Below are 144,179 nucleotides of genomic sequence, written 5' to 3'. Positions count from 1 at the left end.
CTACTGGGTCTTTTGCTCTTTTCACTGCCATCTGTATCAGAGGTTTAGCTAGGACTGCAAATCCCACAATCCACTGCCTGCAGTAATCTACAACTCCAAGAAACATTCTGATTTTTTTCTGAGTCTGAGGTAGATTCATGTTTCTGATTATTTTGATTCTTTCAGAGGTAACTCGTCTAACACCTCTTTCTATCTGGTGCCACAGATACTTTACCGATGTGGTGCAGAATTGCAACTTCTCAGGTGACACTTTATGCCCTTCTTCTGCCAAATGATTCAGCAAGGCAATGGTATCAATAACACAGTCATTTTGAGTCTTAGACACCACCAACAGGTTGTCTATATATTGCACCAGGACAGACTGTCGGGGCAAGACCAGAGATTCAAGACATTTTTTCAATATCTGATTGAAAATCGATGGACTCTCTGTGTACCCCTGAGGGACTGGGTTCCAAACGTAGACATGGTCGTCGAATTTGAACGAGAAAAGATATTTGCTATCTGTATGTAATGGTATGGAGAAAAATGCATGGCACAAATCTATTACCCTGAACCATCCGTCTCCCCACGGTATCTGATACAGAATCACTGCAGGATTTGGCACAACTGGACAACATGGGACAACACTTTTATTAATTTTGCGGAGGTCTTGTACGACCCTATATTTCCAGCTCGGTTTGTTTATGCCAATTATCGGTGAATTACATGGACTGCTCATTATTTCTTGTAAAATGCCTTGATCAACCAAACGCTTTATTTCTGCCGCAACACCTGCTTTTATTTCTGGGCTCATTTTGTATTGTCGAATATTTGGGTAAACTGCACCTTCTTTTACTGTCACTTTTACTGGGTCAACATTTGCCATTAATCCTATATCTTTTCCAGTGAAGTCCCACACCTCAGGATTCACTGTATGCTGTAATTCTTTTGGGAGATCTTCCACTATCATCTTTTTATTTTCAGTTTCTTGTTTGGCTAACATTAATTTATAAACTCCATCTTCGTCTGGGGTTTGAATTTTAACACCACTTGGTGTGCAGAAGATTGTGCAATTCATTTTACACAGTAAGTCCCTACCTAATAGGTCGCTCACCACAAATTTGTGCATTCCTTTGAAATTACCTATTCTGATTTCCATAGGTTCTGTAACAGGGGTACTATTTTGTTTATTAGAATCGCCCACTACTTGGATTGCTTCTCCCGAGAGGGGTAGGTTTGGAACGTCTGCTGTTCTCACAGTAGAACGGGTAGCGCCAGTATCCAACAAAAAGGTAACATCATTTCCCTAAACTCTTCCCTCAATGTATGGACCTGACTGATCTACCGGCAAGGATGCGCCAAGCACGCACTCCCTGTTCTCCCCTCTCAGGCACCGTCAGTAACTATCTTCCTGGAAAAATGTGTCACTCAACAGAAATTGTGATGTCACAATTCCACTTCCCTCCCAATTTGTGGTATCCACCTTGTAACTTGCTTGGCTTCCAGAATCTGGCATAGGTGCAAGTGGTAACTGGTTCTGTATTACCTGTTGCTGTGGCTTCCTTGACACCCCATTCTGCGTCTGTGTATTCAAATTATCGTTTTGCACATTGTTACTCAATACAGCTTTACACTGCTTCCTCCAATGCCCCATTTTTCCGCACCCATGACAAGGACATTTTTTCTTGGCTTCTTCTCTTTTCATTCTACCTCTTAGTTTACCCCCATTTCCATCTCCTTGATTCTGATTAGTTTTAAATTGATTTAACTGGAGTTCCTGTTTCTCTGCTAATTTTACTTGTGCCCACATTACTTTTTCTTGCATACTTAAGTATTTTATCTACCGGCTTGGCCTGCCAACAGATTTTATGATCTTTAATCATTTGCGAAATTTCTGGTTTTACCCTGACACAAATAGATAAATAAAATTTGTCATGTCTTTCGTGTCAATGCTTTCCAAACTACTGTACTGCTTGAATACCTGTAAAAAGGAGTTCATAATATGCATGCACTGATTCGATTCATCCTTATTTTGAGTAGTTCTGTCTATTCTAGTCCAATCTGATTCTTTCCCTTTCAGGAAGGTTATGACTTGATGATACTTTTTCATCACTTCATCGGATGGTGCTCCTGTCTTTGTGTCTCTTGTGTACTCATCATTAGGCCAATCGATAGTGATATTACATTCTGTCCATAAATCTGCAGGTAATACAATGTCAAACAACCCATCTAAATCTTTTAACAGTACTTTTGAAACCTTTACAAATCTCTTGACTTGTCTGTACCACTCTACAGGTTTTTCTCTGAGTTTCGGGAAATCATTTGTAAATGACAAAATATCCTGTCGGGACCATGGGACATGCACATAACCTCCTCCTGGCACTTCTCTCGTTGGGCACAACCTTTCCACCTTTTCTGGTTCTTTTAATAAATATTCATTTGCAGTATTTTTCGCTTGGGCGTCCTCTTTTTTCTTTGCCCATCTAGCTTTCCATTTGTCTAAATCACCCCACTTCAGCATCAATGATAGTAACTCCTTGATCTGCACTTTACATCCTGACACATTCATGTTTTCTAAATCTTTGTCAGAAAATTCAGCTCAGTAAGAGTTCTGTAACACTTTAGATTTTCCAATATCAATTCCCATTTCAGAAGCCAAACTCATTAACTTTTCATGAAATGTTTTAGTATTGCGAGTGATACTTCGACATATAAACAACAATTCGTCCTCACTGAGAGTGTTTAACCTTTCCAATCCCACATTTCCAGCCGTCATTTCTTCTAATTCAACTCTTAATTTCGGCTTTTCAATTTCTTGGGACCATCTTTCCATTTCTTCTAGAGACACTACAGTAGCTCTTCTTGTACCTGAGGATGTTTCTATCCGTACCTCTCTAGAGCTTCCAGGAGTGTTTTTCCTGATTGAATCACCCACCGGCTCCCTTATAGGTAAATCCATCGGATAAATAACTGACTCGCATTCACTTGCTTGATCATAAACTATCAAGGTTTCTTTTCTAGATTGCACTACAGGTGTAGTCAGAACGGGAGGTTTAGTACAGGACTGTTTTTCTCCATATAATGGAACAACGGGACCTATGGTTACCGGAATGGTCAAGGCTTCAGGACTCATATTCAGCTGTGAAATTTTCTGAATTAATTCACTTCTTTGTTTATTTATGGCTTTTCGTTCCCTCTCCTGTAGCACTTTTTCCTTTTTTTTTTTGCGGTTTCCTTTTTTTTTGTTTTATTCAGCTTGAATATTACATCATATTCCTAAACATTCACATGTATCATGACAGATAGAAAACCAAATAATTATTAGTTAAAGATTACCAACTAAGGGGTATACTAAGAAAGACAACGAAAGAAGACTATTTACAAGTAAAATTGAAGAACTCCATCAACGGACCCGGCAATATAGCTCTTAAACAGTACAAAAAAGTAATTCAGTATATCAGTTATTCTGCCACTGAACAAAGGGTGCCCAAATTCGCCGCCCCCTCTCCTGCCTCCTCTTGCCTAGCTGCACATAAACTGCAGATTCTAAATTGTACAAGGCAAGAATCCTGGCCCTCCAATTAAAAAAGGTAGGAGGGGCAGGGCTTATCCACTCCGATGTGATGCACAGACGCATTACTGACATTGCTATGAATATTAGAGCTGAAGTATGGGTAGATCTATGATCCTCCGTATTTGATTGACAACCCAATATTACCAATTCCGGGGATAAAACCAGTGGTATTTTCAGACTGCGATTAATAAATGTTTGGACTTCTTGTATAAATAGATCAAGTTTTGGACAGCTGAAAAACATATGTATATCGCTGGCTGCGACTAGGCCACATCTAGAACAGCTGTGCCCACCATTCCCCCCCCATTTGGAATTTTTAGCCGGGGTATAGTAAAGGTCCATTACAGCCATAAATGATTGAGAACGAAGGCTCCCAGATGTTAAAACCAGGTTAGCTAGCTCCAGTGACTGCGTAATATCGATTCCTGACTTTCCCAATTTGTTATCCCATTTAGTATTTTGGACGGAGATGTCGTCCGGTAGACCACAGAGAAGATTTTGATAAATGAGCCCGATTTTTTATTTCTTCAAAATCAACTCTATGAGTGGAATTTTAACAAAAAAATCTTGGGTTCCTGATCAAAAGTCGCTCCAGATAGCTACAAATCTGAAGATACTTGAAGAATTTGTGCGGGTCCAAACTAAACTTATCGTTAAGAAACAAAAAGGGGGCGAGAGTCTCCTGTTGGGCTAGATCTCCGAAAACAGTAATACCTTGCATCCTCCACTTAATGGTAATATGGTCTTGGAAGATTTGTGGTAATAGTCTAGCTGCAGCGAGAGGTGTATAATAATTAATATTGGGGATTAACCATTTACGGCGTACTTTCCTCCGCACAGAATACATTGCCATGATGACTCTAAATTTGTTTTTCTTGTAATATCTTGGCTCTAGGACTGTTAATAAAATACCTTTCTGTAATGCACTGTTCTGTCAAGAAAAGTGTCTCCCCAGAGCACTCAAAATCCAAATAGTTCAAATAAAGTTCAAATAAAGGTTCAAACCATGTAAATCAGTTTCAGTGTGTTTCTTTACTTGTGCATCATTTCATGATTCTTCTCATTGTATACACGTATTTAACTCATTAGCCCAATGCATTTCGGGCGGAGCCCTTCCTCGGGGGCCCTGTAAAATCCTGTAATGGTGGTGATAAAGTACAGTTTCAAAAAGCAAATTTTTTAAACATTTGTTCATACAAAATCAAACAGTATTCAACATTTTACCACATGCAATGGGGGTAGAAAATCGGTTTTCATGGTTTGATATTATGCTAATGTTGTGTGATTAAGTGTATTCGAGAGTCTTTGCTGGGAACATGCAGAAATTAAAAGTGTCTAGGGGGTGGCCGGAATCGCCACGTTATTAAATAAAGTGCTCGTGGAATAATGCTCAGCAAACCTGTTCAGGCGTCTACGGTAGCCGCGCTGATATATAAAGGTGTCTATAAATAAACGAAAGTAAAGAAACACACTGAAACTGATTTACATGGTTTGAACCTTTATTTGAACTTTATTTGAACTATTTGGATTTTGAGTGCTCTGGGGAGACACTTTTCTTGACAGAACAGTGCATTACAGGATCATACTTCACCCAAGTACAGAGGGTTCAACCCCATGGGCACCACCCACCTTTAAAGAATTTAACAATCACACTAAGGAGTGCGTACCCCGACCCCCACTTCTGGATTTGAGAATAAAATACCTTTCACATCTTCCCCTAAACCTATTGCAAGAATAGAAGGGTAGCAGCATACAGGAATTACTGCTCTGTCACCAAATAAAGGAACGGCCAGATGTTGTATTAATGCTGCCCAATTATAGAGCAGCAGATTGGGAACTGACCACCCTCCCCTGTCAACCGGCAACTGCATCCATCTTGAGGCCCTACGTGGCTGACGGTAGCTCCATAAAAACCTGTTACAGCATCTCTCTAACTTAGCCATACTTGACGGGGCAAATTCTAATGGGATTGTTCTAAAAAGGTATAAAGGTTTCGGTAGAATCAACATCTTTAAGACGTTCCTCCTTCCAAACAAAGATAGGTGCAAGTTGTCTAATCTACGCAGGGTGGTACTAACGGTGGCTATAATTAGCAAAATGTTAATCTCTGGCAATCTTTCCACTGCTGCTGTGATAGTAATTCCTAAGTACACTGCGCTAGGGACAACTGGTGCATCAGATAGCCCCATATTTGAGGATTGGACCACCTGAGTCTTTTGAGTGTTAAGTTTATATCCGGAACTTAAACCAAATCGAGCTGCCAGATTCTTTATTGCTGGAAATGAAGTTGCCACATTGCTAGTTAGTATAACAATATCATCAGCGTACGCTAACGTTTTAAACTCAAAATTATTAACCCTAACTGGTGGTATAGACCTGGCGCTCTCGATTCTGCTTAAAAAAGGGTCGATATATAAAGCGAATAGCAGGGGTGAGCAGGGACACCCCTGCCTAGTACCCCTGGTAATGAAAAAAGAGCGCGAGGATACACCAGAAATGGATATAGTTGCCAACGGGCTAATATAGAGAGCTTGTATAGCACGAATGAAGCCCGGGCAAAACCCTTTCCACTCCAAAACTTTCCACAGGAACCCCCACGCAACCCTGTCAAATGCCTTTTCGGCGTCTAACAGGATTGTGCCTACGGGGGAGCCCATTGCTTGGGCCCAGTCTAAGAGTGCAATGACACGACGGACATGGTCCGCCGTGTCTCTGCCAGGGATAAAGCCATGCTGGCGAACAGAAACTAGTGGTGAGATGACTAAAGCTAATCTGGTACTCAAAATGTTTGCATAAATCTTATTGTCAGTATTGATAAGTGAGATCTAGCGAAATGAAGCGGGATCAAGGACAGGCTTATTTTTTTTCTTAAATAAAATAATATTTGTATGTCACCAAGAATCAGGTATGAGACCGAGCTGGGCTTCCCTAAGCATTAATAAGGGGTCCTCACGAAGCTCCAAGCGGAATACGCTATAAAATTCCAGGGGGATACAATCCGGGCCAGCCGCCTTACCTTTGGCCAGAGAATTAAGGGCCAGATCCACCTCATCCCACTCTATAGGTGCTACTAATACGGAATTTTGATGATCTGATATTTTAATGGTATTGAGACCATATATGAATATTGTAAATTCTTCATCAATGTTTACGTCACTAGATGGCTCCGTATATAGTGTAGAATAGAAATTGGAAAAGATTGTTAAAACTTCAGCCGGAGTATCATGGATTCGACCTTGCTCATCCTGAATTGAATCAATGTGGTTGGACACAGCACGTTGTTGAAGACGCTTAGCTAGAACCCTTCCGGCTTTTTCCCCAAACTCAAACATGTTTGAAAGATACTGTAAGTATTTGGCTGCTAGCTCCCTCCCAAAAAATTCCAAAAGTGAGGATTTAATACATGCCACCTGTGTTTGATCATGGGCAGTATCCAGACCATCCCTAATGTTATTGGTAAGGAAGATCTCTGCGCTACGAAGCGCATTGATCCTAAGATTGATTTCCTCTCGTTTTTGCTTCTGCCGTGTCAGTGAAAAGCTCTTGGTTTGACCTCTGATCGCGGCTTTCAGTGTATCCCATACTATAGTATTAGAAGCTGACCCTCTATTAAAATTCAAAAATTCAAGGACCCAGGACCGCATATGATTTATATAAGGTTCATCTAATAATAACTTCCACTCAAAGGTCCAAGGTCTAGGAACATTTGGGATAAGGGGTAAGGTACAGTTTATAATCAGGGGATTGTGATCAGATATTATATGAGGTGAGATGGTGATTGATGTTGTACCGACAAGTTGGTCAGATATAAAAAAGTAATCCAAGCGTACCATTTTATTATGGGTAGTATAATAATTAGTGTAGCCATCCAGATCGCCATGATGGCTGTGCCAGAGATCGGACATTGCATGTTCCTGAACCAGCGCTTGTAGGGCCCTAAACACTTTAGGTTTCTTACCTATATATTTGTGCCCCCCTGTGATATTAAAGTCTGCCGGTATGTTGATGTTAAAATCCCCACACAAACACACGGGATGGGGCCATTGAGACAGTTCTACATTTAAATAATGTAGCACGGCAGGGTCATCCATGTTAGAGCTATAGACGGTACAAATGGTCATAGATGCGCCCTTGATCAGAAGTTCAGCAATGGCCCAACGACCACAATTATCTTGGGTAGTTTTTATATGGGATGCCGTCCCGCGCCTAACCAGAATGGCCACCCCTCTAATCATTGACGACTGTCGGGAACAACCAACCAAATCAAAGCCAGGGATTTTTAATTAATCTCTATTTTGCCATGACACATGTGTCTCCTGAAGGCATAGTACCTCTACATTTAAAGACTGAACAACTCTTGTGAATAAAGCCCTCTTTTTACCATTGTTCAGCCCACAGACATTTACTGAAGCAATGCGTACATTAGCCAACGCCATTGGATCTTTTCAATGAAAACAACAGAATGACACTGCAATGAATATAATGATATCATGATACACACAACATTTTATAAGCTGATTTCTTTTTGATGCGCCCCCCCAACCCACCCCAAGACCCTGAGCACCTCCCACCCCCTCTGCAGACCCACCCTACAAGGAGCCTGCCCCCACCCCCCCCCCACACGAGGCAACCGGACCGAAGTCCAAATGATGGAGAAGCTGGTGAGCACTATGCCTCTCCCCTAGAGTCCCTGCCGGCCAAGATGCATAGGGGGTATAGCCAGGGGGCTTTTACAGAAAAGTACAAAATAGAAAGAAAGAAGTTTTAGGATTTATCACCGCCCCGTGAGGACCAACCCCCGCTAAAGTACAAAGGAAGACAATAAGAAGAAAGGAGAGGATAAGGATACAGTTCCTAAATATTCTACATTGTGTCCAGAAAAGCCTTAGCCTGTATCTCTGAATCAAAATTTTTTGTCTGAGAATGATAAATAACTTTAAGCTTAGAAGGATAAAGCAGAAACACTTGGGCCCCCTTGGATTGAAATGGAGCAATTAACTGCCGGAGCTGCCACCTCCGTTCCACTGTGGCTGGGCAAAAGTCTGGCCTGACGAAAAATTGGCACCCTTTTCCAGATCAGATCTCTGTCTGTCGAGTCTGGTCAGATCGTACAGCTTCTCTCTGGCCAGAAAGTTCAGCAGGGATATTAAAATAGCCCGGGCCTATTGGAGGTTTGACCTGAGTGTTTATTAAGTTTGAACGGAAAGCGGTGGGCACGCTGGATTTGAGTTTGTCAGTCCCAGTCTTTCACTTCGGGGAATGCTTCTTTAAAAAGTTCCACAACAAATTGTCGAACATCTGATCCCTCTGTGCCTTCCGGAACCCCCAAAATCCTTAAATTATTTCTGCGGGCCCTGTTTTCCATATCAGTGATCTTCCATTGGACATCATCCCTCTGGGCTTTTATTGCCTCAATAGTGTTCCTTTGTATAGTCAAGTCATCCTCCAATGTTGAAATGCGAGTTTCTGCTTCCGCTACTTTGGATGAGATCTCAGCGCAAGTTTTGATAACCCTGCAAAGGGAGTTCTGGACCCTGCGGCCAGTTGCTTGTGCACAGGCACTCTCCTGGCGGATCTCCTCCCGGTGGGCGATTATCGTTTGATAGATAATTGCTAATGTCATTTCCCCCGGGGGTAGGGCCGTGCTAGGATCCGGGATATTTGAAGCTGTATCCAGGAGGTTGAGTTGCACACCCGGCTGGGTCGTATACGAATAGTCCCAAGCTAGAGAGCCGATTGGCTGATCAGAGGCTTGAGGTATTTTACGGACGGTAGATATGACATTAGAAATAGCAGCGGAGTTCAATACCTCATTAGCACGCCAGTCACCGGTTTTGCTATCTTCGTCGTCTGTCCAATTCTTATCAACACCATTTTCATCCACTGAGGAGCCAGTGTGTTTGGATAGAGAAAAAAAATCAGCGTCTGTGTCTGCCTCAGCAATAATTGGAACTGGTGGTAGCACTTGTGAGGACTGTAGCTGATTGTGGGCACTAGGCGGCAACGGAAATAGTACCGCAGCAGGGACAGTAAGCAGGTTGTGCTGGGAAGTCTGTACAGAAGGGACTACATCTCCCATAATACCCTGGGGCAGAGCAGGTAGAACCAAGGCAGCGTCAGTGCTAATCAAAGTTCTGTGTTTATTAGAATCTACTGTCCCCGTCATAGAGTGCGCTGCATCTACATTGCCCCCGTTTTTGTCAGACAAACCAGGCAGAACAGTAACTGATAAGTGCTTACAGACGGCATCCGACTTACCAACTGTGACTGAGAGTACTTGGGCGGATGTCATGTCTAAAGGCTGTTGGAGTTTTCCAGGCGTTAGACTTTGTGTAGTCTGAGGTGTTTTGCTAGAGCTGGCCGTGCGGGTCTGGAATATAGATGTTGAAAGTCCCGTTTTGGCATTTTTGGAAGTCTTAGGTGAGCAGTCTGCCTGTGCCTGTACCTTCTTTGAACTGTCCGCTTAGGGCAATGGCTGTAGAGCAGAGGACTGAGACGCCGACGTTTTTGACATAGCTCGCGCCTGACTTTTAGTTTGTATTTTTGGTGGCATTCCGGCGTTGTACAAACTAGGCAGATGAACCAGATACAGCCGTCGTGCAAAGACGGAGCCGCTGGAACACACGCCAGGGAACGAGAATCAGCTGTGTGATGTGGCGTCGGTTTCGCAGAGGCAGCCGCAGCATTCCGCTTCGCTAGGAGACAGGTACGAAAATGCTCCTTGTTGAAAACCGAAACGACCGCTGTTCCTGATGCGTTGGATCCGCGTTATCCTCTGATTGAAAAGTTGATTTTCACTGGCAGAGCATAGAGAAAGGGAGAAGCGTTGCAGACCCGCCTATTTGGCCGATGTGACGGCCGCCATCTTGCCTCTTTGCGGTTTCCAAGACTACGTAGCCCTTTTTCCTAACGAAGTTTCATGCACTACTTGCGGAGCCAACAGTGGTTTTAAGAATGGGGCGCTAGGGTTAACTCTATTTGCTTCTTCATGGTAAGATGGCGGACTTTTCATTAACAAATCTTCCAAATAGTCATCATCTGATTCACCACTAATCATTACATTTCTCGTTTTCTCTGTGCATTTTCTTCCTGACGCTTCTTCTAAAGTTCATACAGGATATAATCCTTCTACTAACATAGACTGCCTCCATTTCTTCATTTGTTTATCTCTTGGCTCCTTTGGAAATCTGGGATAAAATTGACTCCAATTTCTGTCGCTTCTGGGTCTATATCGCTGGAAAGTCTCAGTCTCCAAATCCTCTAATGCTTCATAATAATAATAATAATAATAAAAAAGCTTGTAAAGCGCCTGGTTACACTAGAAACAGTGTGTCCCCGCGCTGTGTAGATTCACTGAACCAGCTTGTACCCCTTGCAAATAGAAGTAGCGCCAAGATCCGTCGGGCCCTCCTATCTATTTAGGGGAAAAGGTGGGTTTTAAGTTTCATCCTGAATCTCTTCTCTGATGGCTCCATCCGGAGTTCCAGAGGCAACGCATTCCAGTGCTTACTGGCCAAATACTTGAAGGAACGCCCACCCATCCTGGCTCGATGGATGCGGGGAACCTGAAAAAACATACAGCCCAGTGATCTTAGCTGTCGTTTAGGCTGGTACAAGGTCATTAAGCTTTGTAGATAGACAGGGCCCTTACCCTGTGCGATGCGGTGAGCTACGCATAGAGTTTTAAATTTGATGCGCTCCCGGACCGGAAGCCAATGCAGGTTAGCCAAGTCACGGCTACCTGAAGATTTTCTAGAAAGATTCAGTGCCAACCTGGCAGCCGCATTTTGTACACACTGCAATCTGTGAAGCCCCTTTTGACTCAGGCCCGCGTACAGTGAGTTGCTGTAGTCAAGGTGAGGCGTGACCAAGGTATGGATCAAGATTTTTCTACTGGTCGATGGGAGGAAATCCAAAGTTTTACGCAGGCATTTTAAAATGCCATAGCATTTGCCTGCCACCCAAAAGAGAGGTTGGTATCAAGTCTGATCCCCAGGTTCTTCACCTGTCCTGCAGGACACCGTGCGGGTCCTAACTCCGGTGGCCACCAGGCAGAGGACCAGATGGAGGGGGCTTTCCCTACCACAAGGAGCTCAGTTTTGTTTGCGTTAAGGCGTAAACAATTATTGTTCATCCATTCGGCTAATTTCCCCAGACACGCCGAGAAATTCGCTGCCACCTCTTCTGGGGGCTGAGACAGTGTCACCACCAGTTGGGTGTTGTCCGCGTAGGACACTATCTCCACCCCTAAAGTTTCTACTAGCTTGGCCAAGGGCTCCATGTACAGGTTAAATAGGGTAGGGCTCAATATAGAGCCCTGAGGAACCCCTTGCTTTAATACCCGCACTTCCGATTTGTAGGGCGGGCAGTAGACCTGAAATTTTCTGTCCGTCAGGAACGCCTTCACCGATTCGTGGGCCGGCCCTTCAATCCCTGCCACCCTGAGTCGGGAGAGCAGAATGGGGTGTGAGACGGTGTTGAATGCCGCACTGAGGTCTAATAATAGCAGCGCAGCCGTCCGCCCCTCATCCACTTTCCAGCGCAGCAGTTCGGTCGAAAAGAGCAAAGCTGTTTCTGTAGAGTGATTAGCTCTAAAACCCGATTGAGAGGGGTGCAGGAGTTGGTGGTCCTCTATGCATTTCACCAGCTGTGCGTTAACAATTTTCTCCACTACCTTCGCACAGAAGGGGAGGAGCGAAATGGGTCGGAAGTTGTCTAAGTGATCTATGCCAAGATTGGCTTTCTTCTTAATGGGGATGACCTACGCTATCTTCCAATCCTGTTGTACATAACAAGCCTTGAATGACAACCCTACCATATGACTAATATGGTTAAAGAGGAGTTCAGCCTGATTCCTAAAAATCTTCGGTTGAGCCGCATCTTTAGGAGAGCCAGACTTAATGCTCTGAACTATTTTCAGCGGCTCAGGGTTACTCGGGACACCAAACTGGCAAAGGCCAGAATTTCCTGACAATCTCCCTTCCCTCCTTTGTTCTGTGGAAGGTCCGATTGCTCCTATTACGAAGGAATTGTATATCATTTCGACCTTTTGGACAAAAAAGTCTGCAATCACCTCACATGTCTCTCTCGAGTGGGTTTCTGGAGCTGAGGTCCTATCCAGGGATGTTAGCTCCTTATATATTCCAAAGAGCTCCTTAGTCGAGTTCTCTGCTGTTATGATTCTATTATTCAGAAAATCTCTCTTGGTCTTCCTGAGTAGACGATGATATTCTTTAATACTATTTTTGTATTACCGTTTGGCTGTTTCCTCATAGTTTTTCCGCCAAGAACGTTCTAAGCCTTTACACAGGGATTTGGCCGCTTCATACTGAGTTAATCTAGGTCTGGAATGTAATTCATTCATGCGTGTTTTCAAATTGTACAAAATTCTACCATTAAATGTACCATGTTCTGAAAATGCAAAACACCATCATCTTTTGTGTCCAATTGTCCAATTCTCTAACCACACACAGGTGTGATAGCCCCTCTCTACCATCATGTATGATGCGGGCATATTTGGTGGAGGGATAATAATTCTTTCTCTTGTTTTAATCATTTTATCCTTCTTAAAGAAATGTGTAGTTCTTTCAAATAGCGACATTTTTCTTCCTCCTCACTACATGATTTGAGGTCTTCCCCTTATGTATTGCTCGTGCGCAAAACCTAAGTACCTCCTATTGGGTCTATTTCCTATAACTGTTGGATCTAAATGCCACATATAATTTGCACTGATAAATTTAATATGCAGCTACACTCAATTGTTTACTAAACACTTCACCAATACCAGCATGTTTCTTATTTCTGAAAACCAATCAGTGATTTGAATTCAAATAATTTTCGACCAATGATTGCGTGGCTTTTCTCGTGAGACAAGTTCTCACGATCCTGTACTCACCCCTCCTTTACAATTACCTCAGCTTCACCAGCTGTCTTAACCAATACCAGCGCGGCCCTAGGTGACGTCAGCACAGCTCCGCAACTGATTACCTCCTTTGCAAGGTAATACGTAATCTTATTTCTTTTCACTTTTAAATGCAATATTCATTAATTAACAACGTAAAAACATTCGCCACTGTGCCTAAGTGACTAAATTCAAAGCTAAGATGATTTATTTTACTGCGAGTAAATCCCTTCCGTTACTCTTCATACACTGCGAGTAGATCCATTCCGCCTACTCTTCATACAAGCATTAGAAAACCCGTTACTCCCTCAGGCTTACCCTTTCTAGGTGATACAAGGCCAAAGTTTCACCAGCGAACTCCTTTGCCATCATTTATTCACACATTTATACAGAAAATCCCTAATCTGTGCTTCCAGTTTTACCTAACTATGCACTTACTTTCTCAGGCAAGTGACCTCACTGCAAAGTGGCTTCCATTTACCACCCGCTATTCTGCCCTCGGGTATTCCAAACAAACAGAACAATACAAACGGGTTTTGGCTAATACGACTAGCTACCTATCTTAACTAAACCCTAACCATCTAACTGCTACCAAAAGAATGCTGATAGAGTGTGGGTTCACCTGCTCGAGATTTAACCCTACTCACCTGGGCCCATAAAACATATACACTTTTTGAACAGATAAACCTACGCTTAATCAGTGATTTAATTTAACCTTTTAGGACCTATACCTTGACTTACCAATCCCAGTCACCGGTATCTAGAGTCCTAAGGGATCAAGGGAGTTAGCAAGAAAATAGGTAGTAAATAAACATTTGCACTCATTAAAATAACCACAGACTCTGGAAAGATTTTAAACACTTTATCTATGTACATATTTAAATGTCAGAGTCCATATTAAATCAGTCAGAGCTTGATCAATTAAAAAAAATAAAATCAAAGCAAGATGATGCGGAAATATTATGAGATTTCTTTTAAGGATTGAAACATAGGAAGGGTAAGAAAAGGGAAACAGCACAATGACATACCCACACAACTTTATATTTACCTAGAATGGTGTGAAGACCAACCCTGGCCACGGGCTGGGATAAAGAACAGGACCCCCGATAGTGCAGGTGCCAACACGATAGAACAGGTGCAGATCAGAATCCGGATAGGTACGGACCAAATTGGATCAGGACAGGACCACCGCAGGTCAGGACCGGCACCCACAGCTAAAGTGCAACGCCAGCCTCACACCCCTCTCTGCAGCTAACAGTCGGACCCCGATTGGGTTAGCAAATCTTCTCCCTCTTGAACCCCGATTGGGTTATCAAACTCCTCCCCAGAACCCCGATTGGGTTATCGATTCTTCTGACAGAGTGCTCCGCCAGCACCTCTGTTCTTGATCGTCTATTGGGTGCGTTGGGTCAGTGACAGGTCAGCTATTCGGACAGGTCGGACAATCTAACTAGCTAAGCCTGCCTTAGTTATGCCATTTTCCAGGGCCGTGTACCACCCCCAATGTTGCAAATGTGTGTATTCCCTCAATTTGATTGGTCAAAAGACGAGGAGAGGTCATCACACCATACCAGTTATGAGGCCATGCTTGTTAATATTCAGATCAGTGTTACCGCCCAATATTTTATTTTCCTGTGCACTTTTATTCCACCCAACAATGAATGTTCCAATAGTAAATACAATGTATAATTTAACATCTTCTTGGAGGTTCAGGAGGTTGGGTTCCCATGAACATCTTCTAGCAAGTCAGGAGTTGGCATGAACTCAATGCCATGGCTTGTGGACTCGGGTGAAATTGGCGCATGCTCTGTTTCAAGACCCAAGATTGAGCAACATTGTACTTGATTGGTCCAAACACGAGCTAATAGCAAAGTCAAAGAAAAACAGTTTTAGAACAAAGATTAAATGAATGCACTGTATACCACTTATCTCTACTGTATTCCCATTACTTTATTTTAACTACAGCATTAAGGTTTAGGCAGAACAAACAACTTAGTAAAAGCAGCAATGCAAGCATTGGCGCATGAGAACATAGAACAGCCATCTTTAGCTCTAGTGCGCAGTAGCAAAGATTTCCAATCAAGCTTAAGAATATGTCATGTCACGTGAGTATGAAAGACACATGCGCAGAAAATTTCCCGCGTTGCGGCGGCCATTTTAGGAAAATCGAGTTACAGTTAGTAAAAGCACATATGTAAGCTTCCCCTAGATACTAGAAATGTCGTGTTTTGCGTTGTTAATAAGACAGAACATGTTGGTTAATACATTACTTATTATTTTGAAAGGGTTGAGTCCAAGCAAGTCACTTTACGTGCGAAACCTTGCTCCATCAACAGTCATCCAGTTGGTGAAGTTGGTTCTGAAGACCTATATACAATCAAATGCCTTATGTACAGGTGTGTTGAACAATACTCTCTCCAGGTCCTCAAAAGCTTTCAGACATTCTGCAGTCCACAGCACATTCTTGGACTATTTGCTGGATGTCAGCATAACCAATGGCGCAACTATCATCCCACATCTGGGCACCCTATTCCTTTAGTAACCAGTGAGTCTAAAAAGGCCCCACTTGAGTCTGGATAGTGGCTGATTCCCACTATAACATAGACTGGATCTTGGCATCCAACCAGAAGATCATTCCATTGCCTAACTGATGTCTAAGATAGGGTTTTTTATAATTTGCTTTAACCTAATAATGCCCAATTTTTGTGAAAATGATTTGAAATTATAGGAAATGCAAAAACCAGCATCCTCGAGTTCCTTTTAAATTTCACTAACAAAAGAGCACAAAACCCACAATCACCACAGACAACAGCTGCTTGCATTTTGGTTGGTTGCATTGTTCTTGTGTGCCTTACATTTTGCCACAAATGGCAGAGAATTGTGTACTGTGGCATATTAGTGTAATACCAGGAATTTTGCAAAACTCGCGTAAACCGAATTTATTGAAATTACACTGGCATAACAAAACTTTTTGTCTTGGCCTAGTCCATGGTTGAATACAAAGGGTAGGCAGACAAAATATCGATTTTAAATATCAACTTACAATAATGTCGATGTTTAAATATCGAAGGGACAGAATATAGAAGGTAAGTAATATTGATATTTTTAATATCAATGGGACAGAATTTCAAAGGTAAGTAATATCGTGTTTGTTAATATCGATGTTAGTAATATTGAGATTACTAATATCGATGTTAGTAATATCGATGTTACTAATATCAATTTGTATCTGATTTTTATGTATACTATTATGTTTTTAATATGTATATTTTTTTAAATGTAATTTAAGTTCATTTTGTATTTTAGTACCATAGTGGGTTATGGGTTTATAGGGGAATAAGGTTGGAATTAATTTATTTATACTAAAATAATAATTATTTTTTAGGATTTATAAATTAATTTTAATTAATTACTAATTAATTTTTATTAATTGGTAATAATTTAAAATGAATTGAGTAATTGATAATCACGTTCTCTAGTGGGTCATGGGTTTATAGGGGAATAGGGTGGGAAGTAATTTAATTAAACTAAATTAATTATTAATTTTTAGGAATTATAAACTAATTTGTATTAATTGGTAATTTGTTTTCATTAATTGGTAATTAATTTTAATAATTGATTAATTAATAACTATGTTCTGTAGCGGGTTGTGGGTTTATAGGGGAATAGGGTGGAAAGTAATTTATTCATACTAAATGTATTATTCATTTTTAGGAATTATCAATTAATTTTAATTAATTGGTAATTTATTTTTAATAATTGGTAATTTATTTTAATAATTGATTAATTGATAATTATATGAATGCGCGGGTTATGGGTTTATAGGGGAATAGGGTGGGAAGTAATTTAAATGTAATTAAGTAATAATTATTTTTCATAAATTGTTTTTTGTTAAATATATTATTGTTAATTATTAATTGGTGATTAATTATTAATAATTGTTATTTATTATTAATTTATTTTTACTTGATTGTTTATTGTAATTATGTTTTTAATAATTGGTACCGGTATCTAGAGTCCTAAGGGATCAAGGGAGTTAGCAAGAAAATAGGTAGTAAATAAACATTTGCACTCATTAAAATAACAACAGACTCTGGAAAGATTTTAAACACTTTATCTATGTACATATTTAAATGTCAGAGTCCATATTAAATCAGTCAGAGCTTGATCAATTAAAAAAAATAAAATCAATGCAAGATGATGCGGAAATGTTATGAGATTTCTTTTAAGGATTGAAACATAGGAAGGGTAAGAAAAGGGAAACAGCACAATGACATACCCACACAACTTTATATTTACCTAGAATGGTGTGAAGACCAACCCTGGCCACGGGCTGGGATAAAGAACAGGACCCCCGATAGTGCAGGTGCCAACACGATAGAACAGGTGCAGATCAGAATCCGGATAGGTACGGACCAAATTGGATCAGGACAGGACCACCGCAGGTCAGGACCGGCACCCACAGCTAAAGTGCAACGCCAACGTCACACCCCTCTCTGCAGCTAACAGTCGGACCCTGATTGGGTTAGCGAATCTTCTCCCTCTTGAACCCCGATTGGGTTTTCAAACTCCTCCCCAGAACCTCGATTGGTTTATCGATTCTTCTGACAGAGTGCTCCGCCAGCACCTCTGTTCTCGATCGTCTATTGGGTGCGTTGGGTCAGTGACAGGTCAGCTATTCGGACAGGTCGGACAATCTAACTAGCTAAGCCTGCCTTAGTTATGCCATTTTCCAGGGCCGTGTACCACCCCCAATGTTGCAAATGTGTGTATTCCCTCAATTTGATTGGTCAAAAGACGAGGAGAGGTCATCACACCATACCAGTTATGAGGCCATGCTTGTTAATATTCAGATCAGTGTTACCGCCCAATATTTTATTTTCCTGTGCACTTTTATTCCACCCAACAATGAATGTTCCAATAGTAAATACAATGTATAATTTAACATCCTCTTGGAGGTTCAGGAGGTTGGGTTCCCATGAACATCTTCTAGCAAATCAGGAGTTGGCATGAACTCAATGCCATGGCTTGTGGACTCGGGTGAAATTGGCGCATGCTCTGTTTCAAGACCCAAGATTGAGCAACATTGTACTTGATTGATCCAAACACGAGCTAATAGCAAAGTCAAAGAAAAACAGTTTTAGAACAAAGATTAAATGAATGCACTGTATACCACTTATCTCTACTGTATTCCCATTACTTTATTTTAACTACAGCATTAAGGTTTAGGCAGAACAAACAACTTAGTAAAAGCAGCAATGCAAGCATTGGCGCATGAGAACATAGAACAGCCATCTTTAGCTCTAGTGCGCAGTAGCAAAGATTTCCAATCAAGCTTAAGAATATGTCATGTCACGTGAGTATGAAAGACACATGCGCAGAAAATTTCCCGTGTTGCGGCGGCCATTTTAGGAAAATCGAGTTACAGTTAGTAAAAGCACATATGTAAGCTTCCCCTAGATACTAGAAATGTCGTGTTTTGCGTTGTTAATAAGACAGAACATGTTGGTTAATACATTACTTATTATTTTGAAAGGGTTGAGTCCAAGCAAGTCGCTTTACGTGCGAAACCTTGCTCCATCAACAGTCATCCAGTTGGTGAAGTTGGTTCTGAAGACCTATATACAATCAAATGCCTTATGTACAGGTGTGTTGAACAATACTCTCTCCAGGTCCTCAAAAGCTTTCAGACATTCTGCAGTCCACAGCACATTCTTGGACTATTTGCTGGATGTCAGCATAACCAATGGCGCAACTATCATCCCACATTTGGGCACCCTATTCCTTTAGTAACCAGTGAGTCTAAAAAGGCCCCACTTGAGTCTGGATAGTGGCTGATTCCCACTATAACATAGACTGGATCTTGGCATCCAACCAGAAGATCATTCCATTGCCTAACTGATGTCTAAGATAGGGTTTTTTATAATTTGCTTTAACCTAATAATGCCCAATTTTTGTGAAAATGATTTGAAATTATAGGAAATGCAAAAACCAGCATCCTCGAGTTCCTTTTAAATTTCACTAACAAAAGAGCACAAAACCCACAATCACCACAGACAACAGCTGCTTGCATTTTGGTTGGTTGCATTGTTCTTGTGTGCCTTACATTTTGCCACAAATGGCAGAGAATTGTGTACTGTGGCATATTAGTGTAATACCAGGAATTTTGCAAAACTCGCGTAAACCGAATTTATTGAAATTACACTGGCATAACAAAACTTTTTGTCTTGGCCTAGTCCATGGTTGAATACAAAGGGTAGGCAGACAAAATATCGATTTTAAATATCAACTTACAATAATGTCGATGTTTAAATATCGAAGGGACAGAATATAGAAGGTAAGTAATATTGATATTTTTAATATCAATGGGACAGAATTTCAAAGGTAAGTAATATCGTGTTTGTTAATATCGATGTTAGTAATATTGAGATTACTAATATCGATGTTAGTAATATCGATGTTACTAATATCAATTTGTATCTGATTTTTATGTATACTATTATGTTTTTAATATGTATATTTTTTTAAATGTAATTTAAGTACATTTTGTATTTTAGTACCATAGTGGGTTATGGGTTTATAGGGGAATAAGGTTGGAATTAATTTATTTATACTAAAATATTAATTATTTTTTAGGATTTATAAATTAATTTTAATTAATTACTAATTAATTGTTATTAATTGGTAATTAATTAAAATGAATTGAGTAATTGATAATCACGTTCTCTAGTGGGTCATGGGTTTATAGGGGAATAGGGTGGGAAGTAATTTAATTAAATTAAATTAATTATTAATTTTTAGGAATTATAAACTAATTTGTATTAATTGGTAATTTATTTTCATTAATTGGTAAATAATTTTAATAATTGATTAATTGATAACTATGTTCTGTAGCGGGTTGTGGGTTTATAGGGGAATAGGGTGGAAAGTAATTTATTCATACTAAATTTATTATTCATTTTTAGGAATTATCAATTAATTTTAATTAATTGGTAATTTATTTTTAATAATTGGTAATTTATTTTAATAATTGATTAATTGATAATTATGTTCTGTCGCAGGTTATGGGTTTATAGGGGAATAGGGTGGGAAGTAATTTAAATGTAATTAAGTAATAATTATTTTTCATAAATTGTTTTTTGTTGAATATATTATTGTTAGTTATTAATTGGTGATTAATTATTAATAATTGTTATTTATTATTAATTTATTTTTACTTGATTGTTTATTGTAATAATGTTTTTAATAATTGGTATTTGTAAAAAGTTTATATTTATTGAATAATTAATTGATTAAATATTGTAAAATATTAATGTATTTATTAGTATGTTATTTTTAACTTGTACGCTATCCAACACTTTCCCTACTGTTGCACTCTCTGGAGTGGGAATAGTAATTTTTACACCTACGCTATCCATCACTTGCCCTACTGTTGCACTCTCCGGAGTGGGAATAGTAATTTTTACCCCTAGGCTAGCCAACACTGTCCCTACTGTTGCACTCTCTGGGGTTGGAATAGTAATTTTTTCCCTTACGCTATCCAACACTTTCCCTACTGTTGCACTCTCTGGAGTTAGAATAGTAATTTTTACCCCTACGCTATCCAACACTTTCCCTACTATTGCACTCTCTAGAGTTAGAATAGTAATTTTTACCCCTACACTATCCAACACTTTCCCTACTGTTGCCCTCTCTTGAGTGGGAATACTACTTTTTACCCCTACGCTAGCCATCACTTTCCCTCCTGTTGCACTCTCTGGAAATGGAGTAGCAATTTTTACCCCTACGCTATCCAACACTTTCCCTACTGTTGCACTCTCTGGAGTGGGAATAGTAATTTTTACCCCTACGCTATCCAACACTTTCCCTACTGTTGCACTTTTTGGAGTGGGAATGATAATTTTTACCCCTACGCTATCTAACATTTACTTACTTTTTTAAATTTGTTTGACATTTTTATAAATTTTTATTTATATTATGATTTTATGTGTATAGATTTATAGAAGTTATTAAAATTATTTTTAAAAGTTATTTTTGAGGATGTATATATTAAGGGGCCCATTCCGATTCGGTAAAATCCCCCATGATTCGCCATACAAAGCATTTTGCCCGTACGATTCGTACACCTACAACGTCCCCGTACTTACGATCAAGTACGATCCTAACCCAAAGCAGATCTACGTACGATTTGTACCTCACCCCATACGACCAGAAAATACATACGATTCATATCCGGGTCACAAAGTACGCGCCGTCCGTACGTAAACAGGCAGCAGTTTCCTGCCCAGCAAGTATGAACTGTGTCGACGACTCTCCTTATGACCCTATTGCTACGGGAGCTGAAAACGTCCGTAAAAGCAGAGTCCAGCCCAAACCGCACCCCGGTACGCAACAAACATGCTATGAACCCCATCGGCCGTGTTATCCCATTCCTGTACGCCTACGACCTGGTGCATAGAAAGCAATGACGGCGCAGATGGTGAGTACAACGTTCCTCAACAACGCAAGTGTACCTGTACGGTGCGTCATACACGCTCGCGTATACCACCTTTGCAATAGTGATACGAGACGCACACACGCCACGAATGTTGGGGTACGGTCCGTCACATGCTCATGCATTTCACCATTGCAATAGTGATACGAGCCACACACACACCATGAATGTTGGAGTATGGTGCGTGACATCTGAGGGGTGGGTGGATATGACTTCCAGCAGTGCCCAGACATAAGAGGGGTGGCTGGATATGACTCCCAGCAGTGCCCAACAGTATGGGGGTGGGGTGGATAATACTCCCAGCAGTGCCCAGACATAAGCGGGGTGGGTGGATATGACTCCCAGCAGTGCCCAGACATAAGAGGGGGGGCTGGATATGACTCCCAGCAGTGCCCAACAGTATGGGGGTGGGTGGATATGACTTCCAGCAATGCCCAGACATAGGAGTGACGGCTGGATATGACTCCCAGCAGTGCCCAACAGTATGGGGGTGGGTGGATATGACTCCCAGCAGTACCCAGACATAAGAGTGGTGGCTGGATATGACTCCCAGCAGTGCCCGGACATAAGAGTGGTGGGTGGATATGACTCCCAGCAGTGGTCAGTTATAGGGGGGCATTATCATCATCATACAACAACTACATGGGTAATTGTTTACATCCCTAACCTGTGAGAGTCCTGATAGTGCCATAGCAACACATCACTTAAGGCAGTGTCCCACTACACGGAGGATGGATTTCTGTCACATACTGCGTGACACAGCACATGCGGGTGTGATGTCAGATCCCACATGCATATCCACCCATCATGGAGGTTGCAGGCAACCTACACACCCTACCATCATGACACAATAGTGTATAGTCATGTAACAGCCCACCAAACAAATTGAGCAAAAAGGAAAAAACACACTGTCATGTAAATCCCTGGTATGATATGAATGTCCAGGTGGTGAGACGTGTACTCTCTCATGGAAGGAACAGGGTTGGAACCCCTTAGATACAAAGCACAAAATTGTGAGTGTTGTGCACAAATAACCTGCATAACAAATCAAAACATAAGGCTAAGGCTGTGATCATACATCTGCATAGTGTGAAAAAGGGTGATTGTGTCCATGAAGGCATTTCTACATACTACACACACAAGTACAGTGAGTAGCATGGATGGCACAGACTAATGAGCAGAAATCATCTGTGAGCAGGCATGGCCATTACTGAAGGGAACGTTCAACAAAATAGTAAATCTGAACACATGTCAGCACAACAATTGTGCAACTGTCCGCAGTGAAGATCTCATGTGTCACTGAGGAAGGGACACTCTTTGGGACAATGTCTGTAGGCAAACTGAACACACACAAACAAAGATTATTTGTGGCAACATTGTGATGGCACATAGATACCATGGTCCACCTCATTCCCATCATAAAATATACATCTTTCACAATCCATCATAAAATATACATCTTTCACAATCCCAAAACATTACCATGACACCAATTCCTAGGCACACAGCACCAAAAGCAAGTACCTGAAATGTAATAGTTTAGAATGAAAAATAAAATGCTTTATTCAGCTCCAAAAGCAGAATGATCTCAAAAATGAGTCCCGGCTCAAACAAGGCCAATGGCCAGTCCATAGTAAAGTTTTTTTCGGGGTACGTTGGGGAGGTTGTCGACCCCTAACTTGCCTGCACATGATGGAGCTAAAGGGTTGTGGACCCGTGGGGGGCATCATCTGGCTCAGGGACCAGCACCGCAGGGACAGTGGAGTGAAGGGTAGGTGTTGTGGGTGCAGGGGGGGAGGAATCCTCCTCAGTGGCTTGTGCAGCGCCAAAGGTGGAAATAAATTCAGTGTGGCACACTGCTGCCAGTTCAGCCAGACCTCAATGGGAGTGGAGGTAGAGGGTTGTGAGTCTTGCGAAGTTTGTCTGTGGCTGTGTGCCTGCTGTCTGACCCCAGTCCCTGTGGGTGTGCCTGCATCCCCCTGAGATTACGTGCCTGGAGATCTGCACTTACACTTCGGTGGTGGAGTGCTGGGTGTTTCTGTTGGTGTGCGTGATCTTGTGTGTCTGCGTGTGCTTTGGACAGGTATGGGAGAGGGGGGTGTGGATGGGTCTGAAGGAGGGTCGGGGACGGACCACTGCAGGAGGGCAACTGCTGCCGTCAGTGAGGAGTCCATGGACGATAGAATCCGACGTTGGTCAGACATGTTAGCTGACATGCCCTCCATGAATGACAACAACTGTGTCAGTATTCGAGTGTGTCCAGGGAGGACAGTCAGCATTGATGTCTGACCAACATGAATCTGACGGAGTAGGTCCACAGACTCGGCACTGAGGGCAGCAGGGGAGACAGGGGCAGGGGCTACGGTGCCGGGTACAAAGGAGACATGGGGGGCAGCACGGACAGAAGGGGCTCTAGCAACTGGGAGGGTGGAGATGGGTCTGGAGGAGGCGGGAACAGACACAGTGATGGAAGATGCTGTCCCCGCGTATTCCCCCTCCTCCTGGGAGTCAGAAGCCGAGCCATCCGCATGATAAGAAGTGTCGCCTTTCAAAGGTCCGGCCGCCTGACTCCCCTCACCCTCCGTACCACTGGCTCCCTCTGACACCTCAGCGCTGATGGCACTGCCGCTGGGTCCCTCCTCCTGGTCTGTGCTCATGTCTCCTCCTGTGTCGGTTGATGATGCTGTTGGCAAGGAGAAGAAACAAAAATGCATCAGTCACCTGTACACATCTGACACATCATCGCAAAATCAGTTGGTCACACTGCAAATCATGGCATGCTTCATGAGTAATAGCCAGATAGAATAAAATAATGTGTTTTAGTCGTTTATTTTATTCTTACATGGAGGATTATTACCCCAACACAAGTGTGCCCTAAGGGATGCCATCAATTTTCAATTGACAGCACAGTTGGTTATTTTAGAGTCTATTCGTCTCCAGGGTGAAGACGATACCTTGGGAGCACCTATACAAACTCAAAAGCTTGCCATAAACTTACAAACATTAAGATTAAAACAAGCTGTGCACTCGCCGACTACCCAGCAAGTAATAGCCAGATAGCTCAGCACATATTTAAGACTAGTACTGCACAGTTGGTATAGACACAATGCTACTTGGACACAAGGATCCAAATAACAGACCAGGCCACAACTTGAACTAGAGTCACACTGAGGAGCTTCTGTTTGTTTACAGAAGAGCAGATCTATACAAAAAAGTTATGCCACCTCAAGTTCACAAAGAAATAAACAGTTGTGTTGACCCTCAGGGCAAACTAACACACCTCACTCCCCAAGGTGACACCACACCCAGAGCCCTGGAAGTACATTTTGGTGAAAACTAATGTAACAAATTCTTGGCATCTTGGGACTCAGCATACTTCACACATTCAACATGTATTGCATCTGTAAATTAGCCATCTTGTGAACATAACACGTATGTGCCTGCATGAAAGATCTCTCACAAGGAAATGCACACAAAAAACATAGACACATTCATTGAAACAGCTGGCACACTTTGGGATGAAACACTGTTAGAAACAAATAGCATGGACCATATACCATATACATGGTCCAACGGAGGTCTTGATGGATTGACACACATTAGTCTGTATAATTGACACCAAAGGAGTCTCAAGCACTCAAGACCACTGTGGGGACATGTCTATGGAGATCAAGGCACACCATTAATCACTAACACTGGCCTCCTTCAAAAGCTGCTTGCTTATTCCAAAACATAGCAAATGTTGTTTGGTGAGCACTACCTTGTGAGACAACTATAATGCAGACACATAAGTGTAACCTACACAATTTGTCATATGAACACATTCCAAACATAAACAACTCTCAACAAGTGTTGGGAGTGCCAAGGTACATTCATCAATGTGATACCACTTCAAATGTGTCACTCCTCACATGGGCATCTATCACCTGATCATACAGTTGCTAGCACATGAGACCCAGAGGCTGTCATGTGAAGTGGCCCACATGTCCCATATCAGGACAATGCGTAAGCTAATGTGCCTGCAATTGTGAAGAACAAAATCATTGCTGCATCGTGGACACACCCTTATCCACATAGAAAATGTCAACACAGTAATGTGCACACTAAGACAAAACAGCGTTGCACCAGAACCACATACATGTTGCGAAAATCTTTGAGGCACAATCATCTCTGTAAGCAAACAACATTGCCCGTAAAGCCCCTAATGACAGCACTGTCCAACATCACAGGGGATGTGCATTGTGATAACTCTACCTCCCAATTTACATCCACAGCTCACAACTGCCGAGGCCAAACAGGCAGGCCCATCACACCTCTCCTGCACAACACCCCCAGCACTCAGTTAATGTGATTGATACAGCTAAAGAAGTGAAAACTCAGAATCAGGGTAACAAAAACTGTGCAGCAAACCCAGGTCACCTCGTGGGGCTGGCAATACATATTAGTCACAAACAACCAGCAACAGATTCTTGTGAATAGGCACACAGGCACTGCCCAGTGTGAGTATGCACAAGCCAAATCTTGTATCCATGGCCAGTGTGCACATGTAGCTGACACATGATAAATACAAACTATGCCAGGGACCAATGCCACTGAGGCAGACCCATGCTGAACTCACATAGAATGCGCACAGTGTTGGATGACACACATGATTAGGAGGCCAGGGTGTTGCAGGGGACTGTAGTGGGCACACAGATCCGTGGGTCTAAAAATTGCTGACTGTCTCATGATTAACCGTCATGGCACTATGCATATCTTGCAAATGATGTACACATCATGTCTGAGTATGCTCATGGGTCATGCATGCTGCTAGGGTGTGCCTTTTAAACCTCACACTCCTATGATGAGACTCATCATCAGTGCAAACAAATATGAAGGCCAAACACAGTGCACAGGTCATGGCACAGGCAAGGTACCAACACATGTCACAGACCTCCCTCCCACATGATGCGCTAATCAATGTGCAGTCTAATTACCTTGTACCCTAGAAGAACATGTGCAAATTTTAAAAAACACAAACCAGTGGATACATGTGGCGGAGGGGAAGGGATGAAAAAGAGCATCAGCTGAATATGGGGAATTGAAACTACATTGCACAAGTAGCCTGTCTGACCGGACCCCCCAACTGTAGGAGTGTTTCCAGACTTCAGAGCACCTCAAGTAGCAGGTGACACACAATACTGCAAACAGATATGTACCTACCTCCTCCTTGCTGCTGTCTCTCCTGCATCTGCCTATGGAGGTCTGGAAAGACCACTTCCAGGACGCGGAGCATGTGGGGGTGAGGTGCCGGCTTCCACCATGCCGGCGTGGAGGTGACAGCTTCAGGTGGACCCGGGCGATACGCCGGGTCCAGCTCCAGATGTCCTGCCACCTCTTCCTGATGTTGCTCAGCCGCCGGTGAGGCCCCCCACAGACCTGACAGCCCTGACAACGTCCAACCAGATCTCCCTCTTCTCGTAGGCAGTTACCTGTCAGGAAGACAAAGTGAAACAACATCACTACACCTGCTCCATGTCCCAGAGACACACTTGCACTACATTGATGATGTGAACAGGGCATAGGATGCTGACAGGACTTTCATCATTGTCGATGTGAATTCGGCCTGTGGGCAAACCCCAGTGCACTACATGCCTTTGAAAGGCAACAGATGGCATAAGGGTACAACACACTCACTGATCATGGCACACACTGTACAACTCATGCAACTGCACGGTGTGGGACAGCACGTGACCTGCTGTCACATATCCCACTCCACCTAAGAACCCTCAGCAGACAACACATACACACCCTGGCACAGATCACTCTCCTGTCGTGTCAACAGTGTATACAACCGTCACTTTGCACATGTCCCACTTGACAAAGAGGTGCCACAGTGTTGGGCTAACTGTGCAATTCAGGCACACAACACTGCATACTTGTCACATCAGATGGCCACAGCTGCTGCATACGCCATGCAGCTGTGTTGCAAAACATCACATACACACTAGCCCAGGTGACAAGGAACATTTATAGTCTTCAATGTCCATGAGTTTAAACACAGCATTTGTACAACATCACCACAGGTCCCCAAAAGTCATAAACATCAGTGAGTACATTCAGCTGTCACTCTGGGGGAACACTGTTACACCTCAATAAATTATGGGGGTAAAAACTGCAAGGTGTGGCACAGCAGAATGTGTCATTGACTATGCATTGAATGTCACAGTTAGCATAATGCAAGTGAGGAGTTAACACACATGAAATACATCATGCTCTGCATGGGAGACACTACAATGTACACACCAGGGACTCACTCCAAACCACATTTCATGTCTGTTCCACCAATATACAATGGCTGTTGTGACACTCACACAACAGGTGCACAGTCAAAGCTAGTGCAGTCATCACTCACCTGCTCCCCTGGTCTCCCATACAGCTTGCTGTACTGTGGTAGGAGGGCATCCAGCAGGGCCTGTTTTTCCTCCTCACTGAATGCTGGAGTCCTCTCCATGGTAAGCAAAATCAGAGTCAATGGAATGCAGAGACAGCAGCAGTGTGGTCCACTCCAATGTTGTCATGCAAGTGCTCTCTCACAGACACATGCAGCCTTAAATCAGTGCTGCAGAGGGCTTTCAGTTTCAGGAGTACAGTGTTATAGGCCAGATTACTTTGCATCCTACTTTTCATCCAATCCCTTTAAACATAAGGCCCTGACACACATTTGCATGGTTTAAAATGTGAGCCTCAGCTCGAAATACATATTGCAACATTGTATATTTTTGCCCAACTGACTTTTGCAGGCCACCTGTAGCACATACTCAAATCTCAGTATCCATGACAACCAGGCTGCATTTAGGGCCTAATATTCGTCCGCTAGGTGTCCCCTAAGTATTTTTTTACATCAACACACATCTACGGTGCGTTCAAGCTCCCGTATGGCACCATTTTATCGTGAAACGATGCGCACACACGCACGTAGTGTCGGGGTACGGTTTGCCCGCGTATGGCACCATGTTAATCGTGAAACGATGGGCACACACGTACGTAATGTCGGGGTACGGTTCGCCCGCGTATGGCACCATGTTAATCGTGAAACGAGGCGGACACACGCACGTTATGTCGGGGTACGGTTCGCCTGCGTATGGCACTATGTTAATCGTGAAACGAGGCGCATACACGTACGTAATGTCGGGGTACTGTTCGCCCGCGTATGGCACCATGTTAATCGTGAAATGATGCGCACACACGCACGTAATGTCAGGTACGGTTCGCCCGCGTATGGCACCATGTTAATCGTGAAACGAGACGCACACACGCACGTTATGTCGGGGTACGGTTCGCCCATGTATGGCACCATGTTAATCGTGAAATTAGGCGCACACACGCACGTAATGTCGGGGTACTGTTCGCCCTCGTATGGCAACATGTTAATCGTGAAACGTTGCGCACACACGCACGTAATGTCAGGTACGGTTCTCCCACGTATGGCACCATGTTAATCGTGAAACGATGCGCACACACACAGACGTAATGTCGGGTACGGTTCGCCCGCGTAAGGCACCATGTTAATTGTGAAACGAGGCACACACATGCACGTTATGTCGGGGTACGGTGCGTTTCACATGGTGCGTTTCACACGCTGTAGTGAATGCAGGTATACAGCGTGTTTTACATGGTGCTTTTCACACGCTGTAGTGAATGCAGGGGTACGGTGCATTTCATTTCATATGGTGCGTTTCACACGCTGTAGTGAATGCAGGGGTACGTGCGTTTCACACGCTGTAGTGAATGCAGGGGTACGGTGCTTTGGGTTTCACACGGTGCGTTTCTCACGCTGTAGTGAATGCAGGGGTAGGGTGCGTTTTACACGGTGCGTTTCACGCACTGTAGTGAATGCAGGGTTACGGTGCGTTTCATTTCATATGGTGCGTTTCACACACTGTAGTGAATGCAGGGGTACGGTGCTTTGCGTTTCACACGGTGCGTTTCACACGCTGTAGTGAATGCAGGGGTACGGTGCGTTTTACACGGTGCATTTTACACACTGTAGTGAATGCAGGGGTACAGTGCGTTTTACACGGTGCGTTTCACACGCTGTAGTGAATACAGGGGTACTGTGCGTTTCACACGGTGTGTTTCACACGCTGTAGTGAATGCAGGTGTACAGTGCATTTTACATGGTGCATTTCACACGCTGTAGTGAATGCAGGGGTATGGTGCATTTTACACAGTGCGTTTCACACGCTGATGTCAAAGCAGGGGGACGGAACGTTGCACGCTCTCACGTATGGCACCATCACAATAGTGATTCGAGGTATACACATGGCAGGGATGTAGGTGTATGGTTCAAACAAGGATGTCTATCAAGTTCTTGTGATTGCCAACTTACATGAGCAGGCCCTAGGTGTGCCCGGCAGTGATAAAGCACAGGGCATCTGATCTTGTTGCCCAATCGATGTGTGATGACCTGTTGACACATGTCATGTGTGATGGGGCACTATGTGGTACACATCACCTTTACACTTGTCCCATATGTATCATCATGCACATGTTGTCATGCACATCAACACTGGGATGGCACAGTCATCACTACGGGCACCTGTCTCATGATGCCAGGGACCGTGGCACTTTCTCACTTGACAATTTGACGGTCATCATGACCCAATGTGACAATGCCATGTGTGTGTCATGTTAAAGATTGAGTTTGCTGTTTGTGTTCCGTAAAATGCAACTGCTGTTGGTGCATCTATAATGGGCTGTGATTGAAATGCTTTAACATGTACGCACACCATGCCACATGTGCATTTCCAATGGCTTTTGGGTCTGATGGCATCATACATCATTGATCCCCATGCATACATGTCTGCATCGTGACAATGGCTGTGGTGTTGTGCTATCACATGCACACCTTATTAGCAAGTTTTCTGATCTGTACAATAGATATACCATGTGACCTTGGTGTGTGCCTTGCAGTCAGCTGTCTGTATGGGATGACAACTTTCTAATGCTGGTCTGGAGACGTGTGTCACTCCAGTGATATCTTGCTCTGCTCACTCAGACCAGCCCAGCAGCTCTTCTGTGTGCATGTACTGTTCATTTCACAAACGACAGCTGTATCTGGGTTTTCATTGGAGTGCCAGCAAGCTTGATGTGTAGTAACAGTGCTGCATGTGCTATGTACATTGGTATCGTTGTTGGCTGACAGCTGTTCTCCATTCTTCCCAAATATGTCCTGCAGGGCACCGCCTATACCAAGGCCTTTTCCAGACTTGGAGACCATGAGGGAACGTGATCGCATCTGACGTTACAGATTCACTCGAGAGTTGATTCAGGACTTGACGGACAGGCTGGAACCACATCTCCAACCGCGACACAGATATCCGACTGCGCTGACACCACAGCTAAAGGTGATGGCAGCCCTACATTTTTTTGCTACAGTTACGTTTCAATTTACCATAGCTGATGTGGGGGGTATGTCACAAACCATGTTCATCTGTGTCCTACGTGATGTGTTAACTGCCATGTTAGAGCACATTGATTAATTCATCAAATTTCCAACTCCTGAAAAGTTAACAGATGTAGAGGGTGAATTCTATGCCCTGGGAGGGATGCTACATGTCATTGGGTCCATTGATGGAACACATGTGGCTTTGGTGCCACCACAGGCTCAGGAGCAGGCCTACCGCAACAGGAAACATTACCCCTCAATAAATGCCCTGTTGGTGTGTCTTGCTAACATGCTGATTTCCCATGTTTGTGCATGTTTTTCAGGATCGTGCCATGATGGATTCATCATGAGGCGTAGCAGGGTACCACAGATGATGCTGCAGCTGCGCAACGATCGGGCATGTCTTGGTGGGTAAACTCTGTTTGTCCTGTATGTCTCATTTTTTTTTGCTCTGACGGCCACTCATTACCCAATTATTTACATGATGTATATTTGTAGGAGATGCAGGATATCCCAACATGCCGTGGCTCATGACACCGCTCCGCAACCCAAGAACAGCTGCAGACCAGCAGTACAATAATGCATACGAGCAGACCAGGCGAGTGATTGAGCGGACATTTGGACTCCTGAAGAGCCGATTCCGGAGCCTCGGTAAGACCGGCGGATCCCTCCCATTCGCCCCGGTCAAGGTGTGTAACATCTTCATCTTGTGCTGCAGGCTGCACAACATGGCAGTTGAGAAGGCTGTGCCACTCATCCTGGATCCTGAGGAGCTGGAACATCCACCCATTGAGGAAGAAGGGCTTGGCCATGATGAAAGTGATGTAAATGTAAATGTAAATGTACAGGAATTTATATAGTGCAAATCACCAACCGGTCTCTAAGCGCTTGCTTAGGGAACCCGTCCTGGTATTTCCTTGTGAGATAACCCCAGCAGGGTATCCGCAAGGTGAAAGCCAGGCATCCCGCCGCGAGGGGCCGTTGTGGAGATTAAGCAAGCTATTGCCCAGAGTCGCAGAGTGTGAACCCGTGAATCGAGTAGGCACCGGAGCGAGAATTGTCGAGTCCATGGACATTTTAGGACTCAAGACCCCGCCGAGCCGGGAATTGAACCTCTGCTTCCAGGTCTGCCTCCTCTAACCAGTGAGCCACACTTCTCCACTGTATGATGAGGAGGATGATATCCAGAGTCAGCTCATACGCAACTTCTTCTCCTAATGGTCAGTCACTGGGAAATAGTGTTCAAGCGTGTGGCATAGAGTGGCATGTGTTTGCATACTGTGTGTCCAGCTGACTGTATGCAAAGTCACTTTAATGTTTGTTGTGATGTGTCAAACAAGTGATGATGTCATGACACACGCATATGCGCAATGAGTGATCTTGGAAAGTACATGTATACTACATTGTGATGTTTTTTTACATGACCATGTCTGTATGGAAATATTTTGAATGTGTCCCCTTGTGTTCCTGTCATTCCCAGGTTGCTCTGGCTGTTGTCTGTTCGTGTCATCTTAGTACTCCTGCTATTCATCCTGATGATTGCAACGTGTGCCGAATCAGCGATCCATGCACGGACATGTGGAAATGTCAGTTCGGGTAAGAAATCAAAACAGGCTGTTTTGGGTTGGTATGGTTTGGGAATGTGTGGGAACTGTTTTTGTGCATGTTGTAGAACCATACATACATGTCTCATTAACATGGATCAAATTGCATGTTGCTACACTCCCATGACTGGACAGTCATCCTTCTTGACAGTCATCTGTTGTTGAGCGTTGACTCTGGTGAATGCATCAATGTGTGTAAACCTTGGGCCTGACACATTGCGGATGTGGAGAAGTGTGGCTCACGGTGTGTGGAGAAGTGTGGCTCACGGTGTAGAGCAGGCAGACCCGGAAGCTGAGGTCAGACCCGGGACCAGGGTTCAATTCCCGACGCGGCAGGGTCTTGAGCTCAAATGTCCACGGACTCGATAATTCTCGCTTCGGTGCCTGCTCTAATCATGGGTTCTCACTCTGCAACTCTGGGCATTAAGCTTGCTTAATCTCCACAATGGCCCCCCTGCGGCGGGATGCCTGGCTTTCACCTTGGGGATGCCCTGTAGGGGCTATCTCACAGGGAAAAGCCAGGACGGGTTCCCAATGCAAGCGCCGGGAAACCTCCGGGTAGCTGTGCGCTCAATAAATGCAATAATAATAATAATAATAATAATAATAACCGGTTGACATTGTGTGTGACATCACAACCACAGGCTCTGTGTGGAATTGCAGCCTCACTGTGTGCAGCAGGATGTGTCTGGCTCATCCCATTAATCTTGTGGCCCAGTACAGTTTGGTTTACAACAAAACATGTTGTGAAGGTGTGGGCCAGTGTATGTCCCACATGTTCTGACAACTTTCCAGTGAGTCTGTTCGTATAGATGCATTGCCCCTTGTGCCAGTATGTAATGTCACTGTCACGTCGCTACATCAGTGCCGGTAGAAAACACTGCTTTGCAAGCCTTCTCTGTAAGTTGATGTTAACTTTCTATTCCCATAATGCCAGGATTGTTGCACTGATGATGTCCCAACGCAGTGCTGTGGCAAATGTAAACACTTCCGTTACACCAGTCGGTAGACGTTAATCCCAGGATTCTCTTGTGCCATGCTGCATATCCTGATCACGGTAGGGGTGGTTTAGTGGCTTTGTTCCTCATTACTCTCTGTAGAGGTTGGTCCCACCTGCTTGTCATGTTCGGCATTGTAAGGCACAGTTGGAAGAGCCAATGACTGGCTCTTGCTGGGCTTCCTAGTGTTTCGATAATTCCCTTCCTCGTTGGATGAGCTAATTACGGCTCTTGCGGGTGATGTGTAACTTACCTTCATGACCCTCACTAAATCCCAGGGCTAACTACGGATTTTTGGCTTTGTGTGAGTAGCACTGCTACACATTCAATTTACTGTAATTTTGAGCCTCATTCATATACTGTGACTTAGTTGATGAGTGCATGGTTCTAATTGCATTGAAGCAGCCTGGTGAGTGTTACACCCCCTTCATTTAGGTGACAAACTCTGCTATCTTTTATGTGTCCCTGTTCAAACCTCAGATCTAGTATCATTTCAAAACCTGTGATCCCAAATTGGATACAGTGGCTGTGGTTAAACTACACAGGTGTAACTATTACAGTATAGGTCATGAGGTATTAGGTGATTCAGTGACAAGAAGTGTTGAATTGTTATGCTTGTTTACCTTTGTTTCAGATTTCCCTCCCTGCTGTTCCCATCCTCTCCTTCCATCGCCTGATCACCCTTTTGAGTCTGTTATTTATACTCAGACCAAGGGGCTATCTGGAGATGGACCCCTTTTAGCATCGCATGACTCTGAGGATCAAAGACCCTGGCAGTCGTGTGGAGATTGTTTCACCAGCATTACAGGTAACCTCATTGCATGACTGTTATTTTCTTCAGAGCAATGCCACTGGCCATGTACATTGGCTAAAGCAGCATGGCCTCAGAACCAACTTGATCCATTTGTGTTGAAAAGGTGTTCCCAACTGTACATTATGCCTCATTACCGTCACCGCAGATCTCTTGCCAGTCTGCATGCGTCATCTATGGCATACTTTACAATGAATGTGCATATGTGGTTATGTGTACTGTGGCAACATGCATGGTGTTTGTAATGGCTCATGGTCCATAATGTGCATGACGTACATGGTTGTGTATGTATTGTTTTAGTTTGATACCCACAACGGGCAGACAACACCTGCTGACGCTGTTTGACCTGTGCCCCGCTTGGCCTTTTGGTGCCTGATCCTGTGCCCATCATATTTGGTGATTGTTCACATTTTTTTCTTGCAGTGACCCATGAGTAACCATACACTCCTTCCTTCCTTCCTTTCCATATACATGTAACATGATGCCTTGCAAAAATCCTTGTCTTTGTGTGCTAGTTTTGCATGGTGTTTCATACCTTCTGCCGTCATGTGTTCACACATTCCTGCTGCTGCCTCCCCAGTGACACCGCAACACCGAGTGCCCTGATTCTGCAACACACACGCCTCCAAGATGCTCCTCCATCCATCCATCCATTCTTAAGGCAGGCCGCAGCTTGTCAGTGCCACTGTTGCACCTCCTTCGTGCTAAAGGCAGGACCGTCAGCGCCTGCAATGTGCACAGTGCAAGACCCTCTGGTCATTCCATGACATAGGTTACACTACAGACTCATGCTCCTGCCACCCTCCACCCAGTGAACACCAGACAATCATCCACCTGGTATCAGGCAACCCCTAAAGGCACACATGACAGCTTTGCAGACTGTGTGCGCAACTCATACTGCCAACACCGTGCTGCCACACATAACAGTGCATGTCCGTACAAGCAGGTCATGTGCCTCGTACTGCACACACGCTACTTCCACTAGCACCCCATTGGACTCTGTTACCTCATCAACAAAACAGCACCACAAATCACCTTCATTACTGTGACCTGGTTGTACGTAAGCCCCGCACACTACTTCTACATTGCCATCACAGACGGATACTAGATCACCCGCAGGGACAACACCAACAATCCAGGAGTATGATTGGCAATACTTTTATGAGGTACACCCCCAGAGTCACATACAACACCAAGGACACACTCAGCATTGTCCAACATCTGCACTTCAGGTTTCACAACAACACCCTGACCACCCTCAGTGTAACTATCATCTACAGATCTCCAAGCCTACACACACAATTCTGCTAAGCAATCTACAAATATGTTAATAATCATTTATTGGGCGCACTTTAAACCCAACGGGGTGTGCCAGCGCTGTAGTGCACCAAAAAGGATGCAGCATACGGAGGAGCACGTAATCAAGCAGGCAAAATGACCAGGTCTGAAGAGCTTGTCAAGACTCACATTCAGACAGAATTATACGCAGCGGAAGAGGTGGCTTAGTCATACATTGGGTGGTTACTACCTGTTAGGTTTCACCTCCTGATCTTGGTTCATAACACCAAGGACCAATGGGCAAGTGCTTGTGATTGGAACGTACAGATTGTGATTGACAATAGAGACAGAGGCTCCTCCTAAGGTAGACCGGCCCACGACCTTGTCCTGCCCCGAAGGCGCGTGTCAGCGCATTTAAATCTATTTGTGTAGCCACGGTCAGCCAATGGACTAGTCAAAGAAACGGGGAGATATGTTGTTACACTGAGACTCCACATGTACGGCGCTCAGCCGAATGTTTGAGTGTCTGCAATATAAGTAGCAAGCCTAATGTGAGACACACAGATGGGCATTTTGCATAGTCAAAATGAGAGGTGATCAGTGCGTACACCACTGTTTTCTGGGATACATTGTGCAGATAGCTAATAGATCTGTAAATGTTTTAAATTTTGCCTAAACAAGCGGCACCCCCATCTAGTACCTGTGTGGGATGGGATAGCTTATTGTCCCATCTGACTCGCAGATCCCTTACCAAGTCCTTGTGTGTCGGAGCAATGGTCAGTTACTCTGGCCAACAAAGATTGGAAGACAGGGCAGAAGTTTGGTTTAAGAGTATAGGACCTAGGTGTTATCTGGATTAAGTTTCAATAAAATGTGGTCTATCCAGACCGCAAATTTGAGACAATTTTGGAGATGGTCAAAAATTGCTGCTCAGACTGGATTTTAGGTGATTAGAAGCTGAAGATCCTCAGCATATGATATTATTTTGACTTCAGACATGGCAATTGATTCAGCCAGCGGGCTTAAGTAAATATTACAAAAGTCTGCGGGCTCAGAGCAAAGCCTTGCGGCACACCCCACTTCTGTGCTTTGACTGGGGAGTAGAATGGGTATGTGCGGACCTGCTGTGTGCCGTCAGATAGTTAGGAACATATCCAGTTCAGCAGAGGCCCACACACCTATGGTCTTCATGTCTAACAGCACCAACACCGCCTTGGAACCTCCGTCGACCTCCCAGTGTATAGAGTCTGCCATTTCTATGAGGGCCAACTGTGTATTATGGCCGGGATGGAAGCTGGATTGTGAGTCGAGAAGGAGGCTATTATCTTCAACAAAGGGCATCAGTTGCTGCCAGGAAAATTTCACAGAAATCTTGGCCAAAACTGATAAATAGAGTTTGGTGTATTGTAGGAAGGATATTATACAGGATTTGCGTTGCCTTTACTTATAATGGGCAGGAGGAACTTGTGTCTCCATGCATCCGGATTAGAGACCAATCTGAGGTAAAGGTTCCAAATGACGTTTAAATGGTGATTGTGAATCTTTGCAAGGATGTTGTATTGCTTTGCGGGCAAGGGGTCAGTAGGGGAACTGGATTAACACATCTGCTAATCGAGCTGAGAAGCTTCCCCATAAATTGTGTCTAAATCTGAGACCACTGAGCTGGGACACCACTTTACTGATTGCTCCTCAGACATTGTACTAACACATCAGCACACAGGCCCGCACCTACACAGAATACATGGGTCAGGGGTAGAGCAACTCCTGGCTGGAGGACAAGCACACCACCATCCTGCATAGGTCCTTCAATGTTTGCATCCAGTTCTCCAAATCAACACCATCGCTACCTCATGCTGCAAGTCGCTCCATATGCTGGAAATGACCTTCAGATAGATCCACTCCTAGTCAAGACAGACAGCCACCCAGGTCCACAACACCAGCCGCTCAACTACAGCAACAACCTCTACACAGGAACAAGAGCCAGACTCCAGGAGTTCTTGTGCACATCCAGGGTGCATGTGCACACCTCATCCTCAACATCCCCTGCCACAGCCACATGACGGTCCACCTGAGATACCTACAATAGTCCCACTGTCAACTGCAGGATCACCTTCATACTCCTCAGCCACACTCAGCCAAAAAAACGAATATGGATGTCTCCCATCCAACACCCCGTTGCCTGTAGGCCGTCCAGCCACCCTTCATGAGACTCTTCCATAACTGTCTGTCAGAGCAGTATGGCAAGCCACCACCACCCCTCCCCCCTCAGCAGATAGTGACCATCACGGGTGAGTATTTCCCTCCATGTATGTAGTTGATCATACATTGTGACCTATGTGTGTCCACAACCGGACTCAGATCCCAGTATATGGATGGCTTGAGTTTGTTCCACACTCTGGCTTACTTTGACATATCCCCACACGTATGTTGTTGACTCTGGGGAAAAATACATATTGTGTTTGTCATATTTATTTCTCCATCTTGTGAGTGAAATGTGAGTAGGTGGTAGGTTCTGTACACAAATACTGGGAATCCAAAGTTCACAGAGGGAGATGTGATGCCTTGCAGTTTGAGTCAACAGAGTCCAGACCACAGTGCTTGGCATCATTGGTCACACTGCGACCAGCAAGTCCATGTGGGAGAGTCAGACAGTCAATAAGGTGATGCTTTGCACACAAAGGCAAGATGCCAGACCAGGTGACCTGGGAGATGCGCATGGCCCTCTGCCTCTCAATGTCTTCTTCGTGGACGACCCACCTTCCTTGTGGGACCCTCATATGCAGGCCTTGACGATGCCTGGGATGCTCCGTCGGATGATTCCACCTCCTCCTCCCTCCCTGTGCCTGTTGGCAGTCTTTGCCTCGATGTTTCTGGCCTGGTGACACAGGGAGGGTGCTGCATGTTGTCAGTGATCCGACGGAGGGAATGGCTTATGTCCCTCTGCACCTCCAAGAGCTCAGCCAGTCTTGCCTCCATCCGTCCTTGGTGTTGTCATTGACTGGCGTGTTGCTCAGCCTGCTGGTTTTTTAATTTGATGAGGTCCCACACTCCCTGGCTGAACATCCTGGTGTCCCGCTGGTATTCCTCCATGATGTTTCTCAGTTCAGATATACCGGGCCCTGCAGCTTTCTGGTCAGGTTCTCGCCTCCGCCTTGTGCCACTCCCACCACCCCTGCCCACACAAGCCTGGCCTGCTGTTGTGGGCACATTGGGTCGACGGGACCCCTGAGGGTTGACAGTGGTGGTTCTGTCTGCCACCTCCTGGGTGCCCGGCGAACCTTGACCCTTATTGTCAGCCTGGCTCAGTTGTGGATTGTGGGCAGGGCTCCGAGCTGTCTGCTGGGATGTGACAGGAATGGGTGTGGTGGTTGGCGCAGATGCCCCTGACCCAGCTGCTGCACGGGTTTGGGATCCAGAGGTGCCAGGTTGGTCGGGGTCATTCATGGAGTGGTAAGAGGCTTCGCTGTTGGTGGGATCAGGGTCCTGTGGAACCTGGGACTGTGATCCATCTCCCCCCTGGTTGGGGGTAGATTGTGCACGTTGCCCTGTGGGTGTGAGAGACAGGCAATGTTAATGCCATTTAATGCAAAATCAAATTTTCATATACATTGTCATTATCACTGTTTGTTACACCTGCTTTGGATTTTTCTCAATGTTCCCTTGTGGTGTCAGATTGATCTGTGTTCAGGAGTCATTGACATGTGAGGGTCTATTTACAATGACTGGCACAGCCAGGCATATCAGCAGGGATTTGGCAGTCATTGTGCACCACAGCCATGCCAGCATGGATGCAACACATTAACACTGTGGATCACCATAGTGTGATAACAGAACAGCTGCTTCACGCATCTGTGCCATGGAAGTGGCACATTGCTAGAGTTGTGTCGCTGGTACAACGCAGATCCAGCAATGCTCTGTGTGGCCCTATCTGCACAATGCTGTGTCAATCCTTGCGTCTGCTTCAGGCATGCACAGGGTTTTAAGGCAGCATACGCATAAAAGTTACTGAGTGAAATGTTTAAGATTTCTCTCAGCCACTTTTGGGAGGTGATGCTGCGCCGTGACGGGCAGCCACTGCCCACCACACCACCACCAGTACACCTACTTCTGGCGCAGGGCTTTAGAACGTGGCATATCTCCCAGATGCATCACCTTGTCAATACCCAGCACCATTGCGCTAATATTTGTGCATCCGCTGCATCACAAAGGTGTAGCTACGGCGTCGTGATATAAGCGCAAGAGACTTGTGATTCAGCACTGTGCATTTTTTGCTTGAATGCTTCATCAGATCTTTATTTGTTGTGTTACATGACGATTGTGACAGTGGGGCACTCCATTGCCTATCCCAGGTGGCTATGTTTATGTAAGGGGTGTGTGTGACTGGTTGTGCTGGTAGTTGGAGTGTGAGTTGGAACTGGGCCTCACTCGTGGTGTGGCTGTCCCCCCATGGAGCATGCTGCCATGACAGTGGCTGTGAGTTCCTGTGCAAGATATCTGACCTTGTTGTACTGATGTTAGTGTTTGCACTGGTCTCAGGAGGGCCGTGTACTGCATACACCAGGGCCCAGTGTCCGCTATATTGTCAGTACTTTCACACTCCCTGAACATTGAGCAGGGTGCCATATGGGATGAGTGCAATTGGGCTTGTGCATACACAGTATTGGTGATAGGGGTGGCCACATTTTTAGCTTCTTCACCATCCCCCTTGCACCTTCCTACCATCCCCCTTGCACCCTTCTCCCCCTCCCCCTTGCAGCCTTCCTGTCCTCCACTTGCACCCTTCTGGCCCGAACCCTTGCACCCACCCCCATACTGTTGGCCACTGCTAGGATTCATATCCACCCACCCCAATTGTATTGGACAGTTCTGGGAGTCCTCTGCACCCACCACTCATATGTCTGGACACTGCGGGAAGTCCTCTGCATCCACCCCCATTCTGATGGGCATTGCTGGGAGTCATATCCACCCACCCCTCTTATGTCTGGGCACTGCTGGGAGTCATATCCACCGAGCACTCTTATATCTGGGCACTGCTTCTAGTCCTCTGCACCCACCTCTCTTATGTCTGGGCACTACTGGGAGTCATATCCAGCCGCCCCTCTTATGTCTGGGCACTGCTGGGAGTCATATCCAGCCACCCCCATTCGGTTGGGCACTGCTGGGAGTCATATCCAGCCACCCCTCTTATGTCGGGGGACTGTTGGGAGTCATATCAAGCCATGCCTCTTATGTCTGGGCACTGTTGGGAGTCATATCCAGCCACCCCTCTTCTGTATGGGCACTGCTGGAAGTCATATCCAGCCACCCCCATTCTGTTGGGCACTGCTGGGAGTAATATCCAGCCACCCCCATACTGATGGGCACTGCTAGGAGTCATATCCAGCCACCCCTCTTATGTATGGGCACTGCTGGGAGTCATATCCAGCCACCCCTCTTATGTCTGGGCACTGCTGGGAGTCATATCCAGCCACCCCCATTCTTTTGGGCACTGCTGGGAGTCATATCCAGCCACCCCTCTTATGCCTGGGCACTGCTGGGAGTGATATCCAGCCACCCCCATTCTGTTGGGCACTGCTGGGAATCATGTCCACCCACCCCATACTGTTGGGCCCTGCTGAGAGTCCTCTGCATCCACCCCTCTAATGTCTGGGCACTGCTGGGAGTCATATCCACCCACCCCTATACTGTTGGGCATTGCTGGGAGTCATATCCAGCCACGCCTCTTATGTCTGGGTACTGCTGGGAGTCATATCCAGCTACCCCCATTCTGTTGGGCACTGCTGGGAGTCATGTCCACCCACCCCCATACTGTTGGGCACTGCTGGGAGTCATATCCAGCCACCCCTCTTATGTCTGGGCACTGCTGGGTGTCATATCCACCCAGCAGCGGCGCTGCGAGGCCTCCAGGCAGTTATGCGCTATATAAGTGGAATTTTTCATTTCATTTCACCCCCATACTGTTGGGCACTGCTGTGAGTCCTCTGCAGCCACCCCTCATATGTCAGGATACTGCTGGGAGTCCTCTGCACCCACCCCCATTCTATTGGGCAGTGCTTGGAGTCCTCTGCACTAACCACTCATATCCACCCACCCCCATACTGTTGGGTACTGCTGGGAGTCATATCCAGCCACCCCTCCTATGTCTGGGCACTGCTGGGAGTCATATCCACCCACCCCCATACAGTTGGGCACTTCTGGGAGTCATATCCAGCCACCCCTCTTATGTCTGGGCACTGCTGGGAGTCATATCCAGCCACCCCCATTCGGTTGGGCACTGCTGGGAGTCATATCCAGCCACTCCTCCTATGTCTGGGCACTGCTGGGAGTCATATCCACCCACCCCCATACAGTTGGGCACTTCTGGGAGTCATATCCAGCCACCCCTCTTATGTCTGGGCACTGCTGGGAGTCATATCCAGCCACCCCCATTCGGTTGGGCACTGCTGGGAGTCATATCCAGCCACCCCTCTTATGTCTGGGCCCTGCTGGGAGTCATATCCAGCCACCCCCATTATGTTGGGCACTGCTGGGAGTCATATCCAGCCACCCCTCTTATGTCTGGGCACTGCTGGGAGTCATATCCAGCCACACCCATTCTGTTGGGCACTGCTGGGAGTCATGTCCACCCACCCCCATACTGTTGGGCACTGCTGGGAGTCTTCTACAAACATATGTCTGGTCCCTGCTGGGAGTCATATCCACCCACCCCCATTACGTTGGGCACTGCTGGGAGTCATATCCAGCCACCCCTCTTATGTCTGGGCCCTGCTGGGAGTCATATCCAGCCACGCCCATTATGTTGGGCACTGCTGGGAGTCATATCCAACCACCCCTCTTATGTCTGGGTACTGCTGGGAGTCATATCCAGCCACCCCCATTCTGTTGGGCACTGCTGGGAGTCATGTCCAGCCACCCCTCTTATGTCTGGGCACTGCTGGGTGTCATATCCACCCACCCCCATACTGTTGGGCACTGCTTGTAGTCCTATCCAGCCACCCCTCTTATGCCTGGGCACTGCTGGGAGTTATATCCAGCCACCCCCATTCGTTTGGGCACTGTTGGGAGTCCTATTCAGCCACCCCCATACTGTTGAGCACTCTTGGGAGTCCTCTGCACCCACCTCCATTCTGTTGGGCAGTGCTGGGAGTCCTCTGCACCCACCCCTCATATGTCTGGACACTGCTGGGAGTCCTCTGCACCCACCCCATTCTGTTGGGCAGTGCTGGAAGTCCTCTGCACCGACCACTCATATCCACCCACCCCCATACTGTTGGGCACTGCTGGGAGTCATATCCAGACACCCCTCTTATGTCTGGGTACTGCTGGGAGTCATATCCAGCCACCCCCATTCTGTTGGGCACTGCTGGGAGTCATGTACACCCACCCCCATACTGTTGGGCACTGTAGGGAGTCATATCCAGCCACCCCTCTTATGTCTGGGCACTGCTGGGTATCATATCCACTCACCCCCATACTGTTGGGCACTGCTGGGAGTCATATTCAGCCACCCCCATACTGTTGGGCACTGCTGGGAGTCCTCTGCACCCACCCCCATTCTGTTGGGCAGTGCTGGGAGTCCTCTGCACCCACCCCTCAAATGTCTGGACACTGCTGGGAGTCCTCCGGACCCACCCCCATTCTGTTGGGCAGTGCTGGGAGTCCTCTGCACCCACCACTCATATGTCTTTCCACTGCTGGGAGTCCCCCCACGTTACATGAGTTGTTTGTATACTCACCAGGCCCCACAACTCCTTCAAATCCATGTACTCCCACCGGTGGTAGCAGGGCCATGACCTTGTCCTCCCAGGGATGGTACTGTACTGGTCTGTGGGGACCACCACCTCCAGTGTGCTAGCTCTGGGCATAGTCCTCATCCATCTTCCGCTTCACCATTCTCCGCAGATAATACCACCTGGCCTGACAATCCCTCCTGGTGTGCCTGATGGGTGCAACAGCATTGACCCATTGACGATCCTCTCCCACATCCGTGTTTTGTCAGCTATGCTGGTCTGTCTGACCAATGCGCCAAACAGATGTGGCTCAACTCTGAGGACTTCATCTGCAAGGATCTCCATTTCCTGGTTTGTGAACTTTGGATTCTTCTGTGCAGACATGTTGTGGGGTGAATGTGATTGGGGGGGTGACGGTATGTATGGATGGGGAGTTGTGGGTCTGAATGTGAAGGGGGTGTGTGGGTCTGAATGTGATTGGGGGTATGTGTGATGGTGGATGTGTGCAGTTGTTAGTGTGTATTCAGTCTCTGTAGGTAAATGGGTATGTTGCAAAGGATGCTGGTTTTTGTATGTTTGCCCTTTTTATTGGTCCATTAGTGGGTGTGGCTTAGTTAGAATTTTTGATGGGTGTGTTATAAGGGGTGGTTCTGAGTTGGGCCTTCTGTTTACCAGTTTGGATCTGGCCAGGACATTGATTTGCAATGGTTTGTACACAGGAGACATGTTTTGTGGTGTTGTGCGACTCGTTTGCACACTCCTTGTGCTGTTTTAGTGGTACACGTGCGTTTCGTTGAGGGGGGTTTGTTTACTTATTTATTGTGTAGCTCTCTCATACGCGACGTTTTTACGGGGTATGCGTGCGCTTCGTTGAGGGGGGGTTCATTTCATACTTTATTGTGTAGCTCTCTCATACGCGATGTTTTACGGGGTACGTGCGCGCGTCGTTGAGGGGGGGTTGTTTCGTACTTTTTTGTTTAGCTCTCTCATACGCGACGTTTTTTACAAGGTATGCGTGCGCTTTGTTGAGGAGGTGTTCGTTTTGTATTTGATTGTGCGGCTCGCTCATACGCGATGTTTTCCGTACAAATCGCAGTTCATACGCAACGATGTTTTCCCGTACGAATCGCGTCCTCAGTCCCCGGTCCGGACCGTACTTGGCGGGTCGAACAGCATGTTTACAAATCGTACGGTTCACTTCCTGAGTCCGTATCGTACGAATGTTCGCTTGTTTTTCGTATGGTTTGTAAACAATCGGACGTATATTTGGAAAAGGGATCGTACTATGCGATTCAGACGGGTTTGTACGATTCGTACGGAAACGGCTACGAACACGATACGTCGGACGGTTTTCTTTCCCGAATCGGAATCGAGCCCTCAATCAATCAATCAATCAATCACTGCATTTGTAAAGCGCGCTACATACCCGCGAGGGTCTCAAGGCGCTATGTATAATATGTATATGTTTAAATATTTTTTTAATTAAATTATGTATATTATTTATTATTTTAAATATTATAACAAATTTAACTATGTTTATTACATTTATAAGTATTATTTAATTAATATTTATTTTCTATTACATATTTTTTTAATTTAAAAAAACAATATTTTTTAATTACAATATTTTTTACATCTATATTTTTTTTCTTGATATTTTTGTACTTACCTTTTTGGAGATAGGATGTCGATATTTTTGTAATCGACATTTTTGTTGCGATATTTTTGTAGGTCGATATTTTGTATATCGACATTTTGTCAGACATTCAATACAAAGGACTGCCCACCTGGCACTTGATTGATTTGGTGGTCAGCCTCACACCCTGTATACTGATCAGCATCTATTCTTGTTGCCTGAGGGGGTTGTCCTATTAATCAATAAAGACACCAATATCATCAAGGTTCGCTATGGAGAACTCCTCTAGCCCTGACAGAACAAGGTTCACAAAGTGTTGAAAAGTGACAGAAGCATTCATAAATTCAAATTGCATTATCCTGAACTATTATAACCCCATTTCGCATTAACCCCTTCGACGCTTGTGACGGAACGGTTCCGTCACGAACGCCCGTTTCTTAGAACCTTCAGCACAGCGCAAAAATTTGCGCCGCGCTGAAGGTGTTAAACATGCAGTTCCCTTCTTGGCACTAGCCACTAAACTAATCTGCCAGTAGCCTCTGATCACATCAGAAGTGTTCAATTAGTGAGCAAGAGCCAGCAGGTTCACTAGTTTATCAGTTCTGGAGATCAGGTTGCATCTTCGGCATTTCACTTCGAACTTAAGTAGTAAACAGAAAAGCACTAGCCTCTGGATCAGTGCCTGGACAGAAATGTAATTGCGCTTGGCCATGGGCTATCAGAATACTTAATCTCCCCCAGTTCAAGAACATGGCAACTTCTGCCGTCATGCTCTCCTGGGCCCTTATTTTACATAGGATGCACTTTTCCTGTTTGTGCCATTGCACACCTTTAAATGGGTGCACTCTGTGCAAACTGGGAAAGTGCACCTCATCACAGTGAATGTGCTGCCCTCAGGGTAGCCCCAAACTTGTTCTACCCTGGGAGAAGTGCATTCAAGTGAAATAAAGCCTGGTTTATTAAAAGCCACTCTATGTTTGACATTCAGGCGTCAAACCTACCTGTACTTTAAAGAGGGATTAGAGTTCCCTTTGCAGGCAGTTGCAATGAAAGACTGCACCCATCTGCACGGGGATGTCTGTAGAGTCCTTAGCACTGAATAGGAACCTAGCTATCTATGGGTGATGCGAGACCTCTGCTCAAGTTGAGTTAGACAGTCTGCTAAACAAGAAAGAAGGAGATGTTGAGCTCATTAAGGTTACACTTTTTCCCTAGTACCCCTGTTGTTAAGCATACTGACCAGGAGCTACAATAAAATTATTTTGCCCACTAGCTAGGTATTTTTAAAAAAAAAATCTTTTTCCACTCCACTACACTGCACAACACATTTTCTCACATAAGTGCCCCTACGTAATTTCGCATGTCGCAGCACGCCTCAATCTGCCGCAGATTGAGAGGACTCCTATGATGAAGCATGTCACCAAGGGGAAACCCTGGTGAGTGAGGGGACTCAAGAAAGCAATCCTTCTTGTTTAGCAGACTGTCTAACTCAACTTGAGCAGAGGTCTCTCCTCACCCATAGCTAGGTTCCTATTCCAGTATTCCAGTTTTTTTTTGTTCATGACTGAAAGGAGGGTGGAACTAGCTTTATACCCTCTACCTCAACCCTTTTTTGAGTGTTTTTTTAGAGTCCTTAGCACCCCCATTCCCTCCCCAGAGCACTGCCATCAGGGGGAGCACCGCCAGTGTGCCACATTTTTGTGGTGCACTTTCAGTGCCTCTCCTGGAAGCTTCTTTGCCTATGTGCTCACATCCAAAATATGGCACCGGCTAAGAGGCCAATCGATTCTCTCATTTGCATGGGGTCATGCACCCATGCAAATGATGGCACTCCCTCTTGAGACAGCGCTGGCACTACATGTGCGCCATCGCTATCTATAAGACAGATGGGGCCGCACAAGCATTTGCGGCCCCTTCTGTAATACCATAGTGCCTCTTAGTGCACAAATCAGGTGCACAAGCACCTTTGGCACTTTCTGTAATACAGACACAGGACTTTGCCAGACAGCCAGTAATTCTTGCTCTTAACTGGCAAGCTGTCAGTGTCATAGACACAGACCGGTGTCAACTGAGGAGTCTGTGAAAAGAGGAGGGGCAACTCGCTTTCTGCTGCTCAGGTATTAGCTAGTATAAACGTTTTAAACAAGTGTTAGTAATGGGAAAGGCCCTCCTTTAGTTACAATGCTTGTACTTCAATTAATCTTTACAAGAAACAATTTATTACGCGTGCTGAGCAGAAGGAGAAGCTGTGTCCAACAGCTTCAATGAAACAAACATGAAAAGAAACCAAGCGTTGCCGCTTGCCTTCTGCGCACTGTTGCAACCCCAACACAGGGAACTGTTTGACCTTTGACTTTTCAATTTCTTTAACTTAAATTCAAAATACTATAAACAATGAAATATGTGAAAAATGTTGAAAGAAAATTGTTTGCTATGCATTGATGCAACCATGATTTACATGTACATGAAGTATATATCATATGAGTAAATTAAGATATATCAGTAAAGATATAAAATCAATGACACAGAGTATTGGTGATATTTCATTGTTTATAGTATTTTGAATTTAAGTTAAAGAAATTGAAAAGTCAAAGGTCAAACAGTTCCCTGTAGTGGGGTTGCAACAGTGCGCAGAGGGCAAGCGGCAACGCTTGGTTTCTTTTCATGTTTGTTTCATTGAAGCTGTTGGACACAGCTTCTCCTTCTGCTCAGCACGCGTAATAAATTGTTTCTTGTAAAGATTAATTGAAGTACAAGCATTGTAACTAAAGGAGTGCCTTTCCCATTACTAACACTTGTTTTGTACCCTGTCCACAGGGATTGAGCACCCACCCATAAATAAAGTATGTCGTTTGATGCTATTACAAGTTTGACGGACAATCGAGCTAACATTTTAGCATATACTGATGTACAAGCGTCGAAAATATATTCCCTGATCCATGATGTAAGGTCCTTCAACGTGCAAGGAGGTAGCCTGTCATAGCAACTGAAACAGTTGGAATTCTTGACAAAGAGACAATTGAATCAGCGCCTCCATGCGTCTACTCTAGTGCAATATCACCGCGCCAAGAGGATTCCGAGAGGTCTTAGAATGCCTATTAAACCCATGCTTTTTCGTTTCCACATGAAAAAAGATTTTATGGACCGCTGGTATGCTGTGTTAAACAAATGTTCTTTGGATTTGATCCTTTTACTATTGGAAGAACTAGCAGTAGTAATCAAGGAAATCACTGATGAAATAAAACTCATTGAAACAGACTTACAAGATAGAATGGATCCGGAAGATTGGTCAAAGTTTTTGGAAGAAATGAATGCTAAGATGGAGAAGCATTCTAAAGAGATCCAAGAGAGTAAACTTAGGAAATATAAGCGAGACACACTCGATTACAAGTTGAATGAGGTGTACACGTGGGCGGAGGTGTATGCCCAAAGAAGAACCTTCATAAAACGTACACCTAATACATCCTCCCAAGAAAGTGTAGCAACGGAAGGAGACACCAATACCAACAGGCTGCCACCAGTTATAGCAACAACAGCATTGAGTGCACCAAGTACAGCAGAAACTGATGGGGCCTCATCATCCAAAACGTCTTTTTCCGCCCAGGACGCGGAGACCACCCAACCACCGGGAAAAACAAAAGGAAAATCAGGAGAGGCAAAGGAGGTAACAAAACCCAACTTGAGGAGTACCCGACCAACCTAGTGATTAACATCTCCACACAGAATCTCACAGTACAACAGTTCAAGGTTCTTAATAAAGGTCTCAACTTTGTACCCACCTACCAAACAAACCCACTTGAGATTGAAATTGATTTTTTTAGGTTCATGAGAATCTTGCGTTTAAAATATTTCTTTTCAAATCTTCCAGATCAAGGAATAGAGTCAGATCCACCTGAATATCTGAGGTTTAGGCCCAAATCTACCTTCCAGGCACCGACTTCACATAAGATTTTGGATGCTTTTGAGAATCTTGCGTTAAAAGACTTGAGACATATTAAAACCAACAAAAAATGTCATCAAAACCTATCTAAATTTGAGAGGGACACTTTGAAAGAACTCTCAGAAAATCCCAAAATTCATATCCAACAAGCAGATAAAGGCGGTGCCATTGTGGTGATGGACCAGATATTTTATGAGACCAACGTCAAGGAACACATATCAGATACCCACACGTATTTGAAATTGGACAAAGACCCAATCAATGAGTTGAGAGAGACTCTTGGAAAAATTTTAGATGTAGCTGAGGAGATGAAATGGATTAACACCAAAACCAGACAATTTCTCACAGTCCAGTTTCCAAAACAACCGGGTCTCTATATGCTACCTAAAGTCCATAAAAATCTTTCAAATCCTCCATTTCGCCCTATTGTTACCAGATGTGGCACCATTTTTGAGCCTCTGGGGCAATTTATTGACCAATTCTTGCAGCCTTTTGTACAGGCATGGTACTCCTACACGAAGGATACGACACATTTTTTACAAAAACTCACGAAATTGATCATCAAATCTGGCATGCTACTTTGTACATTGGATGTAAAAGCCCTTTACACCTCTATTCCACACACTGCAGGAATAGAGGCGGTGGAATGGGCTTTACTGAAACAGGAGAACTTGCCAGTCAACAAAGTTTTTCTATTGGAACTTTTGCATTTCAGCTTGCCCCATAGCTACTTTAAATGGAATGATGCATATTACCTGCAAAACAAAGGTACCTCAATGGGTTTTTCGGGGGCTCCTGCCTATGCAAATACCTACATGGCAAAGTTTGAAGACCAATTTTTGGTAAATGACAAAGACTGGAATGATAACACAGTTATCTATTGCCGTTACATTGACGACATTTTTTTAATTTGGCAGAACACCAAAACACTGTTGGAACAAAAGATCAAAGAATTGAACACAAAGGATGAAAATATTCAATTTACGCACATTATTGATGATAAGGCCATTCCATACTTGGATGTGTTAGTAAAGTTGGAGGACAATGCATTGGAAACTGAGGTGTACCACAAGGCCACGGATAAGAATACGGCACTTGCATATAACAGTTTTCACTCCAAAAATCTGATCGACAATCTACCTTTTTCTTTGATGTTAAGAGCTAAAAGAATATGTTCACAAGAGGAGACCCTCCAAACTAATTTATATGCCATTCATACGAAATATGCATCAAAAAAGTACCCCACTACTGTATTACAGACAGCCAGGGAAAAGGTGGACAAATTGCCAAGGGAAACTTTGTTGCTTAATAAAACCAGAGATCCAACAAACCGACAGGTCTTTGTGTCGAAATACTCTACTTGCTCGCAAGAAATTAAGAAGAGCATTAACTTGCATTGGGAACTATTGAGCAACGAAACTGACTTCAAGGAGTTGTTTAAAAACAAGCCCATTTTTGCCTATAAAAGATCTCGCAACGTGAAAGAACTATTGAAATCCAACACCACGAAAACCCTAGGAAATTTCAAAGGCATGAAGAAATGTCAAAATTGCACTCATTGCAATAACGTGATCATCACCAACACAGTGAAACACCCACACACTGGGGAAACCATCCCCATTAAAATTAATGCAGATTGCAACTCGATGAACGTTATATACGCCATCAAATGTCCCTGTGGATTGCTATACGTGGGAAAAACAGAGAGAAAAATCAAAACACGTATATCAGAACACAAAAGTACCATTCGCAATAAAAATGTGAAAAGCAGTTTGGCAGTGCATTGGGACAAATATAGACACACCATAGCTCAACTTAAATTCCAGATACTTGAGATGGTGACCCCTACACCCGGAAAGAGTCTCACCAAACTCTTATTACAGAGAGAAATTTACTGGATCAGAAAGTTGCAGACACAAGATCCCAAAGGGATCAATGATCGAGTAGACTTTACGTGTTTTCTTTGATATGAGAACCTAAGAGCACGCTTGAGGCCTAAAGTCATTGTCATTTGTAATGTTATGTACATGAATTCTGTTTCGTTGTTAGATCACATTGTATACACTTATCATGTGTTATATACATTCTTTTCCACTACACCACACCAACATGGCGCTGTCTCGCGGCATTCTTATTATTATGCCAGAAGATCCGTAGTCCGTTTTCAGTTTTTAGTTTCCAGTCTGAGGCGTCCGTCATACGTCATCACCATGAGCGCTAGTATTTCACGGAGTGCTTGGTTTACGATGCACACCGAGTTGTTGGAGTTTACGAGGAAGGACTGAGGGTCGACCGGAGCTGATTACGCGTTTGCCGTAGGCTGAGTCAGGTAGATAGAACGTTGGGTTTAATTGAGTAGCGTCCCGACCACGCGCTCACTGACTAATAGTGTGGTTTTCCGTTCTCCGCAGTGTGTTTGAACTTGGTTGTTTCACGTGGAAACAAAAATCGACCCAGTTTACTAGCAGCTGCTGAAATAACGAGGTGCGTTCTGTGTTTATGATTCGAGTGGGGAACGCGTTGATTTGTACTTTATTTAAAGGTAGAGCTGATTCGCCCGGTGCGGAAATATATGTGATCATCATTGCTTGCCTATGTCTCTTTAGATGGTGTTTTCCCAGGGGACTCTCCGGTCGCTATGATTCATCTGTATTAGTATTCACCAGCCCACATCAGTCATCCCATCTGTACACACCAGGACGGTATCTCCAAGTGGTGCTCTGTAGCATTTAGTAAGTCATGAATTTCTAGCCCCAGACTCCGGTCTTTTTTTTGATAATCACAAACATGGTAGTCAACAGTATCTGTTCTTTCTAGAACTTCGGATTAACTTTTCTTCACATTGACCTACCGGAATTCATTGTTTTCGGCACACCACAACACATGGTTCTAGTGAGTACAATACTAGCACGTTTCTTAAGTTTTTTTTAAAAAACCAATTGGTCAATGTATATAACGATTGCACTCGCTGACAAGCTATGAACTTTGCATTGCTGCAGGATTATACAGATTTAAGTGACAGCATTTATTTTCCTTTTTTTAGGTACCGCCCCTGACGAAGGGCCTGGTGGCCCGAAATGCATTGGGCAGGGATAAAATGATCAGGATGTTGTTGTGAACCGACATTTTTTTTTAAAGAAAATTGTTTGCTATGCATTGATGCAACCATGATTTACATGTACATGAAGTATATATCATATGAGTAAACTAAGATATATCAGTAAAGATATAAAATCAATGACACAGAGTATTGGTGATATTTCATTGTTTATAGTATTTTGAATTTAAGTTAAAGAAATTGAAAAGTCAAAGGTCAAACAGTTCCCTGTAGTGGGGTTGCAACAGTGCGCAGAGGGCAAGCGGCAACGCTTGGTTTCTTTTCAAGTATAAACGTTTTACCCAATTGAAAAACCGTCCTGCACTGACTTTGTCAACCTTCTTTTCCTTGCTATGATGTTTATAGTATAGTCCTCGAGAGGTTTGGCTTAAGCCGCTGCAAATGGGCCAGCCTCTTCGGCTCCCTTGTGGCCCATTTGTCCACCAAGTAATTAACCTGAGAGATCTACTTCACTAACTTGTACAGCCCACATCTCTAACCCTCCAAAGCTCGTGGACAAATGGGCTTCAACACCAACATCCCCAGGAGGAAATACTCATGTATGTACCATTGCAGTTGCAACTTGAAGAGAGTCAGAAAGTTGAAAATACTTTTACTTTGCAAAGTGCATGTTTGCAACTACAAAATAGCGTTGTACGTCACTCCCTAAATGTGGTTAGTAAGTCATATAAACTTGTGGAAAATCCCCTACTACCTGAGGAAGAAAGTCGGCAAATACTTTCATCTCTCATTTGTGGACCCATTGCCATAAAGAAATAGATTAATAACAAAATGGCAGCCACGTTTGAATGCTAGCAGATGCTATCCTTTGGAAAAAGGGCATGAAGAAGCATTACACAGCCTGCATTTTTAGCCCCATGTGTAATAAACAACTGTCAACCATTCTCCTAGTCATATAATGAATTCTACTAAGAATTTAAGGCCACTTTGCTTTCCCACATCTATCAGAATATGTTTCCACATACCTGATTGGTTGTGAGAAACCCCATGACAATAGAAATGCCTCATACTTTGTGATAAAGGGATAAAAGACTTTGGGCCCCATTAGGATGTCGGGTGGCTCACCGCCGCCATGCAGGCGGTGGCGATTGGCCCAACAACCTTCCCGGCCCACCACCCATTTCCCCCCGCCATATTACTATGGCAGAGGGGACCGCGGCGGACGTAAAGACCGTCCGCCTCTTTCCCGCCCGGTCAACGAGTTGACTGGTCGGAAAAGGGTTTCATATGGTGGCGGTGTCTGTTAGACACCACCATCCATATTAGGATGTGGGGGGAACATGCTTTTCCGTGGCAGCGTTGCCGCCACGGAAAGTCATGCAGGAATGTCTTGTGGGTGACCGTTGCGGACCCCCAGGGACTCCGGGGGGTGGGGGGTGCACATGGGGGGTACGCACTCCACTGTACAACGTGGCAGGCACAGCACAGTGCCTGTCACGTTGTGCATTGAAGTGCACAATGTGCATTTTTAGCATTGCGGCGGACGGTGCTTTCTGCACTGCCCGCTGCAATGTTAAAAATGCGGGATGGCCTAATGGCCCCCACGGGACCACCGCCCTTATGGCGGGCAGTCCCGTTTTACGTTGGGATGGCCAACGGACAAAGTCCGCCCGCCATCCTAATGTGGCCCTTTGTTTTCAACTCAGCGTGTGAATCAGTTTCTTCCAGCACTTATGCCAATTTATTGGGAATAAACACATGCTGGAAGTAAATGCTAAATAAATAAATATTTATGAAAAATAGCATTATAACAACTGTTATTTATGCAAATACGTAAATGAGGTATTTTCTGGCCCTTTGCTTGCAATAATTGTCTACCTTCCAGTGTGCGAATGGCTGTTGATACAGTCCTCAAGAAAAAACACCTTTTCAAGGTGAATATTTATTTCACAAAATAAAGCCCCAATCACAATAAGAATAGATGGGGTCTGCATACAGAAGTATTAGTGCCCCATGGTTCCAGCTACATGCAAAGCAGCATGATGCTCTCTTTGCATATAGGGAAATGTTTTAAGCATCAAAAACCTGAACTCCAGAGCTGTCCTAGAACACTGCTTAAAAAAGATTCCAGAATGTAAAACGGTGATAAACAAACTATATTTGAAATTAAATTTTGTATTTTTACAGTATTGTATGAGGCGAGATAATAATATGCACTGGTAAATTCAAAAGATCTGCCTTTGGCTGGCAGTCTTTTCACTTGGTTAAAATGTGTTTTATTTGCTTGTGGCTTTTGTAAAATTGTACTGCTGGTAAAGCGGCCAGGCCTTCGCCAATATATTTTTAAAAAATGACTAAAAGCAAACACATTTTTATATCTCAAATAGAACACATGACATAGTAAGCCCTGGTATTGAAGGGAACTACTTTGTGTGCAGAGGTGCTCCTTGTGAAGGGAAAGAATGGTGTCACTCACAATGAAGTCAGCCAGGGACTGAAATGAGTTGATCCACTGCCTCATACTGTCGTGGGTGGAAGAAAAACGTGAATGACACATTGGACCAATGGATGAGCACAGCTAGATATAAGCCCCTATACCTACATCAAATATATACAATTTTGATAAAATCAAAAGATCTTGGCTAATGCCAGACTTAGAATCACAAGACAATGGTTTATGGAAAAAATTGCCTTTTCTGTCATGTGTTTTTTTCCCTGAACTCTAATTGTAGATGTTTCTAATTGCTTCTCAAATAGCTGCCAAGCTTCATGATCCACCTCAGATAGCAATTGGAGCTCTGGGGCCCCAAAAGTTCTGCTGCCTCTTGTTTTGGGGTGCATTGTAAGCACTGGGGCATTTAGACACTGGGGGGGGGGGGGTTAAAAGTCTGTTGTAAGTCTGTGAATCGTATGGTCATATCTGTCATTTCACAACAAAATTGGCAAATGTTCTCAGGCAGAACGAAAGGGGACAAAGTCCAGCACTTGGCATAGGACCATGGGAAGAATTTGCACCATTTGCTTCTTCTTCTTATGTTATGTTGCTTATCACATGTACAGAATTTTCACAATAGGTCTGGGTCCAGGCCATGCACATAGTAAATTCTCCTCACAAGTGGCTGGCTCCGTGCCTCTACTGATATTCCATAGGTAGCATCTAGTTGGGAAGGCTCAAGAAGATCCCCTTAAGGCTATTTGTCCTTTGATCACTTGTTGACTTTAACATGTCAATTTTCAAAGTGTTCTGTGAGGGTGTCCAACTTAAGAAGTGGCATAAGACACTGTGATTTAGCTGCATCTTTCACAACAGCTTTTGAAGCTGTTATTTTTTCTAGAAAGTTAGGTATCACGGATTTGTGTTTCCACCATTGATCGGGTTTGTGATTCCACCGTTGAGTTAGATTTTGATTTCATGGCAGTATCATTTGTTGCCTGAGAAGCTTCTTCAATGAAGGCATTCTCCAACACGGCAAGGATGGATGTACGGAACTTCTCTTTGAAATCGCGGCCCACAAAGACATACAAGATGGGGTTGACGCAGCTGTTGATGAATGCAAGGCTGGAGGTGATGGGCACACCAATGTCCTGCAGTTTACCTGGACAATCCCCTTGGGTGTACACAGCTAGCTCCAGGAAGGAGAAGACATGGTAGGGGAACCAGCAGATGCAGAAGCACACAATGACTGCAATGATGATCTTGAATGGTTTGCTGGATGTTGCCAGGCGGTTTCTGCTCAACCTTATAGCAATAGTGATATAACAAATCACAATGACGGAGAAGGGTAAGAAAAATCCTATCACAAACCTTGCCCAAATTACAGCTGAGTATCTGCGTATCCCAACTGCATATGTTTTTTCATCATCCAACCCAAAATCATTGTAGCAATTTATAACTGTCACATTTGGCTCCTTAAGGTCAGTGGTTCGGAAAATAAAATATGGCAGGCTTACTATCAAAGATGCAGCCCACACCGCCAGGGCTATGAAAATGGCCAACCGTGGAGTCCTGTGGTTCTGAGCCCACACGGGCATGATTACTGAGATACAACGGTCAATGCTGATCACCATCAAAAAGAAGATGCTGGCAAACATGTTCAGGAAGGCCACAGTGCTGTTTAACTTGCACAGGAATTTGCCGAATGGCCAATGGAAGCCCAAGGCGATGTAGGTGATGCTAAGGGGCAAGAAGAAGGTGAAGATGAAGTCGGCGATGGCGAGGTTCAGAAACCACACAGTATTGACGGTTCTCTTCATCTTAAAACCGGTGATCCAGATCACTAGACCATTACCTGTCACCCCCAAGAAAAAAGCGACAAAGTAAATGAACATGGTAAAACCATGCAATGCTGCCTTGGTGCCTTCATCCTCCTCCTCGTAACAGTAATAGTAGTCACCAGATGTTGTGAACTCTTCTGGAGCAGTAAAGTTTGTCGATAGTGGTGGAAAGGCGGTGTATACTGACGATGGTGAAAAGGTTGTGATATTGACTGATGTTTCTGGAAAGGTTGTAGTTTCGAGGGAGTGGGGTTCCAGCAAAGCAGAAGTCATCAACTCTGTATTTGATGTCATATTCTCCATCCTTTGGGATTGATCTAACTTTCTGAAAAGAAAAACAAAATGAAGAATCAGATCCAAAATTGAAATACTTATCATTACTACAGTAGGGCTTTGTGTTTGGATCACACTTCTGCACGTTCTCTGCAGGCCACAGCGCCCAAAGGACATGCCAGTGGCAGGCTGTGAGCTATATAAACATTAGTAGCATAAGATAGATTGAAAAAGGTTACAATATTTATTTTATTAAGATATTCACCAAAATAAGACATTTAAGAGTGATAAAAAGTGATTATTTGAAGTGAATGACAAATGTTTCTGAAAACTTCCCCTAAAAATCAATTTCTGGAATAATGTTCTTATTTTGTGATTAAGAAATAAGCAATAAAATAACAGTCACTATTACGGGGAAACACGGTTCAGACACGTAGGGGGCCATTAGGATGGCGGGCGGACTTCACCCGCCCTCCATCCTTGCGGTACTTGGGACCACTCGCCATAAGGGCGGGGGTCCCGTGGGGAGTATTAGGATGCCCCCGCCACAGTGGCGGGTGCATCATGCATATTTAACATTGTGGCGGGCGGTGCTCTCAGCACCGCCCGCCACAGTGCTAAAAATGCATGTATGCATTTGCATACACAAAGCGGCAGGCACCGCGCGGTGCCTGCCGCTTTGTGTAAGCAAATGCTGGGGGTACCACAGGTACCCCCGTATGCACTCCAGACCTCGCCTTCACTCCGAGGCCCACAGGGGTCCCCTGAAGTGAAGACCGCCTGCCTTAAGGCATCTGCAGAAGCCCATACTAATATGGCTGGCGGTGTCTGATAGACACCGCCACCATATTAAACCTTTTCCGCCCTGGTCGCCAGACGGCCGGGGCGGAAAAGCAGCGGACGGTCTTTCCGTCCACCGTGGACCCCCCAGCAATGCTAATATGGCGGGGGTCATTCTGGTTAGGATGGCGGGCGGATTGCTCCCGCCAGGCCGGCGGTGGCTACCGCCAGGCTGGCGGGGGCAATCATCCTGCGATCCTAATGGGCCCGCAGTATGGAAGAAATGGTTTTTCTACATAACTCATATACAACCCCCCAAAAAACTTAAAAATGTTACACGTCTCTACATAGATGTAAATTGAAGTTGGTCCCACAGAGTTAAATATACGTTTGTCCCTTAGACGAAAATGGAAGACTGTTCTTTGAGATAAAAAGACACCTTTGACCCATAGACTTACGTCACTGTTATCCCATAAAATATAATTTGATGCTTGCCCCATCAACTTATATTATTTCTGTCCTCTAGGCTTACATGGGTATTCGTCTTGGTCCTACAGAGTTAAAGTGCACCTGCCCCATAAGCTCCAATGTCCGTGTGTCCTGGAGACTTAACCAAGCATTCACGTGAGTCCTTCTCAGGTGTGGGTTTAAGTTGATTGGAAAACACCAGTAATTCATTTGTAAAATGCCTCATTGTAACTGAACAGCCAGGATCAGACACCTAACAGATTTATTACAGATTGAAATTAAACCTTATGTTAGACCAATATTAGCCCTAGTAGGATTTCTGAGTCGCAGACATAAGTGTTGATATACATATAAATGTTCTCTGGCTGTGGAAAGATCTGGAAGTCTGTAAAATCCCATTTCCCTTTTTAGGGCTCGGCCTACCTCCCAGGAAGTGGGCGTGGCTTAACGGTCCTTTTCTGAGGGCTTCGAAAATCGTACCTACCGAATTCCAGAAAGCTCGGGATTTTTGCTGGGTATTTTTGCCAGCTGCATGGCAATTGGGCCTCGCATGCCTGTGTTTTTACAAGAGAGCACGCAATAGGCCATAGGCATTAGAGTTGCTCCGCCTGGTGCATATTCCGTGCGGGCACGCGCAGCAGAAGGGCATATTTCTTCAATTACCAGCTGTCATGGCGCGCGCGTAGCAAGGGCACTCTGTCTCCTCGCGCTGAGATCTCGTGGCTGTTGCCCTCCTCCCAACACTCTCCCTCCATGTAACTTCCCCTGGTTCCTCATCCCCGACCCCCTGCCTCCCGCGCCTCTACCATTAGCCCCGTAGCGCTGGAGGCCGCCGGACGCTGAGCATGGCCGATGGATGCAGCCTGGTTTTACAATAGCGATCGCATTCGCTTTCAGTGCTGCTTCTTTGCTTTTGGATCCATTTCACAGCACATGGAGAATTTAAGGACCTCTGGCGAGTGTGATGTACTGCGGAGAGTGCAAGGTCCGAGTATGCCTCTGGTATTTGTATGGTTGGAGGCTGTATGTCTTAAATACAATGGTAAGTCTGTCTCTGTGCAGTTACGGACAAGGTCTGTGTCCACCTTTTCCTGGTTTCTGTTGTGTGCTGCATTCAGGTATATCTTTCTCGGCGTGTGCAATTTTTGAGTATACCTGTCTGTCTGTTGTGTCGCTGTTTGCAGGGTTGAAGTCTACCTGTCTCTATAGTATGTATGTATGTATGTATGTATGTGTTAGACCTGGCACCTTGGCGTGAGTTTCCCTTCCACTTTTTGCTGGTGTGCCTCCGATGTTTTGCTGGTTTTCCGATACTCAGGGCACTGCGCCACGGCCGACCCGTGCCGCAGTGCAAGTGCTCCCTACTGTAAATTGTACATGTGATTGGTATCCATGATTGGTTCATTGGATTTACTGTCAGTCCCTAGTAAAGTGCACTAGGAGTGCCAGGGCTTGTAGATGCCAATACTGCTAGTGGGCCTGCAGCGCTGGTTGCGCCACCCACAGAAGCAGCCGTAAGATGTGTCTGGGGACTGCCATTGCAGAACCTGCGTGCAGTCTCGTACTGTCATGCCGGCTGGGCAAGTACACCCACTTGCCAGCCCCTGAACCTTCCCTTGACTGCATATTAGTCACCCCTATGGTAGGCCTGCGGGCAGGGTGCATTGTAGGTGTAAGGCAGGACAAGCCCTGATGTGTGTGGCGTGTCCTAGTAGTGACTTACAACTAAATTCGTATTTCACTATTGAAGGCTACCTGCTCCCGTTAGGCCAGAATGAGCTGCTGGAATTATTACACCCTATAATCCCAGCAGGCTCAGGGAGCATGGTAGAGAGTCGTGTTTAGTATGCCTGAACTCAGGATGATAAAATATCTCTTTTAGTAAAGTTTATTTTAGTATCCTGTGTTTGCAAATGCTACTCTTAGAAAGTTAGCATTTGCTTGCCTAACCATTTCAGCCCGCCTCTGCTGGTATGTGTATCTGACTGTCTGGGATGTGTGAGGGACAGGGCTGGGGGATGACAGGTGGTGAATGCGCAGATTACACCTTAGTGGGAGGTAGGAGTGGCTCTTGACTCTGAATCTTGCTGTGCTCTGCCACCACAATGCTGGCTCCACCCTCCTGGGGAGCGACTGATGACTCAGCCGACACCTGGCCCAGGAAGGGCGAAGCCCCATCAACAAGGTACTCTGGCTGCCCCTGTCCGCACAATGCGGGCTCCACCTCCTGTGGGGCGTCTGATGCGCCTGCCCCTCACACTGAAAGCAGAAGCCGGAGTACACCCACCAGAGTACTCAAGGACTGAAAGTGGCTATGCAAAGGCCCCACAGGCCTGCGAGAACAAAAGAAAGGCAGTATAAAAGAAGGAGCCTTGCTCCTTGTAAATTAGATCCTGTTTGTGCTACAGAAGGAACTCTGCCCGACGAGAAGGACCGGGAAGGACAAGGAAGAGTGCTGGCTCTTGCCTGTGTCTGGTGCCTTGCTGCAGAAGGAGAGGAAAAGAAAAGACTGCAAGAAGACTTTTGCTTTGTGAAACTTTGTGCCAAACTCTGCTGAAAGATCTCCAAGGGCTTGCTGTTGAACTTGCCCCCTGACCAGCGCCCCAGGACCAGTGGGCGCTACATCCTGAAGAAAGCGACTGTGTGTGCTGCTTATCGCTGCAGTACTGACAGAGGGGTCTGGGAGCGCTGGGCAAGCCTGCCACGCTCCCCGTAACCAAGGCATCGACACCCCCCCGAACACCGTGACCGGGGCCCAAAGCAACAGCGAGAGCAAAGTGAGGTCCAGCCGCCGCTGGCCCGAACACCGTGACCGCATCTGCACCGGGAGCCCGAGAGCAAAGTGAAGGAGGACCCGTCCGGTCCAAGCTCCCGAATTGACTGCGCTTCGAGCCGTCAATCCACCTGCGAAGACGGACAGCTGCCCTGTGAGAACCCCCTCTGGTCGGTAGCCTGCCCGACAGCTCAGCTGTAAGCGCACAGCTGCAACCGGTACTTTGGCTGGGTACATCCTGCACTTGGGGACCGTACTGCCACTTGCCACCACCACACCGCCGCCGCCTCCAGGGTCGGAGCGAACGACGAGGAAAGGACCCTGCCGCCACAGAGCACCGCCGCCCCGGATGACCCGTGACCTGCCCGGCTGAGAGCCGCAGCGAACAGGGACCCCGGAAAAGCAACGCGACGTGGGACAGCTCCCCTGGAAAGCGCCCGCTCCACAAGAATTTGAAAGGTACTTTGTTGTATCCTCACGGTGCGAGCAACCTGCAACTCGAGCTCGCACCGCGCTATCTGCTCCCAACGCGAGCCGCCTCTGAAACCGAGGCTCGCACAGCTCCTGGCCCTCGAGGCCCACGCAGAGAGCGCATTGAGGCGCTACGAGACACTGAACCGTGTCGAACCTGGGCAGAAGGCCCAAAAGGTTGCTTATTGCTAAAAGAGAACTGTGGCAACCTGAACTTAAGTAACCTGGAACCGCTATTGAAAGTTTTACGACTGTATTTACAAGCCTGCTTGAGATTTATATAAAGATATATATTTTTACAAATACAGTTTGGTGTCATTGTGTGGTGGGTTGGTTGTGATGGTGTAATATTGCAAATGTTTAACCCTATGTGCCCCAAAGATTAGCCTAAGACTGCTTAAGCCACACTACCTAGAGGGTAAGCAGAGGTTGTCTGGAAGGTAACCCTCAGCCCTGACGAGGAAGAGAGAGTCCCTGCTTGTCGCTAGTGTTGCACTGCGCCAACTAGAGCCTCCCCCTTCCTACATTGGACGCAGCGGTGAGGATTTTCGAATTTACATTTGCAGTGTCTATACCAGTGTCTGACCATTGCACAGTGATTTCAGTCCAGTTACTTGGCCACAGGTTTTGTTGTAATTTTGCGGAGAGAAGATCCCTAGCGAAGAAACCATGCCGGGCACGAAAAGCCTGGATGGAGCGGAGTCCACGACCTCTGAGATGTTGGAGGAGGAGTGGGACGCCGCAAAGCTGGATAAATACACTAGAGTTGAACTGAAGTTTTTTTGCAAGAAACTCAAGGTTCCGCACGCCGGTTGCAAGAACAAGCCAGAGCTCTACAAGGCCCTGAAAGCCTGGATAGAGTCCAGAAAGGCCCCGGAGGATCAAGATGCCCCCGCGGAGCAAGATGCAACTGAGGAGCAGAATGCACTTGTGGATCTGGTGGATCTCGAAAGGCAAGACAGCGTGCACAGCTTTGGTAAAGGCCTGTCACCAGAGGAGCTGGCGGACAGGAAGGAAACAAGGGATCATGAAAGGAAGCTGGCAGAATTAAAAATCCAACTGGAGCTTGAAACCAAAAGAATGGCGCTGGAAGAGCGAAAGCACCAAATGGATTACGAATTGAAAATGAGGGAGATGAGTCTAAAGGAGAGAAACTTGGATCATCCTCCCTCTGGTGGCAGCACAACGCCGGTGCAGGTAGAGGCAAGAGTGCACATTCCTAAAGACGTAGTTAAAGAGTTCTTTAAGGGGGATGACATAGGACAGTGGTTTAGGGCATACGAGGTAGCCATGTCCTCCCACCGGGTCCCTGACAAGGATTGGGGAGCGGGGTTGTGGGGAAGGTTCCTTAGCGAAGGGCGAGATACCTTGCTAGATTTGCCCGTTGAAAATCAGAGATCCTATTCCCACATGAAAGAAGCTTTAATGAACAGGTACGGGCTTACCCCTGAAATGTATAGACAGAAGTTTAGGGGATGTACTAAGCGGCCTGGGAATACGTATGTGGAGTATGTGACTTATTTTTGCAGAGCACTGGATGGTTGGGTGAAGGGTAGCAAAGTGAATGATTTTCAAGGTCTCTTTGATTTAATTGCATGGGAGCACTTGTCTGATCACTGTTTTCCTGAGTTACGCCAACACCTGATCGATAGCAAGCTGTCCAACCCGAGGAAGCTTGCTGAGGAGGCGGACCGCTGGCTCAGCACCAGGGTCCACAAGGGTCCAGTGGGAGACTCCGCCAAGAGTGGGCAGGGTCCCCAGCAGAAGAGTGGGGGGGACAAGGGAAAACAGAAAGGGTTCCAAAAAGGCCCCCAAAGTAATCCCCAAGGGGACCAGCAGAAAGGTTCTCAGCCTCCCCCACCCCCAAAGCAGAATGGGGCCCCGACAGGTAAACCTGTTCCAAAGGGGCCCTTCAATTGTTTCAAATGTGGCGAGCCTGGGCACATATCCAGTGACCCCAAGTGTCGCCTGTTTGGAAAACCCGCACCCACTGGTGCTCCGCCCCGTCAAGTGACTAATGTTCACTTAGGAGAAGAAGTGATGGTCCCGGGGGGTGGAGATCCCGTTCACATGACCCTAGTCTCACTAGGAGACAGTGAGATGATCCCTACAAACTACCTGCCCTCTAACACTAAGAAATATGGGCAGGTGGTGATCATCAATGGTAAGGAAGCTGAGGCTCTTAGAGATACAGGAGCCAGTGTGACTGCAGTGAGGCAGCACCTGGTGTCTCAAGAGCAGGTTGTACCCCATGCCTACTGTAGGGTTATCAATGCTGATAATTCAGAGAGTCAGTGTCCGATGGCTCAAGTTCCCTTCGAGTGGGGAGGGGTCTCTGGTACTCTGCAGGTCTGTGTGAGGAAAACCATGCCTGTTGACTGTTTGCTAGGGAATGACTTGGAGCACTCCCCTTGGGAAAAGGTGGAGAAGACGACTCACCTGCGGATGGTGGGTCTGCCTGACTGGGCGTGCGTGACCACCCGGTCAATGGCAGCCAGTAGGGGTGATCAAGAGGTCCTGGGGCCTGAAGGAGAGGCCCAGGGACCGGCCTTAGGGAGAAGGCGCAGGGGGCGCGGGAAACCGGCCCCTGAAGTTCCCACGGTCCAGGAGGAAGCAGACCTTGAGGGTGATGCCCTGGAGCCTACAGGGGAACAGATTGCCGAACTGAGGGACCTGCCTGAGCTGACCCATTGGCAGCAAGAAGGAGGACCCTCCAGGGAGGAATTCTGCAAGGAGCAGAAAGAATGCCCTTCTCTCGTGGGTATGCGGCAGCAGGCTGCAGACCAGGCCAATGGTGTTCAGGCCAAAACACATTATGTGTTCTGGGAGAACGACCTCCTGTATTCAGAGCCTAAGGCTGCTGAACCTGGGTCAGCCCGTGTGCTGGTGGTACCCCAGAAGTTCAGAGCCTTCCTACTGGGTCTGGCTCACGATGTGCCTTTAGCAGGACATTTGGGGATGGACAAGACCTATGACAGGCTTGTCACCCACTTTTACTGGCCCCAAATGCACAAGAGCTCAGACGCTCATTGTAGAACCTGTCCGACTTGCCAGGCAAGTGGGAAGAGCGGAGGAAGGAACAAGGCTCCCCTCCAACCCTTCCCTGTGGTCGGTACGCCATTCCAGCGAGTGGGTATTGACATTGTTGGGCCTCTGGACCCCAAGACAGCCATGGGCAACAGGTTCATCCTGGTCTTGGTGGACCATGCCACCCGGTACCCTGAAGCCATCCCTCTGAGGACAGTGACGGCCCCCGTGGTGGGACGTGCACTGATGGGAATTTTCTCACGAGTAGGATTCCCTCTAGAGGTGGTGAGCGACAGGGGGACCAACTTCATATCCAAGTATATGAAGTCCCTGTAGCAAGAGTTTGGTGTAACGTACAAGTTCACCACGCCTTACCATCCCCAAGGAAACGGGTTGGTTGAAAGGTTCAACCGAACCCTGAAAGGCATGATCATGGGCCTAGACGGTCCGATGAGGCGTAAGTGGGACGTCCTCTTACCATGCCTGCTCTTTGCATATCGCGAGGTACCACAGAAGTCCCTAGGGTTCAGCCCCTTTGAACTGCTGTACGGTCACCCCGTGAGAGGACCACTGAATTTGGTAAAGGAAGGCTGGGAGCAATCTCCCAGGAAACCTCCCCAGAATGTATATAGCTACATGCTGGCCTTCAGAAACCAAACCAGGCGCTTCAGACAACTTGCCGAGGCAAATCTGGAAGCAAGCCAGGAGGAGATGAAGCGGTGGTACGACCAGAATGCCACTCTGGTCGAGCTTCAGCCTGGACAAGAGGTGTATGTCCTGGCCCCAGTGGAACCCTGTGCCCTTCAGGATAAGTGGACAGGTCCATTTGAGGTTGTGGAGCGCAAGAGCCCAGTGACATACTTGGTGGACATGAAGACGCCCAGGAACCCTTTGAGGGTCCTACATGTCAACCGCCTCAAGCCCCACTTACGAAGGTCCGAAGTGGGCATGTTGTTGGCAACTGATGATGGAATGGAGGAGGAGTCGGAGCCTCTCCCTGACCTCTTAGTGGCCTGTGAGAAAGACGGGTCAGTGGATGGAGTTAACCTCTCACCCACCCTGACCCCCGAACAACAGGAAGACTGCCGCCAGTTGCTGGGGCAGTTTCCAGATCTGTTCTCCCTGGTTCCGAGTGTCACAGATTGGTGCGTCCATGATGTGGACACCGGAGACAGCTTACCTGTGAAGCATAAGGCTTACAGAGTAACTGACAGGGTCCGGGCCTGCATCAAGGAGGAGGTCTCCAAGATGCTTGCCCTTGGGGTGGTTGAGTCTTCCAGCAGTCCTTGGTCCAGCCCCGTGGTCTTGGTCCCGAAGGCTGCTGCGCCGGGAGCCACACCCGAACTCCGGTTCTGTGTGGACTACAGAGGACTCAATTCAGTCACGAAGACTGACACGCACCCCATCCCCAGAGCGGATGAGCTCATCGATCGGCTAGGGGCTGCCCGGTTCCTCAGTACGTTTGATTTAACGTCTGGGTACTGGCAGATCGCCTTGACCGATGGGGCAAAGGAGAGGTCAGCATTCTCTACACCAGATGGGCATTTCCAGTTCCGGGTTATGCCATTTGGAATGAGGAATGCCCCTGCCACCTTTCAGAGATTGGTCAACCAGGTGTTGGCTGGGCTGGATGAGTTCAGTGCCGCCTACCTGGATGACATCGCGGTGTTCAGTGGCACCTGGCCAGAACACCTGCGACACCTCTGGGAAGTGTTGATGGCCCTGCGCAGAGCAGGCCTCACAATCAAGGCAAGCAAGTGCCAGATTGGGCAGGGTTCAGTGGTGTACTTGGGACACCAAGTGGGGAGTGGCAAGGTAGCACCCTTGCAACCCAAAATCGAGACCATCCTGGCTTGGGAACCCCCCCAAGACCCAGACTGCAGTAAGAGCCTTCCTGGGGCTCACTGGGTATTACAGGAGGTTTGTCAAGGGCTATGGCACGATTGTGACCCCCTTGACAGAGCTGACTTCGAAGAAGCAGCCCAGGAATGTGATTTGGACTGACACCTGTCAGAAGGCTTTTGACACCCTGAAGACTGCCATATGCACGGCGCCCGTGCTCCTGGCTCCTGATTTCTCCAAGGAATTCATAGTGCAAACAGACGCTTCAGAGCATGGTGTAGGGGCTGTTCTTTCACAGATGACTGAGGAGGGCTTTGACCAACCCGTAGCCTTCATAAGTAGGAGGTTACTTCCACAGGAAAGTAGGTGGAGTGCAATAGAGCGTGAAGCATTTGCTGTGGTCTGGGCGCTGAAGAAGCTAAGACCCTACTTGTTTGGGTCTCACTTCCGAGTTCAGACGGACCACAGGCCCCTCAGATGGTTGATGCAAATGAGGGGTGAGAACCCGAAACTGTTGAGGTGGTCCATTTCCCTACAGAGTATGGACTTTACGGTGGAACACCGCCCTGGCACAGATCACGCCAACGCTGACGGTCTGTCCAGATTTTTCCGCCTTAGTGATGTGGAACTCCCTGGAGAAGGGTAGTTCCCCCCACATTTCAGCTGGAGGGGACACGTGTTAGACCTGGCACCTTGGCGTGAGTTTCCCTTCCACTTTTTGCTGGTGTGCCTCCGATGTTTTGCTGGTTTTCCGATACTCAGGGCACTGCGCCACGGCCGACCCGTGCCGCAGTGCAAGTGCTCCCTACTGTAAATTGTACATGTGATTGGTATCCATGATTGGTTCATTGGATTTACTGTCAGTCCCTAGTAAAGTGCACTAGGAGTGCCAGGGCTTGTAGATGCCAATACTGCTAGTGGGCCTGCAGCGCTGGTTGCGCCACCCACAGAAGCAGCCGTAAGATGTGTCTGGGGACTGCCACCGCAGAACCCGCGTGCAGTCTCGTACTGTCATGCCGGCTGGGCAAGTGCACCCACTTGCCAGCCCCTGAACCTTCCCTTGACTGCATATTAGTCACCCCTATGGTAGGCCTGCGGGCAGGGTGCATTGTAGGTGTAAGGCAGGACAAGCCCTGATGTGTGTGGCATGTCCTAGTAGTGACTTACAACTAAATTCGTATTTCACTATTGAAGGCTACCTGCTCCCGTTAGGCCAGAATGAGCTGCTGGAATTATTACACCCTATAATCCCAGCAGGCTCAGGGAGCATGGTAGAGAGTCGTGTTTAGTATGCCTGAACTCAGGATGATAAAATATCTCTTTTAGTAAAGTTTATTTTAGTATCCTGTGTTTGCAAATGCTACTCTTAGAAAGTTAGCATTTGCTTGCCTAACCATTTCAGCCCGCCTCTGCTGGTATGTGTATCTGACTGTCTGGGATGTGTGAGTGACAGGGCTGGGGGATGACAGGTGGTGAATGCGCAGATTACACCTTAGTGGGAGGTAGGAGTGGCTCTTGACTCTGAATCTTGCTGTGCTCTGCCACCACAATGCTGGTCCACCCTCCTGGGGAGCGACTGATGACTCAGCCGACACCTGGCCCAGGAAGGGCGAAGCCCCATCAACAAGGTACTCTGGCTGCCCCTGTCCGCACAATGCTGGCTCCACCTCCTGTGGGGCGTCTGATGCGCCTGCCCCTCACACTGAAAGCAGAAGCCGGAGTACACCCACCAGAGTACTCAAGGACTGAAAGTGGCTATGCAAAGGCCCCCCTGGCCTGCGAGAACAAAAGAAATGCAGTATAAAAGAAGGAGCCTTGCTCCTTGTAAATTAGATCCTGTTTGTGCTACAGAAGGAACTCTGCCCGACGAGAAGGACCGGGAAGGACAAGGAAGAGTGCTGGCTCTTGCCTGTGTCTGGTGCCTTGCTGCAGAAGGAGAGGAAAAGAAAAGACTGCAAGAAGACTTTTGCTTTGTGAAACTTTGTGCCAAACTCTGCTGAAAGATCTCCAAGGGCATGCTGTTGAACTTGCCCCCTGACCAGCGCCCCAGGACCAGTGGGCGCTACATCCTGAAGAAAGCGACTGTGTGTGCTGCTTATCGCTGCAGTACTGACAGAGGGGTCTGGGAGCGCTGGGCAAGCCTGCCACGCTCCCCGTAACCAAGGCATCGACACCCCCCCGAACACCGTGACCGGGGCCCAAAGCAACAGCAAGAGCAAAGTGAGGTCCAGCCGCCGCTGGCCCGAACACCGTGACCGCATCTGCACCGGGAGCCCGAGAGCAAAGTGAAGGAGGACCCGTCCGGTCCAAGCTCCCGAATTGACTGCGCTTCCAGCTGTCAATCCACCTGCGAAGACGGACAGCTGCCCTGTGATAACCCCCTCTGGTCGGTAGCCTGCCCGACAGCTCAGCTGTGAGCGCACAGCTGCAACCGGTACTTTGGCTGGGTACGTCCTGCACTTGGGGACAGTACTGCCACTTGCCACCACCACACCGCCGCCGCCTCCAGGGTCGGAGCGAACGACGAGGAAAGGACCCTGCCGCCACAGAGCACCGCCGCCCCGGATGACCCGTGACCTGCCCGGCTGGGAGCCGCAGCGAACAGCGACCCCGGAAAAGCAACGCGACGTGGGACAGCTCCCCTGGAAACCGCCCGCTCCACAAGAATTTGAAAGGTACTTTGTTGTATCCTCACGGTGCGAGCAACCTGCAACTCGAGCTCGCACCGCGCTATCTGCTCCCAACGCGAGCCGCCTCTGAAACCGAGGCTCGCACAGCTCCTGGCCCTCGAGGCCCACGCAGAGAGCGCATTGAGGCGCTACGAGACACTGAACCTTGTTGAACCTGGGCAGAAGACCCAAAAGGTTGCTTATTGCTAAAAGAGAATTGTGGCAACCTGAACTTAAGTAACCTGGAACCGCTATTGAAAGTTTTACGACTGTATTTACAAGCCTGCTTGAGATTTATATAAAGATATATATTTTTACAAATACAGTTTGGTGTCATTGTGTGGTGGGTTGGTTGTGATGGTGTAATATTGCAAATGTTTAACCCTATGTGCCCCAAAGATTAGCCTAAGACTGCTTAAGCCACACTACCTAGAGGGTAAGCAGAGGTTGTCTGGAAGGTAACCCTCAGCCCTGACGAGGAAGAGAGAGTCCCTGCTTGTCGCTAGTGTTGCACTGCGCCAACTAGAGCCTCCCCCTTCCTACATTGGACGCAGCGGTGAGGATTTTCGAATTTACATTTGCAGTGTCTATACCTAAACTTCTGACCATTGCACAGTGATTTCAGTCCAGTTACTTGGCCACAGGTTTTGTTGTAATTTTGCGGAGAGAAGATCCCTAGCGAAGAAACCATGCCGGGCACGAAAAGCCTGGATGGAGCGGAGTCCACGACCTCTGAGATGTTGGAGGTGGAGTGGGACGCCGCAAAGCTGGATAAATACACTAGAGTTGAACTGAAGTTTTTTTGCAAGAAACTCAAGGTTCCGCACGCCGGTTGCAAGAACAAGCCAGAGCTCTACAAGGCCCTGAAAGCCTGGATAGAGTCCAGAAAGGCCCCGGAGGATCAAGATGCCCTCGCGGAGCAAGATGCAACTGAGGAGCAGAATGCACTTGTGGATCTGGTGGATCTCGAAAGGCAAGACAGCGTGCACAGCTTTGGTAAAGGCCTGTCACCAGAGGAGCTGGCGGACAGGAAGGAAACAAGGGATCATGAAAGGAAGCTGGCAGAATTAAAAATCCAACTGGAGCTTGAAACCAAAAGAATGGCGCTGGAAGAGCGAAAGCACCAAATGGATTACGAATTGAAAATGAGGGAGATGAGTCTAAAGGAGAGAAACTTGGATCATCCTCCCTCTGGTGGCAGCACAATGCCGGTGCAGGTAGAGGCAAGAGTGCACATTCCTAAAGACGTAGTTAAAGAGTTCTTTAAGGGGGATGACATAGGACAGTGGTTTAGGGCATACGAGGTAGCCATGTCCTCCCACCGGGTCCCTGACAAGGATTGGGGAGCGGGGTTGTGGGGAAGGTTCCTTAGCGAAGGGCGAGATACCTTGCTAGATTTGCCCGTTGAAAATCAGAGATCCTATTCCCACATGAAAGAAGCTTTAATGAACAGGTACGGGCTTACCCCTGAAATGTATAGACAGAAGTTTAGGGGATGTACTAAGCGGCCTGGGAATACGTATGTGGAGTATGTGACTTATTTTTGCAGAGCACTGGATGGTTGGGTGAAGGGTAGCAAAGTGAATGATTTTCAAGGTCTCTTTGATTTAATTGCATGGGAGCACTTGTCTGATCACTGTTTTCCTGAGTTACGCCAACACCTGATCGATAGCAAGCTGTCCAACCCGAGGAAGCTTGCTGAGGAGGCGGACCGCTGGCTCAGCACCAGGGTCCACAAGGGTCCAGTGGGAGACTCCGCCAAGAGTGGGCAGGGTCCCCAGCAGAAGAGTGGGGGGGACAAGGGAAAACAGAAAGGGTTCCAAAAAGGCCCCCAAAGTAATCCCCAAGGGGACCAGCAGAAAGGTTCTCAGCCTCCCCCACCCCCAAAGCAGAATGGGGCCCCGACAGGTAAACCTGTTCCAAAGGGGCCCTTCAATTGTTTCAAATGTGGCGAGCCTGGGCACATATCCAGTGACCCCAAGTGTCGCCTGTTTGGAAAACCCGCACCCACTGGTGCTCCGCCCCGTCAAGTGACTAGTGTTCACTTAGGAGAAGAAGTGATGGTCCCGGGGGGTGGAGATCCCGTTCACATGACCCTAGTCTCACTAGGAGACAGTGAGATGATCCCTACAAACTACCTGCCCTCTAACACTAAGAAATATGGGCAGGTGGTGATCATCAATGGTAAGGAAGCTGAGGCTCTTAGAGATACAGGAGCCAGTGTGACTGCAGTGAGGCAGCACCTGGTGTCTCAAGAGCAGGTTGTACCCCATGCCTACTGTAGGGTTATCAATGCTGATAATTCAGAGAGTCAGTGTCCGATGGCTCAAGTTCCCTTCAAGTGGGGAGGGGTCTCTGGTACTCTGCAGGTCTGTGTGAGGAAAACCATGCCTGTTGACTGTTTGCTAGGGAATGACTTGGAGCACTCCCCTTGGGAAAAGGTGGAGAAGACGACTCACCTGCGGATGGTGGGTCTGCCTGACTGGGCGTGCGTGACCACCCGGTCAATGGCAGCCAGTAGGGGTGATCAAGAGGTCCTGGGGCCTGAAGGAGAGGCCCAGGAACCGGCCTTAGGGAGAAGGCGCAGGGGGCGCGGGAAACCGGCCCCTGAAGTTCCCACGGTCCAGGAGGAAGCAGACCTTGAGGGTGATGCCCTGGAGCCTACAGGGGAACAGATTGCCGAACTGGGGGACCTGCCTGAGCTGACCCATTGGCAGCAAGAAGGAGGACCCTCCAGGGAGGAATTCTGCAAGGAGCAGATAGAATGCCCTTCTCTCGTGGGTATGCGGCAGCAGGCTGCAGACCAGGCCAATGGTGTTCAGGCCAAAACACATTATGTGTACTGGGAGAACGACCTCCTGTATTCAGAGCCTAAGGCTGCTGAACCTGGGTCAGCCCGTGTGCTGGTGGTACCCCCGAAGTTCAGAGCCTTCCTACTGGGTCTGGCTCACGATGTGCCTTTAGCAGGACATTTGGGGATGGACAAGACCTATGACAGGCTTGTCACCCACTTTTACTGGCCCCAAATGCACAAGAGCTCAGACGCTCATTGTAGAACCTGTCCGACTTGCCAGGCAAGTGGGAAGAGCGGAGGAAGGAACAAGGCTCCCCTCCAACCCTTCCCTGTGGTCGGTACGCCATTCCAGCGAGTGGGTATTGACATTGTTGGGCCTCTGGACCCCAAGACAGCCATGGGCAACAGGTTCATCCTGGTCTTGGTGGACCATGCCACCCGGTACCCTGAAGCCATCCCTCTGAGGACAGTGACGGCCCCCGTGGTGGGACGTGCACTGATGGGAATTTTCTCACGAGTAGGATTCCCTCTAGAGGTGGTGAGCGACAGGGGGACCAACTTCATATCCAAGTATATGAAGTCCCTGTAGCAAGAGTTTGGTGTAACGTACAAGTTCACCACGCCTTACCATCCCCAAGGAAACGGGTTGGTTGAAAGGTTCAACCGAACCCTGAAAGGCATGATCATGGGCCTAGACGGTCCGATGAGGCGTAAGTGGGACGTCCTCTTACCATGCCTGCTCTTTGCATATCGCGAGGTACCACAGAAGTCCCTAGGGTTCAGCCCCTTTGAACTGCTGTACGGTCACCCCGTGAGAGGACCACTGAGTTTGGTAAAGGAAGGCTGGGAGCAATCTCCCAGGAAACCTCCCCAGAATGTATATAGCTACATGCTGGCCTTCAGAAACCAAACCAGGCGCTTCAGACAACTTGCCGAGGCAAATCTGGAAGCAAGCCAGGAGGAGATGAAGCGGTGGTACGACCAGAATGCCACTCTGGTCGAGCTTCAGCCTGGACAAGAGGTGTATGTCCTGGCCCCAGTGGAACCCTGTGCCCTTCAGGATAAGTGGACAGGTCCATTTGAGGTTGTGGAGCGCAAGAGCCCAGTGACATACTTGGTGGACATGAAGACGCCCAGGAACCCTTTGAGGGTCCTACATGTCAACCGCCTCAAGCCCCACTTACGAAGGTCCGAAGTGGGCATGTTGTTGGCAACTGATGATGGAATGGAGGAGGAGTCGGAGCCTCTCCCTGACCTCTTAGTGGCCTGTGAGAAAGACGGGTCAGTGGATGGAGTTAACCTCTCACCCACCCTGACCCCCGAACAACAGGAAGACTGCCGCCAGTTGCTGGGGCAGTTTCCAGATCTGTTCTCCCTGGTTCCGAGTGTCACAGATTGGTGCGTCCATGATGTGGACACCGGAGACAGCTTACCTGTGAAGCATAAGGCTTACAGAGTAACTGACAGGGTCCGGGCCTGCATCAAGGAGGAGGTCTCCAAGATGCTTGCCCTTGGGGTGGTTGAGTCTTCCAGCAGTCCTTGGTCCAGCCCCGTGGTCTTGGTCCCGAAGGCTGCTGCGCCGGGAGCCACACCCGAACTCCGGTTCTGTGTGGACTACAGAGGACTCAATTCAGTCACGAAGACTGACACGCACCCCATCCCCAGAGCGGATGAGCTCGTCGATCGGCTAGGGGCTGCCCGGTTCCTCAGTACGTTTGATTTAACGTCTGGGTACTGGCAGATCGCCTTGACCGATGGGGCAAAGGAGAGGTCAGCATTCTCTACACCAGATGGGCATTTCCAGTTCCGGGTTATGCCATTTGGAATGAGGAATGCCCCTGCCACCTTTCAGAGATTGGTCAACCAGGTGTTGGCTGGGCTGGATGAGTTCAGTGCCGCCTACCTGGATGACATCGCGGTGTTCAGTGGCACCTGGCCAGAACACCTGCGACACCTCTGGGAAGTGTTGATGGCCCTGCGCAGAGCAGGCCTCACAATCAAGGCAAGCAAGTGCCAGATTGGGCAGGGTTCAGTGGTGTACTTGGGACACCAAGTGGGGAGTGGCACGGTAGCACCCTTGCAACCCAAAATCGAGACCATCCTGGCTTGGGAACCCCCCCAAGACCCAGACTGCAGTAAGAGCCTTCCTAGGGCTCACTGGGTATTACAGGAGGTTTGTCAAGGGCTATGGCACGATTGTGACCCCCTTGACAGAGCTGACTTCGAAGAAGCAGCCCAGGAATGTGATTTGAACTGACACCTGTCAGAAGGCCTTTGACACCCTGAAGACTGCCATATGCACGGCGCCCGTGCTCCTGGCTCCTGATTTCTCCAAGGAATTCATAGTGCAAACAGACGCTTCAGAGCATGGTGTAGGGGCTGTTCTTTCACAGATGACTGAGGGGGGCTTTGACCAACCTGTAGCCTTCATAAGTAGGAGGTTACTTCCACAGGAAAGTAGGTGGAGTGCAATAGAGCGTGAAGCATTTGCTGTGGTCTGGGCGCTGAAGAAGCTAAGACCCTACTTGTTTGGGTCTCACTTCCGAGTTCAGACGGACCACAGGCCCCTCAGATGGTTGATGCAAATGAGGGGTGAGAACCCGAAACTGTTGAGGTGGTCCATTTCTCTACAGAGTATGGACTTTACGGTGGAACACCGCCCTGGCACAGATCACGCCAACGCTGACGGTCTGTCCAGATTTTTCCGCCTTAGTGATGTGGAACTCCCTGGAGAAGGGTAGTTCCCCCCACATTTCAGCTGGAGGGGACACGTGTTAGACCTGGCACCTTGGCGTGAGTTTCCCTTCCACTTTTTGCTGGTGTGCCTCCGATGTTTTGCTGGTTTTCCGATACTCAGGGCACTGCGCCACGGCCGACCCGTGCCGCAGTGCAAGTGCTCCCTACTGTAAATTGTACATGTGATTGGTATCCATGATTGGTTCATTGGATTTACTGTCAGTCCCTAGTAAAGTGCACTAGGAGTGCCAGGGCTTGTAGATGCCAATACTGCTAGTGGGCCTGCAGCGCTGGTTGCGCCACCCACAGAAGCAGCCGTAAGATGTGTCTGGGGACTGCCACCGCAGAACCCGCGTGCAGTCTCGTACTGTCATGCCGGCTGGGCAAGTGCACCCACTTGCCAGCCCCTGAACCTTCCCTTGACTGCATATTAGTCACCCCTATGGTAGGCCTGCGGGCAGGGTGCATTGTAGGTGTAAGGCAGGACAAGCCCTGATGTGTGTGGCATGTCCTAGTAGTGACTTACAACTAAATTCGTATTTCACTATTGAAGGCTACCTGCTCCCGTTAGGCCAGAATGAGCTGCTGGAATTATTACACCCTATAATCCCAGCAGGCTCAGGGAGCATGGTAGAGAGTCGTGTTTAGTATGCCTGAACTCAGGATGATAAAATATCTCTTTTAGTAAAGTTTATTTTAGTATCCTGTGTTTGCAAATGCTACTCTTAGAAAGTTAGCATTTGCTTGCCTAACCATTTCAGCCCGCCTCTGCTGGTATGTGTATCTGACTGTCTGGGATGTGTGAGTGACAGGGCTGGGGGATGACAGGTGGTGAATGCGCAGATTACACCTTAGTGGGAGGTAGGAGTGGCTCTTGACTCTGAATCTTGCTGTGCTCTGCCACCACAATGCTGGTCCACCCTCCTGGGGAGCGACTGATGACTCAGCCGACACCTGGCCCAGGAAGGGCGAAGCCCCATCAACAAGGTACTCTGGCTGCCCCTGTCCGCACAATGCTGGCTCCACCTCCTGTGGGGCGTCTGATGCGCCTGCCCCTCACACTGAAAGCAGAAGCCGGAGTACACCCACCAGAGTACTCAAGGACTGAAAGTGGCTATGCAAAGGCCCCCCTGGCCTGCGAGAACAAAAGAAATGCAGAATAAAAGAAGGAGCCTTGCTCCTTGTAAATTAGATCCTGTTTGTGCTACAGAAGGAACTCTGCCCGACGAGAAGGACCGGGAAGGACAAGGAAGAGTGCTGGCTCTTGCCTGTGTCTGGTGCCTTGCTGCAGAAGGAGAGGAAAAGAAAAGACTGCAAGAAGACTTTTGCTTTGTGAAACTTTGTGCCAAACTCTGCTGAAAGATCTCCAAGGGCTTGCTGTTGAACTTGCCCCCTGACCAGCGCCCCAGGACCAGTGGGCGCTACATCCTGAAGAAAGCGACTGTGTGTGCTGCTTATCGCTGCAGTACTGACAGAGGGGTCTGGGAGTGCTGGGCAAGCCTGCCACGCTCCCCGTAACCAAGGCATCGACACCCCCCCGAACACCGTGACCGGGGCCCAAAGCAACAGCGAGAGCAAAGTGAGGTCCAGCCGCGTCTGGTCCGAACACCGTGACCGCATCTGCACCGGGAGCCCGAGAGCAAAGTGAAGGAGGACCCGTCCGGTCCAAGCTCCCGAATTGACTGCGCTTCGAGCCGTCAATCCACCTGCGAAGACGGACAGCTGCCCTGTGATAACCCCCTCTGGTCGGTAGCCTGCCCGACAGCTCAGCTGTGAGCGCACAGCTGCAACCGGTACTTTGGCTGGGTACGTCCTGCACTTGGGGACCGTACTGCCACTTGCCACCACCACAGCGCCGCCGCCTCCAGGGTCGGAGCGAACGACGAGGAAAGGACCCTGCCGCCACAGAGCACCGCCGCCCCGGATGACCCGTGACCTGCCCGGCTGGGAGCCGCAGCGAACAGCGACCCCGGAAAAGCAACGCGACGTGGGACAGCTCCCCTGGAAACCGCCCGCTCCACAAGAATTTGAAAGGTACTTTGTTGTATCCTCACGGTGCGAGCAACCTGCAACTCGAGCTCGCACCACGCTATCTGCTCCCAAGGCGAGCCGCCTCTGAAACCGAGGCTCGCACAGCTCCTGGCCCTCGAGGCCCACGCAGAGAGCGCATTGAGGCGCTACGAGACACTGAACCTTGTTGAACCTGGGCAGAAGGCCCAAAAGGTTGCTTATTGCTAAAAGAGAACTGTGGCAACCTGAACTTAAGTAACCTGGAACCGCTATTGAAAGTTTTACGACTGTATTTACAAGCCTGCTTGAGATTTATATAAATATATATATTTTTACAAATACAGTTTGGTGTCATTGTGTGGTGGGTTGGTTGTGATGGTGTAATATTGCAAATGTTTAACCCTATGTGCCCCAAAGATTAGCCTAAGACTGCTTAAGCCACACTACCTAGAGGGTAAGCAGAGGTTGTCTGGAAGGTAACCCTCAGCCCTGACGAGGAAGAGAGAGTCCCTGCTTGTCGCTAGTGTTGCACTGCGCCAACTAGAGCCTCCCCCTTCCTACATTGGACGCAGCTGTGAGGATTTTCGAATTTACAATTGCAGTGTCTATACCTGAACTTCTGACCATTGCACAGTGATTTCAGTCCAGTTACTTGGCCACAGGTTTTGTTGTAATTTTGCGGAGAGAAGATCCCTAGCGAAGAAACCATGCCGGGCACGAAAAGCCTGGATGGAGCGGAGTCCACGACCTCTGAGATGTTGGAGGTGGAGTGGGACGCCGCAAAGCTGGATAAATACACTAGAGTTGAACTGAAGTTTTTTTGCAAGAAACTCAAGGTTCCGCACGCCGGTTGCAAGAACAAGCCAGAGCTCTACAAGGCCCTGAAAGCCTGGATAGAGTCCAGAAAGGCCCCGGAGGATCAAGATGCCCTCGCGGAGCAAGATGCAACTGAGGAGCAGAATGCACTTGTGGATCTGGTGGATCTCGAAAGGCAAGACAGCGTGCACAGCTTTGGTAAAGGCCTGTCACCAGAGGAGCTGGCGGACAGGAAGGAAACAAGGGATCATGAAAGGAAGCTGGCAGAATTAAAAATCCAACTGGAGCTTGAAACCAAAAGAATGGCGCTGGAAGAGCGAAAGCACCAAATGGATTACGAATTGAAAATGAGGGAGATGAGTCTAAAGGAGAGAAACTTGGATCATCCTCCCTCTGGTGGCAGCACAACGCCGGTGCAGGTAGAGGCAAGAGTGCACATTCCTAAAGACGTAGTTAAAGAGTTCTTTAAGGGGGATGACATAGGACAGTGGTTTAGGGCATACGAGGTAGCCATGTCCTCCCACCGGGTCCCTGACAAGGATTGGGGAGCGGGGTTGTGGGGAAGGTTCCTTAGCGAAGGGCGAGATACCTTGCTAGATTTGCCCGTTGAAAATCAGAGATCCTATTCCCACATGAAAGAAGCTTTAATGAACAGGTACGGGCTTACCCCTGAAATGTATAGACAGAAGTTTAGGGGATGTACTAAGCGGCCTGGGAATACGTATGTGGAGTATGTGACTTATTTTTGCAGAGCACTGGATGGTTGGGTGAAGGGTAGCAAAGTGAATGATTTTCAAGGTCTCTTTGATTTAATTGCATGGGAGCACTTGTCTGATCACTGTTTTCCTGAGTTACGCCAACACCTGATCGATAGCAAGCTGTCCAACCCGAGGAAGCTTGCTGAGGAGGCGGACCGCTGGCTCAGCACCAGGGTCCACAAGGGTCCAGTGGCAGACTCCGCCAAGAGTGGGCAGGGTCCCCAGCAGAAGAGTGGGGGGGACAAGGGAAAACAGAAAGGGTTCCAAAAAGGCCCCCAAAGTAATCCCCAAGGGGACCAGCAGAAAGGTTCTCAGCCTCCCCCACCCCCAAAGCAGAATGGGGCCCCGACAGGTAAACCTGTTCCAAAGGGGCCCTTCAATTGTTTCAAATGTGGCGAGCCTGGGCACATATCCAGTGACCCCAAGTGTCGCCTGTTTGGAAAACCCGCACCCACTGGTGCTCCGCCCCGTCAAGTGACTAGTGTTCACTTAGGAGAAGAAGTGATGGTCCCGGGGGGTGGAGATCCCGTTCACATGACCCTAGTCTCACTAGGAGACAGTGAGATGATCCCTACAAACTACCTGCCCTCTAACACTAAGAAATATGGGCAGGTGGTGATCATCAATGGTAAGGAAGCTGAGGCTCTTAGAGATACAGGAGCCAGTGTGACTGCAGTGAGGCAGCACCTGGTGTCTCAAGAGCAGGTTGTACCCCATGCCTACTGTAGGGTTATCAATGCTGATAATTCAGAGAGTCAGTGTCCGATGGCTCAAGTTCCCTTCAAGTGGGGGGGGGTCTCTGGTACTCTGCAGGTCTGTGTGAGGAAAACCATGCCTGTTGACTGTTTGCTAGGGAATGACTTGGAGCACTCCCCTTGGGAAAAGGTGGAGAAGACGACTCACCTGCGGATGGTGGGTCTGCCTGACTGGGCGTGCGTGACCACCCGGTCAATGGCAGCCAGTAGGGGTGATCAAGAGGTCCTGGGGCCTGAAGGAGAGGCCCAGGAACCGGCCTTAGGGAGAAGGCACAGGGGGCGCGGGAAACCGGCCCCTGAAGTTCCCACGGTCCAGGAGGAAGCAGACCTTGAGGGGGATGCCCTGGAGCCTACAGGGGAACAGATTGCCGAACTGAGGGGACCTGCCTGAGCTGACCCATTGGCAGCAAGAAGGATGACCCTCCAGGGAGGAATTCTGCAAGGAGCAGAAAGAATGCCCTTCTCTCGTGGGTATGCGGCAGCAGGCTGCAGACCAGGCCAATGGTGTTCAGGCCAAAACACATTATGTGTACTGGGAGAACGACCTCCTGTATTCAGAGCCTAAGGCTGCTGAACCTGGGTCAGCCCGTGTGCTGGTGGTACCCCAGAAGTTCAGAGCCTTCCTACTGGGTCTGGCTCACGATGTGCCTTTAGCAGGACATTTGGGGATGGACAAGACCTATGACAGGCTTGTCACCCACTTTTACTGGCCCCAAATGCACAAGAGCTCAGACGCTCATTGTAGAACCTGTCCGACTTGCCAGGCAAGTGGGAAGAGCGGAGGAAGGAACAAGGCTCCCCTCCAACCCTTCCCTGTGGTCGGTACGCCATTCCAGCGAGTGGGTATTGACATTGTTGGGCCTCTGGACCCCAAGACAGCCATGGGCAACAGGTTCATCCTGGTCTTGGTGGACCATGCCACCCGGTACCCTGAAGCCATCCCTCTGAGGACAGTGACGGCCCCCGTGGTGGGACGTGCACTGATGGGAATTTTCTCACGAGTAGGATTCCCTCTAGAGGTGGTGAGCGACAGGGGGACCAACTTCATATCCAAGTATATGAAGTCCCTGTAGCAAGAGTTTGGTGTAACGTACAAGTTCACCACGCCTTACCATCCCCAAGGAAACGGGTTGGTTGAAAGGTTCAACCGAACCCTGAAAGGCATGATCATGGGCCTAGAAGGTCCGATGAGGCGTAAGTGGGACGTCCTCTTACCATGCCTGCTCTTTGCATATCGCGAGGTACCACAGAAGTCCCTAGGGTTCAGCCCCTTTGAACTGCTGTACGGTCACCCCGTGAGAGGACCACTGAGTTTGGTAAAGGAAGGCTGGGAGCAATCTCCCAGGAAACCTCCCCAGAATGTATATAGCTACATGCTGGCCTTCAGAAACCAAACCAGGCGCTTCAGACAACTTGCCGAGGCAAATCTGGAAGCAAGCCAGGAGGAGATGAAGCGGTGGTACGACCAGAATGCCCCTCTGGTCGAGCTTCAGCCTGGACAAGAGGTGTATGTCCTGGCCCCAGTGGAACCCTGTGCCCTTCAGGATACGTGGACAGGTCCATTTGAGGTTGTGGAGCGCAAGAGCCCAGTGACATACTTGGTGGACATGAAGACGCCCAGGAACCCTTTGAGGGTCCTACATGTCAACCGCCTCAAGCCCCACTTACGAAGGTCCGAAGTGGGCATGTTGTTGGCAACTGATGATGGAATGGAGGAGGAGTCGGAGCCTCTCCCTGACCTCTTAGTGGCCTGTGAGAAAGACGGGTCAGTGGATGGAGTTAACCTCTCACCCACCCTGACCCCCGAACAACAGGAAGACTGCCGCCAGTTGCTGGGGCAGTTTCCAGATCTGTTCTCCCTGGTTCCGAGTGTCACAGATTGGTGCGTCCATGATGTGGACACCGGAGACAGCTTACCTGTGAAGCATAAGGCTTACAGAGTAACTGACAGGGTCCGGGCCTGCATCAAGGAGGAGGTCTCCAAGATGCTTGCCCTTGGGGTGGTTGAGTCTTCCAGCAGTCCTTGGTCCAGCCCCGTGGTCTTGGTCCCGAAGGCTGCTGCGCCGGGAGCCACACCCGAACTCCGGTTCTGTGTGGACTACAGAGGACTCAATTCAGTCACGAAGACTGACACGCACCCCATCCCCAGAGCGGATGAGCTCATCGATCGGCTAGGGGCTGCCCGGTTCCTCAGTACGTTTGATTTAACGTCTGGGTACTGGCAGATCGCCTTGACCGATGGGGCAAATGAGAGGTCAGCATTCTCTACACCAGATGGGCATTTCCAGTTCCGGGTTATGCCATTTGGAATGAGGAATGCCCCTGCCACCTTTCAGAGATTGGTCAACCAGGTGTTGGCTGGGCTGGATGAGTTCAGTGCCGCCTACCTGGATGACATCGCGGTGTTCAGTGGCACCTGGCCAGAACACCTGCGACACCTCTGGGAAGTGTTGATGGCCCTGCGCAGAGCAGGCCTCACAATCAAGGCAAGCAAGTGCCAGATTGGGCAGGGTTCAGTGGTGTACTTGGGACACCAAGTGGGGAGTGGCAAGGTAGCACCCTTGCAACCCAAAATCGAGACCATCCTGGCTTGGGAACCCCCCCAAGACCCAGACTGCAGTAAGAGCCTTCCTGGGGCTCACTGGGTATTACAGGAGGTTTGTCAAGGGCTATGGCATGATTGTGACCCCCTTGACAGAGCTGACTTCGAAGAAGCAGCCCAGGAATGTGATTTGGACTGACACCTGTCAGAAGGCCTTTGACACCCTGAAGACTGCCATATGCACGGCGCCCGTGCTCCTGGCTCCTGATTTCTCCAAGGAATTCATAGTGCAAACAGACGCTTCAGAGCATGGTGTAGGGGCTGTTCTTTCACAGATGACTGAGGAGGGCTTTGACCAACCTGTAGCCTTCATAAGTAGGAGGTTACTTCCACAGGAAAGTAGGTGGAGTGCAATAGAGCGTGAAGCATTTGCTGTGGTCTGGGCGCTGAAGAAGCTAAGACCCTACTTGTTTGGGTCTCACTTCCGAGTTCAGACGGACCTCAGGCCCCTCAGATGGTTGATGCAAATGAGGGGTGAGAACCCGAAACTGTTGAGGTGGTCCATTTCTCTACAGAGTATGGACTTTACGGTGGAACACCGCCCTGGCACAGATCACGCCAACGCTGACGGTCTGTCCAGATTTTTCCGCCTTAGTGATGTGGAACTCCCTGGAGAAGGGTAGTTCCCCCCACATTTCAGCTGGAGGGGACACGTGTTAGACCTGGCACCTTGGCGTGAGTTTCCCTTCCACTTTTTGCTGGTGTGCCTCCGATGTTTTGCTGGTTTTCCGATACTCAGGGCACTGCGCCACGGCCGACCCGTGCCGCAGTGCAAGTGCTCCCTACTGTAAATTGTACATGTGATTGGTATCCATGATTGGTTCATTGGATTTACTGTCAGTCCCTAGTAAAGTGCACTAGGAGTGCCAGGGCTTGTACATGCCAATACTGCTAGTGGGCCTGCAGCGCTGGTTGCGCCACCCACAGAAGCAGCCGTAAGATGTGTCTGGGGACTGCCACCGCAGAACCCGCGTGCAGTCTCGTACTGTCATGCCGGCTGGGCAAGTGCACCCACTTGCCAGCCCCTGAACCTTCCCTTGACTGCATATTAGTCACCCCTATGGTAGGCCTGCGGGCAGGGTGCATTGTAGGTGTAAGGCAGGACAAGCCCTGATGTGTGTGGCATGTCCTAGTAGTGACTTACAACTAAATTCGTATTTCACTATTGAAGGCTACCTGCTCCCGTTAGGCCAGAATGAGCTGCTGGAATTATTACACCCTATAATCCCAGCAGGCTCAGGGAGCATGGTAGAGAGTCGTGTTTAGTATGCCTGAACTCAGGATGATAAAATATCTCTTTTAGTAAAGTTTATTTTAGTATCCTGTGTTTGCAAATGCTACTCTTAGAAAGTTAGCATTTGCTTGCCTAACCATTTCAGCCCGCCTCTGCTGGTATGTGTATCTGACTGTCTGGGATGTGTGAGTGACAGGGCTGGGGGATGACAGGTGGTGAATGCGCAGATTACACCTTAGTGGGAGGTAGGAGTGGCTCTTGACTCTGAATCTTGCTGTGCTCTGCCACCACAATGCTGGTCCACCCTCCTGGGGAGCGACTGATGACTCAGCCGACACCTGGCCCAGGAAGGGCGAAGCCCCATCAACAAGGTACTCTGGCTGCCCCTGTCCGCACAATGCTGGCTCCACCTCCTGTGGGGCGTCTGATGCGCCTGCCCCTCACACTGAAAGCAGAAGCCGGAGTACACCCACCAGAGTACTCAAGGACTGAAAGTGGCTATGCAAAGGCCCCCCTGGCCTGCGAGAACAAAAGAAATGCAGTATAAAAGAAGGAGCCTTGCTCCTTGTAAATTAGATCCTGTTTGTGCTACAGAAGGAACTCTGCCCGACGAGAAGGACCGGGAAGGACAAGGAAGAGTGCTGGCTCTTGCCTGTGTCTGGTGCCTTGCTGCAGAAGGAGAGGAAAAGAAAAGACTGCAAGAAGACTTTTGCTTTGTGAAACTTTGTGCCAAACTCTGCTGAAAGATCTCCAAGGGCTTGCTGTTGAACTTGCCCCCTGACCAGCGCCCCAGGACCAGTGGGCGCTACATCCTGAAGAAAGCGACTGTGTGTGCTGCTTATCGCTGCAGTACTGACAGAGGGGTCTGGGAGCGCTGGGCAAGCCTGCCACGCTCCCCGTAACCAAGGCATCGACACCCCCCCGAACACCGTGACCGGGGCCCAAAGCAACAGCGAGAGCAAAGTGAGGTCCAGCCGCGTCTGGTCCGAACACCGTGACCGCATCTGCACCGGGAGCCCGAGAGCAAAGTGAAGGAGGACCCGTCCGGTCCAAGCTCCCGAATTGACTGCGCTTCGAGCCGTCAATCCACCTGCGAAGACGGACAGCTGCCCTGTGATGACCCCCTCTGGTCGGTAGCCTGCCCGACAGCTCAGCTGTGAGCGCACAGCTGCAACCGGTACTTTGGCTGGGTACGTCCTGCACTTGGGGACCGTACTGCCACTTGCCACCACCACACCGCCGCCGCCTCCAGGGTCGGAGCGAACGACGAGGAAAGGACCCTGCCGCCACAGAGCACCGCCGCCCCGGATGACCCGTGACCTGCCCGGCTGGGAGCCGCAGCGAACAGCGACCCCGGAAAAGCAACGCGACGTGGGACAGCTCCCCTGGAAACCGCCCGCTCCACAAGAATTTGAAAGGTACTTTGTTGTATCCTCACGGTGCGAGCAACCTGCAACTCGAGCTCGCACCGCGCTATCTGCTCCCAAGGCGAGCCGCCTCTGAAACCGAGGCTCGCACAGCTCCTGGCCCTCGAGGCCCACGCAGAGAGCGCATTGAGGCGCTACGAGACACTGAACCTTGTTGAACCTGGGCAGAAGGCCCAAAAGGTTGCTTATTGCTAAAAGAGAACTGTGGCAACCTGAACTTAAGTAACCTGGAACCGCTATTGAAAGTTTTACGACTGTATTTACAAGCCTGCTTGAGATTTATATAAAGATATATATTTTTACAAATACAGTTTGGTGTCATTGTGTGGTGGGTTGGTTGTGATGGTGTAATATTGCAAATGTTTAACCCTATGTGCCCCAAAGATTAGCCTAAGACTGCTTAAGCCACACTACCTAGAGGGTAAGCAGAGGTTGTCTGGAAGGTAACCCTCAGCCCTGACGAGGAAGAGAGAGTCCCTGCTTGTCGCTAGTGTTGCACTGCGCCAACTAGAGCCTCCCCCTTCCTACATTGGACGCAGCGGTGAGGATTTTCGAATTTACATTTGCAGTGTCTATACCTGAACTTCTGACCATTGCACAGTGATTTCAGTCCAGTTACTTGGCCACAGGTTTTGTTGTAATTTTGCGGAGAAAAGATCCCTAGCGAAGAAACCATGCCGGGCACGAAAAGCCTGGATGGAGCGGAGTCCACGACCTCTGAGATGTTGGAGGTGGAGTGGGACGCCGCAAAGCTGGATAAATACACTAGAGTTGAACTGAAGTTTTTTTGCAAGAAACTCAAGGTTCCGCACGCCGGTTGCAAGAACAAGCCAGAGCTCTACAAGGCCCTGAAAGCCTGGATAGAGTCCAGAAAGGCCCCGGAGGATCAAGATGCCCTCGCGGAGCAAGATGCAACTGAGGAGCAGAATGCACTTGTGGATCTGGTGGATCTCGAAAGGCAAGACAGCGTGCACAGCTTTGGTAAAGGCCTGTCACCAGAGGAGCTGGCGGACAGGAAGGAAACAAGGGATCATGAAAGGAAGCTGGCAGAATTAAAAATCCAACTGGAGCTTGAAACCAAAAGAATGGCGCTGGAAGAGCGAAAGCACCAAATGGATTACGAATTGAAAATGAGGGAGATGAGTCTAAAGGAGAGAAACTTGGATCATCCTCCCTCTGGTGGCAGCACAACGCCGGTGCAGGTAGAGGCAAGAGTGCACATTCCTAAAGACGTAGTTAAAGAGTTCTTTAAGGGGGATGACATAGGACAGTGGTTTAGGGCATACGAGGTAGCCATGTCCTCCCACCGGGTCCCTGACAAGGATTGGGGAGCGGGGTTGTGGGGAAGGTTCCTTAGCGAAGGGCGAGATACCTTGCTAGATTTGCCCGTTGAAAATCAGAGATCCTATTCCCACATGAAAGAAGCTTTAATGAACAGGTACGGGCTTACCCCTGAAATGTATAGACAGAAGTTTAGGGGATGTACTAAGCGGCCTGGGAATACGTATGTGGAGTATGTGACTTATTTTTGCAGAGCACTGGATGGTTGGGTGAAGGGTAGCAAAGTGAATGATTTTCAAGGTCTCTTTGATTTAATTGCATGGGAGCACTTGTCTGATCACTGTTTTCCTGAGTTACGCCAACACCTGATCGATAGCAAGCTGTCCAACCCGAGGAAGCTTGCTGAGGAGGCGGACCGCTGGCTCAGCACCAGGGTCCACAAGGGTCCAGTGGGAGACTCCGCCAAGAGTGGGCAGGGTCCCCAGCAGAAGAGTGGGGGGGACAAGGGAAAACAGAAAGGGTTCCAAAAAGGCCCCCAAAGTAATCCCCAAGGGGACCAGCAGAAAGGTTCTCAGCCTCCCCCACCCCCAAAGCAGAATGGGGCCCCGACAGGTAAACCTGTTCCAAAGGGGCCCTTCAATTGTTTCAAATGTGGCGAGCCTGGGCACATATCCAGTGACCCCAAGTGTCGCCTGTTTGGAAAACCCGCACCCACTGGTGCTCCGCCCCGTCAAGTGACTAGTGTTCACTTAGGAGAAGAAGTGATGGTCCCGGGGGGTGGAGATCCCGTTCACATGACCCTAGTCTCACTAGGAGACAGTGAGATGATCCCTACAAACTACCTGCCCTCTAACACTAAGAAATATGGGCAGGTGGTGATCATCAATGGTAAGGAAGCTGAGGCTCTTAGAGATACAGGAGCCAGTGTGACTGCAGTGAGGCAGCACCTGGTGTCTCAAGAGCAGGTTGTACCCCATGCCTACTGTAGGGTTATCAATGCTGATAATTCAGAGAGTCAGTGTCCGATGGCTCAAGTTCCCTTCAAGTGGGGGGGGGTCTCTGGTACTCTGCAGGTCTGTGTGAGGAAAACCATGCCTGTTGACTGTTTGCTAGGGAATGACTTGGAGCACTCCCCTTGGGAAAAGGTGGAGAAGACGACTCACCTGCGGATGGTGGGTCTGCCTGACTGGGCGTGCGTGACCACCCGGTCAATGGCAGCCAGTAGGGGTGATCAAGAGGTCCTGGGGCCTGAAGGAGAGGCCCAGGAACCGGCCTTAGGGAGAAGGCGCAGGGGGCGCGGGAAACCGGCCCCTGAAGTTCCCACGGTCCAGGAGGAAGCAGACCTTGAGGGGGATGCCCTGGAGCCTACAGGGGAACAGATTGCCGAACTGAGGGGACCTGCCTGAGCTGACCCATTGGCAGCAAGAAGGATGACCCTCCAGGGAGGAATTCTGCAAGGAGCAGAAAGAATGCCCTTCTCTCGTGGGTATGCGGCAGCAGGCTGCAGACCAGGCCAATGGTGTTCAGGCCAAAACACATTATGTGTACTGGGAGAACGACCTCCTGTATTCAGAGCCTAAGGCTGCTGAACCTGGGTCAGCCCGTGTGCTGGTGGTACCCCAGAAGTTCAGAGCCTTCCTACTGGGTCTGGCTCACGATGTGCCTTTAGCAGGACATTTGGGGATGGAGAAGACCTATGACAGGCTTGTCACCCACTTTTACTGGCCCCAAATGCACAAGAGCTCAGACGCTCATTGTAGAACCTGTCCGACTTGCCAGGCAAGTGGGAAGAGCGGAGGAAGGAACAAGGCTCCCCTCCAACCCTTCCCTGTGGTCGGTACGCCATTCCAGCGAGTGGGTATTGACATTGTTGGGCCTCTGGACCCCAAGACAGCCATGGGCAACAGGTTCATCCTGGTCTTGGTGGACCATGCCACCCGGTACCCTGAAGCCATCCCTCTGAGGACAGTGACGGCCCCCGTGGTGGGACGTGCACTGATGGGAATTTTCTCACGAGTAGGATTCCCTCTAGAGGTGGTGAGCGACAGGGGGACAGGGGCGAATGTGGGGGGCCGTTGTAGAGATGAGGCAAGCTAATGCCCAGAGTTGCCGAGTGTGATCCCTGGTTAGAGTAGGCACCGAGGCGAGAATTATCGAGTCCGCTGACCCTGGTCCACAACCCTGCCGCGTCAGGAATTGAACCCTGGTCCCGGGCCGTTCTCTGCTTCCGGGTCTGCCGCCTTTAACCAGTGAGCCACACCACTCCATATGCAAAGCTGAAGTCTGACTCGCTCAGTTGTGTGCAGGGAGTAAGCTTATCTCTGGTTTCGTTTTTGCAATCTGTCTCTTGTGCCGTAGCGAGCAATTCTGTTAGTCTCGGATATGTGTCTACATTGCTGAGGTCTGTCTCTTGTGCCGGAGTGAGCAGATCTGTAGTCTCAGGTGTTTCTCTACACGGCTGAGAGTCTGTCTCTTGTGCCGGAGTGAGCAGATCTGTTAGTCTCGGGTGTTTCTGTACACGGCTGAGAGTCTGTCTCTGGTGCCGTAGTGAGCAGATCTGTTAGTCTTGGCTGTGTGTCTACATTGCTGAGATTCTCTCTTGTGCCGTAGTGAGCAGATCTGCTAGTCTCGGGTGTGTGTCTACACAGCGGCGGTGCGTCCATTGGGGCGTTCGGGCGTTGCCCCACCAACCAATGCGCACCGCCATCTGAAACTTCACCGGCCGCACCAGATGTAGCTTATAGGGGAGAAAGGGGATGGGGCTGTATCTGATCGGGTTGTTGTGAGTGTACGTGCTCCGCTGCTCAGCAGTGCTACTGGCGCTGGCGCGCATGTTTGCTTTGGACTGGTCATTTTTCTGACCAGCCCGAACATGCGCAGTAGCCTCCCCCCTTGGGAGACCGAGGGTTGCCTCATGCCGCAGCCTCCGGTCTCCGAATGGGGCAGGGAGTTACGCTGCTCCACAGCCAATCCTGGCGCTGATAAGAAACGGAGACCACTTAATCGTTATGTATTAAGGGGCGGTAAACGCTATATAAATCCAATTAAATGTAATTAGGTGCGATAATTAAACAGACCCTTTGTTTCGTGTTCACTTTGCTCTATTTACTTTCTTATCAGGGTGTGTATTACTAAAAAGACCAACTGCCCGAAGCTGGTGCAACGGGGCAAAAGTGTTCAGCACGAGAGCAATTTATGTTTTTTGGCCCCCAATGGTGCATTCTCTTCCACTGGCCTTGGCATTTGCAGCACAAGCCAGGAGACAGGCCCTTTCAATCATCAAGGTTCGTGTTAGACCTGGCACCTTGGCGTGAGTCTCCCTTCCACTTTTTGCTGGTGTGCCTCCGATGTTTTGCTGGTTTTCCGATACTCAGGGCACTGCGCCACGGCTGATCCGTGCCGCAGTGCAAGTGCTCCCTACTGTAAATTGTACATACAATTGGTATCCATGATTGGTTCCTTGGATTTACTGTTAGTCCCTAGTCAAGTGCACGAGAGAGTGCCGGGGCTTGTAGATGCCAATACTGCTGGTGGGCCTGCAGCGTTGGTTGCGCCACCCACCGAAGCAGCCGTAAAGATGTGTCTGGGAACTGCGACCGCAGAACCCGCGTGCGGTCTCGTACTGTCACGCTAGCTGGGCAGGTGTCCCCACTTGCCAGCACGACCCTTCCCTTGACTACATATTAGTCACCCCTATGGTAGGCCTGCGGGCAGGGTGCGTTGTAGGTGTAAGGTAGGACAAGCCCTGATGTGCATGGCATGTCCTAGTAGTGACTTACAACCAAGACCGTAGTTCACTATTGAAGGCTACCTGCTCCATTAGGCCAGACTGAGCTGCGAGGGTTATTACACCCTATAATCCCCGCAGACTCAAGGAGCATGGTAGCGAGTCATGTTTAGTATGCCTGAACTCAGGATGATAAAATATTTCTTGTAGTCAAGTTTATTTTAGTATCCTGGGTTTGCAAATGCTACTTTTAGAAAGTTAGCATTTGCTTGCTTAACCATTTCAGCCCGCCTCTGCTGGTATGTGTATCTGACTGTCTGGGATGTGTGAGTGACAGGGCTGGAGGGATGACAGGTGGTGAATGCGCAGATTACACCTTAGTGGGAGGTAGGAGTGCCTCTTGACTCGAACTGTAGCTGTGCTCGACCACCACAATGCTGGCTCCACCCTCCTGGGGAGCGGCGGATGACTCTGCCGACGCCTGGCCCAGGAAGGGCGAAGCCCCCATCAACAAGGTACTCTGGCCACCCCTGTCCGAACAATGCTGGCTCCACCTCCTGTGGGGCGTCTGATGCGCCTGCCCCTCACACTGAAAGCAGAAGCCGGAGTACACCCACCGGGGTACTCAAAGACTGAGAGTGGCTATGCAAAGGCCCCCCTGGCCTGCGAGAACAAAAGAATTGGCCTATAAAAGAAGGAGCCCTGCTCCTTGAAAATTAGATCCGGTTTGGGCCACAGAAGGACTCTGCCCTACGAGAAGGACCGTGAGAGACAAGGAAGGGTGCTGACTCTTGCCTGTGTCTGGTGCCTTACTGCTGAAGGAGAGGAAGAAGAAAAGACTACGAGAAGACTTTTGCTTTACTTTGTGCCAAACTCTGCAAAGAGATCTCCAAGGGCTTGCAACTGAACTTGCCCCCTGACCAGCGTCCCAGGACCAGTGGACGCTACCCCCTTGGAAGAAAGCGACTGCGGGTGCTGACCATCGCCGCAGCACCGACGGAGGAATCTCCTCCAAGGCAACGACATCCACCTGACCACCGTGACCGGGGCCCAAAGCAACAGCGAGAGCAAAGTAAGGACCAGCCGCCACTGGCCCGAACACCGTGACCGCAACTGCACCGGGAGCCCGAGAGCAAAGCGAAGGAGGACCCGTCCAGTCCGAGCTCTCGAGGTGACTGCATAACGAGCAGCCACTCACCTGCAAAGACGGACAGTTGCCCTGTGAGAATCCGCAAGGTCGGTAGCCTGCCCGACAGCCCAGCTGTGAGCCCACAGCTGCACCGGCACTTGGCTGGGTACGTCCTGCACTTGGGGACCGTACTGCCACTTGCCACCGCCACACAGCCGCCGCCTCCAGGGTCGGAGCGGACGACAAGGAAAGGACCCTGCCGCCACAGAACACCGCTGCCCCGGATGACCCGTGACCTGCTCGGCTGAAGAGCCGCAACGATCAGCGACCCCGGGAAGGCAACGCGACGTGGGACAGATCCCCTGGACGCCGCCGGCTCCACAAGAACTTTGGTTAACCCCGGCCTACGGGCCTCAAAAGAACTGCATAAGAACTGTGGTAACCTGAACTGAGTAAACTTGCAACCGTTATCATAAAGTACGTTGACTGTATTCACAAGCCTGCTTAAAATCTATATAAAGATCTATATTTTTACAGAATACAGTCTGGTCTCGTTGTGTGGTGGGTTGGTTGTAAAGGTATATTATTGCAAGTGTTTAACCCTATGTGCCCCAAAGATTAGCCTACGACTGCTTAAGCCACACTACCTAGAGGGTAAGCAGAGGTTGTCTGGAAGGTAACCCTCAGCCCTGACGAGGAAGAGAGAGTCCCTGCTTGTCGCTAGTGTTGCACTGCGCCAACTAGAGCCTCCCCCTTCCTACAGTTCATTTAAAGAGAGAAACAGAAAGGTAAATGAAGCAGCCTTTTAAATCCTTCCTTTGGACGCCCTTCATTATCTATTGTGGAGACGTGTGGCTCACCGGTTAGAGGAGGCAGACCCGGACGTAGAGATCAGACCCAGGACCAGGGTTCAATCCCCGACGCGGCAGGGTCTTGAGCTCAAAATGTCCACGGACTCGATAATTCTCGCCTCTGTGCCTACTTGAATCATGGGTTCACACTCTGCAACTCTGGGCAATAGCTTGCTTAATCTCCACTACGGCCCCACCGAAATGGGATGCCTGGCTTTCACCTTGGAGATGCCCAGTAGGGGTTATCTAGCAGGAAAAAGCCAGGACGGGTTCCCAAAGCAAGCGCCTTGAGACCTTACCGTGAAAGGCGCTATTTAAGAACATATGATTTACGATTTTTTATTTTATAAATGAGCCACTCAGTTAACACACGTTTAACCAAATAGGATTTACATACATCAAAGCATCTGGGAAGCCCAGCAGGGACTAACCAAGTCTGACAACATTTTCCAAGCTGCAATAAAAGCACTTTGTATCTCACGCTAATTATAGGCGTAAGTAGCTCATGTCATTCCAAATTGAACTGTCACATTACCCTGAAAAGGCTCTCAGTTTGCAGATTGTGTGATGTACGCAACGCAGGACTGCCGTTATTGGCTGTAAAAGCACTTACCCGCACTCTGAGCCTTGTCTTGCTGTTTTTTTTAGTATTAGTTGGCTGCTCCTGCTATGTTGAGTTTGAAGTCAAGTAATTCATCCCAAGAGCCCGCCTAATTATTCTTCAAATGACACAGAGTTTAGGGACATCAGAAGCAATGATGCTGAAGGGTAAGTGTCTTACGGAGGTCACCGGAGACATCTTTATGACGAAATATGTACAATTTGAATATCGTTTAAAAGCATGCCTACCATATCCTTTATTTCACACTTTAACCTTTTCTTTGAGGCTAAGTAAAACCATCTAATGTGTGACACCTTCAAGTTGGTTCGGCGGTTTAGATAACAGGATGTTGCATTCTGGGATTAGTAGTTTTGCTTTAAAAATCGTGCAGTTTTTTTTAATTTTTGTATTTATTTCATGCGATTTTCTATTACGAGTAACTAGGAGATTCAAGTAAGCTGACCTCAATAAACATCCTAAAGAATACAAAAAAGTGATGGATTGAATTCTTGAATTCATCAGGTGATTACACAGGCTGCATTCCAATTTGTTGTTTTTGTGCACACCATGTCACCTTTATTTGGACCCAGCTATACGCAAACCAGTCTTCACCCTGCTCCAAACGGAACAGTCCAGCATAGACGGCCAAGCCAGTTCATACATAAAGACAATTTTTTCGGGGATGGAGAGGGAGGGGGGTTTGTTCGGGTACGCACGCTACGCCCCTACCACTTTCAAATGTCACCAGCCGCCACTGTGTCTACATGGCTGAGAGTCTGTCTCTTGTGCAGTAGTGAGCAGATCTGTTAGTCTCGTGTGTATGTGTGTATATGGCTGAAGTCTGCACGTATTAGACGTCTTTTTCTGTGCAGGGAAATAACCTGTCGGAGTGCTGTTGCTTGCCTCTGAAGTGCAGTGTACAGGCGCCTCTGTGCTTTTGTTGTTGTGTACAGGGCTCTGGCGGCTGTGTCTGCGGGGCTATGTTTATATGTGGTGAGTTGCAGTCTCACTGCATCTGTATGTTGCGTGCGGGGTAGGTCGGCCTCTGATATTGAATGCAGGTTAGTGGTTATCACGTGCTGGAGTCTACCGGTGTCTGTCTGGCGGGTTGAAGCCGGTCGCTGGCATCGCCATGTATGTGCAGCCTTTGAGACTGTCCGTCTCTGGGGTTTCTTTGTATGTCGCTGTCGTCGCTGAGTGACATGCTAGAGAAAATCTGTGTGATGCTAATGTGTGCAGTGTAGACACCTGCCTCTGGTGTGCAGAGTAGAGGAGCCGGTGTGTGTCTCTCTCTCCTCCCTCAGTGGGGTTAGCTTGTTTGTTTTTTCCTTGAACCCTACATCCCTGGCTGGGAAATTCGTTTTCGAGGCTCTGGCAGAGATATTGCATTATGATGAGAATATTATGGAAAATTTGAGAACTAGGCTTCCCTGTGACTTCCGACGACCCTGCCCCCAGTATTGAACCCTTGACCTTCCACTAAGATATGTGATCGCTTTGTCTCCTTGTTCTTGTTCCCCTTCCTTGGCCATGAGTTTGTATCCTTGCCTGCCCCTTGAGCTGCGTGCCCTCCCACGGTGCGAGGGGGCTCTTTGTTCAGACAGAAACGGCTCCGAATTCCATGTAATGATTCAGAAAAGGGGGTGGTGATGAACAGAGTGTCTGAATTAAGCGGGCCACTCTTACCCAGTCCAAAGATCAGGGCTTGATCCATCACCGTTTTTTAGCTCACTGCACCATCTGGATTCAAGCAAGCCGGCCGACGACGGCTGAAATGCCAGAAACCGGTCCCCGGAAGCTTGTCTCCTTTCTGGTGAAGAATTGGCTTGGTAGTTTGGTCTGCCCTGTTCCCATGATGCACTGGGCCAGGGACAGACTTATTTGCATATAGCCAGGTTCTGAGCTGGGATGGTGCAGTGAGCTAAATAACGGTGATGGATCAAGCCCTGATCTTTGGACTGGGTAAGAGTGGTCTGCTTAATTCAGACACTCTGTTCATCACCACCCCCTTTTCTGAATCGTTTTTGGCCACTATAGGTGTGGCAGGGTATACTCAGACATGAGTCCCATGCTCACTGCACCATCTGAATTCAAGCAAGCCGGGCCGACGACGGCTAAAATGCCAGAAACCGGTTCCCGAAAGCTTGTCTCCTTTCTGGTGAAGAATTGGCTTGGTAGTTTGGTCTGCCATGTTCCCATGATGCACTGGGCCAGGGACAGACTAATTTGCATATAGCCAGGTTCTGAGCTGTGATGGTGCAGTGAGCTAAATAACGGTGATGGATCAAGCCCTGATCTTTGGACTGGGTAAGAGTGGCCTGCTTAATTCAGACACTCTGTTCATCACCACCCCCTTTTCTGAACCGAATTCCATGTAGTCAGCTTCTTGGCCCTCTTTCGAGGGAGCGCGGGAATCAAACAGGAGCTTGCTCCTAAATTGGTGTAGAAATGCTGCACATTATCCCACACACAACTTTCGCCTATTAAAACCTGGGGAAATGATGTGGGAACACAGTACCATACCATGTTTTACAGCTCGGTGCCAAGGAGTCCGCGCGGAATTACCGTCCTATCTCTCGGTTTGAGGTGTGCAAAAGGTACTGAGGGAGTGCTCGTGCCTAGTAAATACCTCACCCTGCAATAGTTGTACATCCCAAGTGCGGTATTGTGTGCCAAAATAAAAGGTCCCTCTTAAGGTGGGCGCTACAGACTTCCTTAGTCTCAGAAAAGGGCCCTCCGTCGTATTAAGATTTAGTGTCTGATTCATACTCCAAACCATTTGTGATCACATGTGGACGCTCATTCTCGCAGAAGTTTAAACATGCCACTGAACCTACAACAAGGCATTTTCTCTTTAAATAAGGCCTGTGTGAGTCCTCAGTGACTCAGACTGGAAGCGTGCACGTGAAGGCCTGCTTTGTGTAATTCATTATCGAAAGGGGGTCAGTGCAGTATTTCTTAAAAGCGAAAAGCATTACCAGAATGTCTCAATTTAAAAATGTTGCTGTTTTTTATTTGGGGGTGGAGGGTGGTAAACATTTGTTCAATGTTGTGCATTGATTATATATGCCACATTGAAAGTGGCCTCCTCGCGAAGTTAGGTAAAATGACAGGTACCTCGGGCAAGATGGCGGTCTGTCCTTAGACCGTGTAAGCAGCACAGTGTCTGAGCTCCGCTCCGTTGGAAAACCAGCATACGGAAGGATTCAAGCATTGCTTAATGGTTTGAACTAATGGACTGACGCTAATTGTCCTGCCTAGTACGGACTAGCTTTGCGGTTGAATTGTGTGGTTTGAGGGGGAAAAAAACACTATGCTTACTTTTGAAATTTACGTTCACCCTGAGCGGCTTTCGTCTTCCTCAGCGCCGGAGGCTTCACTCGGCTCTGCTGCAGCACCGCTATCACTCTTTCTGGCTCTCCCTGCCACAGCTGCAGTGTATTCAACAAACTCGGAGCAGCAGGGCGGGGTTCCGGCTCAGGGATCGAGTTTGACCACAGCGCGTCAACAGTGTTTCAGATACTGCTGTAACACTGTAGCATTAAGCCCCTCTGCCCACGGCGACTGCAGAATGGAAAAAGCTGAACTTGGAGGGCTTTTTTCAGTGCAAATTATTAAAGCACAGAGTGAGAAGGAAATAACCGGTTTTGATCCACGTTCATTAAAAAAAATGCCAGCAAAGTCTTCTGCGTCAGCTGCAGCAACCAGAGCAAGGGTCGCCAAGGCTGCTAGGATTTTACGCAAATAGGCTGAGCGACAACAGCATGAACAGCATGATCTACTAGAGGAACCTGACAGAAGTGAAAGAACACGCTTACTGTCTAACATGGATAAGACTAAGACACGAAGCCAACAGGCATTATTGGATTCTACAGCAAGACAGGAGCTTCATGCTGCCCGCAGGAAACTAAACTCAACTGGGGGCACAGTTCTTGATTTATTTCTCAACAAGGGACTTCTCAGCGGCTCCAACAAACAAATCTCAGTGAATGAAATCCCCACTCTGTCTACTACCACCAATAACACTGATGTTGAATTAGGACAGCTAACTACAGAAACTTGTACATAAACATACATACATACATACTTCTACTGTAAACATCGAAACTGTAAGTAATATCAATGAATATATCCAGACCCCTGTCCTACATATTTCTGAGGTCCCGACTAGCGCAAACCATGCTTTAGAGCCTGCACGACAAACTATGTCTTTTTCTGGAATAGGGGGAAACATTTTGGGGGTGCAACTAGACTCAACCTCACCTTCACCAGGGACGGCTCAATCTAGCCAAGTGACCCCTAGTAGACCCTCAACTACTCTAACTGAGTTCTCAAATACAGCTACACCCCCTATACAACAAACAGTTGTCTCCGAGGATTCCGATTTGTTAGAGAGGGGCCACACATTGACTCAAGCAACAGCAGGGGAAGGCTTATTAAAGAATCAGACTATTGAGGAGAAGGAGAAAGAATCTAGTGAATTTTATTCATTCTCGGATGAAAATGGCTTAAATGTACCGGTGGAGTGGTCAGACAATACTGACTCGCTGGAGGGTCTTGAAGATTCTGAATTACAGTTTAGCTCATATGATGAAAGTACAGATGAGCAAGATTCTAATATTAACACGATTAGAGCCAAATCTAAAACTACTACCAGAATACAGGAAAAGGGCACCAAGGATATACAGACAGCTCCTAACCCGCCTCCGCAGCTAGCAACAACATCAAATACCCTAGCAATCTCAGAGTTTTCTCATTCAGCTGTAGAGACTATTCTACAAGCCATAGTGGCTCACAGAGAAGAGGCTGCACAAGATAGTAAAAAATCAAGAGCTGCACTTCGAAAAATGCAAGGAGTAGTCAGAAAACTTTCCAAATCCTGTAACTTGATAGGTGAAAGAGTCACCGAGATGGAAGCTAGGGTTATGTCCAATGAAAAAGAAACCACGTTGAATGCTGAGCGCGTTAAGCTTCAAGATGCTGAATTAGTTGATATCAAATGGAAGCTAGAGGAATTTGAAAACCGGCAACGTCGGAACAATCTTCGCATTTTAGGTGTCCCAGAGAAACTTGAATGGGGTGATACCAGAGCATTCGTGGTTAAACTATTAGAAGATTCTATCCCTGCACTCAAAGACTGGAACTTGAATGTAGAGGTTCAACGGGCTCACCGGATGCCATTTAATATTCCAACAAAACCTGGCATATATCCTAGAGCCATTTTGGTTTATTTTGGTAATTTCTTAGTGAGACAGATTGTAGCTGAGAAAGCTAGGCCAGATCATAAGGTACAATATAATGATTTTGCATATTTTTCAAGACCAGATTTCTGCCATGTAACGGTGGAAAGACGTTGGCAGCTGAGATCTTTGATCAAACCGTTTCAAGACAAAGGTGCACAAGCATATCTTAATAACCCAGCAAAGTTAAAAATTGTACATGGCGGTCTTACTACATTTTTTGTTTTAGAGATCAAAGCAAAAGCGTATTTAGACCAGATTTCTTAATATGCTTATTAGAATGTGAATGAAATTGAAAAACTGCTTTGTTTAATCAATGGCTTATACGCTCCTATACACGTTTAAATGACACGTCATATCTGTTATTATGTGTTTTATCATGGGGGTATCTCAAGTTCTATACACTATATTGCACTGCTATTGACTTATTGTTCTCTCTATTCTTGACTTTCCCTTTATTAATCCTTTTTTCCTACCCTTTTGTCTTTTTTCTTCTTTCCTTCTTATCTAATGTTGTTTTTTAAGCGGTTGTTTAGACACATTGCTGTGATCACATCGCTCAGACTATGGTTGAGTCTGATTGCCCACTGAATGGGGAGGGGGGTTCAAGGGGAAGGGGGGTTGGGTTGTTGGGGGGGGGGGCATGGGTGGGTCACCCAGGGAGGTGAAAACTAAAAAGGAAAAAAATGAACCAGCTTTCTTTGCAGAGGAAATACGTAAAAAGAGATCAAACAGTATAGTAACAGAATTAGAATATTATTTGCTTGAGGCACTGCTACAATCATTTTCTATTAATAATGGGTAGGTTAAATGTTCAGACTTGGAATATTGGAGGTTTATTAACAGGAGATAAACGAAGACGAATGGCTGAATTGCTCAAACTAACTCCAGTAGACATACTTTGTCTTCAAGAAAACCATCTGCCATGGGATAAAAAATCATGGTTAAATATTAATGGGTACAATATATTGGCTGTCTCCACGCAGACCTCAAATATAAGGGGGGTCGCAATACTTGGGAAAAAAAATCTGGGTCTAAGTGTACGGCATCTTTCAGATCCCAATGGCAGATGGGCTATTTCAAAACTTGCCTGTGGTATAAACATCTGTACAGTTTATGGTTCAAATCTAGACGACTCCACAATTTTTGAAGAACTAGAGATCGAGTTGCCTACATGGCAGGGCCCGTTAATTCTATGTGGAGGTTTTAACATCTCATTAATACCACCTGTATCTAATATCCCCTCAAAAACAAAATACCAAGGACGCAAACCCAGAGTTTACAAAACCCTCAGTAGACTTATCAATAATCTTGGATTAATAGATATGTGGCTACATAACAACCCACATGATCAAGGCTCTACCTACTTCTCTCATCCCCATCAAAAGCAGGTTCAAATTGATTACATATTTGCAACTGTAGACCTTATCCCACTCTCAACTATCAAAAAAATTCCAAGAATAATCTCAGACCATAATGCATTAATTTGTGCAATTACATTTAATCCTCTTACTACTCAACTTAGGTCTTGGTCATTTGACCGGAAACTACTTTCCAATACTGAATTTATTCTACATATCAAAAAATGGACTGAGGAGTTTTTCAACATAAATCGCTTTAGTGCGTCCAGAAATATAGTCTGGGATTCATATAAATCTGCTTTAAGAGGTGAGATCTCTAGTTTTCAACATGCAGCACGTATCAAAGCTAGAAAACTTTACGAAATAAAGTTAAAGGATCTAACGAAAGCCGAAATAGAGCACACTTGTTTAATAGAACAGAACAAAGATTCCAATAATCAATGGCTTCGGGTTGCGGTTTTAAAAGCTGAGCTTAATACTGAATTAAGTCAAAAAGCTGCTCAAACTTATAGAGCTTATAGAAAGAAGGTCTACGAGTCGGGGGAAAAAATAGGTAAACAACTGGCTCTGCGTACACGTCAAAAAAATGTGTATAATAATATGACTTCTATTATAGATGGTGGACGCACTTACGTTCAGTCTACAGATATTATTACTCAATTCCAACAGTACTATCAAAATCTATACTCCGAGGAAGGGAATAATTCTGAAAACGATATTGATATGTTTTTGGCTGGTTTTCTTAATAATATGGCAGCTACTAACCTGCTGGATGATGGGATGAGAGAAGTACTTGAAGCTGAGATTACTCTTGGTGAAGTTGTAGAAGCTCTATCACTTTTATCTTCGGGCAAAGCAGCAGGCCCAGATAAATTGCCAATCGAAATTTATAAAGTTCTTAGCTCCCTACTAAGCCCCTTATTATTGGATGTATTTCTCGGTGTACAGTACAATGGCATTCCCCCACCTTCTTGGGATGAGACTAGCATTATAGTATTTCCTAAGAAGGGAAAATCACCCGAACAGCTGACTTCTTATCGACCCATTTCATTGATAAATTCGGACTCCAAATTATATGCCAAAGTGAGGGCTCTCAGACTCAGCGGGGTCATTGGACATCTGGTTTCTCCGTGGCAGCATGGCTTCGTTCCGGGCAAGGGGACAACTGATCATATTCGCCGTACTATCGCTTTATTCGATGCCATGTCGGTCACGGGGGATCAGATGTCTATGATCCTGCTTGACGCTGAAAAAGCCTTTGACCGTGTCTGATGGAGCTTTTTGTGGGTTGCCATGGCGCGTCTTAATTTCGGCCCCAAATTTCTTAAATCTATAAAATCTATGTATCATCAACCCAAAGCAAAAGTCTCAATATTAGGATTGGAATCAAGTTTCATCAATATAACAAGAGGCACAAGACAAGGTTGTCCTTGCTCTCCGTTACTCTTCGCCCTCTATATTAATCCCCTTATCCTAAAATTAATAGAAATTAATAATATAAAGCCGATCTTATATAACCATTATGAAACCAAAGTTGTAGCATATGCTGATGACATCGCGGTATTAACATCTCACCCGATCGAAGCGCTATATGAAATCGAACTGCACTCTCTCCAATATGGTAAATATTCAGGTTATTCTCTAAATAGGGGAAAGACCATTGTACTGTGCACAGACAACACCATATGCTCAGATACAAGAAGAGCAAAAACTGCGACATATCTTGGCGTGATTCTATCTGCCGATATAAAGACGTTAGCTAAAAACAATTCTGACCCACTAATTGATAAAATTAAAATAGACCTCGATAGGGTAAATGGTTTACATCTTTCCATTACAGGCAGAGTGAATTATTTAAAGATGAATATACTACCGAAATGTCTGTACCTCTTTCGCTCCATCCCTTTTATTATAGACTCTAAGATAATTAATTCAATTAATAAACTCACCTCCAAATTTGTGTGGCAACATGGGAAGATTAGACGATCTTTACCTTACTTATCCATTCCGCTCAACAGAGGTGGGCTTACTGCACCGAATATTATTCTGTACCATTGGGCAGCCTTTTTAAAACATCTAAAACCAATGATTTTAGAAATACCCTCTGCCACGGATACTATTAACACCACTATTCCCACAATTTATGAACTAATGCTTGGGCATGAAGCTAATGGTATGTTATTAAGAAAAACCGAAAACGCCCATTATAAGCAAATCAAGGATGAGATTATTAAAAGCGCCTGGCTAATCTGGAATCAGATACGGTACTTAAACATATACAGATAGGCAAACTCAACCGATATACGCTCTTATTTCAATCGACCATTACCTCTGATCTTGATTTTGAACATACAGCCAAGAAATGGTATAGCCTGGGCATAAGAACAATTAATGAGGTTTGGATAAATGGCCCACAGACTACATTTCAAGATGTTCAAACAAAATTTGGTCTCCCAGAAGGGGACTTTCTCAAATTTGCTCAACTGCATGCAAAATTAAAAGCTAAAAAAGATTTAATTAATCTCCAGAAGAACGACCTAATAGAAGCATGCTACCTCGCAAAAACTAGGATAGGAACACTATACAATATTCTATTAACAAATGTCAATGATGATATCGAGAAAACAGAAACTAAATGGGTGGTAAAATTAAATAACCTCGATATCGATATAGATAAAACACTAGAAATGAGCAATAATTTATTCATGGCTAGTAATTTAAGGGTTTAATTTAACAACAATAGAGGAGTACCCCCTTTGACGAGAAATACAAAGAAGGAATTCTTCTGTATCTGGAGCTTAAGGCTCAGGTTAGCACTAAATGCCCCAACCCTTTACCGGACAGTAGTTGTCCTTGAAGAAGACCCCTCACTCACCAACCTGGTTGGTGACATGCTTCATCATCGGGGTCCCACCACATAGGCCGAGTGCCCATAGGGTGTACTGCGACACCTGATTACAGTGGAGCGGTTTTTTTGTTTTTTTATATGTGCAAAAAAGTTATTATGATACGTGTATTAAAAAGGGCCAAGACTACTCACAGCAAGACTTTATTCTTGAGTGCTTGAACCCTGTTAAAAAACAGTGTGGCACCAGTGCCTATTTAGGAAGGCTTTGGTGTCTCGAGAAGTGTGATAAATATAAAAATAGCGTAGTGTGCTATGTGAGTTAGTTAAAAATAGGTCTACATGTTTCAACCATATGGAAAAATTATTAGGTTTTCGTCAGGACCGTGTGTTTTGAGCGGGGTGGTCCGCACACGCTAAGGAGCGTCCAGCCCTCGTTCAAATACAGACCACAAATTGTGGTCTGGTGTAAAAAGTGTCTTTTCCTGGTTCAGGAGAAAAACACTTGAAACGGTAATTATCGATTCATGGGCATCGAGGTATCCAAGACGGCAAGTATCCGTCACTTGCGGCTTCTGCTCATCTTGAGTACAAACCTACTTGGTTTTCACTCGTGAATGCCCCAGGGTTCAAGCACTCAAGAATAAAGTCTTGGTGTGAGTAGTCTTGGCCCCTTTTTAATACACATATCATAATAACTTTTTTGCACATATAAAAAAAACAAAAAACCCGCTCCACTGTAATCAGGTGTCGCAGTACACCCTATGGGCACTCGGCCTATGGGGTGGGACCCCGATGATGAAGCATGTCACCAACCAGGTTGGTGAGTGAGGGGTCTTCTTCAAGGACAACTACTGTCCGGTAAAGGGTTGGGGCATTTAGTGCTAACCTGAACCTTAAGCTCCAGATACAGAAGAATTCCTTCTTTGTATTTCTCGTCAAAGGGGGTATTCCTCCATTGTTGTTAAATCTATCTCAGGGGACCAGGAGTTCCCACCACACATAGCCTGTGCAATCTCCCTTACTCTCTCCTTTGATTTATAGTAATTTAAGGGCACAACTGTACAAAACCATTTATGATTTATATTTTACCCCTGCCAAACTTTTTGCATGGGGCAAAAGGGAAAACGACTTATGCCCACGCTGCTTACAAGGTCCAGCGACGTTAATTCACCTGTTCAGCAGCTGCCCCGAGTTATGTCTGTTAAAAAATATGATTGCCTCATTTTGGGAGAAAGTCTTTCATCATAAACTTCCAGAGTCCGATACCTTGTATGTGTTGGGATATGACAGCTCGCTAAAATTAAGTAAATCGGAACAAAGACTAATATTTATAGGTACAGCTGTACTGAGATTAATCTTGTCTGCGCGGTGGAAGGATAGTATTCCCCCTAGTTTCCAAATGTGGCTAGCTCGCTTTCTCGCTGTCTTTAATTTTGAATCTGCAATATATGCGACCAAGGAAATCAAAACAAAACTCCGTGGCAAAGAACTATGGCACCCTTTGTCTATCTGGAAAGAAGGTCTATGTCCTAGCGGAATTGGTTAAGTTAAATTGGAAGCCCTATTTTGTATTTTCTGTTAATGGTTCTCTTTCTGAATTTAAATGTAAATACTGAATGTATTGTATTTCACTGAATATGTATTATCCTCTGCTAACGCTGGTTCTAATGAAAAAAGTAAAAAAAAAAAAGAAAGAAAGTGGCCTCCTCGCGCAGAAAGAAAGCTTCCTGCATGGATGAGTTTCAAGACCAGAGTGTGAGTATGCAGGGTGAGCAGAGTGTGAGTATGCAGGGTGAGCAGAGTGTGAGTATGCAGGGTGAGGAGAGTATGAGTATGCAGGGTGATCAGTATGTGAGTATGCAGGGTGAGCCGAGTGTGAGTATGCAGGGTGAGCAGTATGTGAGTTTCCAGGGCCAGCAGTGTGTGAGTGTGCAAGGTGAGAAGAGTGTGAGTATGCAGGGTGAGCCGAGTGTGAGTATGCAGGGTGAGCAGAGTGTGAGTATGCAGGGTGATCCGAGTGTGAGTATGCAGGGTGATCAGTATGTGAGTATGCAGGGTGATCAGTATGTGAGTATGCAGGGTGATCAGTATGTGGGTGTCCATGGCCAGCAGTGTCTGAGTGTGCAGGGCGAGCAGAGTGTGAGTATGCAGGTTGAGCCGAGTGTGAGTATGCAGGGTGATCAGTATGTGAGTATGCAGGGTGATCAGTATGTGGGTGTCCATGGCCAGCAGTGTGTGAGTGTGCAGGGCGAGCAGAGTGTGAGTATGCAGGGTGATCAGTATGTGAATATGCAGGGTGAGTGTTTGAGTATGCAGGATGATCAGTATGTGAGTATGCAAGGTGATCAGTGTGTGGGTGTTCAGGGCCAGCAGGGTGTGAGTGTGCAGGGCGAGCAGAGTGTGAGTATGTAGGGTGATCAGTGTGTGCGTGTGCAGGGCAAGCAGAGTGTGAGTATGCAGGGTGAGCAGAGTGTGAGTATGCAGGGTGATCAGTATGTGAGTATGCAGGGTGATCAGTATGTGAGTATGCAGGGTGATCCATATGTGGGCGTCCAGGGCCAGCAGTGTGTGAGTGTGCAGGGCGAGCAGTGTTTTAGTATGCAGGGTGATCAGTATATGAATATGCACAGTGAGTGTTTGAGTATGCAGAGTGATCAGTATGTGAGTATGCAGGGTGGTCAGTATGTGAGTATGCAGGGTGATCAGTTTGTGGGTGTCCAGGGCCAGCAATGTGTGAGTGTGCAGGGCGAGCATGCTTTCACCAGGCACACACAATACACCACCAGCCGTTACTGCACGCTTTCATCAGGGACACACACGCCAGCAACCATCAATGCAGGCTTTCACCAGGCATACACACACCACCAGCCATCAGTGCACGCACGCCTCGAGGGAGTTGCAAAAACCCCCCCTGTTACCAGGCGCACTCACCACCAGCCGTCAGTGCCCGCTTTCAATAGGCGCACACACCACCAGCCATCTGTCCACGCTTTTACCACGCACAAACACCACCAGCCGTCAGTGCGCGCTTCCACCAGGCACACACACCTCCAGCCGGCAGTGCACGCTTCCACCAAGCACACACACCACCAGCCATCAGGGAACAATTTCTACGGGCACATACACCAACAGTGTAGTATTTCTTAAAAGCGAAAAGCATTATCAGAATGTCTCAATTTAAAAATTTTGCTGTTTTTTATTTGGGTGTGGAGGGTGGTAAACATTTGTTCAATGTTGTGCATTGATTATATAAACCACATTGAAAGTGGCACCTCGCGCAGAAAGAAAGCTTCCTGCATGGATGAGTTTCAAGACCAGAGTGTGAGTATGCAGGGTGAGCAGAGTATGAGTATGCAGGGTGAGCAGAGTGTGAGTATGCAGGGTGAGCAGAGTGTGAGTATGCAGGGTGAGCAGAGTGTGAGTATGCAGGGTGAGCAGAGTGTGAGTATGCAGGGTGAGCAGAGTGTGAGTATGCAGGGTGAGCAGAGTGTGAGTATGCAGGGTGAGCAGAGTGTGAGTATGCAGGGTGTGCAGAGTGTGAGTATGCAGGGTGAGCAGAGTGTGAGTATGCAGGGTGAGCAGAGTGTGAGTATGCAGGGTGAGCAGAGTGTGAGTATGCAGGGTGAGCAGAGTGTGAGTATGCAGGGTGAGCAGAGTGTGAGTATGCAGGGTGTGCAGAGTGTGAGTATGCAGGGTGATCAGTATGTGAGTATTCAGGGTGAGCCGAGTGTGAGTATGCAGGGTGAGCAGTATGTGAGTGTCCAGGGCCAGCAGTGTGTGAGTGTGCAAGGTGAGAAGAGTGTGAGTATGCAGGGTGAGCTGAGTGTGAGTATGCAGGGTGAGCAGAGTGTGAGTATGCAGGGTGAGCCGAGTGTGAGTATGCAGGGTGATCAGTATGTGAGTATGCAGGGTGATCAGTATGTGGGTGTCCATGGCCAGCAGTGTGTGAGTGTGCACGGCGAGCAGAGTGTGAGTATGCAGGGTGAGCCGAGTGTGAGTATGCAGGGTGATCAGTATGTGGGTATGCAGGGTGATCAGTTTGTGGGTTTCCATGGCCAGCAGTGTGTGAGAGTGCAGAGCGAGCAGAGTTTGAGTATGCAGGGTGATCAGTATGTGAATATGCAAGGTGAGTGTTTGAGTATGCAGGATGATCAGTATGTGAGTATGCAAGGTGATCAGTGTGTGGGTGTCCAGGGCCAGCAGTGCATGAGTGTGCAGGGTGAGCAGAGTGTGAGTATGTAGGGTGATCAGTGTGTGGGTGTGCAGGGCAAGCAGAGTGTGAGTATGCAGGGTGAGCAGAGTGTGAGTATGCAGGGTGATCAGTATGTGAGTTTGCAGGGTGATCAGTATGTGAGTATGCAGGGTGAGCAGAGTGTGAGTATGCAGGGTGATCAGTATGTGAGTATTCAGGGTGATCAGTGTGTGAGTATGCATTGTGATCAGTATGTGAGTATGCAGGGTTATCCATATGTGGGCGTCCAGGGCCAGCAGTGTGTGAGTGTGCAGGGCGAGCAGTGTTTTAGTATGCAGAGTGATCAGTATGTGAGTATGCAGGGTGATCAGTGTGTGGGTGTCCAGGGCCAGCAGTGTGTGAGTGTGCAGGGCGAGCAGAGTATGAGTATGTAGGGTGATCAGTGTGTGGGTGTCCAGGGCCAGCAGTGTGTGAGTGTGCAGGGCGAGCATGCTTTCACCAGGCGCACACATTCACCACCAGCCGTTACTGCACGCTTTCATCAGGCACACACACGCCAGCAACCATCAATGCAGGCTTTCACCAGGCATACACGCACCACCAGCCATCAGTGCACGCACGCCTCGAGGGAGTTGCAAAAACCCACCCTGTTACCAGGCGCACTCACCACCAGCCGTCAGTGCCCGCTTTCAATAGGCGCACACACCACCAGCCATCTGTCAACGCTTTTACCACTCACAAACACCACCAGCCGTCAGTGCATGCTTCCACCAGGCACACACACCACCAGCCATCAGTGAACAATTTCTACGGGCACACACACCAACAGTGTAGTATTTCTTAAAAGCGAAAAGCATTACCAGAATGTCTCAATTTAAAAATGCTGCTGTTTTTTTATTTGGGTGTGGAGGGTGGTAAACATTTGTTCAATGTTGTGCATTGATTATATAAACCACATTGAAAGTGGCACCTCGCGCAGAAAGAAAGCTTCCTGCATGGATGAGTTTCAAGACCAGAGTGTGAGTATGCAGGGTGAGCAGAGTGTGAGTATGCAGGGTGAGCAGAGTGTGAGTATGCAGGGTGAGCAGAGTGTGAATATGCAGGGTGTGCAGAGTGTGAGTATGCAGGGTGATCAGTATGTGAGTATGCAGGGTGAGCCGAGTGTGAGTATGCAGGGAGAGCAGTATGTGAGTGTCCAGGGCCAGCAGTGTGTGAGTGTGCAAGGTGGGAAGAGTGTGAGTATGCAGGGTGAGCCGAGTGTGAGTATGCAGGGTGAGCAGAGTGTGAGTATGCAGGGTGAGCAGAGTGTGAGTATGCAGGGTGAGCCGAGTGTGAGTATGCAGGGTGATCAGTATGTGAGTATGCAGGGTGATCAGTATGTGGGTGTCCATGGCCAGCAGTGTGTGAGTGTGCAGGGCGAGCAGAATGTGAGTATGCAGGGTGAGCCGAGTGTGAGTATGCAGGGTGATCAGTATGTGGGTATGCAGGGTGATCAGTATGTGGGTGTCCATGGCCAGCAGTGTGTGAGTGTGCAGGGAGAGCAGAGTGTGAGTATGCAGGGTGATCAGTATGTGAATATGCAGGGTGAGTGTTTGAGTATGCAGGATGATCAGTATGTGAGTATGCAAGGTGATCAGTGTGTGGGTGTCCAGGGCCAGCAGTGTGTGAGTGTGCAGGGTGAGCAGAGTGTGAGTATGTAGGGTGATCAGTGTGTGGGTGTGCAGGGCAAGCAGAGTGTGAGTATGCAGGGTGAGCAGAGTGTGAGTATGCAGGGTGAGCAGAGTGTGAGTATGCAGGGTGATCAGTATGTGAGTATGCAGGGTTATCAGTATGTGAGTATGCAGGGTGATCAGTGTGTGAGTATGCATTGTGATCAGTATGTGAGTATGCAGAGTGATCCATATGTGGGCGTCCAGGGCCAGCTGTGTGTGAGTGTGCAGGGCGAGCAGTGTTTTAGTATGCAGGGTGATCAGTATATGAATATGCAGGGTGAGTTTTTGAGTATGCAGAGTGATCAGTATGTGAGTATGCAGGGTGATCAGTGTGTGGGTGTCCAGGGCCAGCAGTGTGTTAGTGTGCAGGGCGAGCAGAGTGTGAGTATGTAGGGTAATCTGTGTGTGGGTGTCCAGGGCCAGCAGTGTGTGAGTGTGCAGGGTGAGCATGCTTTCACCAGGCACACACATACACCATCAGCCGTTACTGCACGCTTTCATCAGGCACACACACGCCATCAACCATCAATGCACGCTTTCACCAGGCATACACACATCGCCAGCCATCAGTGCACGCACGCCTCGAGGGAGTTGCAAAAACCCCCCCTGTTACCAGGCGCACTCACCACCAGCCGTCAGTGCCCGCTTTCAACAGGCGCACACACCACCAGCCATCTTTCCACGCTTTTACCACGCACAAACACCACCAGCCGTCAGTGCATGCTTCCACCAGGCACACACACCTCCAGCCGGCAGTGCACACTTCCACCAAGCACACACACCACCATCCATCAGTGAACAATTTCTACGGGCACACACACCAACAGCCATCAGTGCACACATCAATTGTTAACTCATCCACAATAAACTATTGTACCAATCGCAGTATGGTGCACTTTACTTTTAAACATATTCATCTAAAGCGCAGCATGCCACCATTGATACAATTCCGATACAACCCACATATTTCTACTACATACCACATGTATACAATCCATAACACATGGCTAAAAGACATTGCCATTTACAATGACATTAGCTCTAACTCAAAAAATTCCGAGACCTATTGCATTTCCAATGCTTGTTATGTCTTTCTAAATATTTTTAGCTTCAAGTTTGTGATACTTTGTGTGTGTGGCTTTGGGATTCGGGTTATAAGACCTGGGAATCGATGCCCAGCCCCAGTGGCATGGCACCAGCACATTTCGTGAGACAGAGGCAAGTATCTGCCCACATGTTCTTCCACCTTCTTCACCACTGTGGTCCAGAAACCAAGAAAGTGCGTGGCAAAGGAGGGAACAGTGGGGCATATTATTAAGGGGGTTTATCTGCGCTTTTTTGGCTTTAAAAGCCAAGAAAGCAGAGATAAAATTATCTCCCTGTTATCTAGCTGTCGCTAACACCAGTTAGCGACAGCTAGTAGGAGATAGCGACCATCTTGGGCCCCGCTTTGCATGTTAGTGAAATTTATCACTAATGACATGCAAAGTGGGCGTGCCAAGATGTTAGCGACTGGAAACAGTGGCTAACATCGCTATCTCCTATTACCAACTTTTGGAGATATTCGCGCTAAGAGCGAATATCTCCAAAAGCTAACACCTGCCCTGAGCAGTTCTTAGCCATGTTATCCAATGGAAGGTGGATAACATGGCTAAGAGCATTAGCTCGGTAATGCATGAATATCGCTGACTTTCCAGCGATATTCATGCATTTCAGCCGATTTTTAGATAAACCTTGATAATAGCAAGGCTCCTAAGCGATAAAAATAGCCGCAGCACGGCGATAAAAATATTGCCTCTAAGCCAACATAGCGATAATTATCGCTAGTTGTTGGTAATATGCCCCAGTGTTTTTTAATAAGCTCTGATGTTCATCGTACCCCTTATGCTCATCACTGATTCACAGTGCTTGATTTGTAAAAGAATTGGTGCAGGGGCCAAAGTTTTACTGAGAAGCTTGAATCTGGTGTCACAGGATGATGTGGGTAACAAATACCAAAAATGTCTAGTCTTTATTCCACCTCATGCCTCTTTAATCCACCACCAGACTCTCTCTTCCCCTTTGTCCATTCTTGTGAGTTCTTTATCATCCCTGTTTCCCTCTTTCTCACAGTTATTTCATCTTTCTCTTACTCCTTCTTTCCCAATTTAGTGTTTTTCTCTCTGTTGCACAGGGTCAAAGTCTGATGAGGAGAAATAAGTGCCGGTCCCCAAAACTTGTCAGTGGGTCTCACCTGCAACCACCTGTTCAAATTAAGCCCTACACAGCCCAGATAATCGATCTAGACAGAACACACTGCCCATGCATCAATTTCGGTCTTCACATGAAACAGGATTCTTCTGGGAATCATAGGCAGGTGTTTGCACTGTTTGTTATATCCATCCTTGAACCGTATCACAGAGAAGGACAATTGCAAACAGATGGACAGTAGGTATTAAAAGATTCTTGAAATGAATGTCTCGTAACGTAGAGCAACTACTTTCCACTTACATGAATATTCCCAAACTGCCTTCAGTATAGGGAGGGCAGCCGCGGGCCGTGGAGGGAGTTGCGGTGGGGCATTTTGCGATGCAGTGCGCGCTACGAAATTCGTTTTATTATTTAAATTGTTTACTTACCTGTAATTATCCATATGCCGGTTTTTAGCCCTCTCCACCCTGCCCCTCCCCCTCCCCGCCTCCCTGCCCCACCGTAACTCCCTCCACGGCCCGCGGCTGGGGGAGGGTGACCAATGCAGAATCGGCAGGCAAGGATGGTGCACAAATAACCTTAAAGCAATCTGTCCCGCAGTCTATGCACCCTGCATAGAAGTATAGTGGGGGTATGTTCAGTGCTTTAAATGGGCCGGTACTCACAGGTACTGAGTACAGGCACTTCTTATTTTTTCCACTCTTAGTACCACTTCTCTGCTGTCAAGGAGAGTACCGGTACGCATAAACGGTAGGCGCCCTGGCTGTGTTAGTGCTAGTGACCTGTCTGACAGCCAAGGCACTTCTGTTGCAGTGACTGGTGAGCTGGGCCCGCTGAAGACGGCACTCAAAGAACAACTGGACAACAACACCCACGACAGCAAGGAACTCTTCAGCATCGTCAAAGAGTTCTCCAACCCCAGCGCCGGAAACAACGACATCACTCCCTCGCAAGACCTCTGCAACTCACTCGCCTCGTTCTTCCACCGCAAGATCGCCGACATACACAACAGCTTCGACGCACAGACCACCCACCCTACCACCGAACCAACGCCTGCCACCACCACCCTCTGCAACTGGACCCCGATCAGCACCGAAGACACCACCCGCACGATGAACTCCATCCACTCCGGATCACCAACCGACCCGTGCCCACACCACATCTTCAACAAAGCCGACGCCACCATCGCACCCCATCTCCGAGACACCATCAACTCCTCCTTCCACACAGCCACCTTCCCGGAGAGCTGGAAGCACGCCGAGCTGACCGCCCTCCTGAAGAAACCAACGGCGGACCCCACCGACCTCAAGAACTACCGTCCCATCTCGCTCCTTCCTTTTCCAGACAAAGTCATCAAGAAGACCGTCATCAAACAGCTGGCCGCCTTCCTCGAGACGAACGGATCCCTCGACCCCTCGCAGTCCGGGTTTCGGGCCAACCACAGCACCAGGACCGCCCTGATCGCAGCCACCGACGACATCAGAACCCTGATCGACAATGGGGAAACAGTGGCCCTCATCTTCCTGGACCTCTCTGCGGCATTCAACACCGTCTGCCACTGTACTCTAGTGAAGCGCCTCAGCAACATCGGAATTCGAGAAAAAGCGCTGGAATGGATCATCTCATTCCTCACCGGAAGAACCCAGAGAGTCCCCCTCCCTCCGTTCAGATCCGAGGCCACTAAAGTCATCTGCGGCGTACCACAAGGATCTTCACTCAGCCCAACCCTCTTCAACGTCTACATGAGCCCCCTCGCAGCCATCGCACGCCAGCACAACCTCAACATCATCTCCTACGCCGATGACACCCAGCTCATCCTCTCCCTCACCAGCGACCCCACCACCGCCAGAGCCAACCTACACGAAGGGATGAAAAACGTCGCCGACTGGATGAGGAACAGCTGCCTTAAACTGAACTCGGACAAGACGGAAGTCCTCATCCTGGGATCATCACCCTCCGCCTGGGACGACTCCTGGTGGCCCCCGGCCCTGGGCACTGCTCCCAAACCGACGGACCACGCATGCAACCTGGGCTTCATCCTGGACTCCTCCCTCTCGATGACTAGACAAGTCAACGCCGTCTCCTCATCATGCTTTAACACCCTGCGCATGCTCCGCAAGATCTTCAGATGGATCCCCACGGAAACCAGGAAGACCATCACCCAGGCACTCGTCACCAGCCGACTGGACTACGCGAACACCCTCTACGCCGGAACCACAGCGAAACTTCAAAAAAGACTCCAACGCATCCAGAACGCCTCCGCCCGACTCATCCTCGACATCCCCCGACACAGCCACATCACCGGACACCTGAGAGACCTGCACTGGCTCCCCGTCAGTAAGAGAATCACATTCAGACTCCTCACCCACGCACACAAAGCTCTCTACGACCTGGGCCCCAAGTACCTCAACGACCCCATGACCTTCTACACGCCCACCCGCCAGCTACGATCGACCGGCCATGCACTCGCCACCGTACCACGCATCCGCAGAGCCACCGCCGGAGGAGATCCTTCTCCTACTTGGCAGCCAAGACGTGGAACTCCCTCCCCACCCACCTTCGGCGAACCCAGGACCATCTCGCCTTCAGGAAGCAGCTCAAGACCTGGCTGTTCGAGCAGTAACTTTCCCCTCCCCTTGAGGGGAGGGGAAAGTTACTTGAGACCCTCCCGGGTGAGTAGTGCGCTATACAAATGACGTGATTGATTGATTGATTGATTGATTGAACTATTCAGCGTGGGCTCATTTGCATAACGTCTGATGTTCACCATCCGGCTGAGCCTGTGTTGCAAACACAGGATTAAGGCAGCAAGGTGATGGCGCAATTAAGAAATCCAACGCAGGCAAAGAGGTTAAAATGGCTTTAATCTTTCCTGTTTCTTTTGCTTGAGTGTCTGCTTATGTTTGTCTGTTTGCCTGTGGGAGGTAGTGTGAAGAAAAAAGTGAGATAAAGTGGGGGCAGATTCGAGACACTCTTGGGAGGAATATTAAAGGAAATGTGTGGCATGCTTTTTGTGTGGAATGATTTGTGTGTGTGTGTGTGCGCGCGCGCACTCTAGTATATATAGTATTGTGCCAAGCAACACCAAATAACAGTATGGAAACTTCAAATATTATAAAACAAGGAAATGTTAAAACATCACAGCGTTTAGCTTTCGTTAGGCGTTAACCTATTTTGTGTATAGAAACGCATTTCTAGTGTGTTTTGGTACATGCTACAACCAGTACTTAAGTCAATAAGTAACAGTATGTCTTGCTCTTAGTCCCGCCTCTGGCCCCGCCCACTTGCCCCATTTAAATGATACCTGCACTATTTTTTTCTCATTTAAAGCACTGGGTATGTGTAGCCCCTGAGTGTCACAAGATGGAGCCAGTTTGTAGACACTCTTGCCGACGTGAAGTACCTTTGACAGTTCGCGGTGACCACAGCTCACCTCTAACTCATTACCTCCTCGTTAGTCTTCCTCGCCACATGACTTACATAGTGAGCTTCAGCTCCACGACAGAACCCTCCAAAGTAAAAAAAGCCCCCCACCCCCTCCCAACATGGCCGACCAGTCACCCCTGACCTCTATAAGAGGCGGGCCGGCCCAACCAACAGCCTGTTTTTTTTGTTCTGCGCGATTCTCTCCGGAGGCGCTGTACAGGTAAGGTTGGGCCTGCTTTAGCTGGTCCATGGGTTTTGGGGTTGAGGGTCCAGCTTTAGCGGTCCCTGGTACCTGGAACTTCAAACCCCCCCCCCCCCCCTCTTCCTTCCCCCGGGCCTGTGGGGCCGGTTAGGTGCTGCTATAGCGTGCCATGGGTTTACAGGGGGGGGGGGCGGCCGGGGATGTGGGGTGTTTGTTCCATTCCCTTGTCTACCCCCGGTCATTACTGGGTGGGCCCTTGCCCTTGTTTGGGCTTTAGGGTCCGGCGCTGGGGGTTCTCCTGTTTTTATTGCAGGGGCTCCGGTTGCTTTCAGGCGCCTTGCGTGGGTCCTTGGTACTCGCGCTGTTTTACATCAGCACGCCCCTGACTACCGCGCTGGTACGGGTTGAGCTGGCGCGTTTCCCTTGGTCTCGTCAGTTGCAATAGCTCAGTGGTAGAGCACATGCGTCGCATGTATGAGGCCCCGGGTTCTAATCCTGGCATCTCCGGGAGTCTCTGTTCTCTATCTTGGATTGTCTGCTGCACACGCGTTGGTGTTCAATTTTATGATGGGCTCGGCCCCCTTTGCCGGTATGCTGCTGAGTGCCGCCTGTTGTGTGGGTGCGGCGCGTCCCTGTCTGCTAACGGCTGGGGCGGGCTCGGTCCTACCTCGTTTTTCTGCGGGTCCTCGGGGGCTCTGCTGTCCGGGTCCATGTGATCCCCTGCTGCCGGTCTGGGTCTCGGTTCGCGGCGCTGGTCGCTGCCGCCTACAAACGGGATTTTTTTCTTCCCTCCGGCCCGCGGCTGGTTGCCGCGCTGGGGTTGGCTCCGGGCGCTTCCCGCCTCTTGTGGGCGGGGTTGGTTTACGCCAGGTGCGGCTTATGAATGCCTTTGTCTGCCGTGTCCCGGCTGAGTGCCCCTACTGGTTAATGCCTATCCGGCGTACTGGGGGCCCGGGTTTTCCTCCGGTGAGGGGGTGGCCTGGCGCCTGGGCGCTCGTCCTCGGGCCTGGTGGTGCTGGGTTCGTGTCTCTGCAATGGCGCTCGTCCGGTGTTTCTGGGCGATTCGCCTCGTCTCCCCGGGTTGACCAAAGGGGGTGTGTGCTGAGGTACGTTGCATTCTGTTGCCCGCTCTCCCTTGTTTGGACGGGGTCGGGCTGCATGGTCTCCCTTTTTTTGCTGCGCTGTCCCTACTTGGTGTCCTTGCGCGGCGGGTTGCCCTGCCCCCTCCTCACCTCGTCTCCCTCTCGTTGACCCCGCTCCGTCGGAGGTGGTGGGGGGGTGGATAGTGTGTTTTTCACTCATCTAGGCGAGAAGTGTGGCTCAATGGTTACATCAACAGACCCTGCTGCAGAGGTCTGGCCTGGGACCAGGGTTCAATTCCATGCATTGTCGGGTCATGGGCTCAAAATTCCACGGACCTGATAATTCTCGCCTCGGTGCCTGTAATGACTGCATTTCCTTCCTCCGGCGGCGGTGATTGTTCTCGGGGTTCTCTTGGTGCGTTTTCTACGCATGTCTTCGGTCTCCCTTCCTCTGCTTGCGTCCGTCGTGATGGGCGTTGAGGGGGTATGGTTCACTGGAGTTTTTCCTCTGGCGTCGGGGGTGGACTCTCTGGTGGTGAGTCTGTCTTCACGGGGTGCGTTCATTTCGGTGGGCGCCTACCCCTCTGGCCCTGGGGTCGAGCGCGTGGAGGCGGCTGCTATACGCTCTTGGGCTACGGCTCATTTCGCCATTCAGGGCCTGGGCCTATTTTTCTTACACTGGGCTTTCTGTGGTGCTGGACTTCCGGGCCCTGGGGGGGCACCTGGATCGGGGGGGCGGTTGTTGTCCCGATCCTTGCCTGGATGGCCCGGCGGTCGCGCCTTCTGTCAGGCGGCTACTTTACCGCTCTGGGTGCGGCTACGGCCGCTGTGGCACTGCGATGCTGGCTCGGCGTCTGGTCTGGCTGCGGCCGGGACGTCGGTGGCGGCCAGGGGTGCTTTGCTCTGGTGGATTCGGTGTTTTCTGCGGGAGGCTGATATTGGCTGTCTCCCTTCCATTCGTATGGGGCCCGCTTCCCTGGGCGCGGCCAACCTTTTTCTCCTCGTCCTCCTATGAGTGAGGGTGTCTCGCCCTTTCGGGGGATGGGTCGAGGCCGGGGCACCCCGTTCTTCGACTATTCCCGGTCTCGTCCTGGGGCTGCCGCTCCCTTTCCGCCACTAGATCCTGGCTTTCGGCCGTCTCCCTCCGGGGTGTTCCCTGCGGGGGGCTGTCTCCGCCGTTTCGTCCTGGCATGGGACGTGTCTGTCTCGGATCTTGGGCTCTTCGGACTTGCTGGCCGGAGTTCGGTCGTGCTTGTCATGCGGGCCTTCCACGGGGTCCGGCCTTCTCAGGGGGTTCGGGCATCTACTCCTTCCTTTGTCTGCTCTGGAAGGTTTTCTGGGATGTTTTCGGCCGGTTTTGGTTTTGGTGTGGTTGTATCCCGCCATTCCACAATTTTGTGTTCGGGTTGGCTCTCGGCGATTGGGGGTTCCCACTCTCAGTTACGGGTGCTTCCGTTGGGCTTGCCTTCTGGCCCATGGATGTGGGCTGTACTCCTGGCCCGCCTGGTGGGTCTTCTTCGGCGGGATGGGGTCTTGGTTTTCCTTGTCTGGACGTGTGATACATCTCGGCCTCTTCTTTTTCATGGGCGAGGCTTCACGTCAGACGGTGTCTCCCCTCCCTCGGCTCCTTGCTCTAGGTGCGGTGGTCCCTTCTGTTACCGTCTCGGGCTTGTCCTCCTTCGGGGGTAGTGTGCCTGGACCCGGTCTCCCCTCTGCTTCGTTCGGAGTTGGGTTGGCTGGTTGGTGGAGTCTCGCCTCCCCAGGGGTCTTTCCTCCTTGGTATCCCCGTCCAGGGTGGTCACGTCCAATGCCAGTCTCCTCGGCTGGGGGGCGGCATCGGGCGCGGGGTCGGTTCGGGGTCGTTGGGATCTCCTACTGTCTCGCTGCTCTTTGCACCATCGGGAGCTGGTGGCAGGCCTCCTGGCCTGCCGTCGTTTGCTCCTTCTCTATGGGGTCACCGTGTCGTGGTCAGGACAGACAACCAGGTTGTGAGGAGCTATGTCAACCATCAGGGGGGGTGCAGGGTTCGCTGCCTTTGGTTGCTCACTCAGGAGTTGTTGTCTTGGGCGGAGTCGTCGGTCCTGTCTCTTCGGGCTGTCTATCTCCCGGGGTCCGACAATGTGGAGGCGGATCGACTGAGTCGGATCTTTCCTTCGTTGCCTTGTCTATCCCTGACTCCGGTGGTGTTTCAACGCCTGGTGTCTCCCTTCGGTCTGCCGCTAGTGGATCTGTTCGCGGACGGGGACTCGGCCCTCCTGCCCAAGTTCTGCTCTCTCCTCCCGGTTCCGGGGGTGTGGCGTGTGGATGCTCTGTCATTCGCTTGGCCCTCCGGTCTTCTGTATGCATTTCCCCCGTTCCCACTGATTCCCCGGGTCCTCTGCAAGATTCACTTGGACAGAGCCAGGGTGCTTCTGGTGGTTCCCGGCTGGGTCCGCCGCCCCTGGTACCCTCTCCTTTGCGAGCTGGCGGTTCAGGCCTACTGGCCGATCCCGGATCTTCCCTTTCCGTTGAAGGGCCCCCCGCTCCCGGAGTCGGTGTTGCGCCGGCTCCTTCTGCAGGCCTGGCTCTTGAGCGGGTGACACTGCTTGCTCAGGGTTGTTCTTCTGGAGTAGTGGATTTGCTGCGAGGCTCCCGCAGGTCTTCCACCGTATCATCCTATGCCCGGCACTGGGCTTCTTTCTCGCGTTGGTGCGGTCTGCAGGGTGCTGTACCCGCCTCCGTGGATCCCTTACGGGTCTTGGATTTCCTTGCTGAGGGGTTTTCCTTGGGCTTGGCCCCTTCTTCCCTGGGGGCCCAGTGGGCGGCCTTGCGGACCTTCCACAGTCCGGTTTCGACGGGCTGGATTCCCTGGTGGCTCGTTTGATCCGGAGTTGTTTTCTCCGTCGCCCTCGGACGCTCTGCCTGTCTCCCCCTTGGGGTCTCCCTCTCGTTCTACGAGCCCTTCGGGGTCCCCCCTTTGAACCCCTGGCCTCGGTGGCTATGCGGTTTCTCACCTTTAAGGTGGTTTTCCTGGTGGCCGTGGTGTCTACCGGGCAGATGGGCGAGCTGGGGTCGTTCCTCCGCTCCCCTCCCTTCTTGCGGGTTTTTCCTGTCAGGTTGCTTCTCCGTCCTGACCCCAGTTTTCTTCCCAAGGTTCCTTCCCTGGTGACACAGGCTCGGGAGGTGTCTTTGCCTTCTTTCCCTCCCGACACGGATCCTTCCTTGTCCTTGCTGGATGTCCGGCATGCTGTTTTTGTTTGTCTTGAGCGCACGTCTTCCCTTTCCCGGTGTGATAGCCTGTTCGTGACTTTCGGTCCCGTTCATTCTAGCCACAAGCCCTCTCTTTCCACCTTGAGTCGCTGGCTTAAACGGGCTATCATCCTTTCCTATGCTTCACTGGGTTCGGTGGTACCGGCGGGGGTCCAGGGTCGTTCCACTAGGAGTGTGTCTGTGTCCTGGGCCTCCTTCAAGGGTGTCTCCACCGAGGAGACTTGTCGGGCGGCGACGTGGTCGTCCCCCCACATGTGCATGGAACACTATCGCGTTGTCTTGGGTGGTTCTGTCCCTGGGGACTTCGCTGGGGCCGTTCTGAGTGCGGGAGCTGTGGCTCCTTGATGGCCTTTTCTTTGTGTCTGGATTCAGGTTTGCTGTACTTCCTGTTTTCTTTGCATTGTACTGAATAAACCTTGTGTTGGTTTATCTGCATCACCGTGTGGTGTTGTTCTTCTGGTGGTCAATTAAGCCTTTTTGGCTTGGGTATTTGCTCACTATGTAAGTCATGTGGCGAGGAAGACTAACGAGGAGGTAATGCCCCGGTTACTTACCGGTAATCTTCATTACTCCGAGTATAGTCTTCCTCGCCACATGAGTTCCCTCGCCCCCTCCCTGTCTGGCTATCGGCTTCATTGTTTGCTTGGTAGTTCAGGCTGTTGGTTGGGCCGGCCCGCCTCTTATAGAGGTCAGGGGTGACTGGTCGGCCATGTTGGGAGGGGGTGGGAGGCTTTTTTTACTTTGGAGGGTTCTGTTGTGGAGCTGAAGCTCACTATGTAAGTCATGTGGCGAGGAAGACTATACTCGGAGTAATGAAGATTACCGGTAAGTAACCGGGGCATTTCACGTGCATTTTGGGATGAAAGAAGCCTGCGTGCGCTTCTTGTTTGTGGCCGAGGGTGTTGCTTTGTCTCCTTTGGTTTTCGGCGGTATCTTATGATGCACTGATGTGCGTGGTGTTAAAGGAACGATCATGTAATGAAGTAAGCTCCAGTTGCAGTGCGACACTGCGACGCGCCCTCGTGTTGACTTGCATGCGTGCACCTGTTTATGCCAGTTGAAGTATTTCAGTTGTTTACATATTGGAGCACACGTGAATGCTGTTGATTTTGTGGTGCAGGTGTGACACTAACTGCTGGTGCAAGCCCAGAAAGACCTCTGTGTTACACACAGTTCGTGTACATACAGTGTATGTTCTGCACTTACGCACACGTGGTGTTGGCTGTAGCGACATTATGATACGCAGAATATTAGGGACACGAGGGTACCCCATGCTAGTGCTTCCCAGAGTTGCTTCTTGGGGGATGTATTGTGTTTATGTGGTGTTGGATTTTGTAGTATGTGAATACACATCCGAGTACACAAAGTACAAAAGAGTGTGCTGGTGTGCGTGCTCACAGCTATGAGTGCCGTAGGGTGGCAATGCATAGTAAATGGAGAGGTATACAAAGGTGAAGCTTGGCCAAAGGTTTGCATGTATGGTTGACATATATTCACTGAAGCAAAGGCTGTATATTTGTAGCAGAAAATGTATTGCTATTTTCTCCTACGTGTTACAGTGTGAATCCATTTCACTGCACTAATTACTACTCACCCCCGGAGTTTACCACAGACTCGCTGGGCTGTGGTCTGTGTGCACGTGGTGCGAGGTGAGATAGAAATTGCACATAAGTTGTTTACGGTCCATTTGCACATTGAGCACTTACTGTCAAGAGTTTGTGCTCTGGGTTATTTGTCACCGATTCTCCAGGAAGAGCTGTGCACTGTATGCATTCAGTGCACACCGCAGTACTGCACGACCCTGTGCACACTGAGCCACAGTCCCACAGACTTAGCGAGTCCTGATGACTTAGTGATACCCACTGCTGCTCCTTTCATGGTGCTTCAATTCTGTGCTGCAGACCCTGGGGTGGACCTACCTTGCACTCACTCGTATCCCCTTATCTTCCCAATCGTCTTCCTTCGCTTCCTGCAACCAATGCCTCCTTGAGTTGCCAGGTCGGAAATGTTTATATTCATTTAAAATGCACTGGGTCCCGCATTTTCCCCACATAGGCAACACCGATGCATTATCAATGCTTGTTTGAGTTAGAGCTACACAAAAGTAATTGAGCACTAGCCACCAATGTCCACTGAAACAGGAGTGGGAAATTTGTGGGCAGAAAAGAAAAAACGAACGCTGGTGTACGCGGGCCATGCTTGAACTTGCACAGAAGTGGAGGCAAACTTGTGCCCCGAGGGCACTAGAGAGTGCACGCTTCAAAATCAGGTCAGTTTCAGGGAAACAAAGCGATCACCATGACCATGCAGTGAAAACACAAGCATTTCGTAGGCCAATCCTCCACAAGCTCCGTTCCTCCCAACCGAACACGAGCCAAGAGGTAAAATAGAAATAGTACCCCACAACCAGCATAGAGTGGCAGGAAAGAAAGAGTAGATGTAAGAGGGCCCATCGCCATGGGAGGGAGCCAAGCACACAAAAGAGGAACACATTGAATCAATGAAAAGCCAGTATTTTACAAAGTCACACAAAATAACAAATGGAAATCAAGGGTGTGCCAAAAGCTAACACAGAGATATTATAATAATTGTAGCATGCCTCACAGAGCAGCACCAGCACACTGCCTCTAGGCTCGATCTAAAAATAATTTCAAGTAATTCATTTTACAGCACCATGTTACAAATGTATCGGCCTAACAGACATAAAAGAGCATTTATTATTTGCATGGAAATTAAATTGTAAATTTTCCAATACTCCAAAACCACCAGAAGTTACACAAGACCAATAAAGAGCAAGTCCTGCTGCACACTTAAATGTAGTTCAGGCAAAAAGGGTTTCTCAATGGACAAAAAAGTTCAATGAACAAGGACGGAGAGTTCTTCTCTTTTTATTTTCTGTTCGTCGAAAAGCCAGCCGACACGTGTTTCGTCGCCAGAAAAATACAGTTTCTGCGACTCTTCAGGGCTGAAGGAAGTTGGTGTATAACCATAGGTCGCGTTGCCGGTGATAATTCCGACCCGGCTCAGCTCAAGACCGGGTTAGTCTGGAAGTTTATAAATTCCAAAATGATCTTCTCCAAGAAATGCGTAGGCCAAGATTCTATATATCATAATGTAATTAGGTGTACGGTTCTTCGGGTGACGTAGATAGAAATGTGTCCATATGGCATGTATCAATGTGAAGCTTATACAAAGTACTCACAGCCAAAGTCCCCGTAGTGCGGGGAGACAGGACGCGGCTCTCCAGAGACGCGTGATGGTTCCGGGTTCGGTCACCAAGACCAATAATTCTCTCCATCCACAACATTCCCTGTATATGAAAAATGCATTTTGCACCTAAGTGGTGGCTTTCAGGGCTGTTTAAGAATCCCTCATCTGATCCAGTGCTGATAATAGAACTTGTTCTAGTGGTGGCCAGGTGTTTCTCTGTGTCAGTATGGTTTGTGCAGCCTGATCATGCTTGTAAAAGAATTCCATGCTCGACCGTGAGGAGATCTGAATTGCTACTAAATGGGGCGGTGTTCCTAAAAGAAAGGGGTAGGAGGAGTCATTTTGGAAAGAGGGGAAGCCAGAGTGATCTTACTTGATGCCCTCACACGCCCCGAAGGATGTCCTGCTTTAAAGCTGGAATGCAGCGCCGGCCTGAAGAGTCATTTTGTCCGAAGGGCCATTTTGACCGAAGGGTTATTTTGTTAGAGTTCTTTTCAGTTTACACGTCATACGATGTGTGTGGGTTAGTGCTAATTCTGTGATAGGCGAGTTAAAAAATGACTACAGGGTATCTAAAATGAGTGGATTTTAATGAAAGGGGTCCCTCTGTCATGGTTAAAAAAACGAAATGTTAAATGCTGATCAAGGCTAATTATGGCCCTAAGTAACTAAAGAATATTGTGCATGTGTGAAAGTGAGATGCGTGAGGTCAACATGTTTCGGACTCTTAGTGGTCTCAGGAGTAAAGTCCCTCTGACTTCCCGTCTTTCCAAAAGGACTCCTCCTAACCCTTTCTTATAGGAACAGCAGCCCCCTTTAGTAGCAATTCGTTACTCGGGAACACAATAATTTCATTTAGCAGCCTGTCCCCCCTTTTCAATTTTTTTTATTACATGACAAATGACCGAGCAACTAACCTGGGTTCTTATTCCCTAGTGAAATCTGATTAAATCACTTAATCTTCCTGAGCCTAACGTTGTAAACATAGCATGATATGTGAATGTGTAATTCACATATATTAAATCATCACTAGATGTACAGGATTGTCTCTGTTCTATAGCTTGCCACGTACTTTTATGCAACGTGAAAATCCTTACCTGTACTCATCTGTACATCAGCACAGTACTTGTGAATAACATTCAAGTCTCCACGATGTTAAGCAAAAATCCATGTTCAAGTCTATTTGAAGACAACAGAGCGATCAAACTGGGTGTAACCCACCCAGACCGCAGAAGATATTGCTCATACAACTAACTCAATTGTACATCTCACAGGAGGCACAGATTGGAAGACACGTGAAGACAACTGTGTAGCAAACAAAAGGGAAGTTGACTTGTTGGTCAACAGTGGCCTAAAACTGACAGATCAAAAGAGCGCGTCTCTAACAATGGGGCCCCAAGACCTACCATGAGGCTACAGAGATAATGCATGAAGCCAAGGATGGATTTATTAAGGAAATTGTGCAGAGCAATAAGGTGTGAGGTCAGAGTGACCCAATGGGTCAGGATGTACACCTCTTGAATCATCAATAGCCCTCACAGAGGAGACACCTTTTCCTTCTTCATCCAAGAAAGACCTAAGATGGAAGATCAAGTGTGAGCAATTTTATGATGCATAACAAAAAAGTACATCAATTTCCAGTTAAATGACCTGAATTGAACAGAGAAATATTCAGTAATGGACATGCTTAGGTTGCGCAAAAAAAAGAGGTGACAAGTGGCCGATTAGTGTTTTTGCAAACTCCCTCAAATATTTTTGTGTCCAACAGCCTACTTTCAGAACCTGAGCCTGAATGCAATTTGATGAATTTGCATAACACTCATTTTAATGTTAAGAAGCACAAACGAGGCTGATCTACAGTGACACACCAATGGGATCGGTCAGGTGCTCCCAATTTGATGCACAGTAAACCTCTCATCACACAGATGGTCACCGCAGGGCGAACGGAGGCCAAGCTATAAATTGGGCCCTAAGTCACAGTGAATGGCTTAGAGTCATAGGATTGTGTGGCTAGGCCGGATGGAGGTCTAGAGTCTCGTGTTGAAGTTAAGCAATTCTAGGCACTCGGCCACATCTCTCTAATTCCCCTCAAGGCATCTATACTTCTGTTTGTGAAAGCCCCTCACTGGTACTTTAATGCACGTTCCAGCAGGGACTGCTGAGAAGTTGTTAAATGCATTTGTTCCTAAAGCAAGAGCCCTTAAACTCTCACGTTAAAAGCGCTTCCTGCAGGAACAACCGGAGAACAGAGTGAGGCAACCGGTGGGTGAAACCACAGGGACAGTCACTCTTGTGACACACGTCTTTGTAATAGCGACGCCTCTCTGCACGCACTGGCACTGTTTAATACACACAACTCTTGCTGAAAACCTTCCGTTACACTGGCTAGTTTGCGGAATTGTGACGATGGACGACTGACTATGGAGGTGAAGCAATGTATGGACTTCTTTATTTATGATATGTTTTTGGTTACACGAGGCTGACGGGTCAGCTAAAGCTAAAAAAAGATCGTGAATGTCCTTACACACTCATAAAGATAATCTCCTGTCGAATGGTCAAGATATATCACTACTTTCAGGCTCCTTTTCATCCATCCCTGAATTTCCCCGAGGCGCTTGGCTTGACAGGAGACGCTAGGCTCAAATATTCACTGATTTGCCCAGGTGTGGGCTTTGCTAAAGGTTCTGTTGAAGCATTCTGGGATAATCATCATGTTGCACAGGTATGAAAATTGGTGCACCTGGTAATATTCATATATTCATAATGCTGTGCGTTTGTTAGGGAACAGCTATACATCCGTGTGCATTAAATTGTACAAATGTACGAAGTAAACATGTAAAAGACTATTGAACAGTGCCAGCGCTAGTGTTATTACATCTATATATTTCTAGTGCTAGTAGATAACTATTATTATCGTTTATCCATGAGGAGCAAATTAGAATAAACATCTCCACAAATACAATCTTTTACATAGCAAACAAGGGCTATTAAGGCGCCAGAATTACATTTTAAATGACAAGTCTTTATTTTTTTGACAAATCAATAATTATTGCATAATTTTTTCATAGATGCAGTACCTTATTTTTGTAATGAAGACCACATTCATTTCCTAAGTAATCGATCTGATTCCACTATTGTATTGATAGGGATAAGTTTAGGTTATGTGGGACTAATCAGTAGTTGGCCATGAAGCTAAAAAAAATCGCCCAGTTTTGGGAAAATTCGTTTTGGGATACTTAATGTTGGTTTTAGTAACCCACAAGTCATGAGTTCTCAAGGTTGGTGTCTGTCTGCCCATATGCACTCTATCTGGGTTATGAGCAACACCTGCTACAATAAAAAATGTTCTCTGTAAAATGTCCAGGTGCTCTTGAAAGACGGGTTCCTAATAGATCAGATATCGAAAGACGGAAAACACCAAAGAGAAAGGCAAATTATAAAGCGAAGGAGAAGAGAATGCGTGGCCTGGTGTCCTGCAACTAGGAAAAAGGCCTCAAAGATGAAGGTTGCTGTGCATGGTAAGTCCAAGCGGCTGTGCTGCAGGGTTTCACGACAAAGAGGAACTGACCACCAGGGATTCGGTAGGTGGTCCCGCACAGCAGGGGGGCGGCGCAGGAGGAGCACCGGGTGTAGGCGCATTAAGAGAGGTGACGCCACAGCGAGAGCTCAACTCCTGTAAATATGGCGTCTCTTACTTCATTAGACAAGCAGTGGTGCTTACAACCCAACAGGGGTTATGGCAAGATGGTGGTTCTTCTACCCCAGCAGGGGCGGGTCACGATGCCTGGGTGGGGTCCTTACCCCTTATGGATGCTACAACCACAGGGTTGCCTACAGTGACCCATGAGGTGCAGACAAGTTCACCGCTTCTGCGCTTCCGGTGTTTGTAGTTCCAGGTACTCGTGACAGGTCAGACCCCGGTCTGTGCCCAATGGGCGTCTAAGGCCATAGGCCAGCCTGGTTCTGAAGGTTGTTTCGGAGTCTTTGACCGTGGAGTTGTGTCTACTCGCTATGCACCTTTCTATAAACCTGTCCCTTCAAGTAGCCCCACACAGAACCTTGGGAGGGAGGGCGAGGGGTGGGAGAAAAGTAGACCAAAAATGTTTGAGTGTGAAAAAGGCTGCTTTATTAGGAAACAGGTGCACATTACAATAAATAAAACCTTGGCAACGCCGTACAAAACTATACCTCACTAAATAAATAATTAACTACAAAACCCCACCCCCACCCCCTCCCCTAAAATTCTTTGACCCCTCCCCACCAAACAATACAGCATTAAAACATTACAATAACATTATAAACATAACATCATCAATAAAGCATTACGTCATCAATTAAATCATTACATCATCACTTAACCCATTACGTCATCAACACCCCAATCACATAATGAAAGCCAGGCCCTCGATAACCAAAAACCCTGCCTGACCCTTCACCCCTGTCAATACCCCCCAAAACCTGAACGGTCAAGCAATGACCAACTTCCCCTTTACCTGTCAATCAATGAATCAGACCAATACTCACCAAAACTTTACAATAAACCGCACCGAACAACAAAAAACCCGCAAAGCACCTGTTCCTAGCGACAATACAAAGCACCAACCCCCTGTACACCTATTAACAAGAAAACAGCCGTTGGATCACAAAAAGAAGGATTATATCAAATATAAAGAAATATAAAATCCCTACCATAAAAAAGGGGGGGGAGGAGGCAGGAAAAAACCCCAAGGGAAAAGAAAGATTAAGGGGAGGGAGGGAGGGACAAAAAACGCTAACTGTCCTCCTAGCCACCAGGTCACCAAACCTAAAATGGTGGCTAGGAGGCGGGGCAACAAGAATTTATAATTGGGCTGGCAAAACCTACTAGGCCAGCCCAATTCCAGAAAGTTCTAGCTACTGCGTAACCCCTCGCAGCCCTCCCAAACTGCCCGGGGGAGGAGACCTCCCTTCGGTCAGCTCCCTCCCCCAAGCCCCCCTTCCCGGCTAATTCTGTTGACTCCGGATGAACACGAGACACCCACGGATGAAACTTGTTTTCCCAAATCCTTAAGAAGATGGTTTACAAAGATGCACCCATCGAGTGCGGAACACTTAATGGACCCATGTCTCATGACGCAGGCATCTGAGAGCGTGGCACCGGGGCACAGGCTTTAATAGCCGTGCCACCCTTTCATAATTACCCGAGCATAACTCTAGGTATCAGTGCACGTTTTCGTGTCTGCAATACACGAGGCTGCCGACTGTTCTGGAAAACTCATGTACGTGCCTAGCGCTTGATATTAGCTTTAAAGCGCTCTCATTCTAGGCAGGAAACGAAGTGCGACACGAGTAGACAGTGACTGGGCACAAAATAACAACATTCATGTCAAATGGAATTAATCCATCACTGTCACTAACTCAGACACAAGCTTCGATCTGGGAATCAATCACAGTAGCATGTGAATCTGTGGTCCACAGATGTCAGAGACACATACAATGAAATCGTGTCATCTCTTCCGCCAGCTCCGTTATCTCACGATTTTCCGGAAAGCACCAAAGACGTGTCTTTTATCAAATGCAATAAGTTACCATCTTCCTCCTCTATCTTGATTCCCGCTCCTTGACCTGGTGGCAGGAGAGCCGATCCATGCTCAGTTTGGTAACTTTGAAAGACCCACTAAGCACGTAAATAATAACAGCTCGCCCTCTTTTCTATTTCTTGTTTTTTTAGCCTTTCCTTTTCTTTTTTCAGTGTGTATTTTGAAATTGGCTCACTTTCCCTCTTTTAGGCTTTGTGTCCCATGACTCTCTTATTAGGTTTTCTATTTCTATGTCTCTTCATTCTCCCCTATATCTGCTATGATAGTTCCATGGGTTGAGCACCTGCAACAGAGTTCTTTGTGTGAACCGCAGGACAATATTGCATCGAACCCACCAGAAAGTATCGAAGCGCTTTACATGAGCACCACATGCATTACAGACGGACGCATTCTTTTTTTAGGCACTGGGAGATTAAGTTATTTACCCAGAATCACAATGTTTGATCCTCCAGCCAGACTCGAACCCGGCTCCCCACCTTCAAAGTTTGCCGCTCGTTTCTTTATTTCCTTTTCTCCGATCCGTGTCTTCGATTATCCCTCCGATTATTATTTACGATTTTTAATTATGTTTCCTTTAATAATTTCCAACATTCTGCCCGTTCTTCACCTTGCAAACCCCAGACTCTGTTTTGTATTTCTCCGGTCCGCCTCGTTCACCCCCTGCCCGGCCACACCCCTGCCTGTTGGTACTTACCCTGTCCTCTGCCCGGTCCGCGCGACCTGCCCTCTGCCCTGTGCGGTCTCTGCGGCTCTGAACCCCCTGCCTTGTCTTCACGCGCCAGGAAAGAAGTGACAGCAGGGGGTGCGTCACGCGAGCAGGGCGCGCGTGGCTCAACACGGGGACACGGGAGAGGCCACCGGAGAGGAAGTGCCCCACTGGGCGTGGGAGTTGGAGTAAGGGAGAGAACGACGATCAGGGATTTGGGCTGCACTTTCGAAATATTGCTGGAAGCGACTTCTTTAGTATAATCACAAGTAAAAAGAGAAACAAAGCTGTTTTTCCTATTGCCCTGCCTTAATAAATCGTTCCCAAACTTCTCAAGGTGCACCTGACAATGAATTTTTTCAATCGCTGCTCCTTGGTTTCTTGTGTGTTTAGTACACATATGTAGTGTATCGTTTGCTAACAGCGGCTGGTGGTCGTATCATGATGGGCTGCGCTGGCTCCGGCACTTACAGTGCATAAAGTCAATCCATTTACCCGCGTTACTTTCAGACAGCAGGGCTGTTGGACACATACGGCCAGATTCATCAAGGTAAGGAATTGCGAGTCCTTAATAGCGAATTTTAAGGATTCGCTATTAAGGACTCGCAAAACGGGATTCATGTAGGAATCGCAATTGGATTTGCGATTCCCACTGATTCCTTATTTGCGATCGCAAATAAGGAATGACTCCCCATTCATTCCTATGGGCCTAAAGGGAGTCATTCCTTATTTGCGATTAGCAATTAGCTAATCGCAAATAAGGAAGCCATTTCAAGGGTGCCAGGGGTGTCCAAAGGACACCCTGTAGCACCCCTGAAATGTAATCTACATTCGTGTTGCGCACACACATGTCCAAAGGACATGTGTGTGTGTGTGTAACATGCAACTACGAAAAATGCATTTAAATGCATTTTTCTAAGTTTTTGCTATTTACCACGAGGTTTGACCTCGCGGTAAATAGCGGCGCAAAATTGCAATTTCGCAATTTTAAAAAGGCCCATAGGAATGAATGGGGAGTCATTCCTTATTTGCGATTAGCAATTAGCTAATCGCAAATAAGGAAGCGATTTCAAGGGTGCCAGGGGTGTTCAAAGGACACCCTGTAGCACCCCTGAAATGTAATCTACATTCGTGTTGCGCACACACATGTCCAAAGGACATGTGTGTGTGTGTGTAACATGCAACTTCGAAAAATGCATTTAAATGCATTTTTCTAAGTTTTCGCTATTTACCACGAGGTTTGACCTCGCGGTAAATAGCGGCGCAAAATTGCAATTTCGCAATTTTAAAAAGGCCCATAGGAATGAATGGGGAGTCATTCTTATTTGCGATTAGCAATTAGCTAATCGCAAATAAGGAAGCGATTTCAAGGGTGCCAGGGGTGTTCAAAGGACACCCTGTAGCACCCCTGAAATGTAATCTACATTGGTGTTGCGCACACACATGTCCAAAGGACATGTGTGTGTGTGTGTGTGTGTAACATGCAACTTCGAAAAATGCATTTAAATGCATTTTTCTAAGTTTTCGCTATTTACCACGAGGTTTGACCTCGCGGTAAATAGCGGCACAAAATTGCAATTTCGCAATTTTAAAATGGTTCATGAATTGCATTTAAGGAATCTCAAATAGAGATTCCTGAGCCACCAGCCGGGTCTGGTGGCTCAGTGGACTAATGCGTCCACTGCAGGGGCCTGTGTTCGACCTCATGGTCACAGGTTCAAATCCCGGCGGGTCCACTCAGCCTTTCATCCATCTGAGGTCGATAAAATGAGTACCATTGAGTTGGGTAACAATAAACATCTGTTATTCAGCGCCAAGAAACCGCTGGGTGAACGTGCGCTTTACAAATACACATGTTATGTTATGTTATTATGTTCCTTAAATGCAATTCCTCGCAAATGTGCGAATTCTTTATTAGCGAATTTTGCATTTGGGATGATGAATCCCAAATGCAAAAATTGCACTCGCAAAGGGCCAGATTCTGAGAATCTGGCCCTTTGCGAGCGCAATTAAGCTTGATGAATCTGGCCGATAGTGCCAATATCGCCAACACTCCCCATCCCTCCCACAGCAATACTTTAGAGAAATAATCAGACACAACACATTTTTAGTGGAGAAAATTGCTGCAGGTTTATTTGCATAACAAATATGCCAACATGGTGGGTTATTTTACGGGCAATCCCAGGGCAGGCAGCCCCTCGCCACCTGCCCACCTGATGAGCCAATCTACTCGGTGGCCCTCGCCAACCGGTGTTTGTCCATTTTGGGGGAGGGTCTAGCCCCTCCCACCGGCGGACCGCCAGTCCACCCCTTACTCACGCCCCTCCCAGCTCAGGGGAGGCAGAGAGTTGCAGGCAACACCCGGTTGCTCAGGTCCACAACCGGACGAAGGACTAACAGGGCGCTGTCGCTCCTCCAGGGTCCAACGTGAGGACCTCCCTGGGGATTTTGACTTTCGCACCCTTACTGTGCTCCTGCAGAGGGTACCCTTACTGTACCTTACAGACTCTGGATCGCCCTGTAACTCCGCCTGCAACACAAAATAATAAGTTAGTGAAACACCCCCCCCCCCTGTCTGTGCGCTGGGTACGTAATGGGGAGGGAAACAGCATCAGGGCAGCAAGAGAAAGAGGGTGCTCAGAGGGCGGGAGAGGTATAAGTACCTCTCCCCCGCCCTCTCCTGCCCGGAATTGACATCGGCCTAGGGGACCCTCGAGGATCCCGAACACTGGAAGGCTGACTCTTTGTGTGCCATCCTATGGCACTAAGTGGGGCCGCCCTCTTAGGAGGGCCCTGTGCGTGGGCCCAGGGCAGCCCTGCATAGTGCCAATATTAGCAACACTCCCCATCCCTCCCACAGCAATACTTAGGAGAAATAATCAGACACAACACATTTTTTGTGGAGAAAATTGCAGCAGGTTTATATGCATAACAAATTTGCCAACATGGTGGGTTATCTTACGGGCGATCCCAGGGCAGGCAGCCCATCGCCACCTGCCCACCTGATGAGCCCATCTACCCGGTGGCCCTCGCCAACCAGTGTTTGTCGATTTTGGGGGAGGGTCTAGCCCCTCCCTCCGGCGGACTGCCAGTCCACCCCTTACTCACACCCTTCCCAGCTCAGGGGGGGCGGAGAGTTGCAGGCAAACCCTGGTTGCTCAGGTCCACAACCGCCCGAAGGACTAACGGGGTGCCGTTGCTCCTCCAGGGTCCAACGTGAGGACCTCCCAGGGTATTTTGGCTTTCGCACCCCTACTGTGCTCCTGCAGAGGGTACCCTTACTGTACCTTACAGCCTCTGGATCGCCCTGTAACTCCGCAACAGCACTGGGTGTGGCCACGGTCACCTCAGGGCCTCCCACCACGATAGACCTAGTTACCTACCCCTTGCTGATTCCATGACCTCCTGCATGGCGGCCTTGGCCACTATACTCTAACTTGCGATCAGTGAAAGTAGATAAGGTGTGAGGATATAGCAGTGCATGATAAACAAATTGCAAGCCGGACACGTCAGGAGACATTCAACCTTTATCCTAAAAGCGCCGCAAATTTGGCAATCAAAATTACAGAACTCAGCCGCCTCTATATAACTCTAACTTGGAGCATGACACATGAGGCTTTCCCGTCCCCCAAGACTACAGGATGGCTTGGGCAGAAGGCAATAGTCCCCAATGACTTGACTTATTCAGTGCCTGTTGCAATGGTCCTCTCTCCAAGCCAGACAGTGCCCCCTATTGGCAGGATGTCCGAGGAGCCGGTGGTGAAAATTAACTGACGGTGCCTATTGCACCAGAAAACCACCCAGTCAGATTTAAGGTGACTTGCTGATGAATATCACAGTGGTGCGCCAATGCCGCACTTACGGCAGTCCCGACCTTACTTTCCCACCTTGTGGGGAAAACAAGGTACAAAATTGATAAGTGCGAACCCCGTGAGTAACTAGATGAGCGGAAAAGGTAGCTCCTATTAAATGGTTGCCCTTGAGTAAAACCCCCTATGCCCCATGCTTCTTGGTCATGAGGGCAAGAGAAGTTTCTTTTCGTGCGGAGCTTGCTAAATACCTTCTTGCAAGCAAAATTCTTGATGCCTTAACAAAGCAACCAAAGGATGCGTGCCCCTGTCGCCCCTCCCTTCTGTATGCTGTGCACAAACTCCCAGAGATCTCGGTCATATCCCATGCAAAATAAATAGGACATAAGATCATTGCACTCTACCATTGCCACAAGGAAAGCACTCAACTGCCAGCATCATCAGGAACGAAAGGTGAACCCTAACAGCAGTGCCAGCTATAGCACTGGTGGCGCCCTGTGGGCGTGTGTCCCCCCATCCATGACCACCTGCACAACAAATTCTCTGCACTACCAAATGCCCCTTATGTCACCATAACCACTCACTCAGGTGCATCTAATTAGTTTACAGTGTTGCTCATAAACGTGAAGGGTGTCGGGGTACTTTACATTACACACACATCTTACTTAATCATGCGTGTAAATCAATGTCTAGGAAACGTTACATGGGACAGAGGGTGGGGGGGGCGTGGCTTGGATGCCGAGGAGGTAGGCAGCGTGAGCCCGGAGCTCCGCGCCCGATCCTGAAAATCATCCTGAATACCTGATCGGACCCCAAAGAAACTGATATAATCCGGTATTTGACGGCGTCACGGAGGGTCCAGCGCCTGCAGCGGTCGACCCAAGGCCGTTCCCAGCCTGGGATTTGAATCTGAAAGTTTGTATCAGGCGTGAAGTCATCGAGCTAAGATGGCGGCTGGGGCCTGAAGCACGGGGACGGCGGAGACACGAGTCTGGATCCCTTAATGGGCTGCTGCTATTTCCCACTGAGGGGGTAGGCGGACACTTCTAGCCTCCTTCGGGGGTCTGGAGCGGACCTTTCTCGCACTACCGTGAGTGGATGGGGGCCGAGCCTTTGGAAGTGTGAGCGGTGGAGGCGACAGCATGGCGACAACCCAGTGACGATGGCCCCGGCCCTCTGAGCACGACTGGTGCCGGACGGCTCAACGGCTCATCGGAGACCCCAGCCCCAAGAGGCAGCTTTGGCCTAAGAGTTTGGAGTGGTGCTCAAAGTGCGGAACGCAGTGGGCCTTCCTACTACTCCTACACGGGGACATTCCTGGGGGCGACGCCCTGTAGAGTGGAGAGAGGGTGAAGAGGCGACTTTGGAGGCCATCACTCTTTCCAGCCCAGATGGGGAAGCCGAAAGGGAAGGGGGATGGTGCGACCGACACCGAAGCTGCTGAAGGAGCGGATCTGGACCAGTCGGCTCTTCAACGTATGCAAGACCGTATCCTGGTGGCCATCGCCACCACAAAAGACGCCTTGCAGCAGGACATAGCTCAAGTGGCGACGGGCTTGGGCTCCTGAAAGCTGATCATGATAAGCTTAAGGACAGGGTGAAGTCCGTGGAAATCATGGTTCAAGAATTGGCCCCGGGCCACGCAGTGGTGAAGGCACAGATGGCGGATGTGATGGATCGGTTGAAGGTGCTGGAACGGAGGGCTGAGGACGCGGAAAACCGAAATAGACGCAACAACGTGCGCCTCGTAGGACTGCCGGAAAAAATCGAAGGAGATGATATGGTGGGCTATCTCGACAACTGGCTACGGACTGAGGTGGCGCCGGAGGGATTGTCCCCCTTCTTCTCCCTCGAGCGGGCACACAGGGTGCCAGCGCGTCCGCCGGCCCCGGGCCTCCCGCCTCGCCCGGTGGTGTTCAAGTTGCTCCACTACAGGGAGAGAGACTGGTTGTTGCAGAGGGCGAGGGAAGCAGGACCTTTTCAGGTGGATAACAACAGGGTCACTATGTTCCCAGATTACACGTTTGAGACTCAGAAGCTCAGGGCCAATTTCCTGTCCCTTAAGCGGGAGCTCCGTGCTGAGGGCATTAAATATTCCCTGCTCTTCCCAGCGAAGTTGAGAGTGGTGGTGGATGAACAGGCACTCTTCTTTACATCCTCGGCGGAAGCCTGGGCCTGGTGGGACACCTACAAAGCGGGGACAGATGGTGCCAAGGCCAGGGAGGAGGAGGCTAAAGTGGCACAACCGATCAGGAAATCTCAATGGATCAGGAAGAACCGCCGGAGAACTGGCAGGCCTTCGGTGTCACAAACGGAGACGGAGAGGCAGGCGGCCCTGCAGGCTGTGGTGAACTTATCTAACACTACCAGGAGCCAGTCCGGGAAGGGTACGGAATCGGAGGACCCAGGCACGGGGTCGGAGACGGGACTCTCGGAATTTGGTGGAGCTAGAGGCCCTATAGTGACGCCACAAACTTCGGAGGAGATCCTTGAGGCGTGATACACTGGACAGGAGGAGCGGACTTGCTGGTTAGGCGCTGGGGCGTTGTGCCCGTAAATGCGGAACACTGTTATTTGGGGTTTCGAGGCGCTATGATGTGGGGATTGTGGGGCGGAGTGTGCGGGATTGATTTGCTTTTACGAACCTTTCGCATCGATCCGCGCCCTACTGGCCCTTATGGTCATCGCAGTGGAGACTGCGAACACTATTGCCTTTCTTTGAGGGGTGGTTGGGTGTGCTAGTTTGGATGGGGGTACTTCCAATTGCGGGGGGGCCTGTCCTGGGGGGGTGGGACTCGAGAGTAGTTGGGGTTGCTCTGGCTGTTGTTGTTGGTTGGGGGGAATGTTTTTCTGTTTGGAGAGGGTGGGGGGGACAGTCCGTGGTCGATGAGCGTGCATGGTCAATGATTTCTATTGTTTGGTCTGGATGGGCGAAGGGGAATGGCTAGTACTGGGGCTTTGAAATGTGTGACCTGGAATGTGCGGGGTATGCAATCCATGACACGTAGGCACAAAGTTCAGGCATACATACAGCGTAGGGGGGTGCACATAGCGTTCTTGCAAGAAACGCATCTTATTATTATTATTACATTTCTTATATAGCGCCAGAATCGACCCCCGGAGGGGTATCTCCGCGCTTGCCTTGGGAACCCGTCCTGGTTTTTCCCTGTAAGATAGCCCCTACAGGGCATCCCCAAGGTGAAAGCCAGGCATCCCGCCGCGGGGGGGCCGTTGTGGAGATTAAGCAAGCTTAATGCCCAGAGTTGCAGAGTGTGAACCCATGATTAGGTCAGGCACCGAAGCGAGAATTATCGAGTCCGTGGACATTTGAGCGCAACACCCTGCCGCGTCGGGAATCGAACCCTGGTCCCGGGTCTGACCTCTGCTTCAGGGTCTGCCTGCTCTAACCAGTGAGCCACACTTCTCCACAACAGGCAAGAAGGAATTGCGCTGCAGAGGAGGTGGAGGGGGCAGCTGTTCAACACGACGTTCTCAGCCTTTGCAAGAGAGACGCTGATTTGGATACGTGCGGGGGTCCCCTTCCAAGTCACTAAAACACTGGTGGACCCTGAGGGTAGATATGTGGCGGTGGAGGGGAGGCTGAGAGGCAGGGTAGTGTCCCTCTGCAGTGTGTATGCTCCCAATGTGGATTTACCCGCATTTTTGTCCGCACTCTCGGGTAAACTGGCGAGTTACTTGGCGGGGCCGGTGCTCCTAGGGGGGGATTTTAATTCGGTGGCAGATGTGGCTTTGGATAGGTCCCATCCCCCGCTGCGCGCGTCCCCAGCGCATAGGGGGGCCAAGCGCAGGCTGGAGTGGCAGGAGAGTTGGGTTCTTACAGATGCTTGGAGGGCATTGCACCCCACCACTAGGGATTACTCCTTTCACTCGCATTTGCATGATCTACATGTTAGGCTGGACGCGTTTCTGTGTTCATCGCATGTGCTTTCCACGGTGGGGGGGGGGCAGAATATTTGGCTCGGACGATGTCGGACCACAATCCTTTGTTGTTGTTCCTGAACTGGATGGTGGACGTTAACTGCGTACCAACATGGCGCTTGCAACCTGACACCCTGGATGACTTGCTATTTAGGGAGGCCCTGGGAGAACGTATAGAGCGTTATTTTGAGGAGAACAGTGGCTCCGCCTCCACGAGGGCGGTGGAGTGGGATGCGTTTAAGGTGGTGGTACGGGGGCACTGTATTGGGCACACGGCCGGGGCTCGCAAGACTTTGATGGATGATCTAGATAGGGCGGAAATGCGGTTGAGGGAATTGGAGAAGGGCCGCCCGAATCACCCTGAGCTACAGGAGGGGCTTAGTGGTGCCAGGGAGGAGCTGGCAGTGGAACTGGAACGGCTGCGCAGCTTTGATCATAAAGCGTACATGACGAAGGCGCATGCGGAAGGCGATAAGGCGGGGTCAATGCTGGCGTGGCTTGCCAACCCAGTCAGGCGGGGTATGCCGATCATGATGATTCAGGAGACGGGGGAGGAGCCTTGCCATACCCAAGCCGGGATACTGAACAAGTTCCGGGCGTACTATGAGGGTCTTTATGAGAGTGGGGAGACGGGGGGGATGGACGAGCTGGGCGCCTTCTTGGACGGGTTACAACTGCCGAGGGTGGAAGACTCGGAGGCAGAGGAGCTGGGTCGGCCCATTACGATCGGGGAGATAGGGTGTGCAGTAAAGCAGATGGCCAGAAATAAAACACCGGGTCTCGACGGCCTCCCGATCGAGTTCTATAGTAAATATCTGGAGTACCTTGCCCCTCAACTGCAAGCAGTCTACAACGAGGCACAATCGAGAGGTCGGCTCCCGGGCTCCATGTGTGAAGCCCTCATGATCCCGCTGTTAAAACCGGGCAGGGAGGGAGCGACTTTATCCTAATATCGTCGTTTGTCCATGCTAACGACGGACTATAAAATCCTAAGTAAAATCCTTGCGAACAGGCTGCTAATACACATGACTGGCCTTGTTCATAAGGACCAGTGCGGCTTTATCCCTACACGTAACACCACTCACAATATCCGTAGGCTTACAAGATTGATGGGGGCCGACTGGCCGGACGCCATTTCTCCATTTGTTCTCTCTATTGACATTGAGAAGGCCTTCGACAGTCTTGAATGGGGATACTTATATGAGGTGATGCGGCGTTTCGGGCTGGGAGATGGATACATAAACTGGACCAGGGTCCTGTACACCGACGCGGTAGCTAGAGTCCGGGTTGGCACATTGATCTCGAGGCAGTACCCCGTCCGGCGAGGCACTAGACAGGGGTGCTCCCTCTCCCCTCTCTTGTTTGCCCTGGCGATGGAACCCTTCGCTATGGAGGCCAGGTCGAGCCGCCACTACGCCGGATTGCTATATAGGGACAGGCCGCATCTCATCTCATTATACGCGGACGACCTGCTGATGTTCTTAGCAAACGCGGGCGCAGAGCTTTTAGGGGCGAGGCGGCTGCTGGAGCAGTTTGGGCGAATGTCGGGCCTGAGGGTCAACTGGCCTAAATCCTGTCTATTCCCCCTGAGATTGGGAGAACCGTGCCCACTCACGGCGCAGGAACTCCGGTGGGAACGGCACTGTTTGCATTATCTGGGAGTCTATGTCTACCACACCCCGGCGGATATGCTGGATGGCAACATCACCCGTTGTATCAATGCTCTGAGAGGGAATATGGATTTCTGGTCCACACTGCCGCTATCCCTGGCTGGTCGGATCTCCCTACTTAAGATGGTGGCTCTGCCCAGGCTGTTGTATTACTTCAGGACGCTCCCGGTGTGGATCCCGAGTTCTGTTTTCCGGCGCCTAAGGTCTCTGGCCATAGCATTCTTATGGGGCACAGGGAGGAGGCGTATAGCGCTGGACACCCTAATGCGCCCCAAGGATGAGAGAGGCTTAGTGGTGCCTGATTTTGAAGGGTATTATCTGGCGGCGCAGTTACAGGTCTTCACTCAGGAGGTCGCGAGGGTGTATAGAGGCCCTGAGGATGCAAGAGTAGAAGGTACCCCGCGACATGTACTGGCGTACATTACATTGCACCAGAAGCTCTTAGTTAGGGACCTGACGGTGGAGGAACAGACATTCCGACTCTGCTGGAATCGGGCACGTAAACGAGCGGGGGTCCGCCTTATGTATGCTCCTGAAATCCCGTTGGGGATGGTTACGGCCCTCCCTCACGGAGGGGACTGGTCGCGCTTGCTGGGATGGGAAGAGGCGGGGATCCAAATGCTGGGCGACTTATACGAGGATGGGGTGCTGCTGCCGTTCCAGGAGCTGCAGGAGCGGTTCGACCTACCGCGGGGCGACACCTTGTTGCATGCGGCGGTCACGGGCGCCATGCAGGCTCATTGGGGGGAAGGCTTGCAGGAACCGGGCATCTCTATGGCGTGTCAATATACGATGATGGCAGCCGGGACCTTTAAGGCCGTCACCTGCTTATACTCCAGAATGTTGCGGGAGGCCCTACAGCCTCTAGCGGCTCTGAAGGCCAAGTGGGAGTTGGACCTCCAACTGGAGATCCCTGATACGACCTGGGGCCAGCTGCTGCGACGAGCGCGGAAAAGTTCGAGAAACGCCAGGTTTCAGTTAATTCATTTTTACGTCATTCATAGGGCCTACCTCACGCCGGGGAAGATACGACAATACTTTGGGGTGGAACAGGCTGCCTGCCCCAGGTGCAACACAGTTGGTGCGGACTTGGGTCACATGTTATGGGATTGCCCTGCCTTGGGGGATTACTGGCAGGAGATTGGGAAGGCCCTCAACAATGCAATAGATAGAGACATTCAGTACACAAAAGCAGTGGGGGTCCTCCATTGGTTTCCGCACACGCCTAAAAATAAGAATACCAGCAAATTCATAGACTTAGGGCTAATTCTGGCTAAGCGGGAGATAACGAGAAATTGGAAATCGAGGACGGGGCCCACGTATAAAAGATGGTATGGTGAATGCTTGCGGTGGGCGGCATGTGAAAGCACCTTGAGGTACCAGGTAGCATGGAGAACGAATGATGAGAAGGCTATGGAGAGGGCGACTGCATGGGAATTGATGGTACAGGCGCTCCGAGAGGCCGCCGACGAGGAGCATGAGGAAGCGGAGGAGCTGGGTACTGCTAACCCCGTCACCTTACCGGGGGACACACCTTAGAGAATGTATGAACTTCCTACGCCACACCAGACTCTCTTTCCAACAGTGATTTTGCACAGCGCGACCACGGGGGGGGGGGGGGTTGCTGGAATTGTTGGGTTGTTGGGGATCGATGTTTTTGGGGTGGGGGAGGGGTGAAAATCACAAAAGCAACCCATCTTTTCTTTTGCAGTACTGGCGTCAGGCAATGTAAGATACCGCAAGGACTGTTAGTGGATGGAGGCCGAATTGTCCTTAATGAGGGTGCGGGCCACCCAGCACGGGGAACGGCGAACACTGTCATTTCTTGCTCTATGTCGAATTGCATTTTGATTTTACTGTCTGTACAATTATATTGGTGATGCAATAAAAACGATGTGAAAAAAAAAAAAAATGGGACAGAGGGTGGAAATTATGTCATCCATTCTGGTAGGCAGTAAAGTTCAGGGGGAATTGGTTTGGAGAAACACCAACTCCGACTTTAAAACATAAGACCATGGTAATGAATTATCTTTAATAATTATAAATTAAATTCTACCCCAATCAACAAATCCACAACATAGGGGATCTGAAAGTCTGGGGGAGAACTCAATACGCTCTAATCTATACTTTTCTGCATTCCAGTTCTTTAATGACAGTAAACAGTTCACTGGTTATTATTAGTATTACACTTGCCCTGCAGAAACAACTTTAAACATTTCGTGTCCTGCAACCTCATCATAGCCCTCCGTCAAACACGCTCATTAAGGAGCCCTAACATCGAGCCAAACAATATTGTGAACGCGACAGAAGGTGTGGAGCACTATTCAGGTCGGCCCACCCTCCCCTGATAGGGCTGCGCCCAATTGTGTCACCCCAGCACTGTCCTCGCCGCCACGAGCATGGAACGGTAAAGGTGCGCCAGCCTGCACCCTCCTAAATTGCATAGCGACACAGAAGATAAGTGATTTGCCCAGAAACATGAATGATATAGGCGCGCTTGAGTGCCCAACACATTCCCTTGCCCCTTCAAGCATATGGAGTAAGTGATTAGCCCCTCCGGTCAGCACGGCGCCGGAGTGCCAGTATGCGTCCAGCTCCACACTGCTCCCTTCACGCACGGGACAGTATCTCAAACTATAGAAACGTAACCGACCGTGTTGTGCGGAAGCAACACAACGCAGCATTGCCCTGGGTGGCCAAAAACCGCTCGCCCCAACCCATGAGTCGGGACCGTTGACGCAGGAAATGGTTGTAACCAGTCTACTACAAGCAAGCTGCAACTAGGCCTGTGCACGCCAGGCCAAGAGCACAGCCACGACTATACCTGCAGCAAAAAGTGGGTGTAGACAATGTAGGGAGGACGTGGCCCTAATCCGTCCCTAAGACTGTGCTAGCTTAAATGCGAAGTGCCCAGCGAGCTTGGCACCGATGCCTAGTGTTATTTATTTATTTATTTATATTTTGCATGATTATATAGCACAAACTTGCCCGAAAGTATGAGCGCTTTAAGAACACCTTCAGGCACCGCAGGGGAAGTGAATCGCCCAAAATCACCGAAAAGAGAACGCGACCCCGAGGCTCGAAACCTTGGTTCCCGCACCAAAGTCGGCAGCGCGAGCTCGAACCGAAAGTATTGAGCGCAATCCTGAGCCCCGTTTATACCTGCACATTCGAGCTAGGGTGACCAACTGGCATGAGTGCAAATTCAGGACAGTAAGTGTAAAAATTCAGGACAAGGGGTCAACATTCAGGACAAAAATTCAGGACAAAGGGTCAAAATTCAGGGCAAAACTTTGGGACAAAAGGCAAGCTTTACAGACAGAAGAAGCTGCACGATAGTATAAAAGTATGTAAATAGACAACCACTTAAGTACAAGTCAAAAAAAGATTATATTAAGTTGAGACAATAGTGCACTACCAGGTTTTTTGGTATGTGCGCAGCTTTGAGAAACTGTGCAGGTCTTGGGGTATTTCATATGATAATAATCTATTTATATGATTACTGCACTGGGTTGTCCAGTCTGATATTTTGCTTACAACTCCTGGTCCTGAGCAGGCAGGTTTGGTGAGAGAAGTGGTCAGGAAGATCTGCTCGGATAGTCTTTGTTACCAGCATCTCATATCTGCCTGCCATTGTGAGATGTAAAGCGGCACGCATAGGTGAACTAAAGGGAGGATTTCTGTGATTAACTCACTACAGGAAACGCATTAGGGGTGTTTCAGCAAGAGGAACTTAAAATATGGAATCTGACTTTGCTTATGGGGGCTTTGCAGAGAGTTGCACAAGCTGACGGAAATCACAAAAGTGCTTTCCCCTGCAGCTTTCTTAAAGAAGGGGCTGTCAATACATTAGCACATAGTTTATTTTTGACACCTTGCCCATTGCTACAAACACAATATACATCTCAAGCACAGCTCATGGCACTATGAGGCTCTCTCTAAAACTTCACACTTTACCTAAAACTTCACACCTAAAGCAAAACATGCAAACATTTACAATTACGAGGGTAACATTTAGGTAGCAGTTGGGTGTGACTCAAAATGTCATATGCATGATGTATAGATCCCACACATAAGCACACAGCAAATACAGAATAGGAACACATGGGAAAGGGAGTAGCCAAAAAATGTAAATACCTCCCACTTTGAAATAAAGCTCTTATGGCACCAAGAAAGCAAAGTAAGTCATCACAACCCTCCCCAGAAGAGCTCTCTTGTCCAATGATCTAGCCATTCATCCTTCCATCAAACCCCTGATATCCACCATTTCAAATGTCCATTCTGTCATCTATTAATTCTTTCATCCATCATTCAGTCTTTATTCCGTCCTTCCGTCTGTGTGCCCATCCATATCCAACCTTTTCAACCATTTGCAAACCTATCCATCATCTATCCTTCCATCCATCATTTCACTCATTCGTCCCTCCATCCACCCTTTCACTCATCCATCCATACACCCTTTCACCGAATCCATCCTTTCACTCATCCTTCCACTCTTCCATCCTTCCACTCTTCCACCCATCCATCCGTTTACTCATCCATCCATCCAGCCTTCCACTCTTCCACCCATCCATCCATTTACTCATCCATCCAGCCATTTACCCTTTCACCCAAGCCATCCTTTCACTCCTCCATCCACTCTTCTATACATCCATCCATTCACTCATCCATCCAACCATTTACTCTTTCACCCATCTGTAGGAAGGTAGATCCTGACTATGGTTGCCCCCAACTTTTTGCCCTGTGTTGTAGCTGGTTTTTGACATAGTTGGCCTGGGACCCTGCCAATCAGGACCCCAGGCCTACTGCTCTCTCTGTAAAATGGATTCCATGTACAATAGGTACATATCTAATTGGTACTGGGCCACCTTATCAGACCCTGTAACTCAGGGCATAGGTGTACCCAGGGCCTACCAGGGGCTGCAGCATGTATTATGCCACCCCTGGCTGGCCATCTAAATCTGACACAACTGGCTGCACGACAGCTGGGGCAAGGTGGTGTAATCACCCTTTGCTGTAGATATAGTATACATATATCTAACCCTAAAATGGACGCACAGATTCCTATCAGTCACTCCTATGGCAGGCCTTAACAATCCTGAAGGCAGAGTGCTTGGAATCATGTGAGATGGTGCTCTGGCATGAGCTGAGCCCATTTGCAGCTTGCGGAACCAAGTCCTAATAGCTGTTCCATGATAACGCATACCATATACTCTTAAGTGCATTATAATCCTCGCGGTTATATGCCAACTCTGGTATCGCTTTATCAAAATATGTCGAGTAAGGTGTCATACGAATTGGAATACTAACCCCTCGCCAATTCTGGCGACGGGGTTAGCATTCCACCCTTCTAGAGGGACATGACATGTATATAACTGTGAACCCCGGTTAAAAGTTAACTCGAGCCTCAGCTCCACAAAATGGATGCTGCCACCAGACACAAGTCTGACCTCCTGCTGCTGGGAGTCCTCCCAGAGAGGAGTGCTTGGACAAAGGGTTTCCTGTCAGGGGCGGTGCTAGCACCATCCCAGACAGGGTTTTGTGTATCCTGGGTAGGCAGGGCTTTAGAGGAAGGTGACTGCAAGTGGCACCCCGGTGCTCACTATGCATAGGCCAGCTAGAACCAGTTCCAGGGGCACACAGCCCCTGAGCTGGGGAAAGCCCGGCATGGGAGAGGGGTGTAACCACCCCCCTTCCTGGTCCCACCCATGGGCAGGACCTAGTCGCGTGCCTGCCCCCTTTTGCAGGATAAAGGTAGGAGCAGGCCCCCTTCCAAACTAGATCATCTTTGAATCCTGAACCGACTTTCCACAAAAGGAACTCAAGACTCTTCTCAAGATTTCTCCCTTGTGACTAAGGAGTAGTCACCCTGCATCCGCAGGCACCATCTAAGAACACTGCGGTTTGCTGCACGTCCTTCCTCTGGAATCCGACTGACCAGCACGACGAGACCCGGCTTCCCTGGCACCTCTGACCTCTACCTACCTCTACAGCTAAGCTGAGAACCGTAGGTGCGACGAGACCTCGAGGGACCGGCCATCATCAGAACTGCACGACTTCTATCCAGCACGACCGCCGAGGGATCCTCGAGTGAGTGCTTTGGGGTCCGAGAAGCCCAGACCCTGAGCAGCTCCAGCACCGAAGTCCAGCCCCCCAGCATCCACGAGATCTGCGTGGGGCCCTTCTGCTCTTTGCTGCTCACCGCGTTGTCTGACTACTAGCCCGTTGGCTTGTGGCCTTCCCGACGACGAACGACGACATCAACACTGCTGGTCTGGTTGCTCCAGCCTGGCCCTTGCTCCCCTCCAAAAGAGGAGCACCCCAGACCCTCCTGGTCCACTCCAGACGCCATTTTAGGTCCACCGCGTGGGCTTGAATTTGCCAAAACTTGTTGCCCCAATCCTGGGTCCAGCGACGTCGACAGCATCAACCATCGTGGGACAGCTCGCACCTCCATCCTGGTCGCCGACAACGCCTCCTGGTCCGTGAGACTGCAGAGCCCAGCGTCGCCCACTCACCTGGTCGAGGTGACTTCGCCCGGTGCCATCCTGGTGCCCACACAATCACTGGCTAGTGATTAAGAACTTGGTCCCCTCTGCTTTCAGGTGTCATCCATCTTCGATCCAGGCTTGGATCACTTCGAACTTCTTCACTGGTCGCCTGCCAGCAACTTCTTTCTTCAGGCTCCATAGACTGCAACGAGGATTCCCGACGTCTTTCCAGACCTATGCATCCGCAGCCCCTGGGCTAGGTAACTTCGGCATTTCGGTGCCCCAGCATAGCCTCACTATCCAAGGGTCCAGATCCTTTTTCGTTTCAGCTCTACCTAGTCGGGTTCGCCCGATAACACTAACTTTGCATTTACTAGCCTCCATAGTCTTCGTCCCGCATCCCGCGTGAGAGTGCACACTCTGCACCCGAGTCCCCTAGGCCTCCTGCTAGTAATCTGAAGGTTCAGTAGTCCAGTCCTAGCGATTCCAACCCCTTTGAGATTAGTACTTACCTGCTAGTAATTTCGCATTCCACTTTTAGAGTATATGGTTTTTCGTGTCGCTCGGGCATTTGTGTAAATTGTGCAACTTAAAGTATTTTCGTAAGAGTTTTGTTGTGTGCTTAGTACCCTGTCCTCATAAAGAGTACAGGGCTGTTGTGATCTAAATAAATAACTGTTTATTTTCATAACACTTGTGTGGTGTCCTTTCACTTGGTGTTCAAGGGGTATATGTGATGGTATAACAGCTGGCTTAACACGCCCTCTAGAGTTTAGCCCGAAGACTGCTCGTATCCATGCTACTAGGATAGCTGGTCTATAAGGTTGACTTACAACCAATCATCAATAAGGGTTGTTTGGACTGATACAAAGTGCTCACTAGAATAGTGAACATTATATATCAGGCCAACTTCTCACATTGGTGAGCAGCGGTTGGGATTTGAGCTTGCTGTTGTTTTACCACACGTATCCTAAGAATATCATTGTGAAAGATCACATAAGTACTCCAGGTACATATGACTTAGCTTAGAATACTCTGAGTTCTACTGAACCAGCTGTTGTAGTTCAACAAGGCTTAGCACACCTTGACTACAACTCTTAGCAAGGGATCAGTAGGCAAACATATAGTGTAGGTAGGTGCCTCACTTACACCACACTAGAAAAGCATGTCAGACAAAGGAGGAAACTCTGAGTCTCCCCTTGTGTCAGTGGACCCTCCACAGGTCACTTCCAGATATGCTGCTCTTAGCTTCCAGGAGATGAGACAAATCTGTACATCCAGGAAGCTAAAACAGGGGTCTAACCCCACCATTCCCTTTCTGATTGGTCTCTTAGAGACTTATGATGCCAGGAGGACTGCCAACACAGATCCTTCTCATCCAGATGGGAACATGCCTCCCCTAGAGGGAACCACAGGTGACCCTGACCTCATCCACCTCTCTGCAGAAGGTGAAGAAGAGGATGAGGATCAGGAGTTATCTGAGGATGAGGCAGACAAAGGTCAGGCAGTAGTTAGCCAGCTAACTAGGACCAACTTAAGCA

General features: G+C 48.4%; 1 protein-coding gene across 1 annotated transcript; it reads right to left on the bottom strand.

The window, feature by feature from the left end:
• Positions 1-54,359: 54,359 nt before the first annotated feature.
• LOC147701075 (chemerin-like receptor 1) lies at positions 54,360-126,813 on the bottom strand. The gene is made up of 2 exons (XM_086929861.1): positions 126,718-126,813; positions 54,360-57,033 (listed from the first exon to the last, which is right to left on the bottom strand). Exon 2 carries the CDS (start codon positions 57,009-57,011, stop codon positions 55,773-55,775), a length of 1,239 nt encoding a protein of 412 aa, XP_086785987.1. The 5' UTR covers positions 57,012-57,033; positions 126,718-126,813; the 3' UTR covers positions 54,360-55,772.
• Positions 126,814-144,179: the final 17,366 nt, after the last annotated feature.

The sequence above is a fragment of the Lissotriton vulgaris genome, chromosome 7, assembly GCF_964263255.1.
Source record: "Lissotriton vulgaris chromosome 7, aLisVul1.2, whole genome shotgun sequence".
Lineage (NCBI taxonomy): Eukaryota > Metazoa > Chordata > Amphibia > Caudata > Salamandridae > Lissotriton > Lissotriton vulgaris.
This window is presented reverse-complemented; position numbering and strand designations above follow the sequence as displayed.

Coding starts and splice junctions, on each gene's coding strand:
- LOC147701075 (XM_086929861.1), bottom strand. CDS start 57,011: ATGGAGAATATGACATCAAATACAGAGTTGATGACTTCTGCTTTGCTG.